The 144,179-nt window shown below is 35.6% G+C and overlaps 1 long non-coding RNA gene across 1 annotated transcript; it reads right to left on the bottom strand.

Annotated features, from left to right (window-relative positions):
• Positions 1-37,941: 37,941 nt before the first annotated feature.
• On the bottom strand, positions 37,942-88,300 carry LOC147915333 (uncharacterized). Its single transcript, XR_015554233.1, has 3 exons — positions 88,159-88,300; positions 41,019-41,143; positions 37,942-38,225 (listed from the first exon to the last, which is right to left on the bottom strand). It is a non-coding gene; the product is annotated as an uncharacterized LOC147915333 (long non-coding RNA).
• Positions 88,301-144,179: the final 55,879 nt, after the last annotated feature.

Genomic DNA, 144,179 nt, shown 5'->3' with positions numbered 1-144,179 from the left:
GGAGCTGGGGGATGCGGAGCAGAACACGTGTCTCGGATGTGCGGGACAGCTGGCTTATTTCCTGCTCTAGGTGGAATGTTTGTGTCACTCCAAAATCCATATGTTGAAATCCTGACCCCCTAAGGTGATGGTGTTTGGGGGTGGGGCCTTTGAGAGGTGATTAGTTCATGAGGGAGGAGCCCTCAGGAATAGGATTTGTGCCTTTGGAAAAGAGGCCCATGAAAGCCCGCTGCCCCTCCTGCCATGTGAGGACACAGAGAGAAGAGAGCCATCTATGAGGAAGCAGATCCTCACCAGAAATGAAGAGAAATACGTTTCTGCTGCTTCTAGGGCTCCCCAGTCTCTGGTGGCAGCAAACTCAGATATTGGTCACAACAGCCTGAATGGACCAAGGCACCTACTTGCCAACTTCAATCAGTTATTTTTTGAGGGCCCATCCCAGGAGCGTAAATTCATTCACTTGAAGCCAATAAATATTTTCTCAGAACCCGCTATGTTCCAGGGACACAAAATAATAGGAAATAGTCATAATCATAATCACTGTCTTACGAAGTTTAAGAGTCTGTTAGGAGACATCGATATTAAACAACACAAATAAACATATAAAAGTTGTTGCCAATGTGACAGGAGTGTTATTTTCAAACCGTAGTAATTGGTCAATTCAGCATTTTCCCTCAGGGGTATTTAAGTCCCAGGTGCCTTATGTTGCATTATGTTATTTGGGGAAGAGCATCTGGGATTCAGCTGGCAACTGCCCATGTATTAGCAGCTAACATGTACATGATATATTATCTCGGTTAGTTTTCAAAATGACTCCATGCTGGAATCCCACAAGATGTTTGGATGAAATACAAACGATGGAAGGACAGATGGAGATAGGCTGTTGCAGGACTGCACGTTGACTCAATTTCACAAACTCCTCAACATTCAATACGTACGTTTCCTACTTCCAACACTTACTAAATGTGTGATCTTGGCAAGTTACCTAACCTCTCAGCGACCTCTCTGTATAAATAAGGATGAAAGTTGTATGTAACGACATACAGTTGTATAGTAACGACAGTAGAGGCAGTACCATCTTCATTTTACAGAAGAAGAAACTGAGTTAGAGGTTTGGATCTCACCCACGTTCACACAGTTGCTCGGTGGTGGAGCTGGGATTCAAATCTCCTGGATCTGGAGGTCGGATTTTTTTACCACTGCGGTATTATTGCCTCTCCAGGAATATTAATTGCTCTTGCCTTTAATTTCATGAAATCAGGATCTTCATGAAGGGGTGAAAGAAAGCTTATGCAACTCTATATGAATAATTTATTCATGTATCTCATAGTTGTTAATTACTCATTGAGTTGTATTTATCGAGTGTAAAGGTGTGTGTGTGTGTATGTGTTTACTCTTCAACAAAGAAATCACTTGTGGTCCATCCTTATAACCCCTAACTGGTTAAATATATGGACTGCAGAGATTTTCATAGCTCAAGTCGTAGTGATTAAATTATGAGATGAGCTAGAGAAAGGCCACATCAGTCTAACCCACTATGTGAACGTGGTGGAAAGAATGGTATTAAAGGTGTACTGCCAATATCAAATAGCCTTTGTAATTAATTTAAAGAAATAGAATATTTTATAAACAACATGCATTGAAAATATGTCATTTTGTAAATGAAATATCTTGATTTCACATTACAATTTTCAGAGGCAGAATGTTTTTAAATAAATTCATATTCTGAAAAGAACTTGATTATTCCATTATAATTCTAATTACAAGTATAGAGCAGAATCTGATAGTTTTTGATCATTAATACACTCTCTATTACTTGGCATAGAAATTGATTAGTTTCTAAATACATTACATCTACTACTGCCTAAATATCATGGTCAAATCACTAAATTCTGGCAGTATATTAAATGCTTTTGTGTACATGCATTTTTTTATTTTTTAGTGCATATATCACTTACATTTTAAATACATAAAGGAAACAAATTAAACACTCTTTTGATGTTTGAAATCAAATGTCTTCATTAACAGAACAGTAATATAAAGCTGTTTTTCCCAATTGCTCCAAGAATTTACACGAAAAATTACACAACAATTTATGTTTTTCCCTAAATAGTTTCTTTTCTCTCTTTAAGCCGGAGGAAAAGGACAAGTTATAGGGTAACATGCTCAGTGGGCATCAATAAGGTATATAATTTGACAAAAATAAGAAAGGCATAAGAATAATAATGTTTAACATTTACAAAAAAATCACTACATGCCTGGAAATTTTCTACGTGCATTATATGATTTAAAATTAATCACCTCTACATTTTAATTACAATGGTTACAAATAATGCCAAAGTATTAATTTACAAAGCCTGTTTATTAAGACACACCAACTCCCTGTGATTAGTCTACATTAAAAGACAATTTGTAGTAAAAACAGTTGTGTTGACATATGAAGTCAAAAAGATTTATATGACATTATAATTCCCCAGGGAAAAAAGTTCTTGAGAATACTTCCATTAGTTTTGACAACGCAACTGTAATACTTGAACTCCTTAGCCAAAGTTTTCCAACTTCTGCTCTGTGTTAGATGTACGTGAAGCAATGCCTTTCACCAGTCCTCATGTTTATAAAGGTTGTGCTGACAGGTCTCAGCGTCTGCCATTTGATAAAACTCATAAAGAAGATAATGCCTAGTGTAATAACTTTAATAAATTAATGCACACTGACATCAGTTTAAAACAGCTAATTTAAAAGCTACTCTTAAGGCTATTCTCTTATATTTGGCCAACTTTTTTTTGTTTCTTTGGTGAGGAAGATTGGCCCTGGGCTAACATCAGTGCCCATCTTCCTCTACTTTATATGTGGGATACCAGCCACAGCATGGCTTGATAAGAGATGCATAGGTCCCTGCCCAGGATCGGAACCTGTGAACCCCAGGCTGCCGAAGTGGAGTGCATGAATTTAACCAATACACCACCCCCGCCCCTCTTTTCTTTTTTTTTTAACATTGCATTTATTTTGTAATCTAATGCCTAAAAGGCCATATTACTTACTTCCAAGATCTTAAAAGGATGCGGGGTATCTTGCTTTACCAAAGCCCCAAAGTACTAGCAACACTCTTTGGACCATGTTTTGGAATTACCTGGTGACAATCTTAAAGCCTATATTTCACATCAGCCATGTTTTAAACTTGCTGAGATAAAATATAATTCTTTAAACTTGTATTTTGGCCTCTAGTTCAATGTACCTTTCTGAACATAATTGTGAATCTCCTTTTCCATAATTCCATTGATAAACCAAAAGAAAGAAAAACAAAAATAAATATTTGTGTTAGAAAGCCAGAGTAATGAAAATGAGGAAAATGAGCTAATCTTACAAAAGCATGGTTAACATGTCAGTTCAACTTTCTATAAATTTTTCTGGTAATAATTAGATCTTCTTACATTAACTACTAGGGTCACTTGAAATAAGGATAAATGTACCTATCAACTCTCTTACCAACATAGTGACCATCACATTGTCCCAGTAGGAAGGTAGATAGATAGTACAAAATGGAAGAAAAAAATTACCACTTCATTAAAAGCCTCATATATGTGAGTCATTTCATTCACTGTTTTTTAAAAGAAGACTCAGCAGAAGGTAAGGTCTACACATAAGCAAATTTATTTTTATTTCAGTGGACCCTGATGGTACCAGGTACTGAGCTATATGTCTGTATTTTCTCAGCAATGAACTTAAAAATATTATTGAGAAACATTTCATAAGTATATGAATCTTCATGCTTCTTTTACTGAAATGGAAGTGCTTTGGGTAAGCTGAGTGGTTGAGTGAGACATTTTGTTATTTCTTCCTAGTAATGCAAATGCATCTAAAGTGCCTCATGTACTTAACAGTATTTACTACTCACCATCTCCCTGATCTCTTATTTAAATTATCTTTTCCTGATTACAAGAGAACATGCACAAAAAAATAAAACATAGTACTAATGACAACAGCTAATGTTCATTGAATACTTACTATGTGCTAGGTATTGTGCCAGCAAGTGGAATGTTGCATCTCATTTAATAATACAATCCCATGTATAAAGATCCTTTATTTCCATATGAGAGATGAGAAAACAGATATCTGTCTAGGCTAAGTAAATTGCCCAAATTTACACAGCTAGTGAGAAAAAAAGAGTTAAAGCAATTGGTTTGGCATCTGTTTGTCTCCTGATTGCTAGGGCTTGGGGTGCTCCTGGGGAAGGAGAGAAGGCAGATAACTCTGTCTAATCTCCTTGTGAATCCACTGGTAACAAGACTTCCTTAAAATAGACTAAAGATATCCACTGGGAGGAGAGCCCCTACTTCTGCAATGCTTCTATCAAGATGGCCCCCATCTAAGATTGGCTATGGTAAACAAAACTATAATGGAGGGATTTATGAGGCATAATTCCCTGAAAAATGTCACGTAAGTTAAGCATGTATCTGGGCATAAAATAAAGATGTTTAATAACCTAAATATGTTCCAGTCCAACAGCTAACACTTTCTTAAAGTTCTCTTCTCTTACTCTGGGCTAAAGAGCTTGCCCTATGTGGGAAATCGGGTCCAGGGAAAGCACCCTCGATGTCCTAGACCCCTCCCTGTTTCAGGCATGTCTCTTGATTATTTGTATTCTTGAATTCATTAGAAAAGTTTGATAATTGGTAAAATTTCTCATATGTGTGAGCTGATTGAACAGTTTGATCTTTAGTGCTAGCTTACCCAGTAAATGGTGGAATTAGTGTCTACATTCTTTTTCTTTTTTTTTTTTTTGAGGAAGATTAGCCCTGAGCTAGCATCCATGCCAATCCTCCTCTTTTTGCTGAGGAAGACTGGCCGTGAGCTAACATCTACTGCCAATCTTCCTCCCTTTTTTTTCTCTTTTTCTCCCCAAAGCCCCAGTAGATAGTTGTATGTCACAGTTGCACATCTTTCTAGTTGCTATATGTGGGACATGGCCTCAGCATGGCTGGACAAGCAGTGCCTCAGTGCGCACCTGGGATCCGAACCCGGCCGCCAGGAGCGGAGCGTGTGCACTTAACTGCTAAGCCACGGGGCTGGCCCCCAGGGTCTACATTCTTAAAGACAGCATAGCAGCATAGACAGTTCTCTGTCTCTTATGATATATATATTTTGATTTTTAGTTTGATTAATCATTTCATTATGGCACAGTAAAACTACTGTTCTACTAAGATTCTGAAGAGAATTCATACTCTTTGTTTTTCTATCTTCATGAAGGTTTAGTCTATATTTTACAACATTCATTACATTCTTGTTTCCCGTGAAGATATTCTAGAAATTATATTTAAATATAATACAATTTTTTTGCCACTAACAAACATTTAAAATATATTCCATTTAATAAAATATAGATATTTTATAGCAGATTTGCAAAATTCTTTTTTTCTAGCATTCTCAAAAGGAAATATACAAAATTTGTATAGTAGTTTATAATTTACAAATAATTATATATAACTGCAACAGTGATAACAACAAATATTGAGTGAAGTTGCTGCAAATCATTGAATAAGGTTTATTATGGATTTTATCAATTGATTTAATGTGATTTAAAAATCTTGTCTATACTAGGATTTACCTATACTGTGACTTAAATAATATTTCCAAAATGAAGATTTGTTTAATTATGCACATGAAAAGTTTATAAACATTTTTTCTCATTTTGAATATCTGCACATTTAAATGCTGTTTTGTCAGATGCCCATGAAGAAACTAGAAAGATGCCAACAAAGAAATCTAGAATTTTACTCTTAATAATAATTCCCATAAAGAAATGATAAAAGCATTTTTGAAAGGTACAGGGGAAAAGATTATAATAGAAATTTTCTGCTTGTTTCAGTTAAATTTAGGACCTCCTTTACCCAGAGGACTTATCACATGCTTTCTTTCATTAGCTCAGAGGAACTAATTGAAAACTGTAAATGATGAATTACTTAATTCCCATGGTAAGAAGGAAACATCAGGGGTGGAGGAAGAACAAAATGGGAAAAGCATTTTTCATTGCTAAGTTTCTCAACTGTTACCTTCATCTGTCACTAAGAGCGTGCCAAGTATGTCTAAAATGAGGATGAGTATAATAGTACAATGCATTAAAACACATTTATTTGGGAGGCTGGCCCCATGGCTTAGCGGTTAAGTGCGCAGGCTCCGCTACTGGCGGCCCGGGTTCGGATCCCGGGCGCACACTGATGCACCGCTTCTCTGGCCATGCTGAGGCCGCGTCCCACATACAGCAATTAGAGGGATGTACAACTATGAAATACAACTATCTACTGGGGCTTTGGGGAGAAAAGGGGGAAGAAAAAAGGAGGAAGATTGGCAATAGATGTTAGCACAGGGCCAGGCTTCCTCAGCAAAAAGAAGAGGATTAGCATGGATGTTAGCTCAGGGCTGATCTTCCTCACAAAAAAAATAAATAAATAAAACACATTTATTATTATATAATTGTATATAATGAAATATAAATAAAATAAAAATGAGAGACACAGGAAGCTATATTGTATAAGTCTTGTGAAAAGATAGTGGACGTTTCAGCCATGGTCCAATCTAGGTTGGAATGTAGTAAAAACCCTTCCTTTTATTGCAACTGGAAGCCAGAATTCTAGCATAGCTCTTCTGGGCTACTGGTTCTATATCTGTTCTGAGACATGTGGACTCTCTCCAGTACATGACCAAATCCTGGGGAGGATTTTGGCAATCTTAGAGCGGACGATTGCCCAGGCATTCACTGTCATGCCCTGGGAAATAACAAAACTCTAGCATCAAGGAAGATAGTTGGTATATAAGAAAATGCACTTTCTTGGATTATTAATTATTTATCAATATGTAAAAAATAATGTATTTGAGCCAAGAGATGACTGAGAAATCATCAGTCATTGCCAAAGTGATGGAAAAGCTAATAAGCAAAGAGCAAACTGAGAAAGGAGTGCTTCTAGAAGATACAGATGGAGGTGGGTGATTTGGGAGGTTTAGGGAGAGAGGTTTCCTCGTGTAGATGAACTATAAAAAGCATGGTTGGAGTTAACGTCAGGCCATTCTTCTACTCACAACTCCCCTATGGTTCCTGATTTCACTCTCAGTAAAAGTCAAATTCCTTATTGTGGTCCACAAGACCCTACAGCATCTGCGCCCATCCTGTCCCGCTGACCTCACTCCTAGTCTTTTCCCTGTCCTTACTCTGATCTGTCACACCTTGGCCTCAAATTCACTAAACGGGTGTAGAAAAGTGGGTTTGAATTTTAGAAACAGTAACTTAATAATTGGCAGTGTACGTTCTTTTAGCTATTTAGCATCACCTACCCATCTACACACATCTGAACTTCCACAAAACAACAAAAACATCTCTATGTGTGCATCTAACAATATAAAACTATCTTTTCTACAAATTGAGATGTTCTCTCCTTGAACTGAGGAGATGCGAGGTACCAATAGTCATTCCATCTGTCTTTGGGAAAGAGTTGCATTATCTTTCTGGGTTATTTTAATTATTCTTAAAATTCAGTCACAGTCCCAACTTAATATTTGGTTACCTAAAATCTAAATTGTTAAGTTAACCTCCAACAACAACAGTATAAAAGATAATAACAGGAAGGAGGAGGGAGAAGAAAATAGTTGATGCACACACACATACATAATGATCACGGAGGAAAATATGCATAGCAGCTACAGTCTTCATTTCTGTAACTTGTGAAGAGACAGTAGTAGATATTTTTGAGTTTTTTCTTTCACTACACATCCACGTTTCCTTTGCCTTAATCCAGGAAATCAGGGGTAGAGTGAACCAAACCTTCATTCCAATTCAGATTATTGAATCCTGCACTTCTGGGTTAAAATAGATAAGTGATACAATTTGCACTACATAGCTATGAATTTAGGTAACAGCAATATCATCAAACAAATATTTTCTCCATCTTATTTGCAAAAATATCATAAAAATGCATTTGGAGAAGGACTTCTGGGTAGCTGAGGACAATGGTGTCAGCGTAGCTAAATATCTCCAAAAATATCTTTCCCAAACCATAAAAAAACCAAGAGAAAAGTAAATTCTACACAAAACTACATCCTCAGCATAGCTTGAAGACAAAGAATACTGAAACTACAAAATACCTTTAAGTAAAAAGAAAAAAAAAATCACCAAATCCCATCATGCTTTTTGTCATGTTGCAAAGCTGCCTCCATACAGTTCCAAGACTTCTTGGTAAACAAAGGCAGACTAAGAGAAACTGTTGGGAAGACAGAAGAGGGAGGTTAATGAGGGGACCTTAGTGTGATTTGGGGGAAAAAAAAAACAGCAAAAAGATTAAACCTATCCTAAATGAGAAAATATGGATGAAGTGTCCAGGAAGATCTGGGTGCAGACCAAAGGGAAATAATTCTAAGTATGCTCCATTTAAAGGCCCAGGTGTCATGTAAAGGGCAAGGCACTATTTTTAAAACATACGTGATTTAAAAGGACAGGCATAATTAAATGAGGAATCTTTGAAATGTATAATTTCTAAAGAAGAAAAAAATGCAAAAAGATAGGGAGAAACACCCTTTGGCAACTGGGTGGTGAAGGAAAAAAATTTTGAAAAGGAACATTTAGGGTCTTTCAAGGCAAATAGCAGTATAAAATTGAAGGGCTCTTTGGTAGGATTCTCAGATATAATGCCAAAAGCACAAGCAACAAAATAAAAAATAGATAAAATTGGATTTTCTCGAAATTAAAACCTTTTGTGCACCAAAGGACATTGTCAAGAAATTGAAGAGACCACCTGTAGAATAGGAGAGAATATTTGCAAATCTTATAGTTGATATGACTCTAGTATCCAGAATATATAAAGAACTCTTAAAACTCAGCACCAAAAAGACAAACAATCCAATTAAGTAATAGGCAGAGTACTTGAATAGACATTTCTACGAAGAAGATATACAAATGACCAACAAACACATGAAGGATGCCCAGCATCATTAGTTATTAGGGAAATGCAAGTGCAAATCAAAACCTCAAAGAGTTATCACCCCTTTTCAGGGTAATAGTAACAATACCCAGAAAATATGAAGTGTTGGAAAGGATGTGGAGTAATTAGAACACTCCTACACTGCTGAAAGCAAATTGTCTAGCCACTGTGGAAAACAGCTTGGCGGTTCCTCAAAAAGGTAAACATAGAATTGCTGTATTTCCCTTTATTCCACTCATAGAAATATACCCAAAGGAATTGAGAACAGGCACTCAAACTAGTACATGTACATGCATGTTTACAGCAGCACAATTCACAATATCCGAAAGACGGAAACAGCCCAAATGTCCATCAACAGATAAATAAAGAAATTTTGATATATACATACAATGCAATCCAACTAACTCCACTCTTGACAGGATTGGGACAAGCAACATATTTGTGTTCTATCTATGCTTTTCTCCCTGAAACAGTAAATTAAGGATAAGTAGAAATAAATGTAAGAAGTACCATGACCCATCCATAGTTTCTGAGTAGTGTCTGAGGACTCATGGCCAACATAGATCAGAAAAGCAGGCATATACTTTCTCTTGCATGAAAACTATATCCCAAATATAGGAATACACATAAGGAAAGTATTAGGCTGGCATCACAAATAAAGAAGATCTGCAAGACACATATGTTTTTCAAGCAATGTTAGAAAACCCTGCAATTCAAAAATAAATAAATAAATAATCTCACACTAGCGCAGCTCGGGTGGATTTTACTTTAGATGAAATTTGAGAAATCTAGGCCTAAAGAGTGATTTGCAAAAAGGTGATAATAGGAAGGGGATGTTTTGTATTTATTTAGTGTTAAGCAAAAAGCTACAATGGCTTTTAATGTAGTCTGTGAGGGGCAATCAGTGAAAACTGTAGATACAGCAAAATATAATCTGCAATAATGCAGGACAAAAGAAAGTAAGAAGTAAGCTGAGGATTCAGAAGAAAGCATTACAATAGACTTCAAAAATAGGATATTTTAAGATATTGGCATTTTTGGTAAAATGCAAAAAACCCATAGCCCATGGAAACTTGAAAAGGTAGGCTAAGAGACACATAGTCCATAAAGGCCGCATGTGGAACCAAATGGCATCAGATTAATTAAAATATGGGCAAAAAAGTAACTAACAAAATTGAAATGTAAATAGGCTAAACAGAAGACAGAGACTGGCAGAACTGATAAAAAAATATGTGATCCAACTATATGCTGTCCACAAGAAACATACTTGAGATTCAAAGACACAAACAGATTGAGAATAAATGATGGAAAAAGATATGCCATGCCAACAGTACCCAAATGAGAGCTAGAGTGGCTATGTTAAGATAAACTAAATAGACTGTAAGACCAAAATTGTTACTAAAGAAAATTGTTACTGGAGAAGGACATTTTATAATGATTAAAGGGTCAGTCCATCAGGAAGACATAACATTTGTAAACACACATGCACCTAAGAATACAGCATCAAAATACATGAAGCAAAACTGACAGAATTGAATAGATGAGCAGATGATTCAACAATAATGAAGACTTCAGTACCCACCCATCTGTCAATGATTGACAGAATAAGTAGACAGAAGAGGAACAAGGTAATATAAGTATTGAATAAGAACATAAATCAATTAGAAATAACAGACTTCTGTTGAACATTGCAACCAAGTATTGCCCTTCTCGAGGGCAAATGGAACATTCTCCAGGAGATACCACACATTAGGCTATAAAACAAGCCTCAATAAATTTAAAATAATTGAAATACAAAGTATGTTTTATGACCACAACTGAATGAAATTAGAAATCAATAACAGAAAGAAATTTGAGAAATTCACAAACATGTGGAAATTAAACAACATGTACTCTTAAATGATCAATGGGTCAATTAAAAATAAGAAGAGAAATATATATATATCTATAAATAAGAATGGGAATTCTGGGTGAATTAGAAATTTTTATAAATTTCTGGAAATCAGAGAAGAAACAAGATTACTTTGGATTAGGAAACTACAGTCCTATATTTGTTTTGTGTTTCTGTGTAACAAATTGCCAAAACCCTACCAGCTTAAAATGACACGATAATTTTGTTATCCCAGAGTTTCTCTGAGTAGGAAGTCCAGACACAGGCTAGCTGAGTGCTCCACTTAGAGTCTCAAGAGGCTGAAATCAAGGAGTCTACTAGGACGGTGATCCCATCTGGTCTTCATCTTGGTCCTCTTCCAGGCTCATTCAGATAGTTGGCAGAGTTCAGTTTCTGCAGCTGTAAGACTGAGGTACTCAGCAACTAGAGATTGCCCAACATTTCCCACCATGTGGCTCTCTCAATACAATGGCAATTTGCTTCTTCAAGGCTAACAAGAGGGCGTTTCTCCTGCTTTGAATCTTTTATTTCAGGAAGGGGCTGATTAGTTCAGAACCACCCAGGACAATTTCCCTTTTGATTAACTCAAAGTCAACAGATCACAAGACTAAAATCCCTATTTATCCTTAATTGTCATACTCAAAGGGAGAAGATTTTACAGGGCATGTATCCCAGGGCGCAAGAATCTTGGGGACCATGTTAGAATTCTGCTACAACAAATTCCATTTGCAAAAGAAGGAAATGACACCAGAATTGGGAGTCTAGGGACAACCAAGAGAGTCACAAACTGAAGGATTACAGAAAGAAGTGTCTGGGGATTTGTTCAATGTATGTGTGTTTGCATGTTTTATTCTTTAATTCACCTCTAAGATGAGGTCAATTGATTTTTTTTCCTAAGTATCAACTTAATTATTTATGTAACAATAAGTAACCTCCCCATTCCAACCGATCTAAAATGACATATATTTAATGTATTAAATTATCTTGTGTAACAAATGTTATTTCTGACTTTTATACATCTATTATTTATATGTAAGATGGCTATTTGTGTTTTGTAATATTTTATAGTATCTGCTAGATCTAATCATACCACATACTTCTAATTATATACCTTTATAACTGTTTTTGCTCTCTTATTCTTCCAAATAAACTTTAAAACAAAAACAATATGTTAAGTTTCATCCAAAAGTGACATTGGTTTTGTTTGTATTTAGGTAAAACTAATGTAAACAATGAACTTGAAAAGCTCTGATACATTTATAAGGCAATTATTCACCTTCTTATGTCTATGTTTTGTCTTCTTTTAAAATTTTTTTCACATACCTTCCATGAATATTTTATTACTATTATTATTGATATAACTTGCACCCCTTCCCCCACCAAATGCCACCCAGCCATGACTTAGAATAAAATGCATCAGTAGCAAAGACACACTACTATTTCTGCCACTTTCTGGCCTCAGCAGGGCTGGAGAAAGAGAATATAATCCAGTTCTGTCCTGCGTTCCATCTCAGGATGGTTAGTTGAATTTCATGTCATCCATACTCTTGATTATTTATTTAAATCATAATGCCGATTGGACTAATTAAAATTATTTATAGTGTATTGATAGCTCCTTAACAAAATCTGCTGAAATTAACTTCACATATAAAATTCATAACCTAATTTTTACACTTGATTTTCTGCAGTCTAAAGAGTACCACCTTTCTAATTTATTGAAGCATCAGATATTTTGAAATTATTTTGATAAATGCATATTTCCTAGCTTATCTCTTGTTAATGGTACTAAATTTAGATGCTGGAGGTAAAGACTAAGTACATAATAGGCATTGAAATGAAGCATTAATTTGAAATTGTCATCAAACTTTGAAATTATTTATCATCAAATTTTGGTCATATTAATAATTATATACCATATTTTTCCATAGTCAGCTGAGTCTAATAACAGCCTGAAAAATAACTCATATTGTTTCAAAATCATGAGGCTTAATAAAACTCTTAATGTAGTACACTGAAAGATATCTTATAGTATTAATAAAAGAGCACTAACATTGCCCTGTTTAATTGTCGCTAACAAATTTATTTTGATTGAGATTAATAATCAGCAATATTAAAATTTATAAATAGGCTAAATTTCAATGCTAATGTAATTAAAAATTCTTTCATTAGTGATATGTAAATTCATACTGGCACATTTGAATTCTAACAAAATGGTACCAAAAGAGATGGCTGAATATTTCTAGGTTTATTGAAATAATTATTAATTAATTCTTTAACAACCACTTAGCTTAGCTTAACCTGTAAAACCAGCATTAAAAAGTGATTTCAAGATGATTTTGAATTGATATGCATATTCAACATTTTCATGTTGGATTGTTGTGTTTTACAATTTGTAGAGTTTTATTTCCTATTTCAAGACTTCTAAATCTATATTAGATAAGGAAAGAGCATGTTATAAATATATATTAAGGACAACTGAGTCAATCTTTAAATAAAGTGTTTTAAATTTCTTAAAGTTCTAGGGAAATATAGTAACACCACTTTTATTATTCTTTCTTGTCCTGAAAAATCCACTGTTTATTAGAATATAAAAAATCTTTTAAATCTTGAGCCTCAGTTAGTAGGTCTACAACTAATATCAAAGAAAAAACAGGGAATTTCTTGCCATTAAATTTCTCCTTAAGATAAATTTTACGTATGGTAAAATGAACAGATCATAAACGTACAATTCAATGAGACCTTAAAAATATATGCATTTGCATAACAACTACCCATTCAAGATATAGAATATTTATGTATACATATATATCATATAATATGAGGTCTTTTACATCTTTGTTCTTTCCCTCAACCTAGTGTTTTGACATTTATCAATATCATGTGTACCAGCAGTTCATTCTTTTTATTTACATTATTGTATGAATATACCAGCATTTGTTTATTTATTCCCATGTTAACGGACGTTGTGGTCATTTACCGATTTGGAGTATCATGTGCAAGTGTTTCCTGTGAAGTCATGGGAGTGTACATTTAAATTTCTAAGTGGTTAATCTTTTTATACTCCTATAAAGAATGACTAAAGCTTGCAGTTGTTTCACCTCATACCCAACACTTGATGTTGTCATGCTTTTTAATTTTAAACATTCTAGTGCTTGTGAAGTAGTATCTTATTTTGATTTTAATTCGCATTTCCCTAAATTCTGATGATCTTGGGTAATATTTTATGTGCTTACTGGTTATTCATATATCTTATTTTTTGAATTACCTACTCGCATATTTCTTTCTTTGCTGTTTTGTCTTTTTCATTTATTTGAAAAAAAAAAAACTTTACATATTCTAGATACACATCTTCTGTCATATATACGTATTTTAGATATTTCCTTCCAGTCTCTGGAGTGTGTTTTCATTTCCTTAAGTGTCTTTTGATGAGCATAAGTGTTAGATTCTAAGGAAATCTAAATTGTTATTATTTTTTGTGTCAGTAGTTTTGTGTCCTCTAAGATAACCTTTTGCCTTTCCCTATTTGATGAAGATATTAGCTCTGTGCTGTCTTCTAGAATCTTTATAGATGTACCTTTTAGGTTTAGGTTTATGCTTTATCTTTAATTACTTTGTTATATGGTGTGAGGAATGGGTCCAGATTCATTTTTTACCATGTTTTTGTCCAATTTTTCCAGCCCCATTTGTGGAAAGGTTGTCCTTTCCCACATTGAATTGTCTTGATTCCGTGATCAAAAATCAATTGACTATATATGTGGGGGTCTGTTTTTTGAATTTCCTACTACAATACATTGAACAGTGTATCTATATGGAAACACAACAAACCTTCTTTAATGTAGCTCTAAGTAAGGCCTCAAAATCACATAATGTAAATTCTTCAACTTTGCTCTAATTTTTAGAGATTTCTAGTTACTTTCGATCTTTTGTTACAATCAGCTTATAGAGTTCTACCAAAAAAAAAGCCTATTCAGTTATTGATTGGAATGGAGATGAATTTATAGATCACTTTGAGGAAAGTAGACATCTTAAAATTAACATGTTCCAATTTATTAACATGGTATATATTTCCACCTAGATTAAATTTCCTTTAATTTCACTCATCAGTAACTTTTAATTTTCAAAGCAATGTTGTTTTCTATGTAATTTTTCAGTCTTGCACATCTTTTGTTAAATTTATCAATGTTGTATGTGTTTTGATGCTGTTGTAAATAGCATGGATTTTTAAATTCCTTTTCAGTTGTTTACTGATAGTGTATAAAAATATAAATGACTTTTGTATAATTGTTACTGACCTCTTATTTCTAGAATGCAGCAAAAAGAGGTGCAGTTAGTGATAACTGCACCTAGTGGAGTCAAAGTGAAAGTTCAACAAGGCTTTCTTCCTCTTTCTGTGATTAGCATCTACCTTAATGCCATTTTGTAGGAATATTGGGATTATTCGTTTCAAATAATATTGAGTTTTGTGAACCCAAACACTTATGAGAAAGTATCTGCCCATCACCCATCATGGAAGACCGGAGGAGGAAGTTGATCTTGATCATTCACAATATACTTTGTGGGGACTCCTTGTGTTTCTTAATTCTAAAGATAAGCTGTTTTATGCAATATTTTGTCTCTAAGTTATCGACGTTAACCTCCAAATAATAGATCAGTTGTACTTCTACTTCCCAATTCTTGTCCTTTGTGATATTTTCTCATACATTTTATTTATTTATATAAGATATATTTTATTTAGTTGTATATGTTATAAACCCCATAATATATTGATACCATTTTTGAACAATTAATCAGTGGTCTTTAAAGTGATTTTAAAAAGAAAAAGTCATCGTCTATATTATCCTTTCTGTTGCTCATCCTTTCTTTCTTAGATGCAAGTTTCCATATGATATTTTCTGTCTGCCTGAAGAAATTCCTTTATCATTACTTAAAGTGTAAGTATACTGGTGATAAATTTCCTCAGCTATTATTTTTTCTGAAAAAGAGTCATTATTTTGCCATTTATTTTTGAAAGATATTTTCACAGAGTGTAGAATTCTGGGTTGACAGGTGTGTGTGTGTGTTTGTTTTCTTACATGACTTAAAGTATTTTTGCCATTGTCTTCTGGCCTGCAAAGCCTTTGTATATCCGAAAAAGTTATTTCATCTGTGTTTTTGAAAACTATTTCCTCCAGGTAAAGAATTCGAAGTTGACAATTTTAGCTTTCTTTGAGTAGCTTAAAGATGTTTCCTATTTGCACGAATTTCAGTTATCACAGTTTAGTTAGATCATACCAGTCTCTCAGAAACACAGTTAAAATTTTAGTTACCACAGTATATTAACTGTGAGTAATTTCATAAAGTACAAATATCACTATGTAAATAACAGACACACATCATGATTGGTGTCCAATCACTTCACTTCTTTCAAATTCTGCTGGTGATTGATCACCGTGCATCTGTTATTCAGTTCACAGGGAGACAGAAAAAAAACCAAAGAGTGCATTTGTGCTCCCAGTACCTCCCAGTGAAAAACCTGTGTGATATTTTATAACAATGGATAATCAAAAGAGGGAATTGGCCAACAAAGATGAAAATGCAGCAAAGAAATGAAAAGTGATAACCTTGGAAGTGAAATTCAAATGGAACATAAGTTGAGTCATGGAAGAAATAGCTGATTGTGGGGATGTTGACACTGCTGGTATTTAAGAAACTGTGATATGCAGCGAGAGGAATTTAGCGAAAGCTAATTTATTGATGTGATGAGTAAAGCGTTTTTGACAAAAAGGCTAAAGATGTCTTACGGGAAGTGATGTCACCACAGCCTTCTGTCTGTTTCATTCTTATCTATAGTGGGTTCTAAATAAATACTATCTTATGATTTTAATCAAAATTTTATTACTTTGTCACTGACTAGAAGAATATAATTCCTCTTATTTATTTCCTGAATATGGTCATTTAGAAGAGACTAATTTCCATACATCAAACCAGTCATATAATTTTTGGTGTGGACTATGATGCTTTTTATATGCATGAAATAATCTCTCTACCATTAAAACAATTTTTCTCTGACCCTTCAAGTAGAATCAGCTATCTTTTCTCCTTCACAGTTATTTTAGTAAATGCCACCATCATCCATAAATCTTTTGTTGTAATAATGGGTTGTTTACCTTTATGTGTTAAATGTGTCTTTGTTAGTCAGGGGCTCTGACTTTAAATTATCAAATTATCTTTGATTTATGTCTTTTCTGAATGCTTGCTGTGTGAAATGCATTTTTCCCTGTATTTCACCGTGTTATATTTTGGTCTGTTAATTTTGCTTAGAGTTCAGCATTACTGAAAGAGTTTGCATATTTCATAAGCCAAATCATATAAAAATAGGGAAAGCTGTACCTAACTACAGAGTATGAAATAAAAAATAATAATTTCCAGTGTGCTTGCCTTGAAGATTTATGACTGAAAACTAACAGCAAAATTTGCCAACGTTTCTTTATTTAGCTTCTGTTTACAACACTAGCTGATGGAGAATATATACAGAAAAACAGAGGGAGTATGTTCTCAGTAAGAATTTTGATTGTATTATGGTACAAGGTGTAAAGTAATAAGTTTTATGGAAGGGATATTAATAAAGTACTATGGAAAATTGGAAAAAAAATAAGCAAAGTCTAATGGTGAGTAAATAAGAAAGGCTTTAGAGAGATGTTTGAACTTCCTCAAAATGGTAAAGAGGAAGCATGCTAAGACATAGAAACCTAATCCAAGCGCAACGTGAAAATGGGGAAAATAGAAAATAAACCAAGGTTTGTACAGGTACCAGACAATACGTAACTTTGACCCTCCTCCCTCAAAAATACAAGTATTAAAGAGACTAAATAATATAACTGAGAAATTTGGGTAGGAACCAGATTGTGGAAGAACTCCGTTGTCTAGATTTCCTAGGGGCTTGGCCTTGATTTAAGAAGGGATAGAGGATCAGCTACGTTTTGAGCTGGGAAGCACTATAATCAGAACTATGCTTTAGAAAACTGAATGGAAACCATTATATAGGATACAGTTTAGAAGATGATGACCGGATAGACTAACGTCATATACGTCTCTGTGGCCTTTGCACTACCACCCATTTTCTAAGTTGTTTTACGTTAATTGGTTCCAACTCCACTAGAATTCAAGCTGACAGCTCATACTTACACTGCTAGATTTTTTCTTAAGTACTTATTTGATTAAAGAAAACAAATGAAATCCAGAGCTATAGGGCTGCTTTATTGCCCTGACAGGAGAGTAAATCATATGCAAGAGATCACAGGAGCTCCAGAAGTGTTCCCCTCACCCACACCACCCTGGCCTTTGACCATAGTAGAACTCGACCTTAACAGCAGCCAGTTCTTTAAGAACATCATGGTAGGAGAGGGAAGGGATGAGAATATGAAGCCCCTAATCATAGCAGACACATTTCAAGTCCATTCCAGTAACCTGGAATACTTTTGTCCAGTTACAGCTGGCCAGAAGACTATTCTTGCTGTCAAGATGATAAATGAACCTCGATGCTCCAGATATTTGTCATATCTAGACTCAGCCATTATAATGTGCTTTATCTGAACATTAACACAGCAGGCAAACAAAACTGCAGTAAGCACAAAATGGATTGGCTCACCCACTGGTGGGAGCACATCCCTCGTAAACATAAAGGCACATATTCTCCACCACCACCACTGACGAGAGCCATATATTCAGGGGCCTGGATGATTCTTTCTTGAGTGAGTAGTGCCCTTGAGTTCATAATCTTTCTTCTCATGAGTTAGACTTTGTCAAATGCAGGATCGTTTACCCCAACACTATTCTTAATTAGACTGTATGTGAAATAGTGATAGTCTTGGAAAAGAAGTCATTTCAACCTTAAAGGAATTGGTACATGGCAAGTTAAATGAAGTTAAATAAACAATCTGACAGGAATTTCCCCATTCTTTCATAAAATACTGTCTAAATTATTCCTGTTTTGTCATTTGCACCATTTGAAAAGATTCTTTTAAAACAGAACGGTGTTTCTTCCTTATTGTAAATCATGCACATAGGATTTAGGTGTTAAATTTCTCCCTGAATAGTACAATTTGCCAACCTGTAAATCAAAAGGGTATTTTTTTCTGGGCAAATTTACATTGAACTGCACAGATTAGAAATTAGGGTTCACCAGTCTTCAATGGGGACATGCCCGACTATTTAGAGCTATACTTTAACTGTTCAAATCTCATTCTCTGGCTGATAAGAGAGTGGGTCAGCATACATCCCAAGTTTTTTGTGGCTCCTGTCCGGATATAATAGAAGGCTGAGTGGGAGTGACATTAGGCACATGGGAAGCTATGGTCAGGGAAAGCCATATCTGATCATCTAGAAAATACAGTAGCACATTCTCACATCATAAATTACCTGACAGACATGAGGAAATTTTTAAATTTTATACTCTCTTATTGTGCAATTCTGAGAAGTAAGAATATGGACTAATATCCAGTGAAATTTGAGTATGGACTCAGTCCTGTGTAGAATCAAAGTGAGACTTTTTCTTGATAGTGGAGAAAATAATGTAGTGCTTCATTAGGTATTATACCAATAAATATGTTATTAAATATATGTTCCCTAGTATATAATAAATATTTTAAAATATGAATTAGGATTTTTGTGGAATATCTTTATATAAAAATACCCTCCAGCTATTGGTACCTATAGACTATTTATGCCATTCTTAACAATTTCATAGTACAAATATTTTCCATGAGAACATATAAATTATTCATATTTTAATGATATTATAAAACACAAATAAAAGGCTTTCATAAGTGTCTCACTGAATATTAATCACAGAGCCAGATACAGAATGCATTTTCTGACTCAAAATCAAACAGTGCAAAATAACTTATTGTTCCTTCTATTTTTTCTTAAATAAGAAGTACATTTGTAAGCGCCTATTCGATTTTGGCAATAGTCGATTGAAGCTTTTTAAAGTTTGTAAGTGTTCTCTCTTAATATCTTACAATGTAGTTTTTGGCAAAAATTAATTTTACTTGCACTTCTGGCCGTGGTGGAATCAGAGACATGATTACCAATCTCACCATAAGCAATTAAAACTGGACAAAATAGATTAAACAGCTTTTTTTTTCCTGGGTATTGGATAACAAGCTACTAGGATTGTAATCACTGAGAAATGGGAGATAAAATAGGATTGCCTTATTATTGTCTTGGTGTTCTATATTCAAGAACACCTATATTCTTGGTGTTCTACCTGGAAGCAGTGACTTGAACACACATACATGTATACTTAAATTTATTTATCTATTTATTTTACAATGGGAATATTTTTATAATTTACATGTTATCAATTATTTTATAGCAAAATTCTATTTGTCAGATATCCTCTTACATGAAACCTTAGTCTATAAAAGAAATGTAAAAATCGAACTGCTTTTATTGAAGAGGGAAGGGAGCCTATGTCTGTTTTCACCCTCAACACATTCTCTAAGACAGCTGGTAACAGAATTCTAGAAAACACAGTTGGAAAATTGTAAGAGGGTAAATTTGTCCTAGCATATTTAGCCAGATTGTAAAATCTTGGTAGCATGCCTTGTTTAGGTATTCTTTCTATAGAATATTCCAAGTTAAGTTGTGAAAGTTAATTATGTAATATCAAATTGAAACACGTACACACATATTAGATGATCTAAGTTCTGTCCATATTATCTTGGGGATTTGAATAAGTCTTAATATTTGATTGACATTGGCCAATCTGTTTCAACAAAGTTAGCCCAATTGTTGGAGCGATATGATTTATCCTTTGAATACATGTGCTTTGCACTGAATTTGGTTACCTCTGATAAACTAGGTTTACCACTTTGGGGTGAAGGATAGTTTCCACATTTAATTTGTGTTGTCCTGCAAATGCAGCCCTCATTGTTGATGTTTATTTTTAATCTGAATTATCATAATAAATTATGATTACTTGAGCATTCAGATGTAAGTAGATGATTAATGTAGAATCTATTTAAAATGATGGATTAGGGTGCTCTATAATGATAGTCTTTTATCACCATGATTTATCACATCTTTCCACTACTGTAGTCAACCTTCAAAAATTTCTAACTTTTGGACAAAAGTGTATGTTTTTATCATTTTCAAAAGAGAAAAGTATCATTTTAAAATTAAGTACACATTTTAAGCTACGAAAAACCTGCAATTCCTTGCTTTGAATAGAATTGCGATTCATGGAATCATTCAGTTGTTTTCCTCTTAACATTCTTACTTATCTTGAGATTTCAGTAGAAACGAAAGGGCTTATGAACTAATTTTCAGTATACATATATGAATTGCTTCTTTAAAATTATTATTGTGGTCCTTCCTATTTTGTCTAAAATGTCTTTTAAAACCAGAATATGAGTTCTATATTTATTCTAATAGTGAATTATCTAATGATTTAACATTTTAAAGAGCATCTTTAACTTGCCTGAACGGTATCCAATATTTTCTCTGGATGCTCTTGACAGGAGAGAAGGAAAAACTTAAATTTGAAAATAGTTTGAGCAGCATTTGCTCCAAAACCCATACCTCTTCTGAATTTTAATTCTGTTTATTGGGAAGGATTTCACATCTTCTTGGGATATTGGTGCACTCTTTATTAATAAGAATCTCAAAGTGCTTAACTTTCTGAAAAAAGACATATTAAAACAGCAATTGACTGAGCATTAGCTTAACATGCTGGATGTTATAAAACTTCTTCTTATAAAACTAACTTATTTATGGGGTTAGACTTGAGGAGGAGGAAAAAATGACATAGTCAAAGAAGTCTTGGTGACTTTACCTTCCAGCCATGATGAAGTAACTGATAGTCCACTAACCTTCCCATCATAAACAATCTAAAACTGGGACAAAATATATAGTGGGATATTTTCAGGTAATGAACAATAGTATAGAGCTGTCATTTTGACAGAAAGAAACACATACAGTGAGCCCCATATAATGCCAGATTTTGCCTAGTGGACTCTTTCTCCACAAAGGCATGGAAAGGTAGAGCCAAATTTGAGCACAGAAGTCTCACTGAAATTAGGAGAGAGGGTTTAAGTTAATTAAATAAGGCAGTTGGAATTTGCAGGAAAGAATAACAGAGAGAAAGGACATACCCATAGAAGAATCTTTAGAAGTCTGCGTAGAGTCCCTGTAAGTCTTTGAATACTAAGCTACGCATATTCAGGGCAAGACTCCACAAAGCCTAGTACAGAACAGCATTTTTAGGGAGTTATGAGCTGAACAGAAATGTTGGAGGTAACACAGTACTTAAAAAAATCAGAATTCCAATAAGCTAGTTCACAGTTGTTCCAACACATCTGAAAGATAACACCTAGAATAATGACTACTCTAGACCTTCCCTAAAAAGCTTCAAGACAAAACTTGAAAGGCTTAACCTGCTGCACTGGTAAACTAGCTACCTGCCAGAACAAAACCCAATACTATCTAAAGGAAAGCAAGAAAATCTAAATTCACAAAAATATAACATTTACAATGTCCAGTATACAATAAAAATTACTATACTTGTAAAGAAACATAACTTGGAGGATGGAAGATTAAGAGAAACCAGCAGCAAGATGATCCAGATATGAGAATTAGCAGTAGAAGATTAGAAATAATTTATTTTAAGTGGTTTCAAGGACATAAAGGAAAGTATGAACATAATAAGTGAAGAAAGAGAATTTCACCAGAGGAATGGAAACTACAGAAAACATACAAATGGAAAATTACAATATCTAAAATGCAAATTTTACTAGTTGGCTTAAATAGAAAATTAGGCATGGAAAACAAAAGGTTCAGTGAATTTAAAAATAGATCATTAATATTAGTTAATCTGAAGAACAGAAAGCAGAAAGATGAATAGAGACTCAGAAACTGAGTTAGAGAATAACAAACTATATTATGTATTTGTTATATAGTTTGTTATGTTTATTTAACAAAGAGGTATAAATCAAGGCCTATGAGAAGGAGAGAGAGAATGGGGATGGAAAAAATGGGTGTGAAGAAATATTGTCTGAAAGTTTCCCAAACATAAATTTATAGGTCCAAGAATCTTAGTAATTGCCAAACTGGATAAATACAAAGAGAATCACAACTAGACACAACAAAAAGTGCTGAAAACCATAGATAAAGGAAAAAAACTCTCACAAACAGCCAGAGGAGGAGAATTATACTATATACATGGAAGCAATGATACAAAGTGTCACTACCTTATCATATGAAACAATTAAGACCAAAAGAAAATGAATCAGTATCTTTAAAATGCATTTATCATACAGTTCAATGCTTTCTTGATCTGCCAATTACTCTTTGTGGCTTTAATGAAATCTTCTACCTTTCCTGGGTTTAGTTGTCTCAACTGTGAATGAAGGAAGCTGTAGTTCTTCTTATTGGAGTTTTATGAAGATTTTTTTTTTAAAAGAAAATCCTAGAATGGAATACCATGGAATAGAAACCTTAGAAGACAGGGAATTTTGATTCTTTAGCTCATGGCTCAGTCCTCCATGTGAGTACAGTGCCTGGCACAAAGTGAGGATCTATTTGTATTTACCTGGCCCTTATTTATTTATTTTTTTAATGCAAAAGTAATTCAGAATTGTGCTTCTTACATCAAATTTCCAAACATAAAAGAGATTTTCCCCAAGGTATATTTTTGCTGTTGATTGCTAACTTAATTGCATTTTGGTCATATTTGTACTCTGATTTCAAATACTTCCAAATTTGTTGAATATTTTTGGCCTATTTTAGCATCTCAAATTTTGATTTTTTAAATTTCACATGTGGTTGTTCATTCTTTATAGATTTTGATTCATACCCACATTTTAGGGCTGGCATTTTATTTCTTTTATATATCGAGTACAAGTTTTTTTTTTTTTTTTTTGGCTGACGAAGATTGGCCCTGAGCTAACAGGCTGCATAATATTCCACAGTGTTGTTGCATCAAATTAGAACAGTTATTGCCTAACTGTTTCCAGACTTTGCCACCACAAACAATGTTCAATGTTGCACAATTGCAACATTTTTAAAATGATAGTTATATCAGTTATTGTTCTAATAATAAAGCAGTGTAATATATTGTTATACATAAGATAATATAGTATATATTAGTGATAATATATCATATTATCAAAATTTTTTTCCTTTGTGAAGCAAATTACAAGGAGTATAATTTGTGGGTTAAAGGATAAGGTATATGTATTTTTAGTATGAAAAGAAGCCCTGTGATTGGCTTATTCATATCCTTTGTTCAGAGTTTCATTAGGGTGTCAGTATTTTAAAATAAATTTTATCAAGTACTATGTAAATAATAACCATTTTTTGGTCATGTGAACTGAGAATAAATTTTCTTTACAACTTTTTTCAAATGATTTTTTGCAATGTTCTTTGCAATATCATGGAGTGTGTGTGTGTGTATGTGTGTGAGTGTGTGTGTGAGTGCTATGTAGAAAACTAAAGCTGTCTCTTCTTATATAATTTATGAGTTTTGAGTCTTGGTGAAGAGGATCTCCACACCTAGACTGTTCATGTGTATTTCAAGATGTTCTTACAATATTATATTTTGTTCTTATTATAGTTAAATCTTTAAACTATCTGGAATTTGCTTTTAACAATATGTGCAAGAGGGGTTCAAATTCTACTAAACCAAATGGATATCTATCTAATTGTGCCAACGCATTTTATTAAGTGTATCATGCTTTTCATATTTGCAATATCACATTTGTCATACAACAAATTTTCAAATATAGTGAGTGTTATTTCTGGATTATGTATTATGATCCATTAGTCTATTAGTCTATTTGCGTGCCAGTATAATGTTTATTTTATTGTATTAATTTTTCAGTAAGTTCTGATATCTAGTTTGGTAAAAATATCCCCTCAAGGTTCTTTGAATTTATTTTTTCCTAGCTATTTCCTGATTTTCATACCTCTAAATATACAATTATTTAGGGGCTCAGTTGATAAAAACAAACAAACACATAAAATCACCCCTGACTTCTCTATTTTGACAACCAATGTACAGTCTATAAACTATGACTGCTGGCTTTACCCTCAAAATATTTCCTCAATCCAACTACCTTTCCCTGCTTCCCTCACACGCTCTAATACAAGCCACAATCATCTGTCACGTGAATTGCTTGAGGTCCTTCTCGCTGGTTCTCTACTTTCACCTTTGTCCTCCTACTGTCATTCTCCACACAACTTCTAGACTCGGCTTAAGATGTACATCAGATCATGTCAATCCCTTGCCCTCAATTGTCCAATTCTTCTCCCTCACATGTGGAACAAAAGTCAAACTCCTCATTTCATTCAAGACCTCATGAAGTTGGGCATCCGGCTATGATTGGGATCCTGGTTCTTCACTCATTCTGCTTTAGCTACCCTGACCTCCTTGCAGTTCTTAAAACACATGATATTTTTACCTTAGACATTGGCATTAACTGCTTATAATTCTTTTCTTCCATGTATTTACAAAGCTCAATAATTCAACACACTTCACTCATATCTTGATTTAGATGTCACTTCCTCAGAGAGGTGTTTTCAGACCACTGTGTAAAAATAAAACCTCTAATTTTTTCGGCTCCTTTTCATATTTTTTTCCTCACACCACTTTTATCCCTACCTTGTATTCTCTTGTGATGAGCCCGTTGGTGGGTTATTTTCCCTTGTTTGCTCCTTGGGACTGAGGTCCACCTGCCAGGACACCGTGTATAGAGTCAGGCCCATGGGTAGAGCCAGGATGTGGTCTTCCCTGAATGTTGGTAGGTTAGCAGGTGGCAGGTTGTAGCAACACTTGAATGCCTGTATGCCAATCCGAATCAGGAAGATTGAGAGGCAGGATTGACTCCCATCAGTAGACAGAGGCCAGGAAACCAGCCAATGTCAGATTCTTCCTAGGAGTTGTGGTGGTCACAGCGTCTATCCATGGGTCTCTGGGGCCAATCTCACCAAGCTTCTGATTCCATTTCTTTCCCCAATGCTGCTTCCTAGATCCTTATCCAATCCAAAGATCTGCAGCTGCCCTGTCAGAGGTAGCCAGAGTTTATTCATTTAGCCCTGTTCCCTTAGTGTCTCCACCAAGAGCCTGACTTGAGAACGGTAGATGGATCCTAGATTCTCTTGTAAAGGCAGTCTTTTCTCTAATATTACTTCAAAGTACATGAGATTGTATAAAATTTTTAAGCTTGTATAAAATTAAAAATAAGACATTTAGGTTTAAGTTTATTTACAATTCATTACTTGACAGATGATAGTACTGTAATATTCCAAATGCCCTTATTTGCACCTTAAATGTACAATTTCCTTTTAAGTTTAAACTCAACAGTGATTTAATAAATGTTATATGCAGTACTTATTTGATATTAAGAAAATCAGCTAAATTATCATTTTTCTATATGAACGACTGATTTATAGTCTAATTTTTAAAGATGAGAAAACTGTATTTATATTCCTAAGGCATCGAATTATCAGAATACTGAAAAATACTTCAAAAATTAGACAGTCCCCAATAAGTTGTAAGATGCAGCTGTAACCACGCTGCCAGATGGCACGATTACAAGAAGCAATCAAAATTTTATGAGCATGTAGTTGGAACTTTAGGAGCTGTTCTACTGCTATAATGGCGCTGGAGATTTTACTGAACTGTTAATTATGGTTTTGAAAATAAATTAATTTTAGAGAATCATGGAATTTATCCCCGAGGATTAGAGCTTAATCTCACAGTAGCATATAACTTTAAAATATCATTCTGTATGTTATCAATAATGTCTTTATTTAAGAAAAAGAAGTAGTATAAAGAATTTAATGCCTCAATATGAACTAAGAAATCATCTCTCTTTAAAATGGTGATCTGGTCTCTCGATGCTTGCTGTATCATGATATATGATGGTCTCACTGTTAATTAGTAAGGCATTTAAAGGATATGGGACTAGAGAAATGAGTCATGTCTTATGTGGGGACTCTCTGTCCCCGGGCTGTCCTTTCCTCCTCAGGAGCCCTATTCTTTTACCCAGTTCTGCATGGCCTCAGGCAGTTCGGCAGACGCTGAGCTTAGAGTCAAGGTTAAACATCTTCACTCGTGCCCAGCAATTGCCATCAGCTGACATGAACAACCCAATTAGTTAATTTTATACTTGTTTAGTGCCTCATTGTGGAATAAAGTCCTTCTATAAAGTTAATTATAGCAAAATCTTCTCTGTGTTTAACAAATTAGTAAATCAGACTGAAGTCCTCACATCAACATAATGACTCACAGGACTACTATCTTTTTTATGTTAGTATATTCACTACAAATTTTCTATTTCATAATTTCTACAACCGTTCTTATTGCAAAATACTTCCATTAAGGTTAACATAGGAAATTGCTGGGAACCAAATTCTAAAGACCACTTTTCCAGATGATAGATGTTAGCAACTCAATTTTGAGAATATTTCAAACTTTGTGTTAAAATTTTTCTTCCTAGAAATTATAAAAACAATGAAAGAAAGAAAAAGAGAAAGAAAGAAGAAAGAAGGAAGGAAGGAAGGAGGAAGAAAAGAGAGAAAATGCTTACACAAGAACATGTGCACAAACACACAGAAACAGCAACATAAACTCGGTTGCTTGGTTTCTTTACTTTAAACTTCTGATCGTATTTTCTCTACCCAGCTTTACCACCTACTCCCAAGTTCAGATGTTTGCTTTTATCTTCAATAATCAAAACTTTTCTATTTTTGGGGGGGGGAGGTTTCAATTATTCCATTGTCTGACTCTTTCTTTATCTTCCTGATCACTTATCCTGGAACTGACACATGATGACTAATACTATGTGTCAACTTGAGTGGGCCATGGGCTGCCCAGATTAAACATTGTATCTGTGAGGGTGTTTCAGGATGAGAGTAGCATTTCAATCAGTGGACTCAGTAAAGTAGATTGCCCTCCCCAGTGTGGGAGGGCATCATCCAATCTGTTGAGGGCCTGAATAGAACAAAAACAAGGAGGAAGGAGGAATTCACCCCTTTTTTCTTGCTTCACTGATTGAGCCTGGACATCTCATCTCATCTTCCGCCTTCAGGTTGGGATTTACACCATCACTTCCCCTGGGTCTCAGGCCTTCAGACACAGACCGAACTACACCATCTGCTTTCCTGGGTCCCCAGCTTGTAGACTGCAGGTTGTGAAACTTCTCAGTGTCTGTAATAGTTTGAGCCAATTCCTTGTAATAAATCTATATCTATATCTGTATATATATCTCCTACTGGTTCTGTTTCTAATATATATATAATATATAATATGCAAATGATATATAAATGATATACAAATTTGTATATATATATGAAATAAATTACATATATATCCTATTGGTTATGTTTCTCTGGAGAACTCTGACTAATAATACATGACCACTTCAAAGATCCTTCAACCACATTAGGGCCTCTTTTCCACCATGTCAGTGACCATTATTACCCATATATTCTCATTTCTTTTCTCCCAGCTGAAGTGTCATTGTCCCTGGTGGTAAACATTCTCCAGTATATGTCCTCAGGTAACTTGTTTCTCATCTCGCTCACTTGGGTAACCCAGATAGCCACCTACCTAGCACAAACATATGAAATCCAAAGGGGAAAATATACAACTATATTTAATAGTCTCATCTTAAATTTATCATCCCAAACCTCAAGTGACATTTTAAAAAATACTACTAATACTAACCTGGTCAAATCACTTTCCCATTTGCTAAAGTACTATTTAATACTTTCTTTAAATTTTCAACATTCCTTCTTCTCTGATCATTTTCAGCTAGTTGAGTCATAATTCAAGGATAAATTATCAGCAGTAAGCTAAGAACTACTTCATTTGCCCACTACTAAATAATAAATATACTAAGTATGTTAGTACTACCTTCCTTCTTGTTACAATAGAGAAATGTATAAGGCAGAATAATGGCCCCTAAAGATGTCCACATCCTCATCCCTGGATCCTGTGAATATGCTACCTTATATGGAAAAATAGATTTTGCAGATGTGACTAAATCAAGGATCTTGAGATATGGAGATGATCTTGGATGATCTCACTAGGCTTAATGTAATCACAAGGTTCTTTAAAAGTGGAAGAGGGAGGCAGAAGAAGGGAGTCAGAGGGAAATGTAACTATGGGAGACTACAGAAGAATGTCAGAGTGATGTGGTGTGGTGCTGGCTCTGAAGAGGGAAAAAGAGGCCCATGAGCCAAGGAATGTGGGCAACATCTAACAGCTGTAAAGGGAAGGAAAGAATCTTCCCTAGGGCCTCCAGAAAGGAGAGCAGCGCTGCTGACACCTTGATTTTAATCTGGTGAGACCGGTTTCAGACTTTTGACCAACAGAACTGTAAGATAATAAATTTGTGTTGTTTTAAGCCACTAAATTGGTGGCAATGTGTTAAAGCAGCAATAGAGAATTAACACAATAAACTTTATCTATTCTCATCTAAGACCAAACGCTCCACTGTATCCTCTCCCCTCTTGCTTAATTGATGGATTTGCTCTTAAAATTTCCCCGATTTTCTCCTGTATAATCAACTTATCTATTATCTCTCTCTCTCTCTATCGTCTATCTAGATATAGAAAGATATAGATATAGATATATGATGCTAAATATTATATATAACGCTATATTTTTTTAAAGAGGAGAAAATCAAAATCAAATGTGTAGACCTCATTGCCCTCCCAACTAATTGCCCTCTCTTTTCCCTTTTCTTCTGTATAAAAAAACTCAAAACAGTTGTGGATCCTTGGTACATTAATTCCACATCTCACATTCTTTTCTCAAACAACTCTCTTTCCCACGTTTTCCACTGAAACTGTACTTGTAAAAGTCATCAAAACCTCCATATAGTCAAAACCACAGTCTTTCTTAGTGTCGTGTTTCCTGACTTCTCAGCAGCATTTAGGACACTTGAAATCTTTTTCGTTCTGCTGCTGCTGCTGCCTCACTACATGCTCCTGCATCGGTTTCCCTTGCTCCGTCTCGTCTTCCTGACTTTTAAAAGATGGACTGAAGCAAGAACCAATCCTTGTAACTTTTCTCTTCTCTATTTACACATATTTTCTAAATTATTTCATCCAATTCCATGCCTTTAAATATTGCTTTGATGCTGGTGACTCCCAGGTAGATATCCAAGTCCTTATCTTTCCCCCACAAAGATGTTACATAATATTTGACTGTCACAGAGGCATTGAGATACATTCAGGCCAAAATATTACCGTGCAGTTTTAGATGAAAAGAGAAAGAGTGAGAGATCAGAGTTATAGGTGTATTCCAAACAGCTAGTAAGTGAAGGAAACGGATCCAGAGGCCAGGTCTTGTGACTGTTGGTTGATTATATTACACTATCTATTTTGTTCACATCTTGGTACTGCTTAAATATATATTTTAAAAATTTTATAAGTACTACTGAATATTGTATACTAAATTAGTTCATGTGAAATTCATAAATGTATATGACTGTTATTCCTTCTATATTTAGCAAAATTCAGATCATGAAGATACCATTTATAAAACTAAGCAAGATTTGTAATATGATTAAAGCAATTAAGGCCATCCTTGTTCAAGAAATCATCCATGTTCTTGTGTTGCACTCTTTACTAGAACACTTTTTACAACCATGGCACTAGAATCAGTCACAGAAGTTGCTGAGTAGAATGTGAAGATAACCTCCGCTGAAGTGTCACAGATAAGGGGATCCCTGTTCACTTCTCCTGACTTCTCTCCATTTTTTCAGGTTACCCTGCTAAAGTGCATTTGCTATCTTCTATTTTTGATACATATCCTTACTCAGTGTCGGTCTCACAACTTGCTGGAAAACATGAGGCCATTACTCAGACCATGTCAGTTTGTCGGGAAGGAAGCCAATGAGCAATGCATTTTCCATGACGAGCAGATGTGATTCTGAGAATACACCTATTGATAAAAGCAGTAAGAAAATGAAGAAATAACAGCTAAAGTTACTCTCATCCACTCTTCAAAAATTATGAAATCTAAGCAATTTCAGACAAACTAAAAAAAAAGTTAGTAAAGGAGAGATTTCAGAGCATATTTCCCCGATAGATAGTAAAGAATAAAACATCTCTTAATAACACATTTGTCTCTAAACGGAATATTGCTGCTTCTATCTAAAGGGCTAAGTGATTTCAAAAGTAATTAAACTTTTTATTTCATAAGAGCTTTACATGTCCAGAAATGTGGCAAAGATATTAGAGAAAGTCCCTGTATACCGCTCACTCAGTGGCCCTTACTGTTAATGCATTCTATTACTATGATACATTTTTCACAACCAGGAAACCAACATTGGTACACTGTTATTAACTATACTCCATACTGTATTCAGATTTCCTTAGTTTGTACCAAAAGTCCTTTTCCTGTTTCAGGATCCCATCCAGGATACCTCATTTCATTTAATTGTCATGTCTCCTGAAGCTGCTTCTGGTTTATGAGACTTTCTTGAGTTTTCCTTATTTTTGATGGTATTGGCAATTTTGAGGAGTACTCTCAGATATTTTGTAGAATACCCTCAGGTTGGCTTTGTCTGATATTTTTCTCATGATCAGACAGGAGTTATGTGTTTTGGGGAGGAAGACCCAAGAGGCAAAGTGCCATTCTTATCACATGATATCAAGGGCTGACACTATCAGCGTGATTTATCAATGTTGATGTTAACCTTGATCGCTGGCTGAGGCAGTATTTGTCAGGTATTACCACCACAAAGTTCCCTTTTTTTCTACTTTCCTAATCTACTCTTTCAAAGCAGAGAGACTATTTTTAAAAATTATCTGTAATACATTAATTAATGGCACAAGCCTATCACAGAATACAAGGAGCACCCACATAAACACAGCAGACTAATGTTCCACTGTGTTGAATGTACCTGAGACCGCTTCCCTGGCAGTACCTCTCATGATAAACCTCCAAAGAGGTAAATTGCACTCATTTCTCCAGGAGGGAGACGCTACCAATACCTACGGTTAAAACTGTCCTTTGATAGCTCTTCCACTGAAAGAACAGGGACATTTCCTCAATTTTCCCACTGTAATTTGCACACAAATGAAGTATTCTGTTTTCAGTATTTGCTTGTCTTTTTTAGACTTTTTAGAAGAGCCCTGTTCCAAACTGTTATCATGGAACATTAAACCGCAAGAAGTAGGTATTCCACGAGAAACATAATTTCATGTTTACATAAATTTGGGAAGGGCTTGGGTTAGAAGGGTAAAAGAAGATCCTTTACCACAGACTTTTCACAGTTTTTACTGTGGTGATATGCATTGTTGATATGCAATGGTGTTACATTACGTTGTATTTCCCAAACTTACGGTAAAAACATTAAAACTTTTATAAAGTACCAGCTCCAGAGAAAACAGTTTGGGAAATTTTTTGTGAAGATAAATTGAATAACTCAAAGAACTAAAAACATTTTGAAAGAATAATGCAGTTCAGCTTGAAGACGTAGCATATACACAACTAAGAATCGGAAAGATCTTTATATAATTTCTTTCCAACTCTATAGTTGAAATGCATAAATTGTTTTTTTTTAAACTTCTGGCCATCCTTCACTGCATTTTTAAAAAATAGACATTTTTAAAATAGACTTTATTTTTTAGAGGCATTTTTGGTTCCCAGCAAAATTCAAAGGAAAGTACAGGGTTCCCATTAACCTCTGCCCCAACACATGCACAGACTTCCCCATTATTAACATCTCCTACCAGAGTGATATATTTGTTACAGCTGATGAACCTACATTGTCACATCATTATAACCCAAAATCCATAGTTTATATTATGGTTCACTCTTGGTGTTCTACATTCTATGGACTTTTGACTAACTTGTCGTGTATAATGTCATGTATCCACCTAATTATAGTATCATACAGAATGGTTTCAGCTTCCCTAAAAGTCTTCCGTGCTCCACCCATTCATCCCTCCCTCCACCCAACCCATGACAACTGCTTGTTTTTTTACTGTCTCTATAGAGCTGCCTTTTCAAAAATGTCACAAACTTGGAATCATAAGTATGTATCTCTTTGAGAATGGGTTCTTTCTCTTACTAATATGCATTAAGTTTCCTCAATGTCTTTTTATGGTTCAATAGTTCATTTCTTTTTAGCTCTGAATAATATACCACTGTATAGATGTACTATAGTTAATTGCTCTATTCATATATTAAAGGAAATCTTGATTGCTTCCAAGTTTTGGCAATTGTGAATAAAACTGCTATAAATATCCATTTTCAGATTTTTTTATGAATGTAAGTTTTCACCTCATTTGAAGCAATACCAAAGAGTAAGCTTGGTTTTGTTAGAAACTGCCAAACTGTCTTCCAAAGTGGCTGTACCATTTTACATTCCCACCAGCAAAGAGTGAATGTGTCTGTTACTTCACATCCTCACCAGTATTTGGTGGTGTCAGTGCTTTGGATTTTAACCATTCAAATAAGTGTATAGTGCTATCACATTGTTGTTTCAATTTGCATTTCCCTAATGACATATGATGTTGAGTCTCTTTTCATATGCTTATTTGCCATCTGTATATCTTCTTTGTGAGATATCTGTTCATATCTTTTGTTTATTTTTTAATCAGGTAGTCAATTTTCTTATTGTTAAATTTTAAGAGTTCTTTGTATATTTTGGATAACAGTTGTTTATCAGATGTATCTTTGCCAAAGTTATTCTCCCAGTCTGTGACTTGTCTTCTAAATCTCCTGATACTGTCTTTCGCAGAGCAGGGTTTTTAATTTTAATGAAGCCCAGCTAAAACTAAATAGTTATTTAGTTATCTATTCCTGCAAAGATCTAAGTACCTTCTTCATTTGTTTTGTAATTCTGAGAACTTTAATTTACAGATACTATACATATTTTCCATAGCAATTTATCTGGAATAACTTTTGCCAAAATTTTCTTACGTGCCTTCTTAGAGCAGTAGCAGTGGTGTATGATTTCAAGAGTATAGCAAACAGAGCTGTATTTCTGATTTCGTGATTTTGACTAAAAGAAAACTAGAGTTTTGCTAATTAAGAAAGAAACATACACATACGCACACACACAATCAATAGCGCTGCTGGTTCTTGGTCCAGATGAATTCCTTCTGAATTCATAAATGCAGTGAAATCCTGTTTTTCTTTTCTCTTTGGCTTATACATGCCGAAGTCAATATTCACAATACTCATGGCCTTGTGTGTTATAAAAGTACTATTCACATTTGTTTCCCATTGATTTTTGGCTTTAATACATGTTTCAAACTTTCTCTCAATTAAATATGGAACAAATATTTATCAATTCATTTCATTTCCTCAGTGTTTCAGTTCAGAGGTTTCAGCTTATTACATTTCAAATTTGAAAAGGTTACCATAATTGATTGTAAAAACTGATATGAAATTTTATTTTCATTCTTTTTCCTCTCAAGAAATAAATCCTATGATTTTGAATGTCTGTTATAAGGTGTTTAAATATCTTAAGGTTAGTTGTTGCTGAAAACTCAGTTCTGTAAACATAACAAATTGTTACATTAACGTGGAAAGCTCGTTTGGGGAAGCGAGAGGATGAAGAACTTCTTTCAGGGTATGGGATTTCTCTTCTTGAGCCTCAGAGATGTTTCAAGGGTTTTTCATTTTAAGGATAGCCAGTAGAGAAGAAACTCAATTCATTTCTCAGGATTAAAGCCAATTTAATAATTTAATGAGGGAAATGAGGACATGACATAATTGCTGAAATGGTCATTTATAAGTAGATATCTCCACTTTATCATTTAGAGGGATTATCCTAAAACACAAATCTGGTAGAGCCCAACTCCCTCAAATGCAGCTTAATCACCCTTAACAAGCATCCTGTACTTCAAATGTGCTGCGCTCCTGATGCCACTATCCAAACAGCTACCGACACCAGAGATGTGGATAGCCGCTATTACAAGCACAAGAAATGTTCTGAGAACCAATTAGTACTAGACACTGCACTAATTTTTTCTACATTTTTCTTTACCAGTTATCATTTCAATGATCCATGATCAATAATTATCAATTCATATCTCCATTGCACAAGTGATAAAAACTATTTCAAAGAGTCTGAATAACCAGCCCCAAATAACACTCAATGTCTTTTTAAAGCCAGCTGACGCTCCCTTCTTTATACCTCCAGATCGTGACATGCTGTATGCCTTTGTGTGTGACTTTTACCCCCAATGACATCGTTTGTTTTCTCTTATCTACCTGCTGAATTCATATAATTTACAATTCACTCCAAACATCTCACTTGGCTCAAATACTTTCTCCTTAGTAAAGTCCTGCTGAGTTAAATGTTTCATCCTTGCCTCTTATCTATTAGGTAACGTTATATTTCATAGTAGCTTTGACATATCTGAACCTCATGAAAAAACAAGATTACAAAATCCTTCAGAGCTAGTGTTATGTATTATTTGTCTTGATTATATGGGCTTGGCACATACATACTAGTTGCACAACAGGAGTTTTTAAATCGAAATGATTATCTATGATGTCTGGATATTAAAAGGTGAAAATCTGAAGGAAAAATTCTACGTGTGCATTCGAAAGATATTTTCAATGTTATGTGAATGGGACAGTGCATCCAAACAAAAGTTAAGATACAGTAAAGGAAAGAGATATGCAAAAGAGTCAATATGGCTTAAGTGGAACCAGTTTTGAACAAATGACCCTGTGATACTAGCCCATAAAAGGCTTCGTTAGAAACCTCTGACATCCTTTGGGTAAAATGTCCATTGAAAAAAACAAGATATGGCTGGCCCAGTGGCGTAGTGGTTAAGTTCATGCGCTCCGCTTCAGCAGCCTGGGGTTCGTGGGTTCGGATCCTGGGCACGGACCTACACACTGCTCATCAAGCCATGCTGTGGCAGTATCCCACAGACAAAGTAGAGGAAGATTGGCACAGACGTTAACTCAGGGACCATCTTCCTCAAGCAAAAAGAGGAAGATTGGCAACAGATGTTAGCTCAGGGACCATCTTCCTCACTAAAAAAAAAAAAAAGATGTAGTAAATGACTGTTGCAGCTGAAGCATAGGCTGTATGGAGCGCATGTCAAGTGCTGAAAAATTAAAAGGGGGACCTACTGAGGCTGGTTCTGAGATTCTCGATGACCCATGTCTGATGTACCCATATCCTGTAGATTTGAGAGCACAGGTAAAGAATACTGTAATATGCATTGGTTCTTCAATTGCCATAGTTGACTCCAAACAAGAGTTTTATTAACTTAAAATTATTTTTCCTAGATGAGTTTTAGGAGCTGGAATTCATTACTCTGAAGTAATCTCTGCTAAGTATGAAAACTCATGCAAGTAAAAGCCCCTTGAAGTAAGGCAAATATTTTATTTCACGTCTCTGCAAAATAGTGAGGATTTCATGAGACCAAATGATTTGCATTCCTCTTAATACTGCTGCTACATTTTGAATCAGGGTATTAGAGGAGATTTTCAACTTGTTTTTTTTAGTTTTATTGGTTTCTGAACAAGGAATGCTCCTTATAATAGATTCCTTAAAGATGTTTTAAGTGACAAGAAACCCCAAATGCTTAGGTGTTCATGTGCACTTCATTTTACCTAAATGATTAATCCCTTTATGCTATGCTGGACATGCACTTACTGAGCATGTTCGTCATAAGTTGTGCTATATGCAGACATGTGTGTGTCATAATGATTTCTTCTTTACGGGGCTCAAAATCTATCAATTCATATCTGTAAACAAAGGAATTACCATGTGTCCTCCTAAGAGATATGGATAAAGAACTCACAGTGTTTTAAATACCATTGAAAATATTTTAAGGAGGAAAAATGAAAATTTTATTTACTGAAAATGGTCTACTCTGCTATTTAACATGGACAAATTATGGACTGAAAGATTTTTAGTTACAGAACTCTGCTAATTATTAAGTTCCTTTGCCCATATTTATTGAGAATTTATAATCAATATTGTCACAGATTCTTCATGGTTTTAAAGAACTTTATACTTTTCAGTAGGAAAAGTAATGATTCTCAATGATTAAAGAGGAAGAATCAAATTTAATTTGATTAACTTAAAGAAGAAAGATGCAAGAAAACGTGAACAATAGAAGACAGTTTCTATTCAAAATACTGGTGAAGTTTTATTCCTTACAAGGTCAAAGCATAAACAAGCTTAAGTTCTGAAATGAGAATTTAAGAAACATATTTTAATAATTGTGGCACATTAATAATATAAAGGCAAAAAAACCCCCAATAGAATCCATACAGAAATTTTCCTGCTGTAGGATGTACTTGAAATTTTCAGCCCTCAAATACTTCCATATAGTTGACCCACATTCATCATGTAGTTGAGGTTTGGAATTGGGAAGAAAAGAATATTGATTACAAATTTCAAGTTATTTTGTCATTCGTATAACACATTCCTGAGCAATTTCACATGCCAACTACTATGTTAGGTTTTGGAACATAAAAATTTTAAAACTCTTCCATCAGAGATTTATAACCCCCAAATACAAAAAAAAACAGGTAAATGAACAGTTTATAATAATTTGAAAAATGCTGCAATAGCGGTAATGACAGAATGATACTCTGGCAGGGAAGATTACACGTGGTCGTAGGAGAGGGTCAGGAAACTGTGCAGAAAGGGTGATCACTTAAGCAAATTTAGAATGACACAGAGGAGTCAGAAAAGGGCAAGAAGACATTGGGAGAACAGGTAGGGATGGAGACCAAGATGTGGAAAAGTTTGCCACATTCTGGAAACAGCAAATTGTTCAGTGTGTCTAGAACAGTATAAGGAGTGAGTGCTCTTTCTAGAGGGGCCTTCATGTCATGCTAAGAAGTTTGAGTTTTATCATGAACAAATGATTAGTCATTAAAGCAAGCAGGTATTCTGAAAGTGTTTTATAGAAACACTTTGACACAAAGTGCAAGGAAACTAGAAGCAGGGAGACATGTAGATAGCTGTGGAGTAATTTTGTCAATAAAGAATGAAAGCCTTAATTAAATGCAGTGGAAATGGAGAAAAGAAAGATATTGCTTGGATGTACATTTGTATTTATATGCACATATGCAAATACATATACATACACCAACCTCTGCCTGGTAGAACACTGGTAGATAAAATTAAAGCAGGATATTTTTCTTTCCTCAATTAAAACTCACATCCACCTGAAAATAATAACAAAAAAAAGAGTAGAGTAGGGGCCGGCCCAGTGGCACAGAGATTAAGTTTGCATGTTCCACTTCAGCAGCTCGGATTCGCGGTTTGGATCCTGGGCGCAGACGTACTCACTGCTCATCAAGCCATGCTGAGATGGTGTCCCACATAGAAGAACTAGAAGGACCTACAACTAGGATGCACAACTATGTACTGGGGCTTTGGGGAGAAAAAAGAAAAAGAGGACGATTGGCAACAGATGTTAGCACAGGGCCAATCTGCCTCAAAAAAAAAAAAACATAAAGTAAATAGATGTTTCTCACAAAATCATACTCCCACATCATTATATCTGGATACAGAATTAAGTTCATAAATACTTTAGATATTTTCAATACTGTTCTAGTCTCATTAGTCTTTCTAAAGGACAGAGACATATTGATCTCTTATTTCTTTTATGAAAGTTACAGTAAAATCTTGCATATACTCATGTTGCTTTCCACACATATATTAAAACTATGGGACTAAGGAGCCTCTGATGAAATAACAGAAGCTTGAGTCACTTGGGGGCCATATTAGCCCACCTGAGGCGATGCTGTAGTGTCAGTGAGCAGGATCTGAATAGTAGAAGTGGCACCTGCTATTCCTGGCAGGTCACTGGCAGCCACCAGTGAAGGACTATGATGAGAGGTGACACTAATATTGGACCAGCAGGATAAATGGATGAAAATACGTGTGAGATCTGGTGGTTCAGTGACAGCACCCACCAGGTTTGTGATCACCCATGGGGGTCTCATGAATATTTGGTGAATGAGTGCAGGCGTCGGTGGGTGGGAAGGCAGGGATTCGGGGTGGGGTGCAAATCTACAGGCTGCAACTTTGTGTCAGTGAGACCTTATGCACCAGAAACTGGTTAGCCCAGATAATTTAGTCTTATTTCTTTACTAAGAAAATCATTCTCTCTGTTCTTTTGGTTTTTATATTTACAATCTTTTTCAAAGATCCTATTTTGTCCATTTTTTAGTTTGGAAGTTCTACAATGGCCTTTGTTCAAAACCGATAAAATTCTTATTTGCCTAAGAATTGTTAAACACTGGAATAGGTCACTGAGAAACCCTGAGCAATCTCTTTGAAAGAGACCTTTTAATTTTTTCTGGGTCTTTTGACAAAATTAAGTGGAGTCCTGGGCAGTCCCATTTGAAAGTAAAGAAACGGTCTAAATGTCCTCTTCAATTGACTCTTTAACTTATTTAATGTAAAATTGTATAATGCTGAATCAGTCTTAAATTTCATTGAAATAAATAATTTCTTTTAATCAGTCTTCTCAACTATTGGACCTTGGCCTTGACTCAGGCTGTTAGGAGAGTCAAGATTTTGGCAGACAGATGCACGCTGTTGTGTTGTCAGTGGCTTTTCTGTTCTACATCATTGCCATTGCTTTGCTCGATCATTTGCAAAGGGACTGACAGCAAGGACAGATGTGCCATTTCGTCAAACTGGTGCTAGATATTTACAAGGTGGGTTTTGTCGACCTCAATTTGCTTGTGTGTTTGATAAACCATCCTTAAAAATTCCATTTTACTTGAACAAGTATATGACTCAGAAAAAGCAATTTAACGTTGTACTTTTTTAATGCTAGACTTGCAATTGTGAAAAGGACACGAGGAGTACAGAAATCAAGCCCTTTTCACATACTTGGAAGTCACATAAGGCCAGCGTGCTCCTTCCATGAATTTGAGGGCGAAGATTAAGTCTGTTGAATTGTCAGCACGAAATATCCATCATGAAATGGGCCTACTTACAGAATTTCTATGTAGTCTAAAGTTGGAGAAAAGGTCTGGAATCAACTTAACAGATGGAAACTGGCTAAAGTAATTAAGCACTAAGAATTCAATCCCTCTTTACACAGCTGCACAGAATGTTAAATCAGACATTTCACCAATGCGACCAAGCAAAGAGAGAAATGCATTTCTGCTCAAAATAATCTCTATATTTAATATATTCAAAGTACTCTTGAAATAGGATGTGGACCCTGGATATCACCTTGGTAAGAGTAATGTTATTTTATACCATTTGAATCCTGCAAAATATACCTGCAGGGAATTCTGAGTTCTAAAAGCAATTATTCTGTTATTATTTGTTCTCGGTATCTTTTATTTTAGTTCAAATATAAAGAACACTTCTCTAGTTAAATCCACTTAGTCAATTCAATTGTCAAATAATAAATGACATGGAAAGAAATAGTCTTGTTATTATTCAAACAGGTGGCCCTGAATAAAATATTCTATGTATGCTATTGTTTGGGAAATGCATTTCTCTGTAATTTTAAAATAGTAGATTTTTAATCATAAATACTATAATTATGGCTAAGGAAGGATTTTCACACCCAGAATATCTAATCTGATTTACCTAATTAAAATAATTTTGCATAACATTTGATTATAACAGATGTAGCTTTTGTGTTGCATTATTACTGATTATTAAAACACTTTAAGTAGCACTATCTTCTAATAAAAATTTTTATTTGAACAATTGGAGCAACAAAATAAATGAAGTAGTATTGGATTATAACCCGAAGTATAAAAATACATATCCACGATTCCGTACTGATATAAGTAAATGATTAAATACATAAATAAATGGGGGAGGAGGGTCAGATCTCCCAGGCAGAGGAATTTCATATAATTTATGTAGATACGCTGCCCTTGAGGAGAGGAAGCATAACTCCCTGCTTCTTAAATGTGGGCTGCACGAAGTGACTTCCTTCTAAAGAAGCCAGTTTGGCAGGACTGGGAAGGGCAACCTCACAGTGGAGACTCTGACAAATACTTCCTCAGCCAGGCGATCAAGGCCAACATCAACAGTGATGAGTCATGTTGATAGTAGGTATCCTTGATATGGTGTGATGAGAATGGCCCTTTACCTCTGTGGTCTTCCTCCCAAAACAGATAACTCTGGTCTGGCTGTGAGAAAAACATCAGACAAATTCCCATTAAAAGGCATACTACAAAATACCTGATCTGTACTCCTCCTAACTGTCAAGATCCTCGAAAACAAGAGATGTCTGGCAGACTGTCACAGCCAAGAGGACCCCAAGGAGACATGATGACTAGATGTAATATGGTATCCTAGATAAGATCCTGGAACAGAAAAAGGACATTAGGTAAAAATTAAGGAAATCTGAATAACATATGGACTTTGGATAGTAGTAACATGTCATTATTGGTTCATTAATTGTAACAAACACACCACGCTAATGCAAGATGTTAATAACAGGGAAAACTGGGTGCAGGGTATATGTGCTATGTACTCATTTTTTTTTTGAATTTTTAAAAATGCTCTAAAAAATAAAGAATGTTTAAAATAATATTGTAAATATTACATTATGTAATGTATATATAACATATATTTATAATTTTAAAAATTCATTTGAACACATGACCTAGTATGACTGGTAAGATTGTTGCAGAAAAATAATGAATAATTCTCAAACTAAAACATTCAGTGTTATATGTTTTCCTTCTTTTTCAATTGATAACAGTTGGGAACTTCTTGATGTTGACAGGATTAAAACACAAATTCAAATGCATAAATTACAAAATGAAGAGTTCAATTTTATCTGCTGACAAGTTGCTAAGAAACATCCCCGAGATTCTCAAATTTGTGTGAGTGTTGGGTGCTTCTTGCCCAATTTAAATGTTTGTTAAAGGCAGAGGAATTTACCTTCAGATTATTTTCTAGCTTTCTCGTTGGCATGTCATGAACCTTTTCTGCTTTGCACAGCTTTTGAGAGTTGAAGGACTGCGGGTAGGTTTACTTTCAGGGAGGGCTTGTCAGTTGCAATCTACTCTTGTTTCAGCATATCAACAATGTTAATCTTCAGAACTCCCAAAACATTTTGCTCCTAATCATATTTCAGGAGTAATCATTGTGAACCTTTTCATAAGCACTTCTTTCTTCTCCACTTCCTTCTTTGGTAGGCAGAAAAAATTCAAAGGAAAGTACAGGGTTCCCATTAACCTCTGCCCCCACACACGCACAGACTTCCCCATTATTAACATCTCCTAACAGAGTGGTATATTTGTTACAGTTGATGAACCTACATTGTCAGGTCGTTATAACCCAAAATCCGTAGTTTATGTTATGGTTCACTCTTGGTGTTTTACATTCTATGGACTTTTGACTAACTTGTCGTGTATAATGTCATGTATCCACCTAATTATAGTATCAGACAGAATGGTTTCAGCAACCCTAAAAGTCTTCCGTGCTCCACCCATTCATCCCTCCCTCCACCCAACCCATGACAACCACTTGTTGTTTCACTGTCTCTACAGAGCCGCCTTTTCAAAAATGTCACAAACTTGAAATCGTAAGTATGTATCTCTTTGAGAATGGGTTCTTTCTCTTACTAATATGCATTAAGTTTCCGCAATGTCTTTTTATGGTTCAATAGTTCATTTCTTTTTAGCTCTGAATAATATACCACTGTATAGATGTACTATAGTTAATTTATCTATTCACATATTAAAGGAAATCTTGATTGCTTCCAAGTTTTGGCAATTGTGAATAAAGCTGCTATAAACATTCATTTTCAGATTTTTCTTTGGTGAGGGAAGGAGGTCACAAGCCAAGGAATTCGACCAGCCTCTAGAATTTGGAAAAGGAAAGGAAATGGATTCTCACCTTGAGCCTACAGAGAGGAAAGCACCCTGCTGACAGCTTGATTTTAGCCCAGTGAGACCCATTTAGGACTTCTGAACTACAGGACAGGTAATAAAATTTGTGTTGTTTTAAGACACTAAGTTTGTAGTAATTTGTTATGGCAGCTGTATAAAACTAATACAGTGCCTCAAATATATGTTATGCTGTGCATGCATTTAATATCTCATTTTTTCATACTATAATGCCCTTATTTGTTCATTCATCTTTTCCCCAAGGATCGTGAATCCCATCAGACCAGGAAGTATCATTATTTATAATTATAAGTTAGCAATATCATACCTTGGGCCTCATTTTGGTGCTCAGGAAATAATTACTGATCAAGTGAAAATTGTTCTTATAGCACATAAGACAAATGCCCTGGACTTTAGGACAGAAGAAACTCTTAGTTTCTATAATTTTCAGTTTCCTCATTTATAAAAATAAAAACTGTGTTCTTTGTGGTTATGAATTTGAGTATTACAATGCAATTGAATATGAAACTGAAAGCCTTATGCAGATATAGTTTCATAATTATTTAGCTTTACATGGAAGTTAGTTGTCTGCTTGTCACAGCGCTTTTCCCACCTAGTCTGGTAAATACTTGAAAGTAAAGACCAGTTCTACCTCATTCATCTTCACCTCTTCTGCAGCACGTATCATATGATTTTTTATTCTTAAAAAAATAGCTACATATTTAAATCAGTTTAATTAAATATAGTATGGATGGGTTTAGGCAAAGAAGGTATAATGAATTAAGGAGAGGATAGAAGTTTTATTTCCATCCTAAGTGCCACTTCTTTTATTCCCATCTCTGAGATTATTCTAAAAATGTGGTTCCTTTCTTGTCCTTAGTATCTGCAATATCATTCACAGTACCTTCTAAAAGATGGGTAAGTGGCAGATGGTGACAGTGATAATAATGATAGAATTATCTGATTTATCCAATTTCTACAAGTAAGAAAGTAAGTTTGTGCTTGGATTATCCATATCCACAATCTCCACTGATAAGCTGTGTGGTCCAATGGTCCATTTCCATACGGTGCTTTAGCCAAGTTCTTATCAAGCATTCTTTGGTCAGGGTTATGGCAACAGAAGGCAGAGTTCAAATGCAAATATACAAAATGTTCAAGACGGGGACCTTCTATGAGTACCCCAGGGTCTCTTTCTGAATTCCTTTCCTTTACCCTGAAAACTCCATCATCCATGAAGGTGTCTAGAATTCTCTTGTTCTCACCGATTTTCTCCAGTGCTGAAATCCAGATGGACCAAGGAAAATATCACTCCTTTAAGCCTACTAGGTTACTTGCAGTTTAAAATTTTCAATTAACTCTGGGATGAAAGGATTTGGCTCTGTTGGAAAGAATTCAGCCATCAATGAGCAAGTTAAGAAGGCATATTTTGGAATCAGGGATCTAATTGGTTAAAATCTCATCACCTAGGCAGCAGCGTATTCTGTGCTCTTCAGATACCGGCTCTGCTGCTCCTGTTACTCAGCACATCAGTTTCAGGACCTGAAATGTCCTTGACCCTGGGAAAATAAGCAAAGTTCCAATGCATGGTATCTCTGAAAAAATGAAGTTTATAATGAAATTCCTTCTTATATACTTCAATATCAGTGTTACTGTAAGATTAATCAGTATATTTTTAAATCATGTTGAGATCTTTTAAGGGTAACAGTTCACCAGTGAAAAATGTTTTCTAACTGTCATCTTCTATCATATTACACACTAGGAAAATATATCTTTTGATATTTGAATGGAAGAAGTACGTGTGGGGGGTTTGCTAAATGCTTTATGATAGAACAATGCAGATATGTGAAATTAATTCATGAATGCAAGCAGTTTTACAATGCAGGTCATAAAAACTATACTTGATGAACAGTACTTATTCAGAATTAATGTTCACATTTTCTCAAATTTGTGTCTGTCATTGAGATTGAAGTGATTTCATTCTAGATTTGCCAGTTCACTTAACCTCATGATTCTCTTCAATGTTTTGTCATTTTTCAAATTTTCAATTTCTTTACTGCTCTTTGGCAACAATAATTCACTGCCTAGGGAAAGTGCTAGAATGTGTTATATTATATCATAAGCAAAATCTTCATACTACTTAACATTTTCCTTGGTAATTTTACATTGCCTAGAAACCCTGATACAAACTTCATATTTTGGGTCATTTCTAAATTTAACTGTTAAATTAGAAATTATGCCTATTTATTATTAATTACATCTTCCAATATGTGAAAAACAACCTATAGGCTATGTGGAATAAACTTGCTAAAACTGATTCCAAAAGCCAAATTAGTCATTTATAGTCTTGAGACTGAGAAACGAAAAGGAAATAGAGTTGTTTACAAGCTAGCTATGTCCAAATATTTCACTACTTATGGTTGGCTAGTATGAGTCATAATGATCAAACACTCTATAATCATTTTAGGACACACAGAAAAATAGAAAGTCTTATAATGCTTGACTCTATTAGCTACCATATTTTCCTACTGAGTTTTGATGTTGGGTCAATTTTCGCCCAATTAGTTACCAAGTTTCAATAATCAGGTCATAGTCTCTTTCTTTCAATTCCTTAGTTTCAGGGTACACAAGTGCTCAACAAACACTTACTCAGGAGAAAAAAAACTCCTTAACATGTGCCTTAAATAAATACATGTTTACCTAAATGACATTTTACAGTGAAGCTAGTTTGGTCTTCAGTTTCTGCTGAAACCTAGAAATATAGATTATACATTTCAAAGGAGGATTTAAAGACCTTTTTGTAATTCTTGTAAAGGTGGTTTCTACAAATATCGTCAGTCAAACAAAGAAGATGGAAGGCATGAGAAAAGAGTTGGAGATTAAGAAAAGACTAATTGAAAAAGTTGTTATTATACTGGGCATTCCTTCTTCTAACCCAAAGCCTAGAAGAAGGGGCTTCAATGGAATGACCTAGAGAGTTTGATATTTGTTTCCTAGAGTTGAAAATACACAGTAAACCAATGTTCAATTCACACCTGAGAGGCAAACACATAAGAAGTTGGCTGTCTAACTTATGATGACAGGAAAAGTGGAGATGTTAGGTGTGCACTTTCTGACTGTGAGGTCAAAAGTCGTGGGAGCGCTTCCCATGGGTCATGAATGAGAGAAAATCAGCGTGGAGTTGCCATAGAGCCTGGCTAGGATGGCATCCTGGAGACCAATGGGAATTACAACGAGGAGAAAGAGAAAGGGAAGGAGGAGCACCAGCAGTCAAAAACGTACTACCAGATGCTCAGATCCTCCACGTAGAGGGGTGCTAGAGGGAAGAAGTGTGTTAATCACCAAGTAACCCCAATAAATTAGCTCCATGGAGAAAGTGGAAGCTTTAAAGAACTGCCAAGTACAAGACCAGAATATGCAAATGTGCCTCTCTTATTCTCCTTTCGAAGTGAAATCTAAAGAGTCCAGAAATCAGAGCCAGCAAGGCAAAGTGGAAATACCAGGTGGAGAAGGAGAGAAGGTAACTGTCTCGGCCCCTTTCACGACTGGCTTCCAGCAGGCCAGAGCTGGGGTACAGTTCACTTTGAATGCAGTTCCAAGATTTATTCATAACTGGAATCAGAAATATTATTCATCTGAGAAAGTTTTTTTGACTAGAAATAGCTGAAGGTCTTTTTGTCATCTGAAAATAGCTAGAGGAATCCTGAGCAATAATTTTATTCGTTGTCAAACAGAGCAGGAAAGAACTAGTCTTCTAACATGAGTCACCGTGGACCATGGAGGTGGAGAACAAATACAGTGATTTTTAAATTCTACCCTATGAGGCCTTCTTTTTAAACCTAACGGAGCACATTTAGGAGTAAAAGTGAATGGATAAGCGAATGAATAAATAAGTAAATAAAACCAACAGTGAAAAATAATAAGTACTTTTTCTGAATCCAGTTTCTTTTACTGCTAGACTCTCCTAGCTTTTTAAATTTACCTCTCAATTATAGCCCATTTTTCTGAAAAAATTACTTTTCATATCTTTCTACTGGAAATTTCTGGAGGCTAGGGACTGTTTCATTCATTTTTTAAAAATTATTTGTGTTCATATAGTATCAAATTATATTTGGAAGAAACATAAAAATCACAATTTCTCTAATTTAATGGGCTTTCATATATTCGGGCACCCATCCTCAATTTTATTTCTAAATGTCTAATGGCATTGTCATTTATGCTTTTAAGGTTTCCTTATTATGAGACATATAAACTATTTAAAGTCATAGACGAAATTTAACTGATACTAAATTTTGTGAGAAATACCATTTTCAAAATTATTATTACATTAAAAATCATTTGAATACTGTTATCTGATTATATTACTTAAATTTATATTTACTTCATATTACTTTACATTTATAAAATGTATCCATATAGACACATTAATATTTAGCTAAATTAAGAATGTCATGTTCATGCAAATAAATAAAATATCTGTGAAATAAAAATTATATCTACATTAGCCAGATAATTCTAGGAAGTCAGTCATATATTATAAACATTTTTCATTGGCATTGTTTCCTTTCACTTTTTTCCTAGAATGTTTTTGCTTTCTAGAATACCATATTTTTGAGTTTTCTGTTTTTAATAATCACTACAGCATGCACATTAGGCATGGTTATTTTAATCATTATTTCAATAATAGTAATCATAATAATTTTGGTAAACATCAAGATATAGAAATATGTTTCGGTTTCCACGTGCATTTCTACCACATGCTTCAAATCTGTTAATATTTCTACATTACGGGACATTAACATTTATACTTTGAACTTGAGACTTATAGTGTCAGTTGTGTTTAAGAGCGTGAGAATAAAGGCCAAATTGTTTACAATAGGGCGATGAGAAAATGAGCACTTTAGTCTACTAATTCCATTAAATAACAAAAGAATATAAAATATAAACATATGTAGTCTGAATCTTCAACAACAAACAATACAGCAAACGATAATTAGAAAGTCAAAAAATGTGCACAATTCCTAAACATAGAAAGCACAAAGGAACGAATATAGATAAATACAACTAGAATAAAAATAAAACAAACTCTATGCAGTAGAAACATGCCACAGAAACAGGAGCATTTCTAAGACATTCATGATAATATATAAAAGGCATGAGGGACTGTGGGGCTTTGTCATTTATCTTTCAAGGTTTCTCTGTTATGAGACATGTAAACTATTTCAAGTCAAAGATGAAATTTAAGTGACGCTAAATTCTGTGAGCAAATTAATTGGGAGCAGTATCCTGCTCTTATGCTGATTTTGAACCTCAGTGGTGCTTACCCCACCATATCCCTCCATTCACGCTGTCAAAGGCAGTGCTGGGGTTTGAGGCAAAGCGTCCACCCTAGATACCAATTCCTTATCCAGGAGTCATTGCTTCTAGGCACGTTAGCACACAGAACTAGGAAATATATGCATGCTAACCCATGCACACACGTCTGTCTCTCTCTCTCTCTCTCTCGCTCTCTCTCTCATGAGTTCAAACTGATTCTTCTGATTTCAGTGCAACACATAGCGTTCCTTTTAGTCTTCCCTTTTTGCTTATTTGTAGCTTCTTTTTCCCACAGATAAATTTTTTCATATACACATAAAATAGATTTTATAACTAGATTATAGCATTTGCGTCTAGCTCTAGTTTTTAGCCTAACAGTATCCAAAGTACTTTAAAAAAAATTATTTATGCCAGTTCTTTTTTTGTACACCACTTTCAGCATGATTGTGTTTTAAATCTGTAATAATTAGGTTAAGTTTACTTGTTAGTGTTTATATTCCTTTTTTGGGTTCCTGTCAAATCTGGCTTGGTTTCCGTTTTTATTTATATACATTTTAAATTAAACGCTCTTTGATTCTCAGGCTCACGTTGTCTCACATACAATGTCTACGTTATTGTTATGAAAAGACTGTGGTAAGTTTTTTATTTAAGTTGGTCATCCAAGCAAAATTGATCAGGGTGTTGCAAATGGTCAAAATGATGTGTTTAGCTGTCTGGTTAACCTGCCACATAGATGCTGAATAAGTACTATGACTGAAAATATACGTTTAAAATAAAGATGATGACTGTAGTGATCCCCAGTTATTAGAAGGTAACTAAGAGAAACTTAATAGATGAATGGATCAATATTTTACCTTGGCTTGTAAATCTTTCTTATATCATGCATACTTGGTTCCTGTACAATGTTCTTTATTTTCAGATGATGTTGCTTTCTGTTATGGACTGCATTTTTGTGCTCCTCCCTCCCAAATTCATATGTTGAAACCATAACCTCCAATTGGTTGGTATTTGGAGGTGAAGCCTTCGGAAGGTAATGAGGAATCCTCTGGGAGGGTTCCACCCTCATGACAGGATTAGCGCACTTAGAAGAAGAGACAGAAGAGAGCTTGCTTTCTCTCTCTGCTTTCCACCATGTGAAGTTACAATGAGAAGACAGTCATTTGTAAAAGAGGAAGAAGGCATTTACCAAGAACCCAATCATGCTGGCATCCTGATCTCAGACTTCCAACCTCCAGAACTGTGAGAAATAAAAGTTTGCTGTGTAAGCCACCACGTCTATGGTATTTTTGTTATAGCAGCCCAAACTGACTTAGATACTTCCTCTAATTTTGTCTTTGCAGATCATCGTTGGGAAACCCAGTCATGTAGTCATGCCCTGAAGAAGTGTGGGAGATGAGAAACACAGAGAATTGAAGACTTAGATTCTAGCAAAACTGCTCTGGAAGACTTAAATGATAGTTTGGAATTATTGTATTGCTAGAGAATTATAGAGTGCAAAAGACATTTGGCATGATACAGAGAGAGCAAGACTGTCAGTCAGCAATGAAATAGTAAAGAAGAGAGTGAGAAAACAACTTAAAGGACATTTTGATAAAGGCCAATCACAGAAACTTCAGGCTGCATAGGGCTCAAGCTTAACCGGCTTGATGGAAGCCTGTGAAGATATTACTGTCATGATCAATAAGGAAAATTCAAGTGATGGAGCTGTACTTTGGTTTTTCTAAAATGAATTTAACTATGTTCCACATCAGAGAGTTTAATTGCTGAAGTGAGGTGCCACTGGATATAGATGGGCACGAAATAAGTAGAAAAATGGGCTCCTAACCTAGTGACAGGAAGTTCAAAAATGGTATGATGCATTTTTTGCTCTCAGAAACAGGTTGAAGATTTTTACTGGGAAAGAGTACCAGAATTTTGTGTCTTATTTTTATGTAAGTCTTGTTGGGAAAAGTTGTCCAAGTGTGATAAGGCTAGAGAGTAGTTTAGCAATGTGTTTCAGTTTTGATATGTTGAGGGCATTGTTTCATATAGAATGCTTCATTGCAAGTATGTTCAAGGTGACAGCCCTGCATTCATTTTAATGTCTGGAAAAATTATTAAGTAGAGAGATCACCATTTTTTTTTTTTTTGTGAGGAAGATCAGCCCTGAGCTAACATCTGTGTTAATCCTCCTCTTTTTGCTGAGGAAGACTGGCTCTGAGCTAACATCTATTACCAATCCTCCTCCTTTTTTTTCCCCAAAGCCCCAGTAGATAGCTGTATGTCATAGTTGCACATCCTTCTAGTTACTGTATGTGGGACGCGGCCTCAGCATGGCCGGAGAGGCAGTGCCTCGGTGCGCGCCCGGGATCTGAACCTGGGCCACCAGTAGTGGAGCGCACGTACTTAACCGCTAAGCCACGGGGCCGGCCCACACCATTTATTTTTATGATAAATTTTAATTAAGCTTAGGAAAACAATCTAAATATCAGATTATATATAATAAATTAAAGAGGTACCTCTCATATACAATTATAGAGAACTATTTGCTAAATTTCACTGTAATGTCAGTGTTACAAGAGTTGAAAATCTCCTTTTCTTCTGCACCTACAACAGCACTAGGCCTATGGTAGGCACACACACACAAAATATTTATTGAAAACAAATACATAAAGTATATAAATTATTTCCAAAAATAATTTCTTTTTTATTTCCTACATGTCCCTCTGTAGCTCTCCATTCCCCCAAAGAATAAGTCATTGAAGGTATTGGCAACTAAAAGTTGAAATTGGAAACCAAAATGTATACTGTTTTTTTTTTTTTTTTTACTTTTTGTTGTTCTTTAGCAATTACTTTTTTTTATTGATGTTTTAATAGTTTATAACATTGTGAAATTTTTGGTTGTACATTTTTGTTTGTCCATCACCATATATATGTCTCCCTTCACCCCTTGTGCCCACCCCCCACCCCCATTGCCCCTGGTAACCACAATACAGTTTTCTTTGTCCATGTGTTGGTTTATATTCCACATATGAGTGAGATCATACAGTGTTTGTCTTTTTCTTTCTGGCTTATTTCACTTAACATAATACCCTCCAGGCCCATCCACATTGTTGCAAATGGGACGATTTTGTCTTTTTTATGGTTGCATAGTATTCCATTGTATATATATATATCACGTCTTCTTGATCCAATCATCAGTCGAGGGACACTTGGGTTGTTTCCACTTCTTTTTTTTTTTTTTTTTTTTTTTTTTTAGATTTTATTTATTTATTTTTTCCCCCCAAAGCCCCCGTAGATAGTTGTGTGTCATAGCTGCACATCCTTCTAGTTGCTGTATGTGGGACGCAGCCTCAGCATGGCCGGAGAAGCAGCGCGTCAGTGTGAGCCCGGGATCCGAACCCGGGTCGCCAGCAGTGGAGCGCGCTCACTCAACCACTAAGCCACGGGGCCGGCCCTGTTTCCACTTCTTGACTATGGTGAATAATGCTGCAATGAACATAGGGGTGCATAAGTCTCTTTGGATTATTGATTTCAGGTTCATTGGATAGATTCCTAGTAGTGGAATAACTGGATCATAGGGTATTTCTATTTTTAATTCTTTGAGGAATCTCCATACTGTTTTCCATAGAGGCTGCACCAGTTTGCATTCCCACCAGCTGTGTATGATGGTTCCTGTTTCTCCACATCCTCTCCAACATTTGTTGTTTTTTGTCTTGGTGATTATAGCCATTCTAATGGGTGTGAGGTGATATCTTAGTGTTGTTTTGATGTGCATTTCCCTGATGACTAGTGATGTTGAACATCTTTTCATGTGCCTATTGGCCATCTGTATATCTTCTTTGGAGAAGTGTCTGTTCATTTCCTCTGCCCATTTTTTGACTGGGTTCTTTGTTTTTTTGTTGTTCAGTTGTGTGAGTTCGTTATATATTATGGAGATTAACCCCTTGCGAGATATATGTTTTGCAAATATTTTCTCCAAACTGGCAGGTCAAAATATATACTTTCAATATTCAGAAGGAAAAAAAGCCACATAAATTTAAAAATAAATGTTTGCTCTTCTCACAGTGAAATAGTGGAAGAAGGCTTTAGTCAATCAAAAGTTACAGTCTCTGTCCCTCAAAACGAATGGAGGTATTTCTAGGCTACGAGAGGACTTGAGCAGGAGAAAAGCAGTGATCAACAGCACATCCAACATCTCATTCCTACGGCTACTGAATTTGGTAGAATCAGTGTTTTGAGATTAATATGATTCCAGTGGAGAGGCATCCAGGCCAACTCATTCCTTCATCTACAGTCTTTGTTAGCTGTTTGTAATTTATTTTACTGTATGTCATTCATCTCTCTGCTTTGGGGAACTTCTTGAGAATGAGAATCAGGAATTGCTTAATTTAGGAGCTACATGTAATATTTTGGAAGGTAATATTTTGGAAATTAAATACTGAGTTAATTGTTCTTTTACTAATAACCTTTTTGTATGTATATGCCACATTTTCTTTATCCATTCATCTGTTGATGGACATTTACGTTGCTTTCATATCTTGGCTATTGTGAATAATGCTGCAGTGAACATGGGAGTGCAGGTATGTCTTCGAGACTCTGATTTCAATACTTTTGGATATACACCCAGAAGTGGTATTGCTGGATCATATGGTAGTTCTATTTTTAGTTTTGTGAGGAACTTCCATACTGTTTTCCATAGAGTGGCTGCACCATTTTATATTCCCACTACCAGTGTATAAGAGTTCAATTTCTCCACATCCTCATCAATACTTTTTTTTGATAATAGCCATCCTAATAGGCGTGAAGTGATATCTCATTGTGATTTTGATGGGCATTTCCCTGATGATTAGTGATGTTGAGCATCTTTTCATGTATCTGATGGCTATTTGCACCTCTTCTTTTGAGAAATTTCCATTCCAGTGCTTTGTCCATTTTTTAAGTGGGTTATTTATTTTTTTTCTATTGAGTTGTAGGAGTTCCTTATATATTTTAGATATTGATCTCTTATCAGATATACGGTTTGAAAATGTTTTCTCCCATTCCATAGGTTCCTTTTCACTTTGTTGACTTTTTCTATTGCTCTGCAGAAGCGTTTTAGTTTGATGTAGTCCCACTTGTTTATTTTAGCTTTTGTTGTTTGTTTCTTTTGGTGTCATATCCAAAAAATCATTGCCTAGATCAATATCATGAAGTTTTTCCCTTATTTTTTTCTTCTAGGAGTTTTCCAGTGTCAGGTCTTATGTTTAAATCTTTAACATTCAATCTTTAAAAAGAAGGAAATCCTGACATTTGCAACAACATGGATGAGGCTGGGGGACATTATCATAAGGGAAATAAGCAGTCACAAAGGGACAAATACTGCATGATTCTACTTATATGAGGCATCTAAAATAGTCAAATCCAAAGAGACAGAGAATAGAATCGTGATTGCCAGGGACCAGGGGGAGGGTGAAATAGGAAATTGTTGTTCAGCATGTATAAAGTTTCAGTTATGCAAGGTGAATAAGTTCTAGAGATCTGCTGTACAATACTGCACTTATAGTTAACAATACTGCATTGTATACTTAAAACTTTAAGAGGATAGATCCCATGTTAAGTGTTCTTACCACAATAAAAACAGATAAATAAAATAAAAATGTTCTGCCTGTTTGTTTTTGTATTCTATGCACTTAAGAAAAGAACATCTTAAACGGGGCAAGATTAATCAGGTTATCACTACTTCTATTTACATTAAACTAATCTGAAGGTAATGTTATCTTTCTATGTAAGTGACAAAGTCTACAATTAAACCTGGAAGTGGGCAAGGTAGAGTATGGATGAAGAATTGTATAATCTAAATAGGAAAGAAAATATTATTGTATTTTAAAATGTTAATGTCACAAAGCAATTAGAAGGTACCAAATGAGTGGCAAAGTTTTTCATTTTTAACTTATTGTATTTAATTCTTTAGTTCACCTGGAATTTATTTTGTTCTATCAAGTGAAGTTTAACTTGATTATGTTTTTCCAGAAGAATAAGCAATTTTATCTGTACTATTTTTTACTAATCTATCTCTTTCCCATTGGTTTTTATGCTTCATTTTACATATATTAGGCCATATTAACTTCAGGTAAGGAAATATCCAAGTAATTATATGGAGGAACTCTTGCTCAATATTACAGTTACTTTTCTAATTATCTCTCAATTCCACTACAACCTATTACCATAAATTCCATCTCAACAGATTAGTAACAACCATTCTAGTAGATACATTTGAGGAGGGGAGTTGATTATTTTCTTTTTATTTGAGAACTTACCCTTTCAGAAATCTCTGGCTCCATGTTATTCATTTATTTATTATTATTATTTTTTGTGTGTGTGTGTGAGGACAATCAGCCCTGAGCTAACATAGATGCTAATCCTCCTCTTTTTGCTGAGGAAGACCAGCTCTGAGCTAACATCTATTGCCAATCCTCCTCCTTTTTTTCTCCCCAAAGCCCTAGTAGATAGTTGTATGTCATAGTTGCACATCTTTCTAGTTGCTGTATGTGGGACGCGGCCTCAGCATTGCCGGAGAATCGGTGCGTCGGTGCACGCCGGGGATCCGAACCCGGGCTGCCAGTAGCAGAGCGCGGGCACTTAACAGCTAAGCCACGGGGCCAGCCCTCCATGTTATTTTAAGAGAGGAAAATCCAGATTAACTGAAAAATCCTCTGAGATTCAACTTAACTCTTACTGAGCAATCTTTCAATCTTAAATTCACCTCAATAAACAGCATGATTAAAGACAGGCAAAATTCACATATGGAATTTCTCTGAATTCCTTGTTCAGTTTCCCAGGTTGGTCTTTGAAGGATCTCTAGATGTGACTCCAAACCTAGCCAAGAGCAGCTCCACTTATGGCTGCTACTCTGGATGTTGTCTTGTTGGAACATATCCCCTGGTACTCGGTATAGGGCTATTGATATAGTGAAGCCATTTCATTTCTGGTACTTTTCACTTGAATGACCAAAAATATTTTATCTTTACCCAAAATAACAGCAGTACAATTCTAGGATTCTGCCTCAAGGTCATGTAAATTTCCTAGTCCTGTACTCCAAAGTTGTCCACCGGCAACTTGATGGATTTAGTCTCTCCTAGGACATTGTCCTTGTCTGTTAAATTTATAACATCAAGTATGAAGTGACAAGTCCTTTATGCATGAAGAGGAAGGGAGCTAAGGCTTATAAAGATCTGTTACATTTCTAAAGTTTCTGTGCACCGGTGACTTAGGGCACACAGGGATAGCCTCAGTACTGCAAAGAGCAAGGAGTTACATCTTGAACGTCATACCACTAAGAAGGTGGCAGAAGATCAGTGTCACTTTTTAGATTTTAAAGGCATATAACCCCCAAATGAGTGACCTTCTCCAACTCATTTATCATATGACCGAAAGAGCTCTTTACTCCAAGCAGGCGAGATCTTTTCAGGGTTAATAATGCTCCTAGTGTCTAAAGCACGCAGAATGCAGCTTGAGGCCTGTGACTAGATTAATAGGAGAATTATAAGAAAGATCTCTCAGGAACTTGGAGCAAAGCCATATTTTTCTTTATATATATAAATAATTCTCATTTTGGAAAAGAGAATTTGACTTACTGAAGGACTCTAGTAGAGTTTATATACTTGACCATGGTAACTAGGTAAGTTTTCAACCCAAGCTACACATTAAACTGGCAGATAAATTACATGTCTTGCAACAAAGTTGATTTACCTCCAATGAAGTGAAATATACCCTCAAAACATCTCCTTATTAAATAGGAGCAGCATAAAGACATTGGGTGCCCAAGGTTACTGAAAACACAATTTCCTTAAATTAGCAAATTCCTGAAACATCCTGTATAATACACCTGTGGTTTTAAAATCTGAGTCCATCCAATAGACATATTCTGGGCTTTCAAAGGAAATCCCTTATGGTTCTAAGATCAGACATAAAATACCAATACTTTACTCTTGTTCACAGGCACCTCAAAGAAAGATTTTAGTTTATTGGACATTCCAAGGACTGACTTTGGAAAAGGCATCCTGAACATAAATTTGAGCACAACTGATTGTCCATTCTGCCTGGAAGGTGAGTTGGAGTGCAGTCATGAACTATGCCTACCACATGAACTATCCCCACCTACCACAGCCCATAAAGGTGGTTGAAGAGAGTTGGAAGAAAGAGAAAGAGGCACAGTGTTTGGCATACGGTAGATGCCTGCCTCCTGCAATGACACAATTACCGGGTCTCTTGGTTATTGATGAGTTAATGTATAACCCAGTCCTGGGAGATTTATAAACAGTCAGTTGGTGTGAAAGGAATTTTTTTTCTAAATGCTCAGGGAAAAGATAATTTCCCAATGACAATGCGTGGTCATTCTAGTCAGCACTTTTTGGTTGGCCTGTGAATTTTAGACGTCGTGAGATGGCCTTCTGATTTCAACTTTTTAGACTATCCTTGTAGTAAATAAATAACCCTGTAGCCCAAGATAATATAAGTATGTCATTTCCTTTCAATACAAAATAATCTAACTTGTACAGATGAAGTAGAAGAATGATTTTTTTTATATTAACACATTTTCTTAGACCTTGCAACCACATCTGCAAAAGAAGAGGCTGTCTCTTGATCCAGGGGACTTGTCAGACACACCAACAATTACAACAACACATTCATAGCAACTAAACGCATAATAAAGATTTTAGAGAAGATGTCAAGTTGTTTTTTCTTTTTTCCCTTTTCAGACTACAGCTTGGAAAAGAGGGGGAGGGATTTTATGTTGACACAGGAGATGTTTGTGTTAAGCTTTACTCTGTACCTAACCCCCCAAGTTGAGTCTTGAAATGAAGAGACGCAGTAATAAAAACCTTGAAGTGTTGAGGAATATGAAAGTAGCAGAAATAGTTCTGTATGTCCCACAGTATATATGAATGAGAGTAGATAGGTTTCAGAGGGAAATCTCCTACTCTATCATGATGAAGCAGTATAGAATAGGAATGTCAGTGTGGTGTCTTCAGTGCATTATTCCAGATGGAGGGAAGTCTCTATTGGCTATAGAATAAATAGACCTGTTACAAATTAGAGAAGGTCCAATAGTTTTGACTCTCCATAATAGAGCTCTGGAGCACAGGGCCTTGGGGAGAGTCCAAAGAATTAAGGTCAATGGCAAAGTCTATGCAACACAGTATTTAGTAATAAAGCACACCATGGAGTATGAATTAAAAGCAGATTCTGGAAAGAATCAAGCTTTTCACCAGACCTGAAACCGAAGTCACCTCTACTTATGCCTCTTACTTACTCGGCTATTCCATTGAGCTACAGAAATGGGATGCTTTATGGCTTCCCTTTTTTAGGGTCTTGAACGTTTCACCTTAGTCAAACATTAATGGTGAATATAACATTACATTTGATTATTAGATATCTTCATTCATTTATTCACATATTAACATTATTTAAGCACCTAATACGTTCAAAGTATCAGTGCTAGAGTACTAGGGACTAGGCCTGTAGTTGGCATCAAGATATTTAAAGAAGAGTAGGGTAAGCAACTATAATAAATAGGCTATATTAAATTAAAAAAAAATAAAACCAGCGGAAGTACCAAAAGCCCTAGAAGAGTTAAGAAAAAATAAATTAGTTTTGACATGGAATATGGAAATTATAGATGGTGGAATTGCATTTGAGTGCTGTACGCTTTGGATAATTAAAGATAAGGTAAAATGTATTCCAAGCATTTAAGAATGAAGGAGTAGTCTAAGTCAAGTTACAGAAAATGGAAGGTATATAGTGCATTCAGAATGAAATGTAGTTGGGTGAGAATGGAATGTAAGGTATATTGATAGGATGAAGAACTGGGTGAAAGGTTTGCAGACATAGTTTGGGAACTTTGTAAAGAATTAGGATTTTATTGTGTATGCAATGGTGCATAACTATTTTTTAACAATGAATCAACTATCTAAGTTGGTAACACGTTCCGTGAAAAGTCCATCCCTACAGTGCCACACATCCGTAGAATGTGGTCCACACGCCATTTTCTGAGTTAGGATATTGCCTTCACATCTCTCTGGTTCCTTCACGGAACATAGGAACCTTATTGAATTGTAGGCATGAGGTTAAATGGACCATTTGTATAAGAACATCTATTACTGGGATCCGGAATTTTCCAAAGAAAAGGGTTCAATGGTTTTGAAGAAGACTTCGAGACTAGATAATTCCAGAGGTTGTTAACATCTCTCAACCCAATTTATACTGTGGCTTGTTAAATATGTACATTTTCTGTGATCAACAATAGCACTGTTTAAGTACATGATAAATATGTGTGGAAGGAGAAGCTAGGTTCTCGGTGGGCCATGTCTAGACCAGCTAGAAAGGATGTGTAAAATGTCAGGTGAAGAATGTCTGTGATCAGTGTGTGTCTAAACCTCCAACTAAGAGGGACTAGTTTGTGTGCAGGGCAAAGAAGGACATCTACAACTGGAGCAGACTTTCTCCTTCTGCACCCCTACATGCCTCTATACAAACTTTACCTATCCATGTCACTCAGGATTATGATTTTTAAGAAAGAATAAAAGAGACTGTATCACAGAGATAGCCTCAATCTTAATCTGAATTTGTCATGACCACAGCCCTGTTCCACCATAAAATCTAAAATGTTAGCCATACTCTTTAAGAAAGTATAAAATGAGTGAATTTGTCTATGTGAGTATTGTATCTCACCTTTCTATTCTCTGCAACCTTTTATCAGCAGCAACAATAAAATCAAATCTAACTGTATTAGCTCAAATACTTTGAGTTTTTTTTTATTTTTAATTTTTATTTTATTTTTGCAACCATGGGATTATTTTTAAATACATTCCACATTTGGATTGTAGACTATGCATACACTTTACACCCAGTACTATATAACATTAATAGGATATTGTTTAGCTCTTGTTTTAAAGACAATCACAAAGAAATAGAACACTGTGCTTCCTCTTCCTGTGTTTTTATTTACAGAGCAGGCAAAACAAAATAAGTGTGATTAGAACATACAACATCTCAGATAAAACTGACATGTTTAATGAGGAGAAAGCAGCACCATCTCTTAGACTCTGGGCTAGCCAGGCTCCAGTGAACCACAATTCCTGGTAGTCTGCTTTTGCATAGTTCCCTCCCACATTGAATCTGGGCTAGCTCTATGTAACCAATGAAATGGGGCAGAAGTGATGCTGTTTAACTCCGTGGTGGCTAAGACGTAAGAAGCCTTGCAGCGTCCACCTTGGAATTCTGGAACAATTTCTCTCGGAAAGCCACGTGCTATACAAGAAATCCTGAGAATTTTGAACAAGCCCAAGCTAGCTAAGTGTAAAGGCATTTTTGAAAGAGTGTTATATTAGCTATTGCAGCCATCCCAGCCGAGGCAACACACTACATGAAGGACCTTCCCCAGCGGACGCTAGCGGAGAAGAACCAAGTGTCCAGGCATATTGCTCCTGGGCAGCCATTCTTTCCAGTTTTTTGTGAAACCCCAGACCAGACACTATGCAGCAGAAATAATCAGTTCCTGCTGTGCTCTACCCAAATTTCTGACCCACAGAATCACGAGTATAATAAAAAAATTGCATTATACGCCACCAACTTTTAGAGTTATTGGTCATGTAGCAATGAACAACTCGAGAAGTTTCTAAATTAATTATTTAGATTAACTTTGGAAGCATTTGGAGAAGAGGATAATGGGAATTTTTATTAGCAAAGGAAATTGAAAACATAGGTAGTCTAATGCAACTATTCTGAGTAAGTCCAGGTCACATTCTGCTAGATAAAGGAAGTTTCCTTAAGGTGTTAATTGTGAAGAGTAAAGTTTTGGAAAAGAGACGTTTAAAGAATCAAAGGGATATATATATTTATTTTCAATTTAACAACACTTTTTAAACAATACTTTAAAACTGTCATTAAAATACTTAAGTTTAAGTTAAATACAACAATTAGCATTCATTGTGTATTTAACTATTGATTTCCTAATTTTAAACAAAGAGTAATTGTAAATTCATAAATAACTTATACTTTGAAAGGATTTATTATACCAAAGGAAGAAGATAAAACAGCTTCTAAATTTAAATATTTTATATGTGGTTGGGGTTACAAAATTTCAAAATATGAGTCAGTAAGCCTACTCCTACCTGCCTGACAGGACTAAAGATACCACCCTACTGACCTTATTTATCTCTGCCCATCGTGATCTGTATGTGGACGACGGGCCACTTCTGAACTCTATTCAAAGGGCACTGCTTCTGTTGTGAGTCTTGATGGATCTGGTTGGTTGTGGAAGGAGTAAGAACTTGTATTGTGCGTCTCTTCCAGCCCATAAAGAGTGCTGGGGCAGGGTTGGAGGGGGAGACCCAGACATAGGAGATTGAGAAGCTATCCACAGTTGTGGTTCTTTTGCCCCCTTGCGGGGTTAGTCCTGAGAAGATGAAGGAAAGAAACAAGATATGAGATCTCCAAAGTTTGGGATCTTTTAGGGATTAGAGACAGTTGAGCTTTTTCCAGGATTTCACAGCCACCCTGGTTTTCCTGGTAGTCTGCAATGGCAAAGAATGGATCTTGTAGATTTTATATGGGTCCCAAGGAAAGAAAACAAATAGTTCGGAAATTGAGCTGAGAGCCCAAGTGCACCTTGCGGAGCTCCTGCAAGAACTCAGAGACCATTGGCTCACATCTGCCATGCTGTTGAATTAGAATCAAATATGCCATAGGCCCGAGCAAACAACTAAGAAGACAGGAAGAGCTGGGACCAGGGGAAAAAGAGGAAAAATTTAGAAAGTGGACATCAAATCTGGGGCCCCCACCCCTATTTCCAAGTGAAGTTGTTATTTCCCTCTGGCAATAGGACCAGTGTCCTGGGATTGGGGCAGTGTGTGAACAGGGGCATGGAGAAGGAAGCCAAGAACTTATCGAATAGTCATTTTGAACTTGACCAAAAAATAAACAAGCATGGGACTAAATTTACCAGAAGGTATTTCTATGAAGTTAATTGCAATGAGGCAGGCAGAGACTTCAGACTTGAAAATAATATCAGTTAAAGAAATACAAACATTGCATTGTTTAGAATCAACTTTATGACTGTTAAAAACCTACACATAGGTGTCTCATTAAATTTAAGTTTTTGTGGTCAGTGCTCTATGTCATCTTCCTGTAAGTGGTATACAAGATAAACTGCTAACTGTGGGAGGCAGAATGGCCCCCAGGAGTCGTCCACATTCTAATCATCAAAACCCACAAATATGTTGCTTGGCAAAGGGACTTTGCAGATCTAATTAAACTGAGGACTTTATAATAGGAAATTAGACTGGATTATCAGGTCAGGCCCATCTCATCACCTGGGCCCTTAAAAGCAGAGAACTTCCTCTGGCTGGAGTCAGAAGAGCAAAGTAGAAGAGATGCGACTTAAGGGGAAGTCTCTGGGTTTGAAGATAGAGAAGGCCATGAGCTAGGAACTGGGGACAGCCTCTAGAAGTTGAGAATAATCCTGGCCAATGGCCAGCAAGAACATAGGGACCTCAGTCCCACAGCTGTGTGGAATTGTATTCTACCAAATGTCTGTGAGCCTGGAAGCAGATTCTCCACTGAGCCTCCAGATCAGAGTCTAGGCCAGCTGACACTTTGATTTGGGCCCAGGAAGGCCTGGAATAGAGAAACCAGCTGAGCTCTCCAGATTTATGAACTACAGACGTGTGAGATCATTTTTCTGTTGTTTTTTCAAGCTTCTAAAAGTGTGGAAATTTGTTACAGCAGCACTAGAAAACTAAGATACTCACCAACAAAATATATTTTGATAAAACATGTTTCGAACTTAATAAGTAAAATATATTTCATCTGAATCTTGGAGAAAGGCAGCAAAAATAAATGCTCCATGGATTAGGGATGCCTAGGACTGAGGTGGGGATGGGAAGCAACTGCTAATAGCTACATGGTTTTTTAGGGATGAGAAAATTGTTCTAAAATTAGATTATGATGACTGTTGCACAACCTTGTGAATATGCTAAAAACCACTGAATCAGACACTTTAAAAGAGTGAACTTTGGGGTGTATAAATTACATCTTAATAAAGTTGTATAAAAAAACAAACCAATAAAAACCTTGGCAGTTTGGTAAAGACCAACATAAAAAACCAGTGGTTTTACACACAGACAGGCAGACACACACATATACACAGTTGATAATTAAAGCTCTTTCAATTGTAGAATGAGTTTTATTAGTCTATTAAAAATGGCTAAGTGAGTAAAAAACACTAATCATTGAGTACAAATGTATTTGCAATTACTACTTTCACCAGCGGAAAAAACATCCTTTTCCTTATGGGGACAATTAAATGAGAGAAATTACAAATTATTCTTTGTGAGTGCCATCATGGGCCAAATTCTAAATAAAGCAGAAGCTTCAGAAAATAATAATTCCATCAGGGAGTGGGAGAATGACAGCCTTTTATGTTTTCATCATTTTTTAAATTCCTGAACTAGAAAGGAAAATGAAATGATATAGTTCTTCTCACGTCATAGATAACTCCACACTAATTAAAACTTTTGACATGTTTTAAAAGTTTGTGCACCACTAGGCTAAGAAAATTGATAAGTGATATTCATAAAGTTTTATCTTAAAGAAATCTCATTATATGTGAACACACTGAATGGGCCCACAAGACTTGTGTTATTAAATGTTAAGAATGGGAATTTTCTATGAAACTCCTTGTCTTGCTATTTAAAAAATCAGGAACACATTAATGTGTCTGTTTTCTGACAGGTTTTTAAAGTTATCACAAAATATGCAGAAACATCATTAAAAAAATTGTGTTAACAACGAAAAATGGTAGTGTTAGATCCTTGGGTGCTTAATGTTGAATGATTTAGATATTTATTTAATCTTGCCTTTTACGCCAAGAAGGAAGCAAAAAGGATTGAGGATAAGACCAAGTAATACAATTTTAAGTCCTTTTTTTCTAGTCATTGTTTCTCTTTCGAAAGCAGCATTAGCAAGTTACATTTCTTCTAAAAAGAAATGCAGAGATTACATACACTTTACTTCCCCCTGGCATTTAAAATCTCTTGTTTTATTTGTTTTGGCTTGTCTGTTTCTTTCTCTCTGTATCATCTATAATGCAAAGCCTGTCATAATGGCATTGAACGCATTTCTTAGAACACAAAGCATTTTAGAAGTATCTTTGTAGTCAAAGATAAAATGAAGCATGAAAAGCATGTAAATTGATTTAACATTTCCCCCAAAATAAGCACTTTAAATTCCTGAATCTGCTATTGTGTATGCTTTATGCTTTGAGGATTCAAGAAGAGAAAATTCCATTGCTCAAATTTATTCTTCATCTTTTGAATACATTTTTGGAAAATGTGATTGTTCCCATTACGAATAAAGAACTTTAAACAGGAAGATCTTTTTAGAATTAAACATATTTGGACAAATTCCATCTTCATCTTAAAAAGGAGGAAATGAAAAATTTTGCCAAAATTTTATGCTTAGTACATAATCATGCTTGGATTAAATAAAAACAATAATCAAATATACGAGATAAAAGATCAGAGAACATGTCTGAAATTTTGAGTTAGTTTATGATCAAGGTGAAATTGAGATATATTTGAGAAGAGAAATTTCCTGTTATTTTTAAGCAAATTTTACTGTGAAGAGATCTATGATGTAAGGGCTTTTGCTGTAATAAGGTGTCATCAAAATTCACATGTGAACTGTATTTTGCTCAAAGGTTAACCCAATTAAGATGGAGTTCAGAATATAATATTTAGACAGCAAATGTGCTAAAATGGCACTGGTTTAATTTTGAATCCATGCTAGAATTGCACTCATGTACTCTAATTGAGGCTGATATCTGCATTGGGCTTAGTTGACAATGGGATGAACTAAGTGTCTATTGAAAACCGAAGCTCTGGATACTGAAAAAAGTCAATTGCAAGGTATTTATTGGAGGAAAGAACAAGTTGAAAGCAACTACTATTAATTAATTCCTAAACAAAATCAAATCAAAATCCAGGTCCACGTAAGCAGAAATTGAAGACTGTAATTAGTGCAAGTCAAAACAGCAATAGAGAAGCTCCAATGCAAGTATTAGGAAAACTTTAACTCATTTAATGAACACTTATTTAGTGCCTACTAGTATTTTGCTAGGCAACTAGAAGAACAGAATTGATCAGGAGAAATACAGTCCATTTTCTCATGAAGTTTGCTTGTTCAGAAGAAAGAAATCCATCACATGGGACATGGAGCATCAGAAAAGAAGTACTGTTTACTTCTAAAAAGCTTGAAAAATTAAGTCAGCAGCTTTTCAGATGAGGGAGGAGGAGTAATTCAAATGCCCAACTACTGGTAGATTGTTGGAAAAAGTGAGTCTATGAATGCCAAAGAAAAATATGGTCATTAAATGAGGAAACTATTGAGGATTCTGTTTTTGCATCCTGTTAGTAACAATAATAAAGATGGTTTGTAGAATGAGATTGAATCTACAAATATGTACTAAGTGGATTAGAGGCCATGTATGAAGCAGGTACGCCAATGCAGATGACAAAAACAAAGCTTGTATTGGCATGTATGCAAACAATAACATGAATGAATAAATTCGATAAAATTCATTATTTTGTTCATTCAATAAAAGAAAGAATGAAAAAACCTAACAAGTATTGATTAAGTGTCTATCACGTGATCAATAATGTTTTAGACACTGCGGAATCCTTATTTTACATAAGATAAGATGACAAACATAAAAACTAGCAACAAAGTAGTATAAAATACAATAGTAAGTATTTAGTGTGTGATACAGACCAAAATAGACATATTCAGAAAGAGTCTAGTATTTTATAGAATATGAGGGAAGGGCTTACTTGATACCTGGAGAAATGGCAACAGGAGGGTTTTCTTATACTTGAAGAATTTGAAGAAGTTAGACTTGAAAAGAGGGATGGAAGGAAGGTACCATGTGAGCCAAAGACTGCAAGTATATGCAATGCCATTAAAAATAGCTCAAGTCAATTAGAAATTAGATTTGGAGTTGTATACAATAAATAGGAAGCTGAATAAGGGATCATGAGGCATGGTGAGCCTCAAATGGTGGGATGGAGGGTCCAGATTTGGTTTATAATGACAAAAAGAAAGAACAGAAGTAAATTACAGACGTGGAACAAATGAAATACAGAAATAAATTAGTCTGAAAGGTAGACTCAAGTTGGGGAGAAGATTTAGACAGGGGAAGAGTTACTGATCTTTATGTGAAATAAGCAAGGAAGGTTTAAAAAGAAAAAAACCTTAGAAATAAAATTCGAATCAGTGTCTGTTATTATAGCAATATACAGATTGAGGTCAAAAAGACCCGCCACTAGTGCGTTTCAAAATGAATATGCTAGTATCAATGCAGGGACCTGTTTTCGTAAGAAACACATTAAATTAACACTTCTTTAAATAATTCTTTAATCAATGGATGGAAGTTGGAGGAGATGTTGATTTCTTTCTAAAATCTGGGCTTTTGCTGTTAGAAGATTTAAAACTGACTCTTGAAAAAATAAAGACCTTTTAGCCTTGGAGTAGTTAATCCTTTTATCACTTTCCTGGCTTGCAGCCTGATCTTATCACCCCATTAGTTAAATTTCTTTCTGAATATAAGACTGTGCTTTTAAAAACAAAGAGCATTTTTAGTTTGAGTTCAATCCCTATAGTTTTTAGCTTCATAACAATGATTCACAGCCATTCTGTCTTTTTCGCTACAAACACATACATTTAAGCAAAGAACATAAACACATGTCTTCATATTTTTACCAACAGAATGTCTTGTTTTCCATTTTTAAAAACTGTGTTTTGGGGAGCAGCTGTGCTGATATCTTCAGTTTGGCATTCCACATCCATTCTGTGGTTCTTCACCTTGTCTTGCCCCAGGACGCTGACTTATATGAGCTCCATCAACAGGGATCCTCTCACTTCCTATTGGCCAATGGAAACCCAGGCAGATGGTCAGAGAAAGGGAAGAGAGTGAGATGAGGGCTTTGATTTCCCCTAAAGGCTTCAGTCACCTCAGGCCAGAAGCATCCCTCAAGACCTTCTCTCCATGATGCCCTCCTTCTTTGTTCTGGTAACTGCTCTCTCTAGCAGCTCCACCACGACTAGTTTGGGGTTCCTACAATATCTCTGTGATTCCTCTACTCTCTGATCGTAACTTTGTAAATTCCACCTTTATTAAACCCTCCCTGAAGTATACTAATTTGATTGTAGCACCACTATCTGTTAAGTCTCAATCTGTTAAGTCTCTGACTGTTCCAGGAGTCTTTCCAAAGATTCCTTCTTGAAACCTGAGCTCACTGAATAGATTTTTTTTTAATTCAATAAATTCATGTTTGTATGAATCACAATACTTTTATGTTCTTTTTGGAGGCAATAAATCCTTAATATATAAAATAAAGAGCACTTTAGATATTAAAACATTTTTGCTTATAGTTATATGTCTTTAATTTGGTTTTTACTCAATGCTTCATGATTAGGATATATTATTTCAAAACAAACAATCTTTCTACACTTTCGTCTTAATCAATCTAGGCTTTTCTTAAAGGAAACTTTCTCTATTTTTGCTACTTCCAAGTTCTCAAATTTAAGATTCAATATCTTAAGGAGTTAATTTAAATAAAATAGCCTTCTTCTTAGGAGATGTCTCCAGTTTTTTTTTTAATGAGGGTGGATGGCCTTCTTTGGATTACAGAACATCTTTTATTTGGTGAGTTTTAAAGAATTTTTTTTTTTTTTTTTTTGTGGTATGTCTCCTACTGGGTTGAGAACTTTCATTATAATGCCTCTAGGGCTTAATCTTATATTGACATAATATGATAGAATTCCTGACATCCAGAGGATGGGAAACTGAGTGAGGTTATTTTAGGTGATCTTGGGGCAGAGGAGGAGTTAGAAGTCAGTGATTTAAAAGATCATTGCGTCTTGCCAATGCTGGGTGGAGAAAGTACACTGTCAGTCTTGTTTATGTCTTGAAGCAACATATGGGGTTCATGATCTTTGTGTTTTCTCAATTTTTAAAAATTATTAATATTATTATTATTTATATGTGTTAATTTTCTGTGGTTGGCAGTAGACGGTGGAAGCCTGCACTTCTAAGTTGTGAAGGTTTGTTCTTTTGCTTTCGTAAGTTATTATTTTTATTTAGTAAATAAATTTATTTTGTAAGACTCACTTTCCATTGAAACCATAGGACAATAATATGGGGATAAAACCTACCATGTATCAGAGAAAACTTACTGTGTATATTTTAACACATTTTCTAATATATTCAACTCTCATCATATGCATAACAAGCATACGCTACTATTTTCATTGCCTTTTTAGAGTTGAAACACGAAGTAACTAGCTCAAGGTTTGAACTGAGGCACTCTTGGCTACAGCCTGTCTGTTACGCTATGCTCTCTCTCCTGGATATTTCAGGGTATTATATTCTAAAATACATAGTGGACAACTGAAATTTCTGGTTGTTTCTGGCATTTCAATTTTAGATTTTATAGACTATGGACCATAAAGGTCTAATCTGATTTGAGTAGATTTGGATTCCCTTCTCGACCCAAGGCCTGGGCACTACTCACAGTTTATCAGAACAGCCTAGGGAACTGCAGACATTTTTATGAGGCCATAGAGAAAATATGAGGGATTTGGGAAGGGATAGCAGAGAAACAGACATATTGGCAGACAAATAGTCTTAATCCTTAATTTCTACTAAAAACTGACAGAGTTTTCTTAGTATAAAACAGCATTAGGGATGGAAGCTTTCTTTGATATATGAGCTCAACCTAAGTCCACTGTGCTCAGTAGAGGAAGGAGCACCTTGTGACATTCAGGTGAGGAGACACCTGTGACAGTGAAGGAAAGGGTACAGAGATTCTATGGTCATCGAAAGTTCAAAATGCCATATTAATTGATACTAAGAGCATAAACTTGAAAAGGGTTAAGATGTGTAAAGATCTTTAATTACGTGCAGACTCCAACTTTCTGTGTTTGACCAGCAGACTATATGATGAAGGATTTTATTTGTTTTTGGGGATGTGATTTCTTCATCTGAGCACAGAGAGTGAGCAGCATCTTGTTCAGTCTAGAGAAGAGCAAACACAAGAGGGGCTTCACTGGAGAGCAGATCCTTGAGATGTCTCTTGTAGGATGCTGTGCTGATGTAAGCTGGGTTTGGGAAGAATCTTAGACATCTGGTCACCGCTCTGTCAAGAAGAGTTACTGATACTGAGGCTCTCTTAGCCTTTAATTCTATCTTCAAGTCTATTTCTTGGGAAGAGAGGTTTATCTTTGAGGATAATTTCCATGTGGCCTTTATAAAAGGTGATGTTAAAAATGGAATAGAGGGGTATTTTTGTTGTTGTTAATCTTAAAAATGTTTTTTTAGAGAAGACTGTAGATATCAGAGCAGATTCATTATCTCCCAAGAGTATCAGTAATTAAAGACCAGAAACCAGTTTTGTAAAAAGCTGACAAGGTTTTGGAAAATGTGTGAATTGCCCACATCTGTAGATTTATAGATTTAAAAAGAAAAACCACAATTGAGATAAACTCAGAATGTAACCAACTCTGTAGTCTGAAGAGAGGGATGAAAAAGACTATCCTAAGAGAGAAAATGGGAGAGGGCACCTAGCCAATAATTTAAAAAGTTCCTTTTTAGTCACACTAATGAACAAAGATCTTCCACTCAGATTTGTGACCGTCTACTGGGAAGTTACAAAGTTAATCATTTGCTTGGAAAGTAAATCCTCTTCAGAGGAAAATAAATTCTTGCAAAACTCAAGGATTTAATAATATTATTTTACCATGTTACGCAAATAGTATATGAAAACCCAAATCTAGGTAAGACCTCTTCATGGATATGGCTTATATAAAACAAAAATTTACAAATTTAATTACAAATTAAATAGGAATAAAATCACAAAGTCAATTAAAATTGAAATTTAAGGTATTATTTTAATACCTAGATGAATGATGTTTAGCTGAAATCAAATCACCATCATCAGGTTTATATTTTACTGCTATCGACTCGTTCTCTAGAATTCACCACACTCATTTTCCCACGTGGGATGGGTGATGTAATTCTCATCCCAATTGTTTTGTTTTATTGAAATGTCTTTCAAATCTTCACTCGTATGTTCATTTGCTACAGATACTTTATTTTGCCTGTTTTTGTGCATCTTATTTTCTCCATAGCTTGTGAAATTACAGCAGTACTACTTGGAGATTTTTGTTATTTTCATCAGAATCCCAGTTGCAGTTGCTGAAATTACATGTCAGTGCTTGGGTGTATGGTGGTCATCAGAATGATCTCAAATATATAATCAAAACTACAACTATAAATTACATATGTGAAACTTCCAAAGATCCCTAATAATATATGTCCTCAGACCTTATCTTGATAAATGCTTGCATAGATTATTACTGCCTTCTACATACCAACATCCACTCTTGTTCCTCTGAAGATCATTCTCTGTACCGAAGTCTACCCTCCTTACCACTCACAAATTTGACTTTTATGTTTTAAGTAAATGCCAATTTACCTAAAATGCATCAGTCATGGTAGATTTTGTGATACCTCCAGGTCTTTATTTCTGATGTACTCTCTGTTTGGAATGCTTTTCTCACATTTATGAACCTGGTAATTCTTACTTATCCTTCAAGTATCAGACTAGTTATTATTTTCTCCTTCAAATTTTCCCTGGTTAGGCCATATTTGTTTTTCTCTAAATATATATTTTTCCATATTTTTAGCACTTCATTTTTTGGGGGGAGTTTTAGGCTCACAGCAAAATTGAGGCGAAAGTACAGAGGTTTCCCATATATCTCCTGTCCTTACGCATGCATAGCCTCCCCCATGATCAACATCACCCACCAGAGTGGTACATTTGTTACAATTGATGAACCTACATTAACTCTTTATAATCACTCAAAGTCAGTAGTTTACATTATGGTTCACTCTTGGTGTTGTATATTCTATGGGTTTGGACAAATTTATAATGACATGTATCCATTATTATGGTATCATTCAGGGTATTTTAACTGGCCTAGAAAAATTCTCTGTGCTCTGCTTATTCATCCTCCACCTTCCTCTAAAAAGCACTGTCTCCATAGGTTTGCCTTTTCCAGAATGCCACACACTTAGAAGCATATAGTATGTAGCCTTTTCAGATTGACTTCTTTAACCTAGTAATATGCATTTAAACTTCCTCCACGTCTTTTGATGGCTTAATATCTCATTTCCTTTTAGTACTAAATAATATTCCATTGTCTGGATGTACCATAGTTTATTTATCCATTCACCTACTGAAGGGCCCCTTGTTGCTTCCAAGTTTTGGCAATTATGAATAAAGCTGCTATAAACATCAGTGTGCAAGTTTTGTACAGACATAAGTTTTCAACTCCTTTGGTTAAATATCAAGGAGTGCGACTGCAGATCTTGTGGTAAGAGTAATGTTTAGTTTTGTAAGAATCATCAAACTGTCTCCCAACGTGGTTGTACTGTTTTGCATTCCCACCAGCAAAGAATGAGAGTCCTTTTGCTCGGCAATCATAGCAGTATTTGTTGTTGTCAGTATTCCAATTTTGGCCATTGTAATAGGCATGCACTGGTACCTCGTTGTTTTCATTTACATTTCACTGATGACATACGATGAGGAGAATATGCTTCTTTGCCATCTATATATTTTCTTTGGTAAGATGTCCGTTAAGGTCTTTAGGCCAGTTTTCAATCAGGTTGTTTATCTTCTTATTGAGTTTTAAGAGTTCTTTTATATTTTGGATAATAGTCCTTTATTATCAGATGTGTCTTTGCAAATATTTTCTCCCAGTCTGTGTGGCATGTCTTCTCATTCTCTTGACATTGTCTTTTGCAGAGCAGAATTTTTAATTTTAATGAAGTACAGCTTATCAATTATTTCTTTCATGGATCATGCCTTTGGTGTCGTATCTGAAAAATCATCATTTTCCTCTATGTTATTTTCTAGGTGTTTTATAGTTTTGCATTTTACATTTAAGTCTATGATCCATTTCGAGTTAATTTTTGTGATGGGTGTAAAGACTGATTAGATTCATTTTTTTCCTTGTGGATTTCCAGTTATTTCAGCATCATTTGTTGAAGAGACTATCTTTTCTCCATTTTATTGCCTTTTCTCCTTTGTCAAAGATCAATTGACTTTATTTATGTGGCTCTCTGTGGGCTTTCTATTCTGTTCCATTGTTCTATTTGTCTATTCTTTTGCCAGTACCACACTGTCTTATTTCCTGTAACTTTATAGTAAGTCTTGAAGTCAAGAAGCATCAGTTCTCCAAATTTATTCTTCTTCAATATTGTATTGGCTATTCTGATTCTTTTTCTTCTCCATATAAATTTTAGAAACTATTTGTCAATATTCATAAAATAATTTACTGGAATTTTTATTGGAATTGCACTGACTCTGTAGATCAATTTGGTAAGAACTGACATCTTGACAATATTGAGTCTTCCTATACATGATATGGAATATATCTCCATTTATTTAGTTCTTCTTCTATTTCATTCATCAGAGTTTTGCAATTGTCCTCAAATCGATCTTGTATTTATTTTCTTAGATTTATACCTAAGTATTTCATTTTTGGGGATGCTAATGTAAATGGTATTGTGTTTTTAATTTCGAATTCCACTTGTTCTTTGCTTGTGTATAGAAAAGAAATTGACTTTTGTATATTAACATTGTATCCCGCAACCTTGCTGTAATCACTTATTAGTTCCAGGAGTTATTTTTGTCAATTCTTTCAGATTTTCTGCATAGATGATCATGCCATCTGTGAATAAAGACAGTTTTATGTCATCCTTTCCACTCTGAATACTACCTTATTTCCTTTTCTTGCCTTATTGCATTAGCTAGAACATTATGGTATTGAAAAAGAGTGATGAGAGAAAACATCCTTGTCTTGTGTCTGATATTAGTGGGAAAGCTTTGAATTTCTTACTATTAAGTATGACATTAGCTGTATGATTTTTATTGGTATTTTTTATCAAGTTTAGAAAGTTTCCCCCTATTCATAGTTTACTGAGATTTTTTATCATGAATGGGTGTTGAATATGTCAAAAGCTTTTTCTGCATCTATTGATATGGTCATGTGATTTTTCTTCTTTAATCTGTTGATGTTATGGATTACATTAATTGATTTTTGAATGTTGAACCAGCCTTGCATACCTGGGACGAATCTCATTCAACCATTGTTCATAATTCTTTTTATATATTGTTGGATTTGAATTGCTAATATTTTTTGAGGTTTTTTTGCATCTATGTTTATGAGAGATGTAGGCCTGTTATTTTCTTTTCTTGCAATGTCTTTATCTGATTTTGGTGTTTGGTTAACACTGGCTTCATACAATGTGCTAGGAAGTATTCTTACTGCTTATATACTCTGAAAGAGATTGTGGAGAATTGGTAAAATTTCTTCCTTAAATGTGTGGTAAAATTCACCATTAAACACATCTGAGCCTGGTGTTTTCTGTTTTAGAAGGTTATTAATTATAGATTCAATTTATTTAATAGATATAAGCCTATAAAAAATTGTCTATTTCTTCATAGGTGAGTTTTGGCCGATTGTGTCTTTCAAAGAATTGATTTATTTTATCTCAGTTTTCAAATTTGCAGGCATAGAGTTGTTCATAGTATTCCTTGAGTATTCTTTTACTGTCCATAGGATCTGTAATGGTGTCACCTCTTCCGTTTTTGACTTTAGTAATTTGTGTCCTCTCTTTTTTTCTTAGTTAACCTGATGAGAGGTTATTGACTTTATTGATCTTTAAATAGAATCACCTTTTGGGTTCATTGATTTTCTCTATTGATTTATCATTTTTAATTTCATTGATTTTTGCTCTAATTCTTATCGTTTCTTTTCTTCTGCTTACCTTTGGTTTAATTTGCTCTTCTTTTTCTATTTTCCTAAAGTGGAAACTTAGATTATTGACTTTAGATGCTCCTTCTTTTGTAATATATGCATTCACGCTATAAAATTTCCCTCTAAGCACTGCATCTCAAAAATTTTAATGAGTTGTATTTACATTTTCAGTAGGTTCAAAATATTTTAAAATTTATTTGGAGATTTTTTTTTGACTCATGTTTTATTTAGAAGTGTGTTGTTTAATCTCCACTTATTCTGGGAATTTCCAGTTATCTTTCTGTTATTGACTTCTAATTTAATTTCATTGTGTTCTAAGAGCAGACATTATATGATTTATATTTTTAAAAATTTGTTAAGGTGTGTTTTATGGCTCAGAATGTGGTTTATCTTGGTGAATGTTCCACGTGATCTTGAGAAGAATGAGTTATCTGCTGTTGTTGAATGAAGTAGTCTGTAAGTGTCAATTATATCCAGTTGATTGATGGTATTTTGAGTTCACTAATGTTTTTACTGCTTTTCTGCCTGCTGGAATTGTTCATGTCTGATAGACAGGTGTTGAAATCTCGACCTGTGATAGTGGATGCATCTATTTCTCCTTGTATTTCTTTCAGTTTTTGCCTCATGTAGTTTGATGCTCTATTGTTAGGTGCATATACTTTAAGAATCGTTATGAATTCTTGAAGAATTGATCCCTTTATCATTATATAATGCCCTTCTTTATCCCTGATAACTTTCATTGCTTTGAAGTCTGCTCTATCCAAAATTAACAGAGCTACTCTTGCTTTCTTTTAATTAGTGTTAACATGATATATTTTCCTCCAGCCGTTTACTTTTAATCTATATGTCTTTATATTTAAAGAGGGCTTCTTGTAGATAACATATAGTTGGGTTGTGTTTTTTGATCCACTCTGACGATTTTTATCTTTAACTTAGACCGTTGATATTTAAAGTGGTTATTGATATAGTTGGATTAATATATACCATATTTTCCAGTGTTTTCTATTTATTGCCCTTGTTTTTTGTTCCTATTTTTGTCTTCCACTCTTTTATGCCTTTTCTGGTTTAATTGAGCATTTTATATGATCCAATTTCTCTCCTTTCTTAGCATATCAGTTGTACTTCTTTTTTTTACTATTTGTTTTGGCTGCCATAGAGTTTGCAATATACATTTACAACTAATCCAAGTCCGTTTTCAAATAACACTATACAACTTCACAGGTAGTGTGAATACCTTATAATAACAAAATAATCCTAATTCCTCGCTACCATCCCTTGTATCATTGTTGTCATTCATTTTATTTATATATAAGCATTTATATTTACATATATATGATACAAATGTAAGCATACCTAATCAAATACAATATTGATGTTTTGTTTGAAAAACTTATCTGCCAGATCAGTTAAGAATAAGAAAAATAATAGTTTTTATTTTACCTTCACTTATTCCTTCTTTCATGTTCTTCCTTTCTTTATGTAGATCCAAGTTTCTGACCTATATCATTTTCCTTCTCTCTAAAGAGTTTCTTTGAACATTTTTTGCAAGGCTGGCCTACTAGTAATAAATTCCTTGAATTTTTGTTTGTCTGAGAAAGTGTTTATTCCTCCCTCACTTTTGAAGGATAAATTTACAGGGTACATAATTCTAGGTTGGTGTTTTTTTCTCTCAACACTTTAAATATTTCACTCAACTCTCTTCTTGTTTACATGATTTCTGAAAAGAAGTCAGATCTATTTCTTATCTGTGTTCCTCTATAGGCAGTGTGTTTTATCCTCTGGCTTCTATCAGGATTTTTTTTTTTCTTATTTTTTATTTTCTGTAGTTTGAAATGGTATGCCTAGGTATAGTTTCTTTTTTGCATTTATCCTGTTTCATGTTCTTTAAGCCTCCTGAATTTGTGGCTTGGTGTCTGACACTAATTTAGGGGTTTCTCAATTTATTTATTTATTTATTTATTTGTTTTTTGGTGAGACAGATTGGCCCTGAGCTAACATCTATTACCAATCTTCCTCTTTTTGCTTGAGGAAGATTGTCGCTGAGCTAACATCTCTGCCAATCTTCCTCTACTTTGTATCTGGGACGCTGGCACAGCATTGCTTGGTGAGCGGTGTGTAAGTCAGCACCCGGGATCTGAATCTGTAAACCCTGGGTCGCCGGAGCAAAGTGTGCGAACCCAACCTCTACACCACCAGGCTGGCCCCAAATTCTCAATTATTATTGCTTCAAATAATTCTTCTGTTCCTTTCTCTCTTTCTTCCCTTTCTGGTATTCCCATTACTCATATATTATATCGTTTGTAGTGTCCCACAGTCCTTGGATGTTCTGCTCTATTTTTTCAGCCTTTGCTTTCTTTGTTTTTCAGTTTTCAAGGATTGTATTGATATATCATCTATCTCAGAGATTCTTCCCTTAGCTGTATCTAGTCTACGAATAGCCCTTCAAAGGCATTCTTTATTCTGTTATAGTGTTTTTATCTCTAGCATTTCTTTTTGTTTCTTTCTTAATATTCTCATCTGCCTACATTGCTCATCTGTTCTTGCTTGCTGTCTACTTTATCCATTAGAGCCCTTAGGATATTAATCTTAGTTGTTTTAAATTCCTAACCCGATAATTTCAACGTCCCTGCCATATCTGGTTCTGATTCTTGCTCTGTCACCTCAAATTGTGTTTTTTGCCTTTTGATGTGCCTTGTAATTTTTTCTTGATAGCCAAAGATTACTTGGTAAAACAAATTTCTATAAATAGGCCTTTAGTAATGTCATGGTCAGCTGTGGGGGAGGGGAAGCATTCTATAGTCCTATAATTAAGTCTCAGTCTTCAGTGAACCTGTGCTTCTGGACTGTAAACTTCACAAGTGTTTTTAATTTTTTTTCTCCTCCTTAGGTGGGAGAGGATGGCTAGAGGGGGCTGGAGTTGGGTATTTCCCTCCTCACACATGGAAAGCTAGAGCCAGCTGGGGTTGTGTATTTACTTTTCCACCGATGAGTCAAGCTCTAATATTACCGTAGCAGGTTAGGCTATGGTTAACTAGTTTCCCCTGTGGGCAGGCCTTTTTAAGAACAGAGTGCTCTGGGTATTTCAAAATGATTCTTTTTCCACTTTGGTTCCTTTCCTCCAGTTTGCAGGAGAGGATTTTTCGTAGATATTTACTGTGTGAACCTGGTCTAGCTCCTGGAGGTAAATCTCACACAATTGTGGGAACCCCTCTATGACTGAGTTCCCCTGGAGTTTTTAACTCATGGAGTTGTCCACGCTGAGCCTCCAGCAACTCATCGATTACAGTTCTGGTTTTCCTATGCTGGTGCTTGTTCCTGTGGTAGTTTCGCTTGTTAGCCTCTGCTTGAGTAGGTTATTATATTCTGTTCTTATCTGTTGGTCTCTCTAATCTTGGGGTCAGCAGTTTTCCCTGTATCCTCACCTCTCTTATGGATCCTAGAAGAGTTGCTGATTTTTCAAACTGTTGAGCTTTTCATCTGTTGTTAGGATGGACTGGCAGCTTCCAAGCTCCTTACATGCAGAACTGGAAACTGAAAAGTCCCCCTTTATTTCAAAGTATTTTATTGTTGCTTTGGTTAAATGGGTAGCCAATTTGTTTCTCAGTAACCTATGGTCCTATCTTAAGCGATTGTTCAAATATCCTTACATCTTTGATGTTTTACCTGCCCCCAAATCTGATTCTCTAGGGGATATCCTTTGCAACTGAGACTATCTTGAAGGGTCCCTGGAAAATCACAAAGGATTTGTTCTTTCACCTTGTAAAAAGAGAGGTGTTAGAAGTAATTAGGTTTATTTGATATGGTATTGTTAATGACTTGCATGGGAAATGTCATGTCAAAAGATGCTAACCTATTTTAGGTTAAACGGGTAGGGGTAAAATATTATTAATGTAAGTATTTCAGAAGTGTAGGCTGTATGGAAAGATCTAAATAATTGTCAAAGCCCTCATTGGCCATAATTTGTTTTTATGTGTCAGAATCTTGGTGCTGCTTTGCTTGAAATTAGGGAACAGTATAGTGCCATCAGTTGTAAATTCAGTTATTTTATTTTATTTTTTCCTGAGGAAGATTTGCCCTAAGCTAACATCTGCTGCCAATCTTCCTCTTTTTGTACGTGAGCCGCCACCACAGCATGGCCACTGACAGACGAGTGGTGTAAGTCCCTGCCGGGGAACTGAACCAGCACTGTCCAACTCGAACTTAACCACTAGGCCACTGGGGCTGGCCCTCAGTTATTTTTTAAAATGTTAACTTGAGATTACAACTTTTCTGCTTTAATTTGAGTCTAGCATCTCCCAGGCCAATGGTTTTCAGTTGGAGATATACATCACTTACCTGTAAAGTTTTATTAATATGCAGATATTTAAGACCTATGCAGACTTACAGAAACTCTTTGTTTGATTATCTTGATATATTAATGGTATATTCTAGGTATAAGCTTTGTTTGTTAATGGCATATTATCTCAGGATATTATACTTGAAGATTTTTTCCTCTGTAAAAATTATTCACCCATTTCTATAAATTAGATGTAATATTCACTCTTCTTAGGAAATAGGAGGGTGAATATTTTTTGAGTTGACTTTATTTTGTTTTGCACATTTCAGAAATAATCAAATGTCCCTTTCTGTTGCATTATTTTTTTTAATGAACTCACATCAGATCTTTCACTTTTGAAAATTATCAGTGAGAGATAACCACAGATATTTTAAGATACTTATTATCTAAAAGGAGTTTTCACTTAATTCAGATGCTTTTTGGAAAACTCTTGCAATCAGCCACTGGTCTGAATGCTTCATCTTCAAAAAGGACTATCTCTGGTGGAAAAAGACTATGTCAGGTACTTTGAGGCATAGGTTTATCATGGCATCATTTAAACAACTTTGAGACCATAACTGTGGACTGAGTCAAGATCTACAGAACTCTAGTTGAGAAGCAGATCGATTCACAAAAGTACTAATCTAACATCAGAGGGAGCAAGAATTCATTACAGAGGGCTGAATGAAATGATGAGGAATGATTACTGTTTTTGTCTGGAATATTGTTAGTGTTTTAATATTATATTTTCTGAGTATAAGAAACACTTTTCTCTTAAGCTATCTATAACTCATAATAATTTGTAGACTATACTTCTATAAATTTAAATGAAGCATTTATAAACAATATCATAATCTCCCTGCTTGTGCACTCCAGAACTTAGAAACTCTTACTGAGTATTCTTCATTTAATGGAAATATAATAATTTGCATAGGTTCAAAAGATTCTGTACTTGTTTGTTATCAAGGCTTAATTGGCAAAACTGTGTATGCAATCAAGGCTTTCTTGAGAATGCCATATTTAAGACTGATGCTTATTTAATCCAATATGATAAGACAACAAAAATTAATTTATGGAGCCAAAGGTCACAAAGCCCTCTTGAGAAAAATGGACCAGTATCTGATTTACAGGATTCTAGACTCACAGGTAAGGAAGGGAGGTCACTTCTTAGTAGTTTTGTTTTTACTTCACATAAAGGGAGACCTTTCCATTTATAGCCTATGGGAATTGACTTTTCTTGTCTTTATTATGACTTTCTGTTGGAATATTTTGTTAATATTGCATCTAATGTTCTGTTTGAAGCAGAAGAACAGGAATTCTATATATGTTCACTATGACTTCTTGACCTGGAAGTCCATTCTCTTGGATTCTCTGGATCCAGAAGGCCAGTCTGCTAAAATATTTTTTTTTATAAACCATATTACCCCTTCTTTGCATGATAAAGAACTTAGAATTGGGATTTTGTTACTACAAGTAGTGGGTTTATATTTTTCGTAAAATTGGACAAAACTCTTTTGGAATGTTTTCACTGTTGTAACACCAGTAGAGGAGTTGTAATTCATAGTATGCCTCTTTTTTATTTCTCAGAAATTCTGTAGTCCCTTAGTCCTGCCAGTTATAAGAAAACCAGTTCAAACATCAATTTTAAGACTTCATTCTCAGTTAAAATGTCAGGAGTCAAGTGTTTGATACAAAGAGGTCAGACTATAAAGAGTAGGCTTTCAAAAATTATTAGGAGAAAATTTTGTCAATAAATTTCGAGTAATTAGGCACCTGGCAAAAAAGGCAAATCTTTCTTTTTTGAACAGAGATTTCTTCCCTCATACAGGAAACAAACCACCCAAGCAATTCAAGTCAATGGCATGTGGATGAATACAATGAACACAATCTTTTTCCAATCATGAAAAGGGAGAAATACAGGTCTGAAGAGAAAGAACCAACCGCAGGAGGTTATTTCAGTAGCTAAAGGAGAAAGAAGTTAAGAAAAGGGTCATAAGTGACTCAACTCATATTTTTGAAAGAAGACAGAATGATCTTTAGTTTCTATTGACACAGACCCAATCCTGAGATGAATCTAGGGCTTTCAAAGCGGTGGTGAGAGGGGGGACTCTGAAGAAATTCTGTACTGCTAGGTCCTCAGAATGGGAAGGTGTTTTACTTGGTCTGTAATTGCTTACACTGCCTCACACCCTCAGTTCTCTGTGCCTCCTTTCTTCAGTGTTTGATTCTATCATTCCCTGGACACCACCATCATCAAAGTGAGTTGCTGGTCCCTAAAGATGAGGGGTCCCTCTCTTGCTGAATCTTCCTTTTGTATCCATATTGTTGTCACACCTTTTCTTGTGATACAGTCTTCTCCGTGGCTTCTTTGACGTGAGCCTTTTCTCTTTTCCAATCTTCTCTCATTGTCTTCTTAAATTCTTCTCCTTGTAATTACTGCATGAATGTTGATGTTTATAAAGTCCTATTCCCTATTTTTCCCTAGATAATCACACTCAAATTCAAGTCTTCAATTCTTACCACAGTCTACTGATAATTTCTGCATCTCTAAGTTCTGCTATTTGACTTCAGTAATTGGTTGTTCCAGAGGCACCTCAAATTCATCTCAAGATCTCCTTTGCATAGAAATGTGCTGTTTCATTGGGCACCCTCTCACACTGAAAGCTGCACATTCATCCCATTATGAAAACAAGGACTCTCTACTCTCTTAGTTTTTTGATCAACGTTGTCTGGTCATTTTCTAAGTTACATTACATATATTGTTTTAATTCACTAAAATACATCTTCTCCATTCACAGAGCCACTGTCTCTGTTAAGCTGTGCATCATTTCTATTTGTATTAGTGTAAGATTCTTCTATACAATGTGAAAACAAAACTGTACCGGCCAAAGTTAAACAGGCAGGAAAGACCTTTCAAAGCTATCAAAATAGGGAAGAGAGACAAGAAGTCAATCAGAGCTCCAGTTGGAAAGTGTTTAAGAGCTGGCGTGCAGGGAGATCATAGGTCATCTGTGTTTGCTAGTCGGCTTTACCCAAAGGAAAAGTAAACTTTGTCTTATCTTCATGACAACTTGGAGTGAAGTGCCTATGGAAATTAGGCTCCTATCCTCCCACACAGACTGGGAGATGGGGGCTCTTTCTTCTTTGATAATTACATTTCAAATCCCAGGTCCTGGAGAAAGAAAGTCCTGGGGTATAAAACTGGCAAGAAGCTTTTAAAAAGATTTACATCTCAAAGGGACAGAGAAAGTTTTCTAAAGTAAATGCTCTAAGTAAAGGGAGGTCAGGGGCCTATGGAGGCAGGAACAAGCTTGTCTGAAGTTTAGTCCAGCTGAGGGAAACTTTAAGTCCGTTTTGGTCAACAGTCTGCCATCTAGAGTCTTGCCCTCCATATTCATCCTCTGACTGATGTCAGAGTGATATTTCCAAACTATAAATCCTATCATGGCATTTGTGGCTAAAATGCCTTCACAGGCGGTCCACAACCTCCAATATGCACAACATCCTTCCTGGCATCCAGTGTGCCCCATAATCCCACATGAACGCTCCTCCAACTATAATGAACTACTCACAGTTATCAACTGCTCCTTTTTCTTTCCTCTTGGTGCTTTTGTTCATTTCAATTTTTCTTCATGGAACATTTTTTTTCATTGCAATTTTCCTGGTTAAATTGTGAAAATATCCCAGAGCAGTTTACTTGGGTCTTTTCACTAATAAACATCCTGGGACCCTTCTCAAGTTTATGTCAGTTCCCAGGTTTCTCCTTTCTTCCTTGACTCAGGAAGATGGAATGTTGCTCCTGAGCAGGTGTGAGTACCTGCTACTGAGAACTGTGCCAGACACTGGGCCAGAGATGAACAAAGTAATGCCCACCATTGGGTCACTTACAGTTAGGGAGAAATACACACCAACAGTCCACTTAATGAAAAATGTATGATACAACACCAAAGTCATGATTCGTGGAAGAAGTAATTGATAAGCTGGACTTCATTAAAATTAAAAACATCTGCTCTGTGAAAGACCATGTCAAGAGAATGAGAAGACAAACTAGACACACAGGGAGAAAATATTTCAAACAATGCATCTGTCATCCAAAATATACAAAGAACTCTTAAAACTCAATGATAAGAACACAGATAACCGAATTAAAAAATGGGTCAAAGACTCGAACAGATAGAAGATTTACAGATGGCAAATAAGCATGTGAAAAATGCTCCATATCATATTTCATCAGGGAAATGCAAATTAAAAAACAATGAGATACCACTACAAACCTATTAGAATGGCCAAAATCCAGAACACTGACAACACCAAACGCAGGTGAGGATGTGGAGCAACAGGAACTCTCACTCGTTACTAGGAGTGCAAAATGGTACAGACACTTTGGAAGAGAGTTTGGCAGTTTCTTGCAAAACTAAACATACTCTTACCGTATAATCTAGTAATCGTAGTACATACTTTATTATTCTAAGTGTTTGACAGTTTGGAACAATCAAACCTATGGAGACAATAAAAAAATCAGTGGTTGCCGGGGGACAGGGAGGGATAAATAGACAGAGCACTGAGGATTTTTACATATAATATCATATAGGAAAATACTCTGTATGATATTGTAATAGTGTATACACGTCTTTATACATTTGTCTAAACCCATTTTATGTACAACACCAAGAATGAACCCCAATGTAAACTAAGGACTTTGGATGATTATGATGTATCAGTGTAGGTTCACCAATAAAAATTTTTAAAGAATATTTTTGTAATGGGAAGAAACAATTATCTAATAAAATATGCTTAAATTTTCAAAACTGAATGTAGAAGTTAATATGACTTCCAAGATCCTCAGTTCTTTCATATGTGAGGAAATTTTGCTTGCTTAAATAATTAAGAACTTGAAAAAGTCAAGATAAATTATAGGAAATAATTCTGGTAATTTACAGATTATTTGTCTTCTAGGTAGATTACTCAACAGATAGAGAAACATTTTACAGCATTTTATTCAGAGTAGACCAATAAGAGAAGAAACTTTTGTAAGATTAACAAAGGGAAAACTGAACTCTAGTTTTGCATTGGTATATTTGTTGATACTGAAGCTATTTTTGAAAATAAAGTTAATTTTGAAAATTTTATAAATAAATTCATCAAATCTCAGCCAGCTTTGAACATGACCATTAAATTCCCTTTCTAATTATCTTCTACAACTTTCTATATCCATTGAGGTTCTGTCCTACACTTTTCTCTTTCTCACTTTGGAACAACCAGTCAATTTACTTTAGGAGAAAACTACTCTTTTTCTCTAGCAAAAACTCACACAGCATACCGTGTGTACAAAGCTTTACCTCTGCAATTATTGCTCCTTGTAGGACTCATTCATTGATGGTGATTTTTAACTACAGTAACTTCTATTTCACAGAGAAAACTAGGAGGTGGATAATTGGGAAATGTCTGTCATACACCAGCATTTTGGAGCAGACTAGCAAAGCTTATCAATACAAATCTCACAACTCTATTAAATGAGGATAATTGAACATAACTCATGGAGTTGTTGTGGAGATCAGAAATATAATACCTGTAAAGGACTTCAAATTGTTTGGAACATAGTAAATACAAAAAAATATCAGGCGAACTCTCTAAGTCATAACCCAATAGCCCTCTTCTTCACCCTTGATAGTTGGACCTCAATTTTGTTCATGTATTTGAGGTGGCAATATACAACTCCCAGGTCATTAATTATGATTGGCAAACCCAGTCGTGTTAATATAATTACTCTTTGATGGTAAATGATTTAAGACGAGCATGGACAAAGTTCTGGCTGATAAAACAATGTCTGCTGTGGGCTGCTGGTGAAGATTTTTCCTGTGATAAAAGTAGACCCATGAGGAAAGCTCACCTTCCTGCCTGCCTTTGTATGAACTCTGTGAGACTATGATGGCGGAATTGTTTGGATTCCTAACAGGAACAAGTTTCAGGGCAAAAGTCAGCATTCTGGAGGTTGAGGAAAAATAAGAAGCACATAGGTCAAGGATGAACTTGAAGATGCTCCTGAAACTGCTTTGTCAGTGGAATTTTTAGTTGAGATAATAACTGTTTTTATTGTTTTAATCAATTATTTTGTTAACTGTGGCCAAAAGTCCCCGTGCATACAGAACTTAGCATATGGTGAAGCCGTAGAGAGAGCCTTTGGAATCACTATGGAACATGCTGTTAATGTTCCACCCATACCTCAGATAGTGACAGAGCGCGGTCCCCTGGTCTTTACTCTGGAGCTTCTTGTTTCAACTAATATAAATCTTGGAGACTTGCTTCTGCTTTACACTCGTAATTTGGAAGAAAATACTTTATGCCAACTTCAGAAAAGACTAGATATAAAGCAGTGATATATTGACCAATAAATGCAATAATTATTTGACTTCTTTTACTAACTGATTACCAATTAGAACCACAGAGAAAACCTAGTTTCATTCTCCTAAACTTCAAGCTTAGCTCAGTAGGGGTGAGTAGGTCACTTGAGGGGCCACACATCATTTCCTGAAATTTCACCTTTGGTAATTCATCACTTGGTATCTTGAAGGCTTTCTGGTTTTCCAGCTCCTCTGACCAACGCTTATCTATGAAGGAAGCAATAACCTAAAGCAGTTAGAGAAAGATTGCTAATAGCTCTGTGAGACCGCGATAGAGTCCATGAAAGTAGAGGGGAAATTTTGGTAGGCCAATGAGAATAAAAATCACCTTTCTTACCAAATTCAAATTTTGCTTGGTTTCTGATCCTCTTGCTTGAAAAGATGTTTAATTGAATTACAGAATTACATTATCATGGCATTTTAATCTGGAAGGGACTTTAAATATGAGTTAGTTCAACCTCTTTATTTTAAAAATGAGGAAGCAGTTCTATAAACTCAAATATATTGCAATCCCATCTATAGGAAACAATCTTTCTGTGTTTATTACTGCTCAAGCATAGCCAAAAATGCTCCTTAGAAAGTAAATTTGTGATCTAAGTAGTGACTCAGATTGCTTTTTACAGAGTGGCAACTAGGGATCAGGGCAAAGCAGAAAATCTGTTGTTTCAGTAAAATGGTATTTCACTTATTAAGATAGCAGTTTTTGACAGTACAGAGAGATTGGATTTGATTGATTCACAGGACAGAAATATTAGCTGTATGATATGCATGCTTTAGAATGTAATTATTCAATCAACTTTCTTAAAAAGAAATAATGCAACACTTTCACTTTGGGAATTTAACTTGAGATGAAAGAGAGAAAGAAAAGAACTTTAACTCTTAATTTAGCAGGATTTTATCCTACTTATTTATTTCATGTTTAAACTCTCAGCTTTCTGCGTATTGAGAGAAGTAAAGCAGCATTATCAGAACTTCAAAGCGCCATCAAAGGACATGCCAACTGTGGGCAGTCAGGATGACAAAAAGAAGCAGAGCATTGGACTCAGCTACGATTCCCTGAGTGACATAAAATTTTAAAAAATAAGCTTGGAACTCACATCCAATAAGTGGAATCTGCTAATGCATTAGAAGCTGTTATACCCGCCACTGGGCACTTCATGACAGCATTCAGCAATCAGCAAGGAGTGCACTAAAACGGTAGACAAAGTCATATGGCATATACACAGACCTAGCAAAGCTGCAAAACCTTTAAAAGTGATATAGCAATGAAAATCATGATAAAATAGAAAATAAATGATGATAAAAATTAACTTGGTATGTAGATGATTTCAACCACTAAATCCCACTCATAAATACAACAACCTTGCAGAGTTTAATAGTGTTAAGGTAACAAACATATAAATGATAAAGGGCAATCCACCGGATCTATCTTATGGTCACTTCCCTTGACTGCTGTGTCCATTCACCCATGATCACTTCCACCTTTGCTGCCATGGTACACCCAACATGCTGCACTCCCGATTCAGAGGCAGTAACCAATGACTTCTGGCCTCTATGTAAAGGATGGCTTAGGCCAATGTCATACTCTTTGGGGAATTAGAATTTGGAAAACTGAGAAATTGACTATTTGGTGGTTGTCAAGTGAACTCATAACCATGTGCAAGTTTAGGTGATAAGGAAGCGGTTGATATGGAAAAATAATGGAGATTATTTCCATTCAATATGCAGAAAGAAACAGTACCGTCATGAAAGAGAGGGGTTTTGCAGCCTTTATGAGTATAGAGTTCTTGCCAGATGCCCAGTTCATAGATTTAGATGTGTATGGCAATTTGGGATTCCTGTTCTTGAACTTCCTTCTATCTGACTCACTTCTTCATTTGAATCCTTGACCAAATTCCCCTTTTCTTCCTGTGCTAAGGCAATTGAATGAATCTCTAGCTTTAAACCTGAAAAGAGGCTCATGTAGTTCAAATACAAAGGGAAACAACATCATAAAAAGAGGGAGACAATTCACCTAAGCTCATGATTTCATTAAATATAACTTATTCCTTTCAATTTTATTGGACGGCATTCTCCAATACTTTAATTCTATTGTTGACTTTTTTCAGAAACATTTTCAATTTTTCTGTTTTGTTTCATAGTCATGGAACTCTAAACCAGTACTGGCATCAAATATTAACTTTAGTAGTTAATAAAGTTGTCTTAGTGGAGACAATATAAGAAATAGAGGGAAGTTGTAGTGAATTTCCAAACTTAAAAACATCTCTTTAAGAGCAGCCTATTCTCAACATCTTACCACATCTGCTGTAACACAGATAATCAATCAAGATAGATATTTTGGAGTGGAAAGAAGATGTCTATTGTATTACCTTCCTAGATCCAGATCTAGAAATCTTATAGTTTCAGGTTATCTAGAAAGATGATTGGGGCTTTTGCTTGTAAATAGAATTACTGTGTATTAAAAGATACTGAATTTGAATTTTTCTCTATTCCCTGTTCCCTGTGGCCTCCATCAGGGGTGATCAGGAAGTAGTGTTAAGGTCGTGTAGGGTCAGTCATCTTGGACTTCTCTTTTTTTCACACACAAGCTTAATTATTTTCATCATCACTTAGAGCCTCTATTTCATGCAGCCTTTGGTATTGAGTTTGGGCTTAGATGAAGTGGAGAACTTAATAGGGCTAGAGACTAAATTGTGTACTGCAACCCAGCTAGACCAGAAGTCTGAGTGGTGAATATCATAACTCAGGGTAACCTAAAAGAGATTTGGGCAGCCCCATTGGCTTCCGTATGAACCTTGTGTTGGAGGGGTACTGAGTTACAACCAGATTCTGACATTCCTGGGTTCTCAGTCAAATACCTTCTAACAGTGTTCTAGCCCCACCACACTGTCAACACATGCCCATTCTGTTAGCTCATTTAAAAGTAGTTTACTGCATACAGTATAGTCACAATTGATGTTAGTTAGATTCCACAGGTGATTCATAGAGTGAAGATTGTGTAAACATTTCCCTCGAAAAATCTCTCAGGAAATCTCCACATTGAAGTCTAACGTATTATTTCTCACTAAGCTTAACAGTCAGTTTTGTCTCCAGTATTAACTAGATCACTGTTCTTTTTAGTTGAGCACCCAGTGAATTAGACACCTTGCATTCAGAGGACATGCTGTAAGAAAACTACACACCTTTGAATCCGTGGAATCACATTCAAAGCTTGGGATGCTCAGAATAATCTGAGGAAGCCAAACATGGATAAAGTAAATGCTGATTCATATGCCCTCTCGTATTCACTCTGGGATAGGTGCTCATGGACTAGAAGATGGGCAAAATCTGTATTATTTATATTCCCACTCTCTTTTCTCTCTTGCACATACATTAGATTTACCTCAGTTGAACGTGCATATGTTATCATTTCACTGTATAAACAATAGAGATGGCACTATTTTAAAATGAGAGGAAAAATAAATAAATGTAAGATGTAGTCTTTGTTCTTTGGAGAGAAAATACGTACAAACATGAATAAGTAACCAAGATTGCAAAGGATCTTGTAATTAATTTATGCAAAGATAAATGATATAGAAAATAGAATCAACACAACTTCAGAGATGGAGGTTGTGGGATAGTGAGGAAAATCCCGGAAGATATATTGTTCCTTTGCTTTGAAGAGGCTACAAAAAAAGATGGATCACACCTCGGCACTATTTGCTTATTAAGTTTTATTCTCTGCTAATATGTAGGCCAATGTGTTTGCTACATTTGGAATTATGATCAATTTTCGTTGGCACATGGACTAGCTGTTTTCATCATGTCCACCTCCTTCCAACCTGTGAGAGTCATATCCAATCCTGGGAATTGGTATCTAGCACCAGAGTTTCTCAGTCCCTGCTCCATACTTCATCTACCAGCTCCATCGTGAGTCAGCTACTTACTAGGTAGAAACAGTCATGACCTTGAGTGTCAGGATGGCACAGTTTGGTAAGAGAGTCTAGAGACAGATTACCTAGGTTTGAATCCAACCATTAACACATATTAGATATGTAGCTGGAGAGAAGTCAAGATGGCGGTGTAAGCAGACTCGGAACTCACCTCCTACCGTGGACACAGCCAATTTACAACTACTCGTGGAAAAATTACCCCTGAGACAGAACTGAAAACTGGATGAGAGGAACTCCTGCAACAACGGACAGTCCTAACTGAGGTGGAAGAGGCAGAGACTCCCTTCTGGAGAGGAAAAACGCCGCCTTCACAAGCCGCCAGCGTCACGGCCGCCGGGAGCAGCTCACAGGTACGCAGCCTCCCTGGAGGCACGGGGCCCTGAGCCGGGGAGCGCCCCCGCTGTGGGCATATTGTGGACCCAGCACAATCGAGACCAGCGGCATAATATCTGACTGTGCCTGCTACTAAAGCATTGGGGAGCACCCCCGGAAAACCCGGTTCACAAAGAAACTAAAACCGGCTCTTAAAGGGCCCACGCGCAAACTCACCCATTTCAGAAAGCATCCTAAAATCACCAGAAAGAAAGGCGCACAGTGCTGTGGTGAAAAGAGACTCACCTAATAGGCCCTGAGTGCATCTCGGTGAGGGGTGAGACCTCTCCAGGGACTGGGACATTGGCGGCGGCCATTGTTGTGGCCTGGTGTGGGCGTGCTGACACAGATGCCATTGGAGTTCTCCCTGAGGCCTGCTAGCCCAGGGTCTACCCTACTGCTAGAGCACTGATTTAATCCAGCTCAGCCAGGGCAGGCAGCCCACCCTAGAGACTGGCCCCACCCAACAACAAGCCCTCAGGCAACGTGTGGGCCTGCATAGATTGGTGACTGGATTCTCTGAAGCCTGGGAACTGAGCCAAATTTAGCGGGGCAGGGTGTCCACAAGGAGCCGGTGGAGAGTGTGGGGTGGTGGCGGAGTGGGTGGGGCTCCCGCCGTGGAGAGACTGGGTCCGCTTCGGGAGGTCGGGGTGCACACATGGGGCAGGACTGTGTTGACTGTGTTTGTGGACCTGTGGGTGGCAGGGCTTGTCAGCTGCAGAAGATTTGTGCATCTCAAAGACCCACATAGGGGGTTTGCCCCACCTTCCAAAGTCTGAAACAATTGGGTGCTCCTGTGCCTGAGGCCAGGCCCACCCAGCTGCAATCCTCAGAGAGCTGACAAGAGACCTAATAGGCTAGAGGCTTACAGCAATTGTAAGGCCCTGAGCCTAACAACCTGCCACGCTGGGGGCCTACTCACTTAAAAGAAATACTGCAACACAAATGTGGTATTAGAACTTGCAGCCAACTGTGCTGGGGCTCCCCACACCTGATAAAGAGACTGAAGGGCACACAACAACTACAAGCAGCTGAGCATTACAACAGCTGGCCAGGAGCATAACTCAGCCTCCCTGGGTGCCTACAGGGAAAGCAAACAGGCCACAACAGAAGGACACACGTAGCCCACATAGGGGTCACCCCTGGAACATTGAGAACTGAGGGAAGCACACTGGAAGCCTCCTAAGCCATCACTTACATAAGGTCACCTATCCAAGAACAGGAGAGGTAGCTGACCTACCTAATATGTAGACACAAGCACAGGGAGAGAGGCAAAATGAGGAGGCAAACGAATACATTCCAAGTAAGGGAACAGGACAAAAGCCCAGAAAAGGAACTAAGTGAAACAGAAATGAGCAGCCTACCTGAGAGAGAGTTCAAACTAAGAGTGTTAAGGATGCTTACTGAAGTGGGGAGAAGAATAGAGGAACTCAGTGAGAATGTCAACAAAGAAATGGAAGATATAAAAAAGAACCAATCAGAAATGAAGAATACAATACTGGAAATGAAAAATTCTTTAGAGGGACTCAAAAGCAGAGTAGAGGATACAGAAGAACGGATCTGTGAGCTGGACGAAAGACTAGAAGAAATTACCCGAGGTGAACAGGTAAAAGAGAAAAGAATTAAAAAGACTGAGGACAGTCTAAGGGACCTCTGGGACAACATCAAGTGCGCTAACATCCATGTTATAGGTGTCCCGGAAGGAGTAGAGCGAGACAAGGGGGCAGAGAATCTATTTAAAGAAATAATAGATGAAAACTTCCCTAACCTAAGGAAGGAAACAGACTTCCAGGTACAGGAAGCACAGAGAGCCCCAAACAAGATAAACCCAAAGAGGCCCACACCAAGATACATCATAATCAAAATGTCCAGAATTAAATATAAAGAGAGAATCCTAAAAGCCGCAAGAGAATGTCAAGTTACGTACAAAGGAAACCCCATAAGGCTATCAGCTGACTTCTCAGCAGAAACCTTACAGGCTAGAAGAGAATGGCATGATATATTTAAAGTGCTAAAAGGAAAAAAACTTACAGCCAAGAATACTCTACCCAGCAAGATTATCATTCAAAATGGAAGGAGAGATCAAAAATTTCCCAGAGCAGCAAGAATTAAAGGCGTTTCTCACCAAGAAACCAGTGTTACAAGAAATGTTAAAGGGACTGATTTAAGGGGAAAAGAGAAAACCACAAATAGGAAAAATTATCTATTTCCATGATAAGAACATAATGGATACAAATGCACAAAAAAGAGGTTAGATATGATATTAAAATCATAAAAGGAGGGAGGAGGGGAGTTAAAGAGTACAGCTTTCAGACAGAGGTCAAACTAAAGTGAATCAATTCTGTATAGAAGAAGAAAGGAACAGAGAAGGACTACTAAAACACTGAGAAAAAAAAAAGTTAAAAAATGGCAGTAAGTACATACTTATCAATAGCTACTTTAAATGTCAATGGACTAAATGCTCCAATTAAAAGGCATAGGGTGGCTGACTGGATAAAAAAACAAGACCCATGTATATGCTACATACAAGAGACACACTTCAGACCTAAAGACACTCACAAATTGAAAGTGAAGGGATGGAAAAAGATACTCCATGCAAATGACAATGAAAAGAAAGCTGGGGTAGCAGTACTCATATCAGACAAAATAGACTTTAAAACAAAAACTGTAAAAAGAGACAAAGAAGGGCATTACATAATGATTAAGGGAACAATCCAACAAGAGGATATAACACTTGATATCAATACACCAAATGTAGGTGCACCTAAATATATAAAGCAATTATTAACAGACATAAAAACAGAAATAGACAGTAACACAATAATAGTAGGGGACTTTAACACTCCACTTACACCAATGGATAGATCATCCAAACGGAAGATCAATAAGGAAACATTGGCCTTAAACGACACCCTAGAACAGATGGACCTAGTAGATATATACAGAGCATTCCATCCAGAAACCGAAGAATACACGTTCTTTTCAAATGCACATGGAACATTCTCCAGGATTGATCACCTATTAGGCCACAAAACAAGTCTCCATAAATTTAAGAAGATTGAAATAATACCAAGCATCTTTTCTGACCACAACGGTATGAAACTAGAAATCAACTATAGGAAGAAAATCAGAAAAACCACAAATACATGGAGATTAAACAAAATGCTACTGAACAACGACTGGGTTAACGAAGAAATCAAAGAAAAAATCAAAAAATACCTGGAGACAAATGAAAATGAAAATACGACATGCCAGAATTTATGGGATACAGCAAAAGCGGTTCTAAGACGGAAGTTTATAGCGATACGGGCCTATCTCAACAAACAAGAAAAATCTCAAATAAACAATCTAACAATGCACCTAAAGGAACTGGACAAAGAGGAACAAACAAAGCCCCAAATCAGTAGAATAAGGGAAATAATAAAAATCAGAGCAGAAATAAATGAAATAGAGACCAAAAAAACAATAGAAAAAATAATAAAACCAAGAGGTGGTTCTTTGAAAAGATCAACAAAATTGACAAACCTTTAGCTAGACTCACCAAGAAAAAAAGAGAGAAGGCACAAATAAGTAAAATCAGAAATGAAAGAGGAGAGGTTACAACAGACACCTCAGAAATACAAAAGATTATAAGAGAACACTATGAAAAGCTATATGCCAACCAGTTAGACAATCTGTAAGAAATGGATAAATTCTTAGAATCATACAACCTTCCAAAACTGGATCAAGAAGAAGTAGAGAATTTGAATAGACCAATCACCAGTAAGGAGATCGAAACAGTAATCACAAACCTCCCCAAAAATAAAAGTCCAGTACCAGATGGCTTTCCTGGTGAATTCTACCAAACATTCAAAGAAGACTTAATACCTATCCTTCTCAAACTCTTCCAAAAAATTGAGGAGGGGGGGAAGCTCCCTAACTCATTCTATGAAGCTGACATTACCCTGATACCAAAACCAGACAAGGACAACACAAAAAAAGAAAATTACAGGCCAATATCACTGATGAACATCGATGCAAAAATCCTCAACAAAATACCAGCAAATCGCATACAAGAATATGTTAAAAAGATTATACACCATGATCAAGTGGGATTTATTCCAGGTATGCAGGGATGGTTTAACATTCGCAAATCAATCAACGTAATACACCACATTAATAAAATGAAGAAGAAAAATCACATGATCATCTCAATAGATGCAGAGAAAGCATTTGACAAGATACAGCATCCATTTATGATAAAAACTCTAAATAAAATGGGGATAGAAGGAAAGTACCTCAACATAATAAAGACCATATATGACAAATCCACAGCTAATATAATCCTCATTGGTGAAAAACTGAAAGATCTCCCTCTAAGAACAGGAATCAGACAAGAATGCCCACTGTCACCACTCCTATTTAACATAGTACTGGAAGTCCTAGCCAGAGCAATCAGGCAAGAGAAAGAAATAAAAGGGATCCAAATTGTAAAGGAAGAAGTGAAACTGTCACTATTTGCAGATGACATGATTTTATATATAGAAAACCCTAAAAAATTCACCAGAAAACTTTTAGAAGTAATAAACGAATATGGTCAAGTTGCAGTATACAAAATCAACATACAAAAATCAGTTGCATTTCTGTACACTAACAACGAAGTAGCAGAAAGAGAACTTAAGAATACCATCCCATTTACATTTACAACAAAAAGAATAAAATATGTAGGAATAAACTTAACCAACGAGGTGAAAGATCTGTACACCGAAAACTATAAAACATTTCTGAAAGAAATTGAAGAAGACACAAAGAAATGGAAAGATATTCCGTGCACTTGGATTGGAAGAATTACCATAGTTAAGATGTCCATACTTCCTAAAGCCATCTATAGATTCAATGCAACCCCTATCAAAGTTCCAACAACATTTTTCACAGAAATAGAACAAAGAATCCTAAAATTTACATGGAACAACAAAAGACTGCGAATAGCTAAAGGAATCCTGAGATAAAAGAACAAAGCTGGAGGTATCACACTCCCTGATTTCAAAATATACTACAAAGCTATAGTAACCAAAACAGCATGGTACTGGCACAAAAACAGACACACAGATCAATGGAATAGAATCGAAAGCCCAGAAATAAACCCACACATCTATGGACAGCTAATCTTTGACAAAGGAGCCAAGAACATACAATGGGGAAATGAAAGTCTCTTCAACAAATGGTGTTGGGAAAACTGGATAGCCACATGTAAAAAAATGAAAGTATACCCTTACCTTACACCATACACAAAAATTAACTCCAAATGGATTAAAGACTTGAATGTAAGACCTGAAACTGTGAAACTTCTAGAAGCAAACATAGGCAGTACACTCTTGATATCGGTCTTAGCAACATATTTTCAAACAACATGTCTGACTGGGCAAGAGAAACAATAGAAAAAATAAACAAATGGGACTACATCAAACTAAAAAGCTTCTGCACAGCAAATGAAACCATCAACAAAACGAAAAGACAACCTAACAATTGGGAGAAGATATTTGCAAACCATACATCTGATAAGGGCTTAATCTCCAAAATATATAAAGAACTCATGCATCTCAACAACAAAAAACTACCAACCCAATTAAAAAACGGGCAAAAGACCTGAACAGACATTTCTCCAAAGAAGATATACAGATGGCCAACAGATACATGGAAAGATGTTCAAAATCACTATCAGGGAAATGCAAATCAAAACTACAATGAGATATCACCTCACGCCCGTTAGAATGACTATAATTAACAAGACAGGAAACAACATGGGTTGGAGAGGATGTGGAGAGAAGGGAACTCTCATACACTGCTGGTGGGAGTGCAAACTGGTGCAGCCACTATGGAAAACAGTATGGAGATTCCTCAAAAATTCAGGGATAGAACTACCATATGATCCAGCTATTCCACTGCTGGGTATTTATCCAAAGGACTTACCAATTTGTAAACGTACATGCACCCCTGTGTTCATTGCTGCGTTATTCTCATTAGCCAAGACTTGGAAGCAAACTAAGTGCCCATCAAGGGACGAATGGATAAAGAAGATGTGGTATATATACACAATGGAATACTATTCAGTCATAAGAAATTATGAAATCCAGCCATTTGTGACAACATGGATGGACATTGAGGGTATAATGCTAAGTGAAATAAGTCAGAGGGAGAAGGTCAAATACCGTATGATTTCCTTCATTAAGCAGTAGATAATAACAACAATAAACAAACACATAGGGACAGAGATTGGATTGGTGGTTGCCAGGGGGCAGGGGGGGAGGGAAGGGGGTGAAGTGGATGGTTCGGTACATGTGTGTGGTGATGGGTTGTAGTTGGTGTTTTGGTGGTGAATATGATGTAATCTGTGCAGAAGTGGAGGTGTAGTGATGTACACCTTAAATTTTTACAATGTTGTAAACCAATGTTACTGCAATAAACAAAAAATTAAAAAAAAAAAAGATATGGAGCTGAACTTTATTGCCAAATTAGTTAGACTCTCTATTCCCTAATTTTCTTTTTTCTTTTCCCCATTTTCTTCCCAAAGCCCCAGTAGATAGTTGTATGTCATAGTTGCACATCCTTATAGTTGCTGTATGTGGGACGCAACCTCATGGCCGGAGAAGTGGTGCGTTGGTGTGCGCCTGGGATCCAAACCTGGGCCGCCAGCAACGGAGTGCTCACACTTAACCGCTAAGCCATGGGGCCGGCCCCTATTCTTTAATTTTCTTGGCTGTAAAATAAGCATAATAATCACGTTACCTCATAGGGCTAATATGAGATTTAATGAGGTAATATTTGTAAAGCACTCTAAAATATTTTGGTACTTACTTTAAATGTTGACTCTGATTTATATTATTCTCTAAATTACTAGAATATTATCACATATTCTCATTACTGAACACTCTTGAAAATGACAAATTATGCTAACGGTAGATGATACGTACAGAGATAATTTATATACTGAAATAATTTAGTTTACTGGCTGATATGCCACTTATTTGTTTCGGTAAGCATTCCTTGCTAAAGGGCACGCTTATCTACTTATTAATTTTTCCCTTTATTCCTTGTTATTGTTATAAATAAGACACTCGATTACTTTCCTCAACTGACACAACCCTCCTTATTCCTGAAGAACATATATCAGGCATCCTCTCTTTCAAAAAGCCTTTTCTGGTATCTTTCAGGCTTGGCAAAGTATTCTATTCTCCTCCCATACTTTCCTGGATAAATTCTATCATGACATTTTTATCATTACACTGAAATGACCTGTTTGTTAGGTTGTAAGTAGACTGAGAGAATCTCCAAGAAGGGTGATTTTGTTTTCTCATTTGTATCCTCAACACCTTTTGTAATGCCTAACATGTAAGAGACTCTTAATTAATGCTTGCCAAATTGAACTTGACCTTTGTTATGATTGAAAAATTACAAAGAGTATTAAGAGAACTTGCTAGATCAAAGTCTGCATATACAAAGGCATATTTGTTACCACAGAGAATTCTTTCTAAGGAAATCAATGAAAAGGTCCAGCAAAAGAATGGAACCAGGCACAAAATAACTTTGTTTTTATTTCTTAGTGTAAAATTGCATTCCACCTAAAAAGAAGGATGGGAAAATTTTTCTCTAAAATTGCTTATGGAATATTCAGCCCTCCTTGACAAACTATTCTGCAAAGAACTTAACATCTTTTCAGGAATGCTGGTTTCTGTACTTAAAGGAAATTATGTCTTTTCTTTATAGTTAATTATGACATAAAAAAACTCCCTCTCACAACCACATCATAAAATGTTCAATCTTTTGCTCAAGTAATTATTTATGCTCATTTTAGTCATTAGGATTGAAATTGATGAGAAAAAATATACACAAAGATAACATCTTAACATTTTAATAGTACGTGTTAAACATTAAAGTTAATAAGAACATTAATGGATGTATTTAACAACATAATTAGATGACAAGAATATTTTAATTGCCTTTAAGAAAGTACAGACCTTTTCTTATAATAGCTTGGAGCACATGTCAAACGGCAGAAAAAGAGGAACAATTTAGCGAAGGCACACATTAAATCCACTTTAAAGAATCAATCAAAAGACCATCACCAAGCTCCAAGTCACCACAATGGTTTAGGTTAGATGGCAAGCAGGGATGAGATTTATTACATAAAAACTTTCAAAGAAGCAGAATAACTTAGAGGCAAAAAAATCATTCATGGTCACTCAAAAATACATTTGTCTAGATTATAAATTACCAATCTGACATAAAATCTTATGTTAATTTTTATGATTTATCAAAGATCTTTTCCAGATAAATCAGTTTTACCCCATATGTCATAAGAATTCCCTATAATCTGCATAATTGTTAAATTTTATAATCAGGCTTGATAGGTAACTATATTTAGAAAAAGAATATGGTTATAATTACATTAAATTTTTAAAAAACTTTGGCTAGCTTTAGTTTATTAAGATTGCTATATTTTATGTACAATTTTCATAAAAGCTTTCAATAATTGGAATATCCCAGTGTTTATAAAGTGAAAATAACCACAAGGGAACTATAGATTAAGACATTTTTACATTTTTACTGCTTCCTATTATGCATTCACTTTTGAAGTCAGACTAAATTGGCCTCCATAAAATTTTAGGGTTCTGGCTACAGAGTTACATGGGAATTAGATTTATCAGATTCAAAATTTGCTTAGTTTTAATTTTATTTATTGTTAGTTTATTAAACTTCCTCAGGGTAATTATATCAGACCAAATTGAATAAATCATACACCCTAAATGGTGTTTGATTTTCTGACTCTTCAGAGGGACTGAGACATTCCTGGGGAGATGTCAACCAGAGGTCCAAGGAGGTCTAGGCAGATACTGGAGCCCATATTCCAGAGAAGTGTTCAATTCTGGGGATTTTGTTTCAATAGCTAATGGGGGTTCTAATCTGTCCAAAGTTCCAGAAGTATTTTGAATAATAAATCATCAACATAACCACCTCCTGGTGTTATTGCTAGGAGCACACATCTTGGGTCACACACAGTTCCCAAGATGAGAGGGATTTTGTTAAGTACCACTGTGCCACTCAGTTGTGAACCCCAGTGGCTCAGGCAGAAAGAGCCTAGGATTCAAAAGCTGCAGGTTGAATATAATTTAGTTTGCCTCATTTCGCTCTACCACCTCCAGAGTGTGTCCTAATTCATTTTCCTTGCTTGAGAGTGAGAGTTCCGCATGATGCATTGGGGAGATGGCAGGTATATGAGGAGCCTTTTTTCTCTTTCCTGCTACCCAGTTTCTCATCTGTCGTGCAACCATTTGGGAGGCTGTAGACTAATATAACATTTATTATAGTCAGCAAAATAGGAGTGGGAAGCAGATTTCTGTCCTGCTGGCCAAAGAGCTGTCCCTTTGAGAACAGACTGTCTTTTTTTTTTTTTTCCTCTTTGGTCAAATTGAAGGCCAGATGTCACACTAAGTATTTTACAACTTGCTGACTCTGTGAGTGTTCTAGAAAACCAAATGCCTCTAAAACTTTCAAAGCAAACCTTTTCATGTGTAAAGGTCTAATTTTTTTGGAGGGTTACCATGTTGAGGGTTCCACCACTGAGAGGAAATGGTTTGGACTTAACCCTCTGGCACCGAGACGTGGCCATGCAAGAAGCTTTGTGGGTGGGACATTAAAGACACCATAGCAATTGCTGTTCCCCACACAGCTGTCTCCAAGTCTACACTCATCAGTCAGTAGTTATTGGGAAGAAACCAGCCTTCAAGGATCAAAGTACATGTAGCCCCAACTGTAAGTGGTTCCTAAAGCCTCCTAAAGCTTTGCCTATAACATAGACTACAGACGTCCTTCTGAAGTGGGCTGAATCTGGGTCGTGGTGGATAGAGTGAGAAATACCTCTGTCTACTTTTCCTCCTGGAGACCGACCTGGTGCCCCCAAATTGAGCCAAATCTCTGTTCAATAATTCTTAATAAAAACACATCCTCTCCAAAGCAAGTTAATGACTTGTGTGGCTTAATCCCAGGTTAAAAGACTGGATGTCCCTGTGTTAAAATATCAATGGAGAATCTTTAAATTTATTCTTAAGTAAGATAGAGTTAATAAACTCAGCACTGTGAATTCCCGGAAGTGAGGATTGCAATGAAATGTCAGCAGGCACAGACCTTGAAACAGAAATATTAAAAACAAAAAGATAAATAAAAGAGAAAGAGAGGGGAATGAAAAGAGTCCTGATGAGAAGATCCACTATGAAGAAAGCGAGAGGAGAGACTTAGAGTTGGACACCACTGTCGGCAGAACATAAGACAGAAATGGGAGGGAAAACTGACCAAGAAGCAGACAAAACCAAAACAAGCTGGCTATTTATATCATCGGCCAGAAAGAGCATTTATTATTAAAGCAAGAAAATTAAATTCTATCAATCCATTGAGTATTAGAAATAGTACAGTGCAGAGACAGATGGTGGAATTATGGTGGACAGCTTAGAAGGAACACAAACGCATATTCTCCCGAAGGCTGCGAAAGGGTGGTTCAGTCTTAAAAACCTGCTCCTGTAGAGTACAGCAGAGTGCAGTGTGGTGATTAATTTGAAACCCCTGAGCTGCTGCAAATGTGGGGGCAGGTAGTGTGTTAACACTGTGATATAGGAAGTGTCCGGCTGGCCATGTTTCTGTGTAATGAGGAAATCTGTTTTTACATTGTACTGTAAATAAGAAACCACCCTTCCCCCAACCTAATTCCACCCCAGCCTGCCAAAGAAGCAGAATTTAAATCTCCCTACATCTGCAGCCAAGAAGAGTGCCAACTAAGTAGGTATAAATAGAAAGCTACAGATCCAGGAGGAAGAGAGTGGAGTCATTCCTCAGGAATAAGTATAGAAGGAAGCTAGTGGTTAGTACAGCTTACTTAGAGGAGAGCCTCTTTAGCTAGACTGTGATCAAATCGATCCGGTGGGACAAGTATAAAAGCAGAACTCAAGAATAAGTGCACCAAGGGGCTGGCCTATGGCCTAGTAGTTAAGTTCGTTGCACTCCACTTTGGCAGCCCGAGTTCAGTTACCAGGCGTGGCCCTACACCACTCGTTGGTGGTCATGCTGTGGTGGCAACCCACATACAAAATAGAGGAAGACTGGCACAGATGTTAGCTCAGGGCTAATCTTCCTCAGCAAAAAAAAAAAAAGAAAGAATAAGCGCACCAAAGGAATCTGGTGTCAGCCTGTCCCAGAGAAGAAAGCAGATCAGCCAAACCTAGAAGAAAGTAAATCTTGACTCTCTCAGAAGAGAGACAAACTAAGGGACTCAATATGTTCCTTGGTGAGGGAGAACCAGATATTCCTATTTGATATCTCCCCTCTGTAGCCTAGACATTTGAGGGGCAGCCAATACCCCCAGGGCAGCTGTATGGCTCGTTAAGATATTTACTGATTGGTAAACAGCTGCTGTCCTGAGCCACTCAGTGCTACCTGCTTCCCTTGCCACTTCAACTCCTTCTCCTCTGCCCCAACTAGGACCAACGCCTAGCTGTCTGCTGTTCTGATTGGTCATTGTCAATGTCAGTCAGACCCATAAAAATCTCCCTTCTCAGGCACCCCAACCATTTGTTCCTCCTGCAGACTTTGAAAGGACACCTGCCTATACCCCACTTCCCTCCCGTATCCAGCCTGGCAGCCCCTAGTAGGCACTGCCAGGGGCCACCATTAAACTCACCAAGATACTACCAGGGCTCCTTCAGAGCAGCGTCATTCACTGCCCCCCCTCAGGCCCCTTGTAGTCCTGGGGGCACTTCACTGGGGGAGACACAGCTCTTGGCAGAATCTTACTGAACAAAGGTCATCATTACGTGTTGTTAAGTATTTTCAGTACAATTCCTGCTGTCTGCTGTAACTGCAATTTAAATATATTCTCAATTCTGATTGCAGAGGAACGTGTGGGTGTTGTGATGAAGAGTGTGAGCAGTGGGGTCAGATTTCCTCCCTTTAAGTTAGCTATACTAGTTGTAGCTGTATATCCTCAGCATGGTTACTCAGCCTCTTGAATTCTCACTTTCTTCACTCATAATATGGGAATGTTACTTAACTCTGGGGTTTCTCACAGGCTATTTCTTGGTCTGTGTCTTCACCCCTTTTAAGTTATCCAGGTCGTTGTTGCTGTCCAAGTAGCAAAGCTGCCTGGGATTTGTAGAATTTCTTGGGAGCTAACCTTTCCATTACAGTGGTGATCAGTTCTTCCACTGAAGTATTTTTGGAAAATTCCCTTTCAGGAAAAGCTTGTTGTTACAGGAATCTTTTGGTTCTGTCCCGTCTTGTTGATGTGTTATAGACTATCCCTGCTTTTGTTTGCCATATTCAGAGGTGGACACTTTGTGCCTTCATAAAGACAAATGTGTCTTCTCTCCTCCTGCTTCTGCCCTGCATTTGACCATCATCACTACCCACAGAGCCAGGCCACCACATGACTGACCACAAATCTTTGTATCTTACCAGACTCCCAGGCTCTGTGATTTTATTGATGTGGCACAGAGGCCAAGTTTCCGTGGAACTGTTAGCTAAGAATATTCTTAGAAAGGTAAATCTTGAAGGGCCTGCTTTCAACTCCTTAATCATTCGAACCAACATAGAACTACACGGTATTTTTGAGACAGAAGAGTACATTACAGGTAATATAATCTAGCTATTTTGTACCCATTGAAGTAATCTCTTCCTTAACATCTGTGACAATTGATCATTAAGCCTCTCCTTAAACATGTCTAATAATATTCCACTTCACTATGATGAATATATCTATATCTATACAGATAGATGTGTGTGTGTATATATATATATGTGTGTATATATATATATTAATATCAGAATATTTTTCACATGTGAATTGAAGTCTACATTTCAGTAATTTGAAATCCTACAATATGTATCTTAGCCTAGCCTCTGTCACAAATCATCTCTACAACATAGTTAATCAGCCTTCATCATTCTATCCTCCATCCTTTCCTTCAAGAAAAGTTTATTTGAACTCTTCCAGATGCTGAAAACAGGCTAGGCCTGGAGCATCACAAATACCCAAGGCAGAGTCTCTGCCCTCAAGGGGCTCATAGTCCACTCAGAAAAGCAGACAGATGCATAAGCAAACTAACTCGATGACAGTGTGAGAAAGACAGTGGTAAATGAAGGGCAGGTTATAACGACTCCACAGAATGGGAACAGCATCCAGCCTGAGTAATCGTGGAAGGCTTCCTGAAGAAGTGAGGAAAAAAGGTGAGGCCTCTCCTGAGTCATAAAGGAGTGAGTCATAAATGCGTCAGAATGAGCTAGTTGGGAATGAGCTGTAGGGGATGAGGAATGTGGGGGATGCACATGAGCAAAGGCGCAGACATGACACCAAATCTTGCGATGAGAACAAGCATGTCAGTGTTGCTGGAACTTAAAGTCAGAGATAAACACTTTGCCCTCAGGCTTCAATCTCTTCCAGTCGACTTTCTCTGCCACGTGGGCACATAGTGGCCCCATAGTGCTGCAAACCCTAGATTCCCTGTCAGCAGAAGACATCGCCATCCCTGAGGTTGCTCTGTATTTTCATCTTAGTTAGTGACGCCATCTTCATAATGAAAGCACAGTCTGGAGAGTCAGACAGATGGGTCAGCCACTTCTATTTGACTGATTATAGATGGGTTATTTCACCCCTCTGAGCTTCAGAAACTTACTTGCAAAATGGGTATAAATAAAAGTACCCACCGGAATTGCTGAGGTCTGAATTAATCCACTGAATTACCAGAAGTATGGTAATCATATTAATGTTAATACAAATTGTTAATATTAGTACCATTGTTATTGAACCATTCGTTCTAGTTAAGAACGAGGGCCTAAGCAGAAGCTCTTGCCTCTCCTTCATTGATTTCCTGTCCCCAACAGGTACGCGTCAGTGTACAAATGCCCCTACTCCTGAAATCTCTCTGTTCTTTATTATCATGATGCATCCTTCTCTAATATACATACACACAATCCTGTACTTTTCACCAGTATGGGATATTTAGACATATTTCCCTTACAGGACACACCAAGACAGGAGTATGCAATGATTGATTAATATTTCATAAGCTCTTTCCAGTTTATGCTTACATTTAAGACATCCTTGTGATTCCAAAGATTAAAATGGCCCCAATAATAGAAACTAATCCCACAAGGGTTAAGGTGCCCCTGGGAAGGTGCATGTTCCTTAAGGTAAAGCTTTCCCTTGACAAAAGCTTTTAACAATGTTTTTAAGTCAAACATTGACTTTGAATGCCTCTTTGCATTATATCCCATTTTTAAGCACATTCTCTTTGGCGTGCTCAACCTTAGATGCAACTCTGACTTGTTACAGTCTGCCTAAATCTCGTCCACGGCTCCTCCGTGCCTACTAGATGGAGTGAAAGCCCCAGGGCACAGCGTCAAGGTGTTTCACGGCTTCTCAACCAGGCCCCTCTGGCACTTCCAACCTTGTTTCCTAACATTTTAGGCTTCACTTGACACTTTTGTGTTCCTGACCTGCTAACAGTATTCAACACACACCCTGCACTCTCCCACCTCCAAGCCTGATCCCCCTGCGTGTGGTGTCGTGGCCTTCAATCATTTCACAGGTTAACTGCTACCCATCCAACAAGACGTGGGTGAGGTCATTATGTGGAAGTGGTTTTTCTCCAAACGTGTTAAATCTACTATCTTTACATTTCACAGTGCCTCTGTTATGACATCTCTCTCCTGCTGTGTTATGGAGATAACTACCGCAAGTGGTCTCGTTACACTGTCCCCACAGTTTCTATTTCACCAAACAGTTCTTTTTCTAATTTAGTCATTTTGCTGAATAAAATTTAACACCTTTGTCTCTGCCAATATTCCAGCTGTATCTAAGAAGCTTCTCTTGAATAGATCTGGAAAATAGACATTGCCTGCCTTTCGTGGTAGCTCTCTTAGGCAGAATTAGCCTTTTCATTTTCTTAGCAATTCTATCATTTTGCAGATAATTCATTTACATTATTGGTTTATAATTATATATTTCAATGTCCACTATTCCTTCCAGAATGTAAGGCTATTCAAGGGCAAAGGCCCTTTTATTTACTTTTATCCCTCCAACCTCTAGTGCAATGCTTACCTGAATGAAATCTTAGTTGAGATTAAAAACATAATAATAACAATGAAGCAGGGATAACACTTTGCATGTATAGCCACATGTTTATTGAGCCCCTTCACTCAGAAAGGGAAACTTAACACAAGCCCTTCAGGTCAATGTGACAATTCCATGCATGACCAAACCCCCATGCATGACCAAGATGAACTACAAATGCTCATGTTTTCTACTGAAAACTGCCTTACATTTAAATCTAGCCTAAAATCTATGTGCATAAAGCTAAACTTCTCCAAATGCCGCTACCATGACATGAGTGTTGCGTTATCTTTAAACCGTGCTTAAAAATCTGGATGAAAGTATGCTGACTATTGACTAAAAAACACATAATTAAAGTTCTTCTCAGCAAATAGAAAATCTAATTTAAGAAAACCACGCTTATTTTTCGCCAGAAATCTTTCCCTTGGTTTAACAAGTAATTCTTTTCAGTTCCCACTAAAGTAAATGTGTTATTGCTCTATCTTACATGATTTAACATTAAATAAGCAATCACCGCCTGCAGAGTAAAGAGCAGGATGTAATTCTTCTAGAAGGTAATTTCCCCTTAGAAAAAATGATAAGTTCTATGTGCTCAAGGAGTGTTGGCCTTTATGCTCTTATAAAAGATGAATCTATGGCTCAAGACTCTACCCTTCCTACTCTGCACCTCCTCTACTAACCTCTGCCCATCCCCCTATGTGGAGAGTTAGTAAAGTCCATTGCAGTGGGGAATGCAGCTTCCCTTTGCCACATACAGGTGATATTTGTAAAATAATGTGGGTATATTGGGGGGAGAAGGAGTGCAGAAGGGGTTTAAGGTTTGCTCACTTTAAGCATATGTAAAATCTTCTTCGTTCTTCCAAGGGGAAGTTTAGGGTGTGGCAGAGAGTGGTATTTACTCACCTCTTTTAAAAAGAGTGCAGAGGCCAGCCCCATGGTTTGGTGTGCTCCACTTCGGCAGCCTGGGTTCATGGGCTTGGATCCCAGGCGTGGACCTACGCCACATGTCAGCCATGTTGTGGCAGCAACCCATGTACAAAACAGAGGAAGATTAGCACAGATGTTAGCTCAGGGCAAATCTTCCTCAAGCAAAAAGAGGAAGATTGGCAACAGATGCGAGCTCAGGGCCAATCTTCCTCAACAACAACAACAACAATAACAACAACAACAACAACAAAAAGAGTGCAAAGCCCTAAGCTGTCACCAGATGACCCACAAACCCAGCCTTTTCTGCTAAACCCAGTACTCCATCTCTCAAAAACACTTCTAATCTTACTTTCTTGCCTAAACTTTCCCCTCATTAGAAACTGGAACATTTACCTGGTCTGATAAAGTTCAGTACTCTTGGAAACTTCTTATCTTATTCTATCACCTAAACTATCTTATTTTTTATCTTATTTCTCCAAGGTTCTTCTGCAAATGGTAGCAGTATAATTGGATAAACCAATCTCTGCTAATTTGGTATAAAATTCATTATCCTTTTCAACTTAAATGATGTTTCAAGCTAGCTTAAAAGCACTTAAAGACACTGAAAGAGCTAATGGTGTCAGAATTTGTGAAAACAAAGCAAGATTTTGATAGTTATTTTTGGTCAAGGGGACCTTTTAACTCCCATTGGCTTGTGCCATGTTGACAGCAGCTGTCTGTTCCTGTTCATAGCAAGGCCAGGGGAGGAGAAGGCAGTTAGTGCCCCTCACAATTATCTCAGAATAACGTCTGCTCTCTGGGCCTGCTGCACCTCCCAGGACTGCATGCCTGGGATAACCCAGAGGTTAAATGGTTTCAGACAGGACACTCTGAAGGCTTGTGCCTTTAATGGAGTAGATTTTCCTTTCTCGCATAAATCAGACAGGCTCGCACAAGATTTTATAACATTCCATTTTACCCCTGTGTGAGAGAGAAGTGCTAGCTTCATTAATCCTTTCCTGCCTAAAAATTTTAGGATAAGATAAATGCAAGGGTCTCACATGGGCACTTTATTGATAAATATATGGAGATGGAGTTTGGAATTATATTCTTAGTTTTAACGTGAACATCAGAATCCGTTGAAACATTGCAGGCATAGCTTGATATTAATACTTGACTTTATTTCAAGGAGGAGGAAAGTACTTACACCTATAAGACCCTGCCAGGAGCTAGGGAAAGAGAAATGAACAGGCAGCATCCCCTGCTCTCATGGAGTCTACATTCTACTGAATGTGGAAATTCTAGAACATTTATTAGATATTTGATGCTTTTAGGGAATTTGTGTGTTTGAAAAGAAGATGAGATTATAAAAATAACTGAACAGTAGTGACACCTTTAAAATTACTAAATGATGAGAAGGAAGAAAATGAAAGGCACCAGCGTACAATAATAGAAAACTCTTCTTTATTTAAAACTCTCAAAATAATAAAGGAAGTAAAAAATGCATTTGCATCACCTACATGGACTTGAAATGTAACAACACTGTAAAATCACAAAAGCAAAATTATGACTTTTTAAATAATGCTCATAAAGCAAACTTCAACATATTAGGGGCAAAAATAAGTGGGCCCCCCAATTTTTCCTGTGAAAAATAAACTATATACCTATCTATTTTCAACTTAAAATTGATTATTTTTCTTCCTTTAATTTGCATTTATAAACTCTCCTATTTAGCTGAATCTGGTTCAAGTTTTTTAAAAAAATTTCGCTGTATTGGAAAATATCAGTTTGGTTACTAGTAACATTGCTTTGCTCTATAACGTCTTGAGTTAAGCTTTGTCAACACTGATAGACAAGGTCTTATACTATTTTGAAATACGACTGTCCTCATTCTTTTGCAACCCACAGATTTTTCTACATTTTTACTCTTTTCCTGATTTTCAGCAGTGCACGGATTGGCCAAGTAAGACTTCCATTTATCTGCAAATTGTCAGGGCGGTAGATGAGCTTTGCCATCTGCCTAGCTGAGAAAGGTTTCTGGTTGAGCATATTGGAAGGGCACCCCTCACTTTGATGACAGCAGCTGCCAGTCCAAAAGAAAGGAAAATCCTGGACACATATCTGATTTCCTTATCCCTGAGAGCGAGAGATCAAACCCAGGCCTGCCATCCAACCTGTAACAGGATTAAGAAGATGCAGCAGCTAACAGTCCATTCCCTTACTGAGGCATATTTTGTAGAATTATGAAGGGAGGAAAAACTTTAGATTTAACACGATTTCATATTCATGTTTTTCATTTATATAGATAAAATCTGAGCAATAAAAACAAAAGGGTCAGGCAAAAAATACCTCTTTGCCCCAAGTGATAGTGTCATCCTCTAACCCACCTGGGCTTCCTTTATTCTACATATGACATTCTCATTTGCTATATAATTTTTAGGCAACTGCTTTAAACTCTCCATGTTCAGTCATCCATCTTCACCTCCCCCAACATCTAACTCCATGTCTTGCACATTAATTAGTAGGTATTTGATAAACACAAATATCTGGTGAATGGATACAAAAGATTGCAAGTGGTTGGCTATGTTAACAAACTAGAAAAAGGAGAATATATAGTATGCACACATTCAGATAAGAAGAAAGATGATTTAAAGAAACTGAGTCTGTTATGTGTGGAGAGGAGGGCACTCTTCCCTCTGTGAAGATAAATCTGTATATAGAAACTTGGCTCTCAGAACGGCTCTAATTACTTTATATATGAGTATAAAAATACATTATATACTCACACACATATACTAAAAGAATTTATTTCTTAGAAAGAGATGTTTTGATTACTTATCAGGAGCTGAAACTACATGAATGAGTACTAATGTCGCATTAGTTGTAAAAGGGGTTAATATAGATTTATAATTTTTTCTTACATCAGGTTAGAGAAATAAAAATCAAGAGAGTATTCCTATTATTGCACTAAATTAATTTAAACTCTTCCTCAATCTAAGTCACAATTACCCTGGATGAGATGCTAGAAGAGAAGGTTATCTCTGTTTTCAGATTGCTTTATTATGTTTACATTGTCTTTTACTTTGTCATTTAGATTTCTTTGCTAAGCATCTGGTTGAAAAGCCTCTCATCCTACTTGTGCTGGTCTGGAACTCTCCTGGGAATGTTTCTTCTTCTCCTTTTTCAGTTGACAATCTGTGGTCCTTAGGCGTCAACATCTTTATCATCTCTTCCGCCCAAGCTGCAGCATGTAGTGCTACGTGCCTCTTTCCTTCTTTTGGTCCTCATGATATATTGTCCAGACTTTTAAGATGATATTTATGAGTTGCACTATATAGTTTTTCTTTTTTTTCCCAGTAAGACTGAAATATGCCCAAAGGCAAGAGTTTAGTGGTTTTCATGCCTACGTCCCCATTGCCTACCAGACTCCCTGACATATAACAAATATAGGCATTTGGAAGCTAAATGAAATCATAAAATCAGTCATTATCCTATAATCCTTGAACAGACTATTTTGGTTGATCACTTCTACATAAAATTTCAATATGCTAAATCAGCATAAAGTCCATTTGATTTAGAAGGTTGTAATTTACAGAATATAAAGTTTGAAAACCCTTGGTGTTAAAGACCTCCGGAGACCCAATTGACATGGTGATGAATTAGGTTTAGTCATGGATATTAGATATGATAAGGGAAAATTGTATAGTAGATAATATTTGGCATGATAAAAAATAGAGGTGCAAATTAATGTATACATTCTCAAAAGATAATGCAAACAGTATTAATAATTTCCACTTGTTAAAAGTCTCTTATGAAATACACAGTGCCAGATGTATTTATGCCTAATCTTTAGTCTCACAACAACCATGCCAGGTGGTTTTACTTACATTTTCTAGATGAAGAGACCGAGATTTAGATGTTTTATTAAACTTATGTAGCAACATTAGAATTCGAAACTATCACTAATTTTCTCTAACCCTAAGATTGTCTCCCTAAATCTCTCAGTCATAATTAAATCATGCGAGGATAAAGTGGTTTACAAGAAGAAAATAGATATTATGAATATTTTGAGTCCCTCTTTTGTTACAGAACACATTGCTCCTACCTTAGATGGTAGTGAGATCATCATTTTAACTACCTTAAACCTTAGATAAAAGATAAGTAGGAAGTAATAATAACCAATAATTTATAGTGCATTATAGTTTAAAATATTATTACATGTTGTATTCCAGTTAAGTTTATTTGGGTTTTTGTTTTGTTTTAAGATGTTTCAAGGAGCAATGCTGCTTAAATTAAGATTCAGAAGAAAAGAATGAAACATTCTGCTGCTGCAAGTTCTGAAATCTCATCAAATTAGTTTGATTTTCCTATCCAACTCCATTTATCACCAAGAATGCATATTCATATACATACACTATCTATCTATCTGAAATTTTATGTAGATAGATACATCTATAGATATATCGATACATCTATAGATACAGTCTTATATATACATATTTCATATATGTTATTTTGTGTTATGTTTCATTTTACCAGATAATCATTTTATAGAATTAATCATCTCTTTTTGAAATTGTTTATGGGGACTATGGCCAAAAGAGTCCTTGAACAGTTCACTGGGATATAACATGGGTGCCCAGTTTCCTAAGAGACAATCTCATGAACATTGCATTTGCAGGTAATGTGGAAAAGATAAACCACTCTTCCTGTCTATAATGACCCTGAAATCTAGGTAGGGAAATATATACTTAAGTATAATTGGACCAATAAAGCTATTCACCCAAATTTAGATCCTGCAATTAGGTAACAAAATTTTACTGTGTAAGCATTATATCAGAGTGGCAGATAGAAGACAGTTTTAGAGATGGCTCCTCTGTTCTAGGGCATACAGTCAGGTAAATAACATCTAGTTCAAACAAAAACAAACAGAAAAAAAATTCCTTAATGAGTGGTAGAGACAAAAAGATCTGGATTTAAAGAAGAAAGATTTTTGGAGGGGAAATAGAATGGAAAATGCTTTATCAAAGAGAAAGGATTTGAACTAGATTTAAAGGGATGCACAATCCTTTGGAAGAGAAGGGAGAGTCTTCTGGGTCTAAAAAAAAAAGGTGTAGATGGAAAAGCACAGGAATATGATAAGAATGGTGAATAGCCTAGTTAGGCAATACCTGAGGATTGGAAAAGTTAAATAACTAGAGAGATGGTTTAAGAGCAAGTTTTTAAGCCATACTTCTATCTTAATTGGCTGACCATGGAATAGTACTTTTAGTAACAAAGCAATTTTTGACTTCAAGTATCTCGGCAATAAAAGTAAAGCAGAGTGAAGACTTTAGAAAAGTGTTCTAGAAAGGCAGAGTGGGAATTTTTCTCTAAATTCTGAACTTTAAAATTACCCCCATAAATTGAAACATGCAATTTCAGATTTAAAAAAAATGTAGACAACAGATCCAAGAAAAGTTCCCTATTTGAGTCTCTGTAATTGATTCATTTAAAATGAGAAATCCTAAAATCATGAGAATATAAAATTATAATTTTGTTTTTTATAAAGTAAATATTTTCATATGCCCATTAAAATATTTTCCATTTATTTTGTAAATGATGTTTATGATCCTTCTCTCTAGCATAAATGAATTATGAATGACTTTAGTGTATAAAAGCATTTTTTTTCCTATGGTGTGAAGATACTATGGATCCAGAGTTCTTTCAAAATATAATTTTGTGAAAAAATGAAAAATTTTCAAACGTTTAAGAGGCTAAAACAAAGAAAACCATTCATTTTGCTATTAATCAATACATTTGCCCTCCATGGCCAAAGGTAATTTTTAAAGAAACTCATAGAGCATAGCATATGGGCAGAAAATGTTGAATTTTACAAATTTTACAAAGTGGGGCATAGTACCTTGCTGAAACAATTGTAACTAAAAAGAAAGGGTTAGTTAACGGAGGTACATCTATTAAATGAATATTTCCTGTCATCCAAAATTCAACTGTACTTTATAAGTACTGGTAAGAGAGTATGCATTAACAGGATAAAATTCTGTTGTATGTGTTCCACTAATATATGTCTCCCTTATTGTCAAATAAGAGTTTTTGTTGTTGTTTGTTAAATAAATATTGTATGTTTACATTGTAATGGCATGTGCTGGAATATGGAACTTCCTCTCTTTTCTTGCTTCATATATGTGTATAGTCTACTCTCATAAGATTATTTCATTTTATCATTCACTTAACATCCATATTAATTTATTAGGCAAAACAAAATAAATTAGGTGAAATAAATGATATTTTATTAAAAGACTAATATTGAAAAACAAAGCAGTAAGTATAAGGATAGGAGTTATGAAATATGCAAATTCAATAAGATGGAGATTAAGGAGAATGAAGATATTTGAAGCAGTTTTTGGCAAGTATTGCAATATTTAGTTGAACATTTTTACATGTAATTAGATTATGAAATAAAGCCAGCTGGCTTCGTAAAGTTTTAAATACTCTGTGAATGCAAAGGCATATGGTCTGTGTCAGCTGATTTCAGTCTAGGTAGTACACTTACATATTCCTAGTAGTTTCAAATGTTTAAAGCAATTTTCCATGGCTAAAAATAATTATTGAAATAATTAATATTTTCTGACTTATGCCAAATCACTCAGTTACTTCTGCTTATGTGTCAAATATGACAAAAATGCCCCTTCGTGTACTTTTGCCATTCATCTAATAAATTAATAGATGGTATTTGTTTTAAGCTTTTTGAATGGTTAAGAATAATTAAAGATAATTCTGAAACTAGAACTTGCCAAGAAAGTATCTTTAATTTTGGAAGATATGTTAAAACAAACATGATGTAGCTTCAGATTTAATAAAGGTTGGTGCTGTTGGAACCTATCATTTTTTATTGATTTCCTGTCTCAAACTTCACAAATTACTGTTTTCAGAAACATGCATCTGGTAATGTCTGTCAAAGCTTTTTCCCTTCAAAATTAATGAACAGGCAAATAAATTAATTAAAATAAAATTAAAAATGAAATATTATTTAATAATGGTGGTTTTATATTTACTTGAGATTTCACATATTCTCTTAAATTGAGGAACATAATATGCTACAGTTAATTTAAGATAATTTTAGTCTTTAAATTACTGAAAATGTTTATAATATCCCAATATCTTCATTGGAATAAGTATTATAGAAAGCATGAATCCATTCAGGCTACATAAACTTCTTCTGCTTATTAGTTTCGTATTTGAAAAAACACAGGTTTGAAGTTTGTTATTTATAAATAAGTGACATTGATTTGTATTGTACTCTTCTTTACATGCAAATACCATGAAGTTCCTTTATCTTTTCTGTTGCCTTCAGTATAAACCATGTAGCCATATTTTCAAAGGGAAAATATTTGAGAACTATATGACCACTTATCTTTCAAATCTCCTACAACATAACTATTCCTGAGCAGGCCTCTTCTATTCTGGTCTTTCCCCCATTTCAACCCATTTTATACTCTACTGCTAGAAGAATATTCTCACATGAAAATTTCTTCAGGTGTCTTCAACATTTTTTTAAAATAAAGTACAAACTTTTTAACCTGGAACATGCCATGCTTTGTCTTGAATGTTCAAGTTCTCAACTTCAACTTTATATTCTATCATTCCTCTTTAATAATCATCTATTTTATTCATGGGCCAGCCCTGGTGGTCTAGTGGTTAACAGTCTGTCAGTTGTCAGACTGTGGTGGCTGCGTGTTGCTGTGATGCTGGAAGCTATGCCACCAGGATTTCAAATACCGGCAGGGTCACCCATGGTAGACAGGTGTCAGCAGAGCTTCCAGACCAAGACAGACTGGGAAGAAGGACCTGGCCACCCACTTCTGAAAAAACTGGCCATGAAAACTCTAGGAATTGCAGTGGAGCATCATCTGATGTAGTGCCGGAAGGTGAGAGAATGGAGGATGGCACAAAAAGACCTGGCAGGGTTCTACTCTGCTGATCACAGGGTCACTAAGAGTCAGAATGGACTCAAGGGCACCAACAACGACAAATTTTAGTCAAATTGTACTGTTTGCTATTTTACAACAGTCCCATGTTCTCACCCCTTGGGCGCCCATCTCCCATGGTTCTATAGGCTTCTCTTACTTTTGGATAGTAATTATTTCCTCATTCAAGACCATTTTACACTGGACTCCTCTGTAAGCCCTCTCTGCTTTCCAGAACAATGTCCTGTTCTCCCCTATCAGGGCACTTCATATCGATTACTTAACCTATTCATTTATAGTTTCATGTGTCCAATTGTGTTTGTAGATTGTTTTTATTGCATTAAAAGTTTCTTGAAAACACTTCCTTTCTCATCATTTTGGAAATATTTATTACTCAATACAGTTCAATAAATTATTTTTCCCCTTGTCACATTTCCTGTCATATATTCTAGGCGCCAAAGCCCCAGGAAGCAAAAGAAAACATATTGTATGTGGTTGATGTGCATGTTTCGGTAGCATTTGAGAATCATAAATAACTACTCCATTACTGTTGATATTTATAAATAAGAGAAATATACATTTATTTTATAATTCATAGAAAGATTTTAGTTTAAGATATAAAGCCAAGTATTTTCTCTCAGTTTTTATTCAGTAAAGCACATTTGGCGCTAAACTTTATCTAGAGGATACCTACAATCTTCCTGCCTCTTTTTTGCATTTGATTTTGAAATCATCTTGATTTTTTCCTTTCTATTATGTATTGAATATTTGCTTTTTTATCAACATGTTTGCATATGAGAGTTTCAGCATTAATTCTCACTTTCATATAGCTCTGTTATCTCTTAGGAAAAGTTATCTACTCTCTTATCAGCGGATATGAATATAAAGTTGAAGGTGCAAAATAAACATTGTATCTTCTCTAACACATTATTGAATATGGCAGTCACCCAAATTGCTGTTTGTACGAAATCAATAAAATATATGAAGTTGCCATAGAAAAATTGCTCCAAGTTGTTCAAGCTATTTCAGTGAAGTCCACTTGTTTATTAAAATCAAAATAAAATCTTTGCAGCCTCTTTTTAAAAAGGAATGGTGTATGGAAATAAGATCATCTTATTTTAAGAACAGCAATTTACTCTGGAGAACTTGTTTTAACCTTTTTCACACACCACATGTTAACACTATCAGATCTAGCCACACGCAGAGCTTCTGAAGAAAAGGATTAAAAATAAAATGACAGGTGTGCTTCTTAAATTAATTTAAAAGTGTCAGCCAACATTTGCAAATTGTAACATTAGAGGGTCTGTAATCGTAAATATGAAGAAAGACAGTTCAAGTTGCATGAGTCAACAAATGGAAATATTCTTATAGAGCAAAACAGCAACAAAAATTCAAGAATAAGCATAAAGAAAACTACTTTTTTTCCAGATCATCTTTTCTGCATGGACTGAACTTCGTGGTTTTTATTCTAGACCTTGGAGATATCCATTGTGACCTAATTCTTTGACATATTCAGAGAAGACAAACATGAAACACTTTCTGTGATTCTTTAGGCAAATACGTAGTCAAAGAATTGAATACAGGAGCTTTCCTCCCTAGTGGTCCATATAAGCAGAAAGAAAAACAATACCAGAGAAGTCAAGTGTATGTGAACAACTAATAGAAGAAGAATGAATACGTGGAACGTGTGGAGGGCACTAAAGTGAAATCCTTTAAAAATACTAATAAAAACATGAATTTTATATTATGTCATTTTTTGAAATTTTTATAAATATTTGTCAATGATTCAAGGAAGAAATTTGATCTTTTTCTCTGAATCCATAGACACAATGCTCATGTTCATGATGTCAAGCATGAACCTGGAACATAAAATCTAATCCCATAATTTAAAATTTTGGTTTACTCACAATTAAGACCTTTCTTTAATCTCTATGGTATGTTGCCAAAGTGTCTAGATAATAGTGCTCCAAAAATTCTGCTGCCAGGGGAAAGTTTCACTGCTACCAGACTATATGTGTGCTGCGGGCAGGGGCTTTGCTGTTTATTGTTGTGTCCTCAGGGTATGAAATAGGGTGTGGCTTCCAGTGGCCACCTAGCAGGAGTGAAGGCATTGTCACACTGAGGCAGGAATGTGGAACTGTCCCATACAAAATACCTGATTTTAGTTCAGTGTCAATTCAGGAAGGAAATGACTCTTTCTGTGAAAAAAGCAAATTCCATAAACTCTCTCCATCGTTATGCACAAGAGAAAGCAACATTTAGCAACAGAAAAAGACACAACAGGGAACACAGGCACATTTCTGTTAAAAAAACTATTTTTGTGAAAAAACCAATAGTGAACATTAGGCAGAGTTCTTTGGAGGGAAGGAAAGCCTTTAGTAGAAAACAAAAGATACAGTATTAATAACCGTATGTTGAATAAGTCTGTTACCAATGAAAATATTATGTGACTAATAATAAAGGACTTGAAGCAAGAATAAATATTCAGTGCAAAATAGATTAGGGGTTAGCAGACCGGAAAAAATTGAACAGTCCTGCCAGGACCATAAAATAATAATTATCTTGATTATAATAAATAATAGTAACACCAGCTCTGTAGGGATGATTACTTGGAAATGTTTATCAGAATTCCTCTGTTACAGGATTAATTATATTTAGGCTTAATGTAATATGAATTAAGTTGTACATAGAACTTTTTCCAATATTTGGCTTCAGTTATTGGAAAATCATTTTATTGTAATCATGTTACAGTCACAGGTTAATTAAATCCTGCCTCTGCAATTGTGAACATGAGTGTGAAGACTAGGCAGAGATAGAATTAATTTTAACATTATGGCCAAGTTTCCCAAGTCTAGCGTGAATAAAAATAGGCAAGCGGGACACTTTATAGAATACTGTCTAAATAAAAATAAATTCTGGCTAGGTGTACTATTTGTTACACTTCTATTATCCAGCCTTTAACTTATTCTTCTTCTGTGATGAAATACATATTTAGCATAATCATTGGTATAACATTTCATATAATTTTTATGTAAATGTTATGGAATCGTGTTAGCTATCTATACCTAATACTTTTTAAAGAATGGTTTAAAGACTCTTACAATGTAGAATATGTAAATGTAAACTCATTGGCAAGGGCACTAACCTCAATATACAAACTATCCTGATAGAGCCTCTCTAGGCTATATTATTATTGCTAGATTAATACAGCTAGAATCCTAGTGCTGACAAAGCAGAAGTTTTACATGTAGATACTTGTCTTCTGATGTCTTTATGCTTATCACCTGCCACAAATCAAGATTTGATGAATATTTATGTGAGAATACTGATTAGTTCACCAGTAGAAATAGAAGGAGATTGCAGGTAGTGATACTATAAAACAGCTCGGAGCTTGGTATAAGTATTTGATCGTTTCCTTGGTCTCAGGTTCTCAAAGGTGTCTCCCTAATCCAAAGTTAGGGTGAAATTTAAGGAGTTAGGGGCTACTAAGCTACAGCTGGGACCATGTAAGCTGATTGGCTAGTCTCCAATCAGTCCGTATATGGTAATCAAGCTGCTGGAATCCAGATTTTCCTTACTGAAGGACTTCTTGCTTCTAAAGGGTTCTGGTGGACTATTCTTGGTTCTGGGGTCATCCTGGGGCTCTGGGTTCCCACCTGGCATGTGTGCAGTGCTGCCTCTATTATTGAGCAAAGTTTGATTATTCCACAACCTGTTTAAGGAAGCAAAATTAGTTCAAACTGGTTGACGTTTTATGTGCTGCTTCATAAGTAGACAATCATATTGTTTGAAGATAATGAATCTTATCAGTTCTTCCAAGATTTATATTTTTTTTATATTATTGCAGACAAACGAAAATGAAAATACCACCAAAAATATGCCAAAACTTATGGGATATAGAAAAGCAGTTCTAAGAGAGAAGTTTATAGCAATACAGGCCTACCTCACCAAACAAGAAAAATCTGAAATAAACAAACTAGCAGTACACCTAAAGGAATTAGAAAAAGAAGAACAAACAAAGCACAAAATTAGTAGAAGGAAGGAAATAATAAAAATCAGAGTGGAAATAAATTAAATAGAGACAAAAAAAGCAATAGAGAAAATCAATAAACAAAGAGCTGGTTCTTTGAAAAAATAAACAAAATTGACAAAACTTTAGCTAGACTCACCAAGCAAAAAAAGAGGGAAGGCTCAAATAAATAAAATCAGAAACAAAAGAGGAGATATTACAACTGACACCTCAGAAATACAAAAGATTATAAGAGAATACTATGAAAAGCTATATGCCAATAAAAGCTATATGCCGATAATCTAGAAGAAATGGACAACCTTCCAAAACTGAATCAAGAAGAAATAGAGAATTTGAATAGACCAATTACCAGTAAGGAGATTGAAACAGTAATCAAAAACCTCCCAAAATATAAAAGTCCAGGACCAGACAGCTTCCCTAATGAATTCTACCAGATAGTCAAAGAAGACTAAATATCTATCTTTCTCAAACTCTTCCAAAATATTGAAGAGGCAAGGAAGCTTCCTAACTCTTTCTATGAGGCCAATATTACCCTGATACCAAAACCAGACAAGGACAACACAAAAAATAAAATTACAGGCCAATATCACTGATAAACATCGATGCAAAAATCCTCAGAGAAATACCAGCAAATCAAATACAACAATACATTAAAAAGATCATACACCATAATCAAGTGGGATATATCCCAGGGATGCAGAGATGGTTCAACATCTGCAAATCAATCAACATGATACACCACATTAACAAAATGAAGAATAAAAATCACACGATCATCTCAATAGATGCAGAGAAAGCATTTGACAAGATAAAGCATCCATTTATGATAAAAACTCTGAATAGAATGAGTATAGAAGGAAAGTATCTCAATATAATAAAAGCTGTATGTGACAAACCCACAGCTAACATCATACTCAATGAAGAAAAAATGAAAGCTATCCTTCTAAGAACAGGAACCAGACAAGGATGCCCACTTTTGCCACTCTTATTTAGCATAGTTTTGGAAGACCTAGCCAGAGCAAAAAAGTAATAAAAAGAAATAAAAGGGATCCAAACTGGAAAGGAAGAAGTGAAACTGTCACTATTTGCAGATGACATAATTTTATATATAGAAAACCCCAAAGAATCCATCAAAAATCTTTTAGAAATAATAAGTGAATACAGTAAAGTTGCAGGATACGAAATCAACATATAAAAATCCCTTGCATTTCTATACATGAGCAACAAAGTAGCAGAAATGGAAATTAAGAATACAATCCCATTTTCAATTGCAACAAAAAGGATAAAATACCTAGGAATAAATTTAACCAAGGAGCTAAAAGACCTGTACACTGAAAACTATAAAACGTTGAAAGAAATTGAAGAAGACACAAAGAAATGGAAAGATATTCTGTGCTCTTGGATTGGAAGAATTAACAGAGTTAAAATGTCCAAACTTCCTTAAGTAATCTACAGATTCAATGCAATCCCTATCAAAATTGCAATGACATTTTTCACAGGAATAGAACAAAGAAAACTTAAATTTATATGGAACAACAAAAGAGCCTGACTAGCCAAAGGAATCCTGAGAAAAAAGAACAAAGCTGGAGGTATCACACTCCCTGATTTCAAAATATACTACAAAGCTATAGTAATCAAAACATCATGGTACTGGCTCAAAAACAGACACACAGATCAATGGAACAGAATAGAGATCCCAGAAATAAACCCGCACGTCTTTGGACAGCTAATCTTCAACAAAGGAGCCAAGAACATACAATGCAGAAAGGAAAGTTTCTTCAATAAATGGTGTCGGGAAAACTGGGCAACCACATGCAAAGGAATGAAAATAGACCATTATCTTATGCCATACATGAGAATTGACTCAAAATGGATTAAAGACTTGAATGTAAGGCATGAACCATAAAACTTCTAGAAGAAAACATAGGCAATATGCTCTTCGACATCAGTCTTAGCAACATATTTTCAAATAGCATGTCTGACTAGGCAAGGGAAACAAAAGAAAAAATAAATAAATGATTCTACATCAAACTAAAAAGCTTCTGCACAGCAAAGGAAACCATCAACAAAACGAACAATTGGGAGAAGATATTTGCAAACTATATATCTGATAACGTGGTTAATACCCAAAATATATAAAGAATTCATACATTTCAACACCAAAAAACAAACAACCCAGGAGGCTGGCCCCGTGGCATAGTGGTTAAGTGCACAGGCTCCACTGCTGGTGGCCTGGGTTCGGATCCCAGGCGCACACTGACGCACTGCTTGTCAGGCCACGCTGTGGCGGCATCCCATACGAGGTAGAGGAAGATGGGCATGGATGTTAGCCCAGGGCCAGTCTTCCTCAGCAAAAAAAAGAGGAGGATTGGCATGGATGTTAGCTCAGGGCTGATCACCCTCACAATAAATAAATAAAACCCAATTAAAAAATGCACAAAAGATCTGAATAGACATTTTTTCCAAAGAAGATATACAGATGGCCAACAGGCATATGAAAAGATGTTCAACATCATTAATTATTAGGGAAATGCAAATCAAAACCACAATTAGATATCACCTTAAGCCTGTCAGAATGGCTATAATTAACAAGAAAGAAGTGTTGGAGAGGATGTGGAGAAAAGGGGACCCTCATACACTGCTGGTGGGAGTGCAAACTGGTGCAGCCACTATGGAAAACACCATGGAAAGTCCTCAAAAAATTAAGGATAGAACTACCATATGATCCAGCTATTTCATTGCTGGTTATTTATCCAAAGAACATGAACACATGAATGCATAAAGATATATTCACCCCTATGTTCATTGCGGCATTATTCACAATAGCCAAGACTTGGAAGCAACCTAAGTGCCCATCAAGGGCTGGATGGATGAAGAAGATGTGGTCTATATACACAATGGAATACCACTCAGCTATAACTGATATCTGGCCATTTGTGACAACAGGGATGGACCTTGAGGGTATTATGCTAAACGAAATAATTCAGATGGTGAAAGTTAAATACTGTATGATCTCACTCATAAATAGAAGACAAAAACAACAACAAACAAACAAACACATAGATACAGAGATTAGATTGGAGGTTACCAGAGGGGAAGGGGGGGAGGAGGGCAAAAGAGGTGACTGGGCACATGTGTACAATGAAGGATGGTAATTAGTCTTTAGGTGGTGAACATGACATAGTTGACAAAGAAATTGAAATATAATGATGTACACCTGAAATTTACATAATGTTATAAACCAGTGTTACCACAATAAAAATTTATTAAAAATAAAATAAAATTATATCAATAATGTAAGTACAATAAATAAAAGTAAAGCCAGATAGCAGGGTAAAGTTTTCTAAAGAATGCTTTTTGAGGTGGGGTAGTCAGTAAAGCCATCATTTATGAGCTGATGTTTGAATAGAAACATGAAACCATTCAAAATGATTGTAAATTTATCAATTTAAAACAATTCTTCACATCTAACAACATGTGTTTATTAAAATGAGTATATGGATTAGCTGCATTAAATCTCACTGTGATTCAGAGATAAGATTAGCAGTCCCAGGGGTCAGCAGTTTAAAGGTCAAATCATCTGCATCTTGGCAGGTAACCCACGAGCTCTACACACTTTATATCTGCATTCCTTAGAAATGACCTGGGAGCATTTCTCTCATTTATTTATACACAGAGGATGTTATACACCCAGGCACACTGTGCTGAATTGACTGATTTAGAACAGGACACTAAGGTATCATGAATTGAATATTTTAAATTGATTATGAATATGCTTCTGCATAACAAGAAAAAGATATAGGACTGAAATTATGTATAGACATGGGCACATGGGGGTAAATAAAAAGAAAAACAACACACAAATTCAGAAAACGTATCTCCTGTTAAATAAAACAAGATAATTTTTTGCTGGTTCTTGGTTGTTTGCATCTCAGCCGGGAGAGTCCCAATTCAATGATTGTTGTGGCAGATTCAGACAGCAGGAGTGAAAAATTAAGTGTGCAAAGTATACTTTCAGTTTAGAAAATGGACCATAAGGACACTGGAGCACCTTCTCTTTCTTCAGTAAATGAAGGAAACGTAACACGATGCCAGTATTCTTTTGAGAAAGACAGGTTGAACTGGTTTCCTTACTGATTTAAGCCTTTGAAAATTTGTATTTCAATGTTTGTATCAGGTGTGGCACAGGTTAAGGTGCTGTAACAAATGAATCACCAAAAACAATGGATTAAACAAAATGGAAGTTTTTGTTTTCTTTCTGGCACAGGTAGATCAGGCCCTGTAGAGTAATTACCTCCTCCACACGTGGCTTCTGTTTCTTAGCTCGCTATGGATGCGTTGCTTCTTTACGTCTTCCGGGGAGAAGAGAAAGGGACCAGGGAGTTCATGCCCAATGGGCAAGGACTGTACTTCTGCTCACATCTCATTGACCAGAACTCAATTATAGGCCATGCCTCATTCCTAGAGTGGTTGAGAATGTAGTCTTTAAATGGTCAGCCATACCCCTAGCTATATAGTCTTTTTTTAATTGTTAATGTTATTATTAGTTACTGAAAAGATAATATCAATATAATTAAAGACTACTTTGAGTGAAAGAATTGTGCGTGTCTATCATAAGAATCTAGCTATTTCATTGGCACATATCTCTCATATTAAGTACTAAATTATTTGTATATATTTTACATCATTAACATAGTTTATTGGAAACAACACAAAGAGCTATCAATTGGAGAATAGATATAGATTTAGTTATATGCAGGTTAAAAGGAAATGGACACAAATATACGTAGCTAATAAGTTATAATTATATAAATATATAATGAAGGATATCTAAAAAACAATTTGAATGAATATTTAAAGTTTCAAAAACATCTCATAGAATAATAAAATTTATGCAAATTTTTAAAAACACATACTAAAAAATTGTGAGTGATATAGTAAACAGAGTGTAATGGTATAAACCCATTAGGGAGTGAAGACAGAGGAAGGGACTGTGAGTGTTAATTCAAGGGGAGATTGGCTTACTATGCAATAATTTACTTTTTCTGAAATTTCTAGATGCAATATGATAAAATGTAATCCCAGGTAATGGAATTTGGATGATTGTCACAGTATTTTTCTGAATGTCTCATGAGTTTAAAACAGTGTTTCTTAAATTGAATTACAAAACAATAAATTATTTTTAAATATGTTATTCATTTGAACCCCTTCCCAACTAAAAACAAATTGGTAAGTATTGCCCATAATTGATTTATTATGAGAATTCTGGAAGAAAAGCAAGTTAAAGGTAACTGAGATTTCTTACCTGAATTTACCAGAAGAACAGCAGTGTTATATATGAGAATAGCAAAAATTTAGACAAATGAAATTATATGTGATGACAAATTGTTGAATTAATTAAACCTGAAAGTCATTTGAAATTCAGGACAAATGTCAAATTAGATTATGTAAAAATTAGGGAAACAATGTTTGAAAACTACACACACATATTTAAAATCATATTTATAGCTTAAAAGTATATATATATAGTTTGACTATGTAAACATATATATAGTTTAAAAATATATTTATAATTTACATATATATTTAAACATATATATTTATATATAATTTTAAAACATATGTCATATCTATGCATAGTACTTGGAACGACTATGACAGAATTGTGAGGAGGGCTTCTGTAGTAGGCGCTGGAATTGTCATCCATAAGGATGGCTTCTTGGAACCAACTGCCTTTAGAACTACACAGGAGGCCAGAGAATCCTCTTCATGGCATCTGCTGTCAGCCATGTCCCTTACGGGGAATATCTGAACCATATCTTGGTGAAAAATAGAGATCATCTGGGCCTGCCTCTTTTTGGCTATGATACTAAAAATTAGGACTCTTTCTTTTAAAAAGCCCAGTTTGTCATGTGCTTACTTGCTAAAAGAAGTAGAACAAATGAAGGAGATTATCTGTTGATTAACCAAATTCAGGAATTATTAACCTTTTTATGGCCATTTGAAGGGTAAGATATTCATTGCAAAAGAATAAAATGTATAGTATTACAAAGAAAATGCATTATATTTAAGTGGAATTATCAACATATAAACAGTTTATGATAGAAAACTATTCATGTGTGTCATTATTAACTTAAATAACATGATTTAGCACTGGGTTTAATAACTACCATAATTGTGAAGTAGGAATAAAAGTAAATAGTACAACAAGCAGAGAGAAAAATCAGTAAATATGCAGAAAACCTGAAAAACACTATCAACAGACTTTATCTAACTATTGTTTATAGGAAACTCCATCCAACGTGAGCAAAACATCGATTTGTTTCAAATGCGCAGAGAACTTTTTATAATTTAGACCATATTCTGGGCCATAAAAGTAGCCTAAACAAATTTTAAAAGAACTGAAATTACACAAAATGTGTTCTCTGGCCGTAAAGAAATTAAACTAGAAATCAATAACAGATATCTTAAAAATCCCTAAATACTTGAAAATTAAACAACACACTATTAAATAACTTATGGCTTAAAGAAGTTAAAAGAGAAATTAGAAAATATTTTGAATTGAACAACAATAAAAACAATTTGTGGGATGCAGCTAAAGCAGTCTTTTATATGAAGTTTATTGCATTAAATGCTTCTTTTAGGAAAGAGAAAAGACTCAACTCAATAATATAAATTTCTGGTCAGGAAAACTTTGAAATAACGAACAAATTTAACTCCCAACAAGTAAAGGACAGAAATAATAAAGGTAAGAGCAAAAAATCAGTAAAATTGAAAACAGAAAAACAGTAGAGATAAACAGATAATGAAAATCTGATCTTTGAAACAATGCAGAAAAGTGATAAACCTCTAGCTAGACTGATGAATAAAAAAGAGAGAAGTGGCATATTATCAACATTAGGAATGAAAGAGAACATCCTGTGCATCTTATAGATTATAGATATTAAAAGGGTAATAAGTGACTATTACAAATAATTGTACGTCCTTAAATGTGACAATTTACATGAAATAGACAAATTATTTGAAAGATACAAAAATCCAAAGCATACTCAGAAAGAAATATATCATATAGCTAATATTGTTTGATAATATCGTATAAAGTTACACTTATACCTATCATGTGACCAGTGATCCTACTTCTAAGCATTTCCCAGAATTGAAAACCTATGTTTACCCAAAAACCTGTACATAGATGTTTACAGAGGCTTTATTTGCAATGTCTCAAAACTGGAAGCAATACAAATGTCCTTCAACTGCTAAATGGATAAACAAACTGTGGTACATCTACAGTTGAGAAAATGTTCACAAGATACCCAAGTCTGAATAATCATAGTTTTCTTTTTTTTTGCTTTTATCAGTCATGCTGTTAAAGAATAGTGGAGTTTCATGAAAAGAGTGGCTCATTCAGATTGTAATGCAAACAATTCCAAAAGTTTTCTTTGAGACAACTACTACTATTTGGTATGCTGCAGAAGTGCTTTATGTGTACTTTACATTTTGCCACAAAATATTAAAAAGATGTGCACACAATGGATTGGCTTTAACAAAAGTAATACTTTTTTCTGCTTTATCAAAGACATTCTTACATAAAATTGGCATTTTCTTTTCCCCTGTGACTGCATGGCATTGAAGAATATAATTACTACTTCATTTTGATCCCACTGCCTTTATTTATGCTAAGGCACCAGCAGTTTTGCCCACCATTGCTTTTCTATCGTCAGAAATGATGTCAATTTAATTGTTCGAAGATAAACTATGAGACTCAAAAAATTCATGTAACATTTTTAATCTTTCATTATTAGTTGTGTCTGCGGCCTAACATTCACATAAAAGAAGAGTTCCTTCTTTGGTAAGTTGGTGTTGATACCAGAAAATACAAGGAAATAAGCAAGTCTATGGATCTGCCCACTTGTAAGGCAAGAATGCAATTCCACAGATGGGATATTAACCCAGTCTTCACATCTGCTCCTAAATCTTTGATCAATGAGCTATTTTACAGTTGGAAAGTGTCAATGCCCTGATTTATTTTACTTACTGTTTATCCAGCAGGCATTCACCAATGCCAGCTGTAGATGGCTTTACTATTTTCTCAGCTATTGTGTGTGCTCCTCCAGCCAATACAATAGCTTACTCTGTAAGATGCTTCGGTGGCTTTTTCATTTCTAATTTGAAAGCTATAACAAGTAAGTTTTGAATTTTAAAGAGTTTATCACATTTATGTTTGAGAAATTCAGTTCTTTTTCTTTAGTATTTGATCTCAAAATGATGCCACAACTGAACTAGTGCAATAACACCATTCAAAAATGTTCTGTTCCATAACACACAAGTTAAATTTTAACGTTCATGAAGCCTAGGGAAGAATAGATTTTATTATAGTTTTGTTTCTTATTTAGAGTTTTGTTCATTTTCTTTGGAGTAGATTCTTCACTTCCATGAGTGAGAGAACTCTGTTATCCCAATTTCTTTTTCAACATCTTTAGATGTTAATCAGTACAGGTGGGTTGAGAAAGCTAGTCTTCCGCTCTCCCTTTTAAAAGTCTACAACGCATCTTTAAATACTAAAGAAAACATAATTTTTTTTTCATTTATTTTATAATGAAGTATTAAATGTTAATATAATAATTGTGTAAGTATATAAGATAATATGTTATATAATTACAAATAATAGTTATATTTTTAAGGAAATCTTTGAAAAAGTAAATATTGTGAAACAAAACAGCAGAGTGTATGTACCTTTTGTAAGATTAAATAATTTAGGTTTGGATATTGCTTCAGGAACCAGTGAAGAGTTTTATAACAGGATTCACATTTTATTACATCCTCTGTTCGTATGGAAAGGGAATATTATTTCCTCCTTCCTCTCTTCCTCTAGAGAGAGCAGACAGAAAATAAAGGCATCCCTAACAAAATATCTGCTCTAGGCCAAATGAAAGAGATGACAATTTTGTTTCCCATGCCAGACTCACTTAAGTATATGAGCAAGAACAAGGTCACACACATAAACATACCCACGAAATACACACACATACACACAAACAGATACACACATGTACTCACAGTCATCAAGGATGCTTCTCACTCCCACCAGACGTTGTTCTTAAGCAGTTGCCAATTCCTTCTCATTAATATGCTAAGTGATATCATTGATGCCGCAGAGTCCTCTCAGGAAAATCTATATGTAAGAACTAGATTTTTCCAGCCTTAAAACACATTTATGATAAAATTAACATTTTATTTCCTAAAGTAGGATTTAATAAATAGAAACAAGTAGTGAGATTTTTTAATAGGCAAGTCTTTGAGCCTTTAGATGCAACTTTAATGTATAATTTTAATCAAAGAAGGGCTATCAATGAGAATATAAATTATACATATGTTAATTATATATACACATAAATATCTGATTATGTCTAATCACGTATTTCTAAAATATGTACTCCTGGGGCTGTTTCCTCATTTATCAGTTTTATACGTCATATAAAGAATTCCTACTAAAACGTGGGAATTTATTTCCCTTTTGTCAACTCCTCTTCACATGACTGTATTTTCTCAATACAACAAACTTTTTGTTTTTAGTTTAGTTTATTATTTTACGTATTTTTCTTATGTATCTTTTCATTCAAGAATTTGTTGTAACATTTGCAGTTATTACCAAGACTAGGTTTTATATTAATTATTCAGACTTTTTAATATTTTAAGTATATTCGGTGCTCAAAATTGGTTCTTTTACACAATGATTTCCGTAACGTTGCCTTTTCTCCTCACTGCTGGTAGTAAGTTTAAATAGCTCCTTTTCCCCTGTGAAGATGATATGTGAATTCTACTTTTTGATCATTGCATCTGAGAATGTCTCTTTGCCACCAACATATATGAAAGTTTGCCAAAATTTTATATTCTTCATTCATAATATTATTCCTCTTCAAATACTGAATGAGTAGATGTATTGCCTTCTGGCATTTGGTTCTGCACGGAAACCTTGAAACTAATATATCCAAACCTCCTTCCCAACTTTGATAAATAATACATCTAACAGAATGTTTCTAGGATGCTTTTAAACTCATATACACAATTAATAACTATGGATGATATCTTTAGATGTAACTTTTATATCTAATTTTGATCAATGAAGGGTCATTCTTTCACTTTGCTTAGAGATGGCTTTCTTTAGCATAGAACTTCTCTTCAGACATGTCTGCGATTATTTATTTTGCTCTATTTGATCTAGTGACTCCACTGGGAATATAAATTATATATTTGTTGGCATATTGTTCCCTGATTTTAATATTCATTACTTTCTCATCAGTTGCATCTATTGTTCTTGTTTCTCTGTTTGTAATAAATTTCATCTTCCACAACGTCGACTCCATTTTTTTATATTTTAATAATCTCATAACTATCAGTTGAATTTTAATTCTGCTTTTTGAACTTTTAGTTTCCTTGCAATATTTTCTTATTTCACCCTATTGCTTTTTATTTCAATCCATGCCTTTTCATCTTTTTTTTTTTTTTTATTTTTTGTTTATTGCAGTAACATTGGTTTATAACATTGTAAAAATTTCAGGTGTACATCATTGTACTTCTATTTCTGCATAGATTACGTCATGTTCACCACCAAAATACTAATTACAACCCATCACCACAGACATGTACCGAATTATCCCTTTCACCCTCCTCCCTCGCCCCTTCCCCTCTGGTAACCACCAATCCAATCTCTGTCCCTATGTGTTTGTTTATTGTTGTTATTATCTACTACTTAATGAAGGAAATCATACGGTATTTGACCAAAATCAGTAGAAGAAGGGAAATAATAAAAATCAGAGCAGAAATAAATGAAATAGAGACCAAAAAAACAATAGAAAAAATTAATAAAACCAAGAGCTGGTTCTTTGAAAAGATCAACAAAATTGACAAACCTTTAGCTAGACTCACCAAGAAAAAAAGAGAGAAGGCACAAATAAGTAAAATCAGAAATGAAAGAGGACAGGTTACAACAGACACCTCAGAAATACAAAAGATCATGCCTTTTCATCTTAATCTGTCTTCACTTGGTTTTCTTCATTAACTATAAAGAGAACGCATCCTTGTATACTTTTCCAAGGATTCCAAACAACTTCTTGAAATTTTCTTCTAGATTTTTCAGAACATTATTTTTACAGAAAATTTCCTTCAATCCTTAGACATAATCATTTACTTTCACTTATTATACAGTATTTTCCCCCCAGAAGCCAATGTTAATATTTTGTCCTCATTTCCAATTCTTGAAAAATTGAAATATGTTAAGACTATTTTCTGTCAACAGGCAATAACTCTCTTTCTTTTATACTGCTGAGGGAAACATTTTTGAACTTTTTAAAAACTCAATTTATAGTCTAATTTCAAATTATTTGTAAGCTGAACAAAGACACTTTTCTTTGACAGTGATCATATCTTTTCTTGGCCTCATTCCCTAAATATTTTAAAAATCATCTTTCATTCTAGTGTAACAAAGCCTTAAAAGTTGTACAGATTGTGGGTGTAAAACTTAAAGAATTTTAAGAATAAAGACACGCTTAATGTAACTAGAGAATAAAACAGGAATGTTAATAAACCCTACAAGACTTCTTTTGTGCCCCTTTCTAGTCACTAACTCCCCAACAGAAAATACTTGATTTATAATTCCATACATAACTTTTGCCTAATTTTGAAATTTATGTAAATGAAATATTATAGTATATATTCTTATGTCTGGCTTCTTTGGCTCAAAATTATAGTTGTGAGATGTTGCATGTAGGCATACTGCGTTTATTCTCATCACAGTCTAGTACTCCATTGTATAAATACATAGCTATGGACTTAATATTTGTGTCCCTTAAAATTCATATGCTGAAGGCCTAATCTCTAATGTGATGGCATTTGGAGGTGGGGATTTGGGGAAGTATCCGGGTTTTGATGAAGACGTGGGGGTGGAGCCCCCATGATGGGATTGGTGCCCTTTTAAGGGAGTGAAGGGATCAGAGGTCTCTCTGTCTTGGCCACGTGAGGATACAGTGAGAAGATGGCTGTTTGTGAACCAGGAAAAGGGTCCTAACCATACTGGAACCCTGATCTTGAACTTCCAGACTCTAGAACTCTGAGAAATAAATTTCTGTTGATTAAGCCATTCAGTCTATAATATTTTTGTTGTAGCAGCCCAGGCTGACTAAGATAATACAATGATTTATTTTTTTATCCTTTTTTCTGCTGATGGACATTCGAGTCATATATAACCTTGGGTAGCTATGTTTGCTTTTCTTTTGGTTATATATCTAGGAGTCAATTTACTGAGTCATTAGGAGTGGGTATATTTAGATTTAGTAAATGACTAATTAGTTTTAGCAGCTTTTCTCATGCTATTAGCAATTTGGATGTCTTCTTTTTTTTTTTTTTTTTTTAAAGATTTTATTTATTTATTTTTCCCCCAAAGCCCCAGTAGATAGTTGTATGTCGTAGTTGCACATCCATTCTAGTTGCTGTATATGGGACGCGGCCTCAGCATGGCCGGAGAAGCAGTGCGTCGGTGCTCGCCCGGGATCTGAACCCGGGCCGCCAGCAGCGGAGCGCGAGCACTTAACCACTAAGCCACGGGGCCGGCCCTGGATGTCTTCTTTTATGAAATGTATGTTTAAGTCATTTGCCCATTGTTTTATTAGCTTGCTTAGCTTTTACTTGTGAATAGTCTTCTATTAGACACATTTATTGAAAATATCATCTCCTGTTCTGTGATTTGTCCTTTCAATCTCTTAGTGATGTCTTTTGATAAGAAGTTGTTCCATTTACCATTTTCCCCTTATGGGTAGTAATGTTTGCATCTTGTTTATGAAATCCATTTCTAACTTCCACCTACAAGATTTCTGTAATCATAGGCATTGCCACAAACCACAATATTTATCATGCTTCTGGGGTTCTTCTTGCTCAAATCTGCTCCACAATCTCAATCTCCTAGATTGTGGTAACAATTGGCAGAAATCTTCTAAAATAAAAAATGTATCACTTTTATTCATCTTATCCTTTACTTTCAGCCTAGTTCTTTTTGGAAAGTTGCTGATTATAATTAATATTGTAAAATTGTGGGAGCAATGGAGACATGGAGAGTGTGCAAGGAGTTTGACATTATTGGCTGCTTCACAAGCAAGCTTCTGCAGGGTAGCCTGATGATTATTCAATTTTTCAGTGGTTAAAGATCCTAGGTCTCTAAGTTGAGAATCGGGAAGGTATAAATAATTTTAATGCTGTGCTGCAAACTCTCTGAGTCACATGAAACAAATCTTAAATATGCTGTTATATAAATTCTGGGTTATTTAAATCTTGTGCCTTCTTTTTAGTGTAAATGTCCTACAGATATTGGAATTGTATGTTGGCATTAGTTTTCACTGTATTTGAACTATATCTTGGGAGCACTGTTTCTGCTTGTTTATTTTTAAGATGTCTTTGTAGTTATTTTAGTGGGAAACGTCTGCTCGATTTTCCTTAATTCCACCTATTTCAGTCTCTAAGGATTTCTTTGTGAAATATTGCAAAGCCTGAGGCACTTTGTGTGTGTATGTGTGTGTGTGTGTGTGTGTGTGTATTTGCTAGAACAAATTCTCGAGAAATAGTCTGATAGATGATGATGTGAGCCTGAATGAAAATCAGTTTACAATTTTAGGAAGTACCAAAGAGAAATTTAAGCATCACTTCGTCAAGGTAGTTTAGTAATAAAAATTTTAGGAGAGGCTAGTGACCTGGAAAGGAGTATAATTGATAAATGCAGTGAAGATATAGAATTTAATATAGTTTTTGATTGGATAAACTACATTAATGTCAACAAAGAAATACTCATGTTAGAAGCAATGCTTACTGAAAAATCTAAAAGTGTATTTAACCCATTTCCATATATTTTCACTCTGTCATTGAATTAAAACACTAAGCTGTTGGAGGAGGTAATCAGGAAGACATAACCACTGGTTGACCCTTGAGATGGACCCAGGCAATCAGAGTCTCCTCCCTACTCCCCTGTCCTTGGAATGTACACTCTGCCTACAGTCCCACAGTCTTGAGAGAGTAAGGTGATGTTGAGACCATCCGGACTGTGTACGTGACTGAATCCAGTTAAAGCCTCTCTATAAACTTTTAAGATTCTGGAAGGTAAGTACAGAGCTCTACTCATTTTGCCTCTGCCCAAGACAAGCCTTGTAAGTAAGTTCTCTTGCTTATTAAACCTGCCACCTGTCAGTCTGGAGTGGCCTGCCTCTTTCTTCAATCTCTCCTTACCCTCCATTTAAGGGGGGCAGTTTGAGAACCAGCATAACCCAGGAAGGTTAAAGTAAAAGTTTCTTCTTATGTTTCTAAGGAGTAAAGGAGGGTAAATGAACATTAAAATGAAGTATGTTTCATTTATGTTCTGTCACAAGAGACTGAATTTATTAAGACCAACCTTGTGGCCGATTCATTATAAGACTGATTTTTAAGATTCTAATGCATGTGATAATATTAAACCAAGCTAAAATCAGTTTATGCTATTTGCCAATATTTTCTTTTTCTTTTCCAATACTTGGTATCCTATTCAGATCATGAATGCAATGTATCTGATAACCTTTCCTTCAAAGAATATGAAAAATACAAAATCTAACTTCTGTGTGTGTCTAAGGATTTTTTCTATATTTCTTTAATATTTTTCTTCTAAATATAATATTTATTTGACTTTTAAATCAAAGTCAGGATACATTTTACAAGAGATTTGAAACAAGCTTTAGTTTAAATATGAATTTTGAAATTTTAAAAATACTAGCATTTGAAAAAGTTAGTTCAAATAAAAAATAGCATTAAACATCTATGGAAAAATGCAACAGAGTGAATATTTGCTTGAAATGTGCCATGGATAAGAGTTTACTTCTTCCAAGTTAATCTTCAGAGTAATGCGTTATTAGTTGAGCTGTGAGCCAATGCGGTGATAACCTCAGATCCATTACCTCTCTCTGAGAGACCAAAACAAGCCTTCTTGACAACCAAACGCCAATTACCACTCCACAAGGACTGCTGATCCTTAAAAAATATTGGACATGTTCCACGAACTATTTGATTTTGCTGCTTTCTTGGTCAATGGCATTGAGACCTCTCCTTATGCAAGTTGAAACACATTCAGAGTCAATCCTCCAGAAAATTCCTCTATGAGCCTGCTTAGGCTTGTTCCTTAGAAAATTTTGAAGCCAATAAAACTATGTGTTTTTCAACAATTATAAGGTTTTCAAATTAATTGACTCAAAGTCACTTACTTTGGGTGTATAATTCACTTGAACCATTTTAAGGATAAAATATATTATTAATATTGAATCTTTTAGATCTAAACAGACAAATTGGATAATCAGAGTTAGAACAAGGAACAAAATTAATTGAAATATAGAACATCTCCATAGCCCAAGTGTGTGGAGTTGTTGTTGTTCTTCTATTTATTTCTTTTCCTTTATTAAAGGAATTAAAATGCTATACTGGAAAATATTCACTTAATGCAAGAGAAAGCAGTTAATGACATACAGAGGACCATAGAGGACAGGAGATATATACAAAATGCAAACTAAACCACAAGCCATAAATCCAACTATATATATAATAACATTAAATGTGAATGGATTAAACAATCCAATCAAAAGGCAGAGTTTGTCAATGTAGGTAAAATAAACAATATCTGATTATATGCTGTCTGCAGGAGACACAATGTGAATGCAAAGATACAAATAGATTGAAAGTACAATGACGGAAAAAATATACAAACAGAAGCCACAGAAAACTAGATTGGTATACTAATATTAGATGAAATAGACTATAAAACAAAAAATGTTACTAGAAATAAAGAAAAGGCAGATGAAAGAGAATTTATCTGAAGATCCATGGGACAAGAGGAGCAAAAATTGAAGTTCAGGGGCCTGCCCGGTGGCGCAAGCAGTTAGGTACACACGCTTTGCTTCGGTGGCCCGGGGTTCACAGGTTCGGATCCCGGGCACGCACGACGTGCCGCTTGGTAAGCCATGCTGTGGCGGCATCCCATGTGAAGTAGAGGAAGTTGGGCACGGATGTTAGCTCAGGACCACTCTTCCTCAAGAGAAAAGGGGAGGATTGGCATCGGATGTTAGCTCAGGGCTAGTCCTCCTCACACACACACACAAAAATTGAAGTTCATAGCATATATAGGCATAACGGAAAAATCTTATTAAAACTCCTAGAATTTTAACTGGGCATGAATTATCTGAAGATTACAGGTGTAACAGGTACATACATGGCTCAAAGACTTAAATCCAACTTAGAATGCTCTCAATAGTTGTATAAATTAAACTGATTCAGGGTTGCCAGAGTCACTGGCCTTTCATGTGGAACGTGACATCATTGAGGACCTAAGTGTTTTCTACTGTTTTTCTTCAGCAATGCCTGCAACGCAATTAAAAAATCATGTATACACGGAGAAAAGGCGGCATGAACAAACCCAAGACAGACAATAGAGCAAGAGGAATCAGACAATAGAAAAGTTCATAAGAGCATATTTTGTGCTATTTTATGGCAGTGTATAGGAAATTTTAGATAAAAATCTAAAAATCACTCATTAAATATTAGTGAAGCATATGTCAGGAGAAAGAGGAATTATAACTAAAGCCAGATTCAACTAATAGTCAACTATCTTTCCACATAGAAAACTTTTGACAGTTGGATTCATTGATGAATTCTATCCAACATCTGTATAACAAGTAATTGCAATCATATACAAACTTTCCCAGATTTAGAATAAAAATAGTGAAATTTCCTCTATTTCATGATACTAATCAGCACCTTAAAACAAAACTTAAGTACAGCAAAATAAAGAAAAACCCCAAAGCCAATAAATTTCAATAACGTTCATACAAAAATCCTAAGCAAAATATTACATAGTAAAGTGAACAATGTACGAAGGATAATTCATCATGACTCGGTTGGGCCAACACAAGGAATGCGTTGAAATTAATGTAATTTTCCACATTGCAGATTAAAGCAAAAAAAGAAAAATCATTTCTACAGAGTTTTAATTGCTTCCTATTCAGCGCTTGTTAAGGAAGTAATTTCCTCATTAGGATTATGGAGATGGTCAAACACTGGTTGGCGGAGGAAGACACAGCAAACCATGTAGGGGCACAAGGGTGTTGTGCTTGGGAACAGAGTGAACAAGCAGGGCCCATGGGAGGTAGGTTTTTGTAGTACCAAGAGCATGAGGTGCCTGCTGGTTCCCATGGGAAGATGTTATTGGCTTTTTTGACTGATTCCAGGAGCTCACGGGAAACTGACACCCAGATTCCAGGATGTGCAAGAACTGTACCTTGTACATATGGTGGGGGGGTTGTTTGGCTAGGGGACCTTATCCTTGGGAGAAGAGTAGGAAGGGGACCTTCCCGGTTAGGCCATTTGAAGCCTTTCTGATTTTACCAGATGACAACATATAATATTGAACTTTAATTTTAGGCCTTACACCACAAATACATGAAGAGGAATGTTTGTATAGAGTGTAGTTTGGGTAAGCTCTTTACTTAGAGTAAATCCTACAGTGATGAGTTACTTTTAGCTATAATATGAACCGTCTTATTGAAACCCTACATTACTTAGTTTTATTCCAAAGCAGGTGAGGAGGTCCAGAGAAGGGTTAAGAGAAATGTGTAGGTTTCAATAATAAAATCATAACTTGCGGTTGCTTCTCCCCTCTTCACTTCTCTATCTCCATTTTATTCATTATCAAGAGTTTCTGGTTTTGGCAATGTTTTCTGTAAAACTCCCTCTTATCCCATAAATTATCTGTAACTCACGTAATCTAAAGTGCATGAAAATGAAAGTAGGCGAGGCTTGAAGAACATTTGGTCCTGTCCAAAATGACCAGCAGACATCTGGCCCACACCAAATGTCCGCTAATCCAGATGAGGCAGGTAGACAATGGTAACTTCCTTTCTCTGACCTGTAGACCAGGTGAAACATAACATTACTACAACATGCTTACTGCAGAGAAAATCACAGCCAGGTTTAGACAAAATATTGAAGGACATCAAATTTGATCTTCTCAATTCTTGCTAAATTGATCCTAGGACACTCACTACATTTCCTCACACCAGGGCGTCTTCTTTTTACTAGCGACAGGCTAATAATTGAGGTAATTTGATTTTCCTAACTCCAAGTTCATTAATAAACCTGAGTGATGTGGTTTGGAGAATTAAGCATTGGCATTTTCAAGATATTTTAATAAGTTATAGGAAAGTGAATGAGACTCCATGAAATTTCTATTTTTTGTATTATTTCAAAAATTAGTACCCCTGAATCCCAACAAATTGCTTCTTTACTTATCCCTATCAAAAATTAGCTGACCCGAGATTAGTAAAGTAGAAATTAATATGAATAGAGAACCCTCAGTAAAGATTGTTGGTTGTAGGGTTTTCAGAACATTTAAAATATTTTGCTTATTAACCCTGCTGATTCTCTGATTTGTGAAATTTATAACAAAGTGAAGTTACAAAGCTGTGTTTTCCTGTGATTAGCGGTAGAAATGTTTCCAAAGGTAACATATTTTATCTGACTTGCGTAATGTACATAGTCCCACTTCAAGGATGAGTAGTCCTTGATCCACAATTTAAAAATTTATCAAAATATTCACCCATTAAATATAGTTTTAAATTATTTTGTATGTAAACTCCTTTGGTTTGACTCTTTTAACAATCATAACCAGACATAACTTTAATGACTGTCTAAATTTACAAAAGTGGACTACAGAGTTTTTCTTCATTTTAATGCATGTTTTATATGTTCATTTGGAAAATAATTAGATCAGTAATTAAATATTTCATTTAAAATGTTGAGAGGAGTACCATTGAGGGCTAGAACATGGTTTAAATTTTAAATAAGGACTTTCATATCTACTCTTGGGACAAAGTATTCTTCAACTTATTTTTACTATCTATAAGGAAACTGAAATCACTTTGAGTAATCACCATCCACTGTTTATAAAATTTCCTTTACCATGAATTGTTATCAAGGCTGGCATAGACATATTCGAATACATTGTAGATTACCAGTCTCTGAAATTGCCTTGAATTGGGTGCAAAATGACAGATGAGGTTCACTATTAATTAGGTGGAAAATTCCTGCTGAGTAGCTTATTTTAGGCAAAATAAATGGTTTTCATTAACTAGTAATTAATCTGGGTACATTATGAAGGTCAAAAATTAGTCTGTGGCATATAACACCTTACCCACAGGTTTCAAAAGATAAATTTATCAATCTAAATACTCTCTGGATAACATAAGTAATGATAGAGGCAGAATCACAGTAAGTCAATAAACAACAATGGCAAAATTCCAAATAGAATAGAGTTACAGGTTATATACAGTAGGAAGAAAATAAACTTTTTTGTGTGTGTGTGAGGAAGATCAGCCCTGAGCTAACGTCTGCCAATCCTCCTCTTTTTTGCTGAGGAAGACTGGCCCTGGGCTAACATCCATGCCCATCTTCCTCCACTTTATATGGGACGCGCCGCAGCATGGCTTGACAAGCACTGTGTCGGTGCGCTCCCGGGATCCAACCGGCGAACCCCAGGCCACCGCAGTGGAGCGCACGCACTTAACTGCTTGTGCCACCCAGCAGGCCCCTGCACTTTTTCTTTTTTAGATGTTTTTTTTTTCATGAGGAAGATCAGCCCTGAGCTAACATCCATGCCAATTCATCCTCTTTTTGCTGAGGAAGACTGGCCCTGGGCTAACATCTGCACCCATCTTCCTCCACTTTGTATAGGTCACCACCACAGCATGGCCTGACAAAGGGTGCATCGGTGTGCTCCTGGGATCCGATCCCCAGCCGCCAGCAGCGGAGCGCACGCCCTTGACCACCACGCCACAGGGCCGGCCCTGAAAATGAACTTTTATTGACCACTCACTCTATATCTTGTATTATCACTTATGTCATTATATTATTTAATTTTCTCAGAAATGTAAAAGATGATTCTATTATTTCCAAGTTTTCCAAGTTAATTTCCCTTAATTTCAGGGAATTAAGGTCCAGCCATGTCATTTTTCCTAAGTTAGGAATAATATAAGAAATAGCTGGGGAATAGTTCCTTTTGGCCGTCTACTTGCTGCCAAATATGCAATTTCCTAATAGCAGGGAAAAAATAATTTAAAAAGGAAATAGATGCAAAGACTGGTATCTGAGTACTTAACTATCGATTGAACTATGAAAAAATGAGCAATACAGTTAATGTATATATTAAGGTATAAGTTGACAAACATACTTTCTCACAACAATTTGACTGCTAATTCTATATACAAAATTTTAAACAGTGGAAATTACAGTGGTGGGGAAAAATAGAGAAATGGTGGAATGGAGAGAATGAGAGTTAATGCCTTAGTATTGCAACTCATATGAGAGAAGTGAACATTCGAGCATTGTTTTTAAGATTTAATTTAAAAATGGTGACTATAAATAACCTTATAATTTATTGGTTTATTTGTTGAGACCACAGAAAACATGCATATCTATTGGTTTGGAGTAGAATTTTTTCATGATGTTAATTAAAAATACTATTTTCAATTGTTTCCAAGTTGTTAATTTTGGGGAAAGAAATTAGAATGGAGGGATTAGTTGTTTTCTATAAGGTTAAGAAGGGTGGGGAGTATACTCTCACTGACAAGGAGAGAACTTAAGTAATTCTGGTACTGTGTCTGAGCTAGCTGTTCCCTGGTTTGTCGGGAAAAGTGATAGCATCTTAATGACTTTATTTTCACATGTGTCTGCACCTATAACAGAAGCAGAAGGAGTGGCAGCAGCAGTGATACTAAGCTGAACAGAGATCCAGCCCGTTTTTGGAATGTTCATTCTCTCAGGTCATGGTATTGAAGTCATTTAACATCAGCAGGACTAGTTGGGCACGGCATTAATGCTTGTCCCTACTAGCACACAGCAATAACGGTCAGGCCAGAAAAGGGTACCTCCTCCCCTCTGAGAAGGGATGAGACTATGGAAAGGCAAATAAAGTATTCATGTTGGCACAAAACTTAAGGGGACATGAATGACTCCAGCAATCAAGACAAATAATATTTTAATGCATAATTTCAAAAAATCTAAATCAATGCAAGATATCTAAACCAAAAACTTAAAAGTTGAAGCTAATGAAAATTTTAATAAAGTTAATGAAAATTTAAAAAGTTAACTGCAGGCTAATATTTTAAAAATACTTTGAAAAGTATTTCCTTAATAAGAAAATAACATTGTCCAGACTCTCTATGATGTATCATTCACAATGTCAGTTGTACAATCTGTATTAGTCAGTGTTCTCCAGAGAAACAGACCAATAGGATATACATAGATGTATGAGAAGAGATTTATTATAGGAATTGGCTCACATAATTATGGAGGCTGAGAAGTTTTACAATATGCCATCTGCAAACTGGAGAACTAGGAAAGCCAGTGGTATAATTCAGTTTGAGTCCAAAGGCCTGAGAACCAGGAGCGCTGATGATGTATCTCCCAGTTTGAGGTTGAAGTCCTCAGAACCAGGGTTCTGCTGATAAGTGCCAGAGTCTAATGGCCCAAGAACTGGGAGCTCTGATGTCTGAAGGCAGGAGAAGATGGATGTTCCAGCTCAAGAAGAGAGAGAAAGAATTCACCCTTTCTCTATCTTTTTGTTCTCTTTGGGCCTTCCCCTGATTGGATGATGGCAATGCACACTGGTGAGGGTAGGTCTTCTTTATTCAGCCTATTGACTCAAATGCTAAAATCTTTCATGAACACCTTCACAGACACACCTAGAAATAATGTTTTACCAGCTATCTGGGCATCCCTTAGCCCAGTCAAGTTGACACATAAAATTAACCATCACATTATCCAAAATCACTAGTCATATGAGCACTAAGAATAGATGATTCATACTCAGGAGAACAAGCAGTCAATGCAGACCATCCACAAGATGACCTAGATGTTGCAATTAGCAGACACGGGTTTTTATAACAGATAGTATAACTATGCTTAAAAGTGTAAAGAAAAATATGCACAAAGTAAATGAAAATATAGGAAAACTTAGAAGTGAAGTGGAAACTAGAGAGATTTAGTTGAAGGAATTGTCTCAGGTGTTGTGGGGGCAGCAAGTGCAAAATCTGTGGAGTGAGCAGGCCAACAGGCTGGAAATCCAGGGAAGAGTTGATGGTGCAGTCTTGACTCTGAAATCTTCAGGCTAGAAACCCAGGCAAGGTTTCTGTATTTCAGTCTTGTGGCAGAATCTCTTCCTGCCCAGGAAACCTCAGTCTTTGCTCTTAAGTCGTTTAACCAATTGGATGACGCCCACCCACAAAATGAGGGTAATTTGCCTTGATCAAAATCTACTATTTTAAATATTAATTACATCCAAAAAATACCTTCACAACAATACCAAGAATGTGTTTGACTGAATAGCTGGCACCATGGCCTAGCCAAGTTGACACATAAAATTAATCATCACAGGGGCCAACACAGTGGCATAGTGGTTAAGTTTGCGTGCTCTGCTTTGGTGGCTTGGGGTTTGCCCGTTCAGATCCCAGGCACGGACATATGCACTGCTCATCCAGCCATGTTGTGGTGGCATCCCACATACAAAATAGAAGAGGATGGGCACAGATATTAGCTCAGGGTCAATCTTCCTCAGCAAAAAGAGGAAGATTGGCCAATAGACATTAGCTCAGGGCCAATCTTCCTTACCAAAAAAAAAAAAAAAAATCATCACAAATTGTTGTCTTTACTTTTTTAAGTAAAATTTAAGGAATATGCATCAATGGAGTTGGTAAATAAATAACTGCCTGCTGTGGACACTGTTCTGCTATTCTTTACCAGCCTGATATTTGTTGGTAGAGAAAAGACACACAAAAAGTGAAATTGGATAAAGGTGATATTTTTATTTTTAATTGATTTTTTAAAAATATGTGATCAATGTTTAATATTCTGAGGATTAAGTAATAAAATCAAAAAAGATTTTTTACCTGACTAGGTTCATTTCTTCTGAATTCTTCTAAGAGTTAGAAATCTGTTATCACACATTGGTTTAGAACCATCAGATTTTACTTCAGGAAAATCTAATGCCTTTCAAAAGGTTATAATTTTAATGTTAGCACAAAAAATTACTTCCTAACATTTCATTTTAAAAATATTTTCTGGGAGCCAGCCTGGTGGTGCAGCGGTTAAGTGCGTATGCTACGCTTCAGCGGCCCAGGGTTCACAGGTTTGGATCCCTGGTGCTCACCAATGCACCACTTGTCAAGCCATGCTGAGGTGGCATCCCATATAAAGTAGAGGAAGATGGGCATGGATGTTAGCCCAGGAACAATCTTCTTCAGCAAAAAAAAAAAAAAAAAAAAATTTTTGCAGCCAAAGATTTCAATTTTTGAATTATAGTACTGCAAGATACATAGAGAACTCAACTTCTTCAAAACACACAGAAGATATTCTCCCTGAAAAATAATTTTAAAATCCTTAAACAATTAGAAATACTACAAATTTAGCAATTTTTAGGTAAAAATGTTGCTCCTACAGGATCATGAACCTTTCTTTTTTTTTTTTTTTTTGCTCTCCCCAAAGGCCCAGTTTATAGATGTATATTCTAGCTGTAGGTCCTTCTAGTTCTTCTATGTGAGCCGCTGCCACAGCACTGCTACCGACAGACGAGTGGTGTGGTTCTGTGCCCGGGAACTGAACCTGGGCCGCCGAAGTAGAGCATGCCGAACTTAACCAGTAGGCCATCAGGGCTAGCGCCATTCACTTTTCTTTTCTTTTTTTTTTTTCTTCATTTTTTTTTTATTGTGAAACTTTTGTCATACATTTTCGTTTATCAGTCACCATATAAGTGCATCCCTCCACCCCTTGTGCCCAACCCCCACCCCCGTAGCCCCTCGTAAGCACCAAACAGTTCTACCTGTCCATGTGTTGGTTTATATGTGATTTTAAGTGAATAAAAGGCATGTGGCAAAATGATCAGACAGTGCTACATTACTTATATAAATATAAATTGTTGATGGACACATATATGCAAATATATGTGTGTGTGTATATGTGTGTGCATATGTATCTGTATATATACACACATATATATACACACACATATACACACAGGTAATTGCAAACAGAGAGAAACGCATTCACTCAGCATCTCTGGAAAAAGATTGAAGAGAGTATGATAGGTGGGGATAGAATTTCTGCAGTATATCTGTAAAGCATTTTTTAATAGTTGGAAAATATGTGAGAATATACATTACAGTTCTTAAATCTGGGTAATCATTATATGGCTCTTTGCTATATTAATGTCTATACATTTTGATATTTGCAGAAAATCACAATAAAACAAAAAAAGATGATATTAAGATAAAATAAGCAGAGAGAGCAGACAGCTCTTTTGGAAAGGAGAGTCATAGCTACTAATTAGAGACATTTGCATCCAATTGGACCTTTCACAAAGGAAATCAGCAACAGGAAGTTCTATTTTATTTTAATTCAACCTGCCTTCCTCCCTGGAAAATATTTATTTTGTTATCTATCAAAACTCCTTAAGCTCTCTAAAAAGAAGAGCTATCAATGCTACAGAGTAAATAAGATTTTTTGAAAATCTTAAAGTCTAACCAGTATACTTTATGACACAAACTCAATAATTTACACTGAGTAATAGTGACAAATTAGCGATCAGTGTGCATTTATGATTCAATAATAAATTCAGGTGCATGTTAAGATTTATTCCAATGTATATCCTTATTTAAAACTCAAATAATCACAAGTATATTCAAAAACAGTGTAATGTTACTCTCATAAACAGTACCATTCATGGACTATAAAATAGATGCTTCTGATTTTGAGAAAAAAAATCAGAGTCCAAAGACTATGTTTCCAATGAAGCAGAACTATCTAGAGCCTTAAGCATACCTATAAGAAAGTGAAATTCTATAAACTGGAGGAAAAAACCTACAATGATGAAACCGATGAAATCTCTCAGCTTGCCTAATATTGCGTTGCCTGTAGAGAGTGAGGATTGAAGCCTTATTTCTCCTACAAACATATACTTTAAAAATGGGATTACTTAATAGCTTCCTGCTGCTTTTACTGGAAAAGCAGTTAGAAATCACACAAATTCTACTTCGTATTTCATCTCTGATGCCACATTTAATAATATCATCTCAAATAAAGTCACATGGTGAGGCATAATTCTGCCGCTCATAATTTAAAAAGTGCCATTTTCAGAAGATATTCAGAACATAAAAAGTGAAATTGTTCACATATACCCAAAGCTGGCTTTGTATATATATTTTTATCACTAGCATATAGAGTAGGAAAAGCTCAAGTTATCACCAAAAAGGTGCAAACACCAGAAAAGAAATAAGGCATTTTCTTTGTAGACAAGAGAAATTACTTAGAAATGCTATTAATCTGGCTATTAGAAATTAGCTTAATAGTCACAATTTATTTGTGTTCTCTGTGTAAACAAAATGATTCACCAGATTAGAATAACAGAATGTAGAAATGGACAGAAAATAAATAGACAATAAACCAATAATTGGATATTTCCTGGGTGCTTTGGTACCTTTCTCCAGAATATGTCTACAGTCCTCGAATATTTAGTCTAAAACCACCAGGAAATATATATGAGTTCATAATCACACATAGCTTTTATAAGGTATTTACAATGTACTCTACCTTAATTTTCAGACTAGAATATTAGATTTGGGTGGAATCTCAGTTATCATCTGTCCATGTTTGCAGTTTATGGATGAGGAAACTGAGGTCCAAATGAGGCCATGGTCACAGATGTTTGGAAATGGAACCAAGAGCAGAAAAGTCCCAAGTTTGTATTTGTTCTGGATCACGTGGACATTTTTCTTCTTAAGAAACATGAAGAATAAATAAGTTAATGGAATAAACTAGCTGTACGGCTCATTAAAAAAATATTACTATATTATTAATGAGGGTAATTGTTATATAACAAGGGAATAAAAGTTCTCAAGTCAAATTATCACATAGGAAGAATGTTAAAAAAAGACTTTGGCAGTCAGAAACAATAACAAAAGAGAGTCTTGGAAATGTCATTCTTTAGTTGTGTTTAATAACAATTTAAAAAGCTTTTATGTAGAAAATAGTTTTATGCCAAGAATTGGGCTAGCCATTGAGAATATGAAGATGAATAACACATCCCCTGCTTTTAAGGCTGTCAAAAGCTTTGGTGGGAGAGAGTGGTAAGTAAAAATATATATTAAGGGCAATGAGGAAAATGGTACAATTAAAGTTTGTAGAAATTGCTATAGGAATATTTTATTACAGGTGGAGATCAAGGAAAACTTCACAGAAGTAATGATTTAGTAGTTTTGAAAATTGGGTGGAGTTAGCAAGGTGTGAAAAAGCTGGTGTGAAGTTTAGAGAAGAATGTAAAGATTGAAAACTGAAGAGGATTCTGGAAAAAGAGAGAGGAGAGAACAAGAGGGGCGTGAGAGACTGTGGAATTGTTGATACAGCAGTAGAGGTTTGGCGGGCAGTCCAGGGATGGGAAAGGGCGATGGGAGATAAGACTGGAGAGTGGAAATCGTGTCCAATGGAGAGCACACATCATTCCAGCCCCCTTCCCAACACTGGGCATATGGTGGGAAGAAGGGGGGCAAGACCCCTCTCTCACCTTCTAAATGTTGCCCGCCATGTTACAGATTGGAATTTATGTCGTGATGTGGGGACAGGAGTTGAAGGAGTCTGAGTTGGGCAGTTACTTGATCAGGTTTGAGTATTAGAAACTGATTATGGCAGTTCTGAAGAGGGTGAACCGAAGGGGGGTGATATTCCAAGCAGAGGAACTCAGTTCTCAGATTGAGAACTTCTTTTTAAAATAGTTCCTTAGTCTCCAGGAAATCTGACAGTGACTGGGGTACAGAAAATGCAGGCCATTCCTGCCCTCTATCGCATTCCCTCCCAAAAAACCTCCTTGTATTGAAGGGGAAACCTTTGCTATTGTTCTCTAAGAAGGTGTGGGAAAAGGGTGAAAATAGTTTCTTAAATGGCAAAAAGGACTAAATGTTGGCGAAGAGATAAATAGAGTCGCTGTTTCTATCAGCTCCAGTACTAAGAAATGTTCTGTTGATCCCAGAACCTGGGCATTCCACCCTGGTGACAGGCCCTCCTCTGCCACTTATCAGTGGGTAAGTGCCTCACGTGAGGGTTCAGTGGACAGTTCTTCATCTGTTTCACTAAACCACAATCTCCAACGAGACTTTATAAGTTATAGAGCTGGTGGCTTAGTCATCATATGCTGCTCCTTTTTATTTCTTAACTTATTCAGAACAAAGGAAGAGAAATGCTGTTTACAGGAGGCCTGACACTTAGTGAAGAGTAGATATTCACTAGATTTCTGCTGAATGGATGGAGATAACACTTAATCGAACTCAATAAAGGAGAGGAAAATTTAATTAGCTTTAAAGTCTCATAAGTACAGTGATACTTTAAAAAAAAAATCTTTTGCTTGCAAAAGCTGTTGATTTAATGAGCCATTTGCAATGGAATGGGCTTTGTGAATATTTATCTCTTCAATATTATACAGCAGGCATATTAGTTAGTAAAATAATGGACCACACAGAGTCAGTGGCGAAAATGGCAGCTAATCTAGAGATTTAAAATGATTATAATCACAAGAGTAGGCAACTAGGAAAACTATGTTTAATAAGAAAGGAGAAAAAAGTGATGCCAGCTTCAGAATAAGCCAATTGTAGGGTGATCTATCTTCTGTACTGTCGCAAAATGTTTTGTGCCTCACCATCCCCAAAGATCCCTTTTAACCACATTTTGGCATTGCTAACATTTATTTTTAGGTTAAAGTTCATTTTATTTTCAGGGTTGAAAAATTTGGGGGATATTTCTGTTCACCCATAACTTTGTTAGAATGTGTTCTGGGCATAGTAGATGTTTATAGAGACAACTTTTGTATCACATGAACACTTCGAGGAAGGTTAAAGGCAAACTGAAGTGTTGCTTTCACCTTAGGCACAAATTTTAAAATTCAGTTATTTAACTCTTAAATAACACATTATACTTTTACAACTTTTTTGAGAAGACATAACAGAGGTGCTAGGTTGAAATTAAGATTTGTTTTAAGAAACTAACATGCACATGAACTATATTTCACACTTATGAGATCAAACTCAAATTTTCATATACAACTAAGCAGGAAAATTCCTTGTGAATTTCCCAAGAATTAATTTTTTTT

Source organism: Ceratotherium simum, chromosome 14 (assembly GCF_057802395.1).
Source record: "Ceratotherium simum simum isolate JZ-2026a chromosome 14, ASM5780239v1, whole genome shotgun sequence".
Taxonomy (NCBI): domain Eukaryota; kingdom Metazoa; phylum Chordata; class Mammalia; order Perissodactyla; family Rhinocerotidae; genus Ceratotherium; species Ceratotherium simum.
The sequence above is the reverse complement of the archived record's forward strand: the minus strand, read 5'-3'. Positions and strand labels throughout refer to the sequence as shown.